This window comes from Bombus huntii, chromosome 17, assembly GCF_024542735.1.
Source record: "Bombus huntii isolate Logan2020A chromosome 17, iyBomHunt1.1, whole genome shotgun sequence".
NCBI lineage: Eukaryota > Metazoa > Arthropoda > Insecta > Hymenoptera > Apidae > Bombus > Bombus huntii.
The window spans coordinates 1,671,941-1,802,768 of NC_066254.1; the positions used below are offsets into that span (position 1 = coordinate 1,671,941).

At 39.2% G+C, this 130,828-nt stretch overlaps 8 protein-coding genes, 2 non-coding genes and 1 pseudogene across 11 annotated transcripts in view; 3 read left to right on the forward strand and 8 right to left on the reverse strand.

The window, feature by feature from the left end:
* Positions 1-2,345: 2,345 nt before the first annotated feature.
* Positions 2,346-2,464, reverse strand: LOC126875296 (5S ribosomal RNA). Its single transcript, XR_007693330.1, has one exon. It is a non-coding gene; the product is annotated as a 5S ribosomal RNA (ribosomal RNA).
* Positions 2,465-45,178: 42,714 nt separating this feature from the next.
* On the reverse strand, positions 45,179-50,469 carry LOC126875011 (dynein beta chain, ciliary-like). Of its 2 annotated transcripts, none has more exons than XM_050637632.1 (2): positions 50,220-50,469; positions 45,179-45,713 (listed from the first exon to the last, which is right to left on the reverse strand). In XM_050637632.1, the coding sequence occupies exons 1-2, from the start codon at positions 50,399-50,401 to the stop codon at positions 45,557-45,559; spliced, it is 339 nt and encodes a 112-aa protein (XP_050493589.1). In that variant the 5' UTR covers positions 50,402-50,469; the 3' UTR covers positions 45,179-45,556. The 2 variants fall into 2 exon arrangements, with proteins under 2 accessions (XP_050493589.1, XP_050493588.1); XM_050637631.1 differs by having other exon boundaries at positions 45,179-45,800.
* Positions 50,470-52,456: 1,987 nt separating this feature from the next.
* Positions 52,457-55,155, reverse strand: LOC126875008 (dynein beta chain, ciliary-like). The gene is made up of 3 exons (XM_050637629.1): positions 55,133-55,155; positions 54,470-54,690; positions 52,457-53,055 (listed from the first exon to the last, which is right to left on the reverse strand). The coding sequence occupies exons 2-3, from the start codon at positions 54,624-54,626 to the stop codon at positions 52,745-52,747; spliced, it is 468 nt and encodes a 155-aa protein (XP_050493586.1). The 5' UTR covers positions 54,627-54,690; positions 55,133-55,155; the 3' UTR covers positions 52,457-52,744.
* A 4-nt stretch (positions 55,156-55,159) lies between these two features.
* LOC126875139 (uncharacterized) lies at positions 55,160-65,729 on the reverse strand. The gene is made up of 4 exons (XM_050637863.1): positions 64,225-65,729; positions 63,723-63,939; positions 55,257-55,426; positions 55,160-55,163 (listed from the first exon to the last, which is right to left on the reverse strand). Exons 1-4 carry the CDS (start codon positions 65,727-65,729, stop codon positions 55,160-55,162), a joined length of 1,896 nt encoding a protein of 631 aa, XP_050493820.1.
* On the reverse strand, positions 57,397-114,440 carry LOC126874983 (uncharacterized). The gene is made up of 2 exons (XM_050637571.1): positions 111,230-114,440; positions 57,397-57,793 (listed from the first exon to the last, which is right to left on the reverse strand). The coding sequence occupies exon 1, from the start codon at positions 114,286-114,288 to the stop codon at positions 112,801-112,803; it is 1,488 nt and encodes a 495-aa protein (XP_050493528.1). The 5' UTR covers positions 114,289-114,440; the 3' UTR covers positions 57,397-57,793; positions 111,230-112,800.
* LOC126875288 (5S ribosomal RNA) lies at positions 68,119-68,237 on the forward strand. The gene has a single exon (XR_007693328.1). It is a non-coding gene; the product is annotated as a 5S ribosomal RNA (ribosomal RNA).
* Positions 93,585-96,748, forward strand: LOC126875140 (uncharacterized). The gene is made up of 3 exons (XM_050637864.1): positions 93,585-93,633; positions 93,769-94,043; positions 95,098-96,748. The coding sequence occupies exons 1-3, from the start codon at positions 93,585-93,587 to the stop codon at positions 96,142-96,144; spliced, it is 1,371 nt and encodes a 456-aa protein (XP_050493821.1). The 3' UTR covers positions 96,145-96,748.
* LOC126875012 (dynein beta chain, ciliary-like) lies at positions 96,855-100,515 on the reverse strand. Its single transcript, XM_050637634.1, has 2 exons — positions 100,347-100,515; positions 96,855-98,442 (listed from the first exon to the last, which is right to left on the reverse strand). Exons 1-2 carry the CDS (start codon positions 100,433-100,435, stop codon positions 98,148-98,150), a joined length of 384 nt encoding a protein of 127 aa, XP_050493591.1. The 5' UTR covers positions 100,436-100,515; the 3' UTR covers positions 96,855-98,147.
* Positions 102,436-103,639, reverse strand: LOC126875141 (dynein axonemal heavy chain 9-like). The gene is made up of 3 exons (XM_050637865.1): positions 103,261-103,639; positions 102,753-102,979; positions 102,436-102,516 (listed from the first exon to the last, which is right to left on the reverse strand). The coding sequence occupies exons 1-3, from the start codon at positions 103,637-103,639 to the stop codon at positions 102,436-102,438; spliced, it is 687 nt and encodes a 228-aa protein (XP_050493822.1).
* A 5,021-nt stretch (positions 114,441-119,461) lies between the features above and the next one.
* On the forward strand, positions 119,462-119,580 carry LOC126875289 (5S ribosomal RNA; annotated as a pseudogene).
* Positions 119,581-128,770: 9,190 nt separating this feature from the next.
* Positions 128,771-130,828, reverse strand: part of LOC126874992 (uncharacterized) — a 2,070-nt gene continuing 12 nt past the window's right edge. Inside the window, exon 1 of the mRNA XM_050637598.1 lies at positions 128,771-130,828. This exon is cut by the window's right edge and continues 12 nt beyond it. Coding sequence (XP_050493555.1) covers positions 129,300-130,193 — 894 coding nt within the window. The 5' untranslated portion in view covers positions 130,194-130,828 and the 3' untranslated portion in view covers positions 128,771-129,299.

Consider the following 130,828-nt stretch of genomic DNA (forward strand, 5'->3'; position numbering starts at 1 on the left):
AAATAACAAAAAGTGATATACAATACTATAAATGAATCAACGCTCTAAACCTGGGTGCGTGTGTACGCGCGCGTGCCTCTTCATTCTCCCCGCTCATCCGCAGTGATCTTTGTGTCATTTAATAGTATTATATATTATATAATATAATATAATAATATATGTAATAGTACTTTCATACGATTACCAAAAATTGATGCTACGAAAATAAATCGTGGATTTCGCCATAAAAAGGTTCATTAAAAAATAAGGATGTGTATGTACAAATACTTTTTTTCACCATTGTACATGTGCGATAAGTATACTATACCCGACATTAACATCATACAGTAAGGAAAAACAAAAATAAAGGATATGTTTGAAGGAATGACGGAGTAATGTTTTTAATAATTACGTGATTTCTTCTTTGGTTTTTCGCAGTACTTCGCAATATAAACACATTTTGTCCAATGGCCATTCATTTTTGCTTGCGGTTTGTTGCATAATTGCAGTTAGGAATGATTGAGGATTGAAAAAACCACCTAGCCATACCGACGATGGTAACTACATAATGATTCGTTATGCCATTAGAATAGATTAATTGCTGAGTAGAATAAGATTGCAATAAAGTTGAATAATAATGTTATAAGAGTTTTTAGATTTTAATGTTAATTGGCAAAAAAGGAAAATTCTGCGTTTGGTACACGTAAACAATATGAATGACCCGTTAATATCGTCTGAAAGAAGATTCGTTAATATCTGGTTTGTCATCTTCTCGAATATAGTTCAATTTATGAGTTCTAAGGACAAATTAGAATTTTTTTTATTGGACTATTTCGAAACTTCATCAAAAAATGTACGTACAAATTTCTATTTGTACCTGTTGGATTATTACGAGAAATGAGTGCTTGTGCGTAGTATATGACAACAAATATTATTCAACGTATTGAAAATAAATTTCTTTATACATAGACTGCAATATAAGTGGGAAAAAGACACAGCAACCATTTATTTATATATAATATATATAAAAGATGCCGATATTATTTCCTTTTATTTAATAGTTCAATTGTTAAACAGTTTAATCATTGTTAATTGTCAGTTCTTAAGAATTCAGTCCGAAATACAGACGTGTCTTCCGCAGATAAAAATTAATTACATTACGCAATTATTACAATCAGAATTGTTACATCTTCTAACTTATGTTGTCTATAACCAACAGAGCCTAACAGTCAAGGGCCCAGTATATGTTTCAAATTTTGTAACATCTCTATTTCTGGTATACTTATACATGTACATATATACATGTATAAAGTGCAAAATACTTTTATGTTCGTTCGGTTATAACTTAAAAACTACTGCACCGATTTAAATTGGACTCGAATCATTCGATAGAGAATATTCCAAAGATGGTTTAGTCAGAATGGCCCCTATTTACTATGTTAAGTTGTCGAGCAACGAAAGAGAACACGAAAAGATTCAGAACGAATAAAATGCTCCTTCACTGGTAACAATGAAGTTGGCATGACAGTAAGAGATGGCCGAACAGATCAATCGTCATTCTTCGGCTGTATTCGGAATAAGTTTGAGCGCCGTATGCGACAAATTTTTTTTTATTATTTAATTTGTACTTTACAATTAGTTCAGATGGGCATTTAGGACATTTTTCTAACTTAATTGCTAAGTAATATGTGGATTTCTATCCCTAGCGGGATACCATCTTCCTGTTTGTTTATTTTATTTCTGTAGCGAGGTCAGTGGGGTGTTCTTTTCGTCATCTTTCTATGAGTGTTTTGCTCGCTTCAGTAGCTAGCTGGTTTGGATGTGTTGCCGTTCGTTCCTTGTATTTTTCTGCGTACCTGCTAATTTCTTCATCGACCTTGTGGTATTTTTAAGCTTTGTGTATATCCTCGTTTCTGACATACCATGGGGCGTTAGCTATTGTTCTGAATCTTCTAGAAGCGACTCTGGTTTATTTACATGACTCATTGCTCTTGTCCCCCATAGTGGTATTCCAAATTGGTGTTATTATCGTTTTGTAAATTTTAGTTGAATTTTCGCTCGGTACGCGTGCACTTTATCACATCTCGTTATAACGGATCTCACTGTAGATCGTTGTCTCGATAGAAAAATTAAAAAAAAATTTTTATTCTATATTTTCGATTTCTTTTTTCGCATAGAATCACTTCCTTTCCGTTTGTACCACCAGTTACCAACCACCCTGTATAATATTATTTTTTGATATAATATATAATTGTGAAGTAATAGTCGTGTAGTATCAAAATATTTCTTTTTCTCGATGCTTAGGTTATAGATTATTAAAAATAGATTGTCAAGAAAAGTAAAAAATATTGGAAAAATAAAAAAAAAGCCAACACCACACGGAGTTCCCAGGCGGTCACCCATCCAAGTACTATCCGTGCCCAGCGCTGCTTAACTTTCGTGATCGGACGAGAACGAGTGCACTCAACGCGGTTTGAGCGTTGGCTGAAGTAACTAGTTTGCTTATTTGTTTTTGATGAGCAAAAAATAGAATATTTCAAGAAACAGGTGTGTGCCAAAATGAGAATGATACAATGTATGATAATGGTCGCGTAATACTAAAATATTGCAATTTCTTGATGCTTAGAATATAGAATATTAAGAATTGGTTATTGAGGAAGCCGAATTAATTTTTTAGGATTACCTTATTTTTTGTGCAAAAGGAGACTAGGGGTTTATTTATGACTCTTACGAATATTTTACTTATGTTGGGTAGGAGACTTATATATCGCAGGTTTGAGGGAGAGGAACGGTCTTCATTTTTTTTTTCTTCTGTGATGGCTGTTAATTCAGCTTTTTTCTATTTTCTGGGGAAATACGTGTTATTTATTGCATATTTAAAGAGCGCTGTGTAATATCATTTTATTTTGTTGGGTAAGCGTTTATTGTTTAATTTAGAGAAAATGATATTTAGTTGGTTATAATTTGTAAAGTAATTTATTTCTGTGTCTGGTTGTTTGTGGTTGCTCGAGATGTTTTCGTCAGAGAATGTGAAGACTGTCTTATTTAGCGATATGTCTTGCTGTATTTCATTTTTCAGTTTACCTGTTTCGTAGATAATAATTCTGTTAATTATCCTCTGTCCATGTGTTCGTTTTGTGTGTGTGTGTGTATGTGTTTTGGAAAAGTGAGTGCCGATAACTTAGTTTTTCCGTCGTCTTACAAGTTATGAAATAACTACACTTCATGTCTTTATTGATGTTCTGTATCGCTATACTTGATTCTTGGAGGAGGGGAGCTTCCTCTGGAGACAGTTTGAAAGAAGGGATAGAGTTAGAGTTAGAGTTCTTTTGACCTAAAAATTTGATTTTTCTGTGGTAATATGCTAGCTGAGTCTTCTTAGACATATTTTTTTATTTTGTTTGTCCATCTTCTCTTTTATCGTAAGAATTGTTGTACTTTAGATTGTTTACTTTGGATACTATGTAGCTTTTGTCTCGTTGTAGCTCATTGTAGCTCGCTTTCGCAGTTAAGGCGCTATTTTAGAATGGTACTCCAATAGCTAAAACGATTCCCTTCAACATTCGTAGCAGTATTTTTGATTTCCTATGCTATAAGTTTCTTGTAAGGATAATTGACGGATATTAATGGTCCGAGAGGTCGAGCGCCACCCTTAACCAATAAGCCTCGCATTCATCCAGGTATCGTTCACGCTCTTCCCGCGGAGGATCCCCCTCACTTGCGGCGTATTCACGCAGTAAACGCCATCTTGTTGGCGAATATGCCGCTTGACGACTTTCTTGAAAACCAATCAGCATGCGTATTTCGGGTCCTCTGTTTTGAGCCTTGTTGGAGTCGCTCGCAGGAGTTGGGCCCGCCCGAGTATAATAACGGTAGCGGCAGTCTCGTTCGAGTATTTCAGTGGTGAACGTTGACGAGAGAGTCAGCTTCCGTGCCTTCGAATCGCTAAACGAGGAGTAACGAACCACTCAGTGCTCAGAACGAATCTCTCAGTGCTCTTTAAGCGCTCGTGCAGGCGAAATCGTTTCGTCAGTCGTAATTATCAGTTGATACTTTTCAGAGCTGGCTTCTTCGGTGCGTCAATATCTTGAAGCATTCGTGGACATGGCTGTAAGCGTTGGTGGAGACATAGTCGTCGGCTTAACGATCAGTGGACAGTCCTGTGCAAAATCTTCAGTAGTGAACAGTATCTCCAAGCATACGCGAAGGTAAGTATCATTTTAGTGAGCGAACGATTAGTAAACCGCATCGCGCGGATCGTTCAAATGCGAGCGGCATCGACACGCGTTCGCGGACGAGTGTATCATTAATCATTCGTATCGTCGTACAATAATTCAGTCACATTCGTTCAATCATATATCGCGTCGCGGCATTCGCTTTAGTTGCTTCGTATCGCATAATCATCCGCAGTAAGCATAGATAAATTTCATCCTAAACGTCGAAACTTTCTCAACGTTTGTTCTTCGATATTTTGTTTTCGAGTTTTAACTTCGTCAATTGTTCTTCGCGCATTGAGTTATTACTCTCCTTCGTAAATCTGTTACCCAAGGTTAATTCGACGGGGAACAAGTTACACAGCGCGGTATCGTCGATATCAGACACACGCGCATGTTAGAGATATCGTTATTCTTTAAACGCTTGAGTACCAAGCAGCGTAATTGCGCTGTTTAGATTTTGTGTCGAAAAGTCTCGGTACATTTGAACGCTACGCACGACTGACGGTATTTTGTATTTCATTGTTATCTTAATAATTTTTATTGAACAAAGCTTAAAATATTTATAAACTAATAGTACATATATATAAAAATATAGATGTATTTCATAAAAATAAGAAATATGACGAGCGCTATTGTGCCGCTCGTTTCTCTTCGCAATCGATTAAGAGGCTATCGTGACGTTCGGGATTTTTCAAACCTGGTTTTTCAAACACCCCTGGCACTCAAACGGTTAAATTAAGTCAATATTATCATAAATAATTATTTTTCTACTTATTCTATATGATTTTCGAAACATTAAAAGATTATTATTACTCGACTATTTCAATATTGTTTACGATACTTTTTTAATTATTGTTAAACTTGTCACCACTGGTGTGAGAGACTGTAAAATTGATTCGAAATAGTATTTTACAGAGACTGATGAAACCGATCAATTAGATATTTATATAATTAAAAGTTATTTCTATTTCTGAATTTTCTTTGCGAATATGTTAACTGTGCTTGAGCAATGCTGGGTCAAATTTATAGGAAAAATGTTTTAAATACTATTTTAAGTAGTTGTTGGTCTACAGTACGAATAAAATATTTTAAATATGTAGTAAAAAATAAGCTATCTTTATTTTCACACTGTGGTATATGAAGTAAAGTATCTTATCTTTGTATTGCAAATAGTGTTTAAAATGTTTCTTAACAATGAAAATAGATTAAGCAGAAGGTTAATATCAGAATGCAAGAATCCAAAATGTTTACAAATTAAATTCATGTTCTTTTTAACCCTTCTGTATTCTTTAAGTGTATAGAGCAAAATATTATTCGACTGTTGAAATCGACATATTTGAGAAAAAGATGTGCGATCATGGAAAATTTAAGGAACGAACAGATACAAAATTATATTATATGACGGTAATATGACCCGCGTAGGAAAGCTACAAAAGAAATAGCAGAGAGTGTTATAAATACATTGGAACATTTCAAAGAGAAAATAAGAGTTCGTAAAAATTTCACTAATGACATAATTTTGTTTGCGATAGTAGAATGTACCGGTTCTTTGCAATAAAAGTTATTATGAAGGATATGGTAACATACTACTACATTTTCCCGGCCCTTTAGCTATGAGATAAAATAAATAAAAACGAATCTTTGTATGCAAAGGTAATTTTCTTCTTCAAACTCTTAGCGAATAATTTAGTTGAATGGAAGACCGCAGCAGGGTTAAGTATGGGTATTCGTAAGTAACAAGTGTTATTTAAAGTTTTCAGCACTTGGATTACTCCTTTGTGGGCAAACACACAATCCGTTTTTTTTATTTAATTTGTACTTTACAATTTGTCCAGTTGGATATTTGTTAAATTTTTCTATCTTTAATTGCGGATGGCTGTCCCCAGCAGGATACCATCTCTCTGTTTGTTTATTTTATTTCTTTAGCGAGGTCAGTGGGATGTTCTCAGTCTCCTTTTTATATGGGTCTTGCCCGATTCAGCAGCTAGCTGATTTGGATGTGTTGCCGTTTTTTCTTTGTATTTTTCTGCGTATCTGCTAATTTCTTCATCGACCTTGTGGTATTTTTAAGCTTTGTGTATATCCTCGTTTCTGACATACCATGGGGCGTTAGCTATTGTTCTGAATCTTCTAGAAGCAACTCTGGTTTATTTACATGACCCATTGCTCTTGTCCCCCATAGTGGTATTCCAAATTGGTGTTATTATCGTTTAGTAACCTTTTAGTTTATTTTCCACGCTGACTTTAGATTTTAGACTAGTTAGCCAGTACATCTGTCTTTTATCCGTATTTTGTCTATAATTGATTTAGTATGTTGCTTTCATGTAAATTATGAATCTAAGTGGAGTCTTAGTATTTAACTTGCTTTGTTTGTGTTATGTGCATGCCATTTATTTGGATATTAGGTGGTTTCCGCTTTCGTATTGTAAATGTAACGTGGTTAAATCGACTGAGGTTTGCTTTTATCTTGCAGTCATTTTTCTATTTTTCTGATACGTTCTGGTAGTAATATGACTGCTGTTTTTGGATTAGAGTGCTTGTGTTACGTCGAAGGCACGGGGAGTAGTGAAATTAAGAAATCACTGATCGTTTCCGTCGTCGTTCGAGTGATTTCGCTTAGGTTCAAACGTTTCACGAGCAAGGTAAGAAAAATTCAGACGTTTATTATGTGAATTCAACAGAGTGACGGTTGAGAATGTTTGGACAGTGCGTGATATAACGACTCTCGGTTGACGACTCTTGACTCTTCGGTGGCTAACTGAGGATCAACGTCTGCGGTGGCGAAATATATTGATGGCCGTCAGCCCTGAGGTGATTTTGGTGTAGGACGTGTAAGGTATCAAAGAAATACTCGGTGGTGTTTAACTGTATATTTATTAATAATTCTCGCTTTCGACTCTTTACGTACCATTCTCGATTTCGACTCTACGTACAACTCCTGATTCCAACTGACGATTCTCTCCCCTCGGTTACAACTCAACTGTTTTGTTGATCCGATTCGTGTCTTTTGTCATCCGTCAATATCCCTCCTATGCACGTGTTCGTTACGCGTCCGCAATCGTTGCCACCTACGCCTTCTTCCAAATATTCGGCGGAAGGACCTTACTGATATTGATGGCTTATTAGGCCTGTCGGCACTTGCGCTTCGGTGATACCGTTGGAAAGTTTTGTTGTCGAGTGCCGCTACAGACCTATTCAAGTTTTCCGACCCTTTCTGCTTGTAGGCAGTTGCGCTTTATCCACGTTACTATAATAGAGACCAAAGAAGCCGTTCTACAGTGTCACCTGACTAGTACAGCCGTGTCGTCCGTGAATGTTAGTATTTTATGTTGGTAGTTATACGCAATCCAGTGAAACTAAATAGTTTTAAGATTGAAGTAGTCGAGAAAATTAGAGTATTACGATCGTGCAATACGAAAGGGCCTGATTTCCTATACAAAAATAAATCGAGTACGAAGTGAGAAGTTTTGACACAAGAAAATCAATTATGAAGTTTCGTCCTCTTTACTCGCTACTTGTTAAGTATACGCGTACCTATATGACGGAACTTCACAATCCATTGTTTGGGAAACGAAGACAGGAAAAATTTTATATATCTGAATGCACGTTTAAGAATACCATTTATCCTCATACATACATGTATGTTTTCTTAAATATTTTATTTATTTGATAACATGAAATAACAAAACTGATTACTTCAGATAACGTTCATACCGCGTTGAAAGTACTCGTTCTCATGAAGCGTCCTGTTTTGCGACCAAAGCGTCCTGTTTTACGACCAAGTTTTCAGGACAGAAAAAATCAAATAAAAACAAAATCACATAAAAGCTCCGCTCCCCAGCGGCTTAAACCCAAAAATTCTATTAAACAGCGAATAGGTTGGCCTGTGTGGGCACGGTGGACAGAGAAGCGTATAGTTCGCTCTGGCGCGCGGTTGGCTAAGTGTTAATAAGCTATGGTCGTATACATCAAGAAAATATCTTTTTAGCATTAAACGATTATCACCATAGGTTATATCATACTCGCATATACGCTTACTTATATATTGCTTTGTTTATATTTTCCGATAATGTTATATGTATTTAATATTCGGAATTGGAGAATGTACAAGTATTATACATACGTATGTCGTTTGAAAGAATGCAAAAATACATGTGCCGAAAATTGTGACACAAACCGAAGGACGATGATTCCCTGCGCGTGGCGAAAATGAAGTCGAAAATGTAAAATGACATTTTTCGCTTTGTTTTCGCGAAAATCAATTATGAAATTGCCCCTACTTAACTTCACAGTCCATTTTCTTGAAAACGAAGTCGGGCAAGGTTTTACATATCTTTTTTATCCTCCTACATAATTGTACGTCGTAAATATTTTTTATTCAATAATATTAAATAAGAAAATTGATTACTTCAGGTAACGCTCATACCGAGCTGAATGCATTGTTTCTCGTCAGAATGCTGTGAACCTCCTAGCAGGTCGGACTTCACTGGCCAAAATACCAGGCGTTAAACTCGTTAATGAGTTTGCCAATTTATACTGTGATATTCAATAACGAAAAGTGATAAATAATACTCACTATAAAAAAAACAAGAAAAGAGAAGGGAAGAAAATAAAAAGAATGAATAGAACAACCAAAAGAAAAATACTACAGCAAAAATGGATCAAGAACTTCCTTAGCAACACAAGCTTTGGCTCCCAAAGGAAGCGGACACTGAACCGTCTGCCAAACCTGGTGAACAGGAATAAAAGGGCAGAAAGTAGCCAGGAAAGTGTAATCAAAGAGGAAAGCAGAACAGGAGACGCGGACCACGAAAAAAACGAAATCATAAATTCAGCAGATAGTTTCCCATTATCTGTAATACGAACGGAAAATAGGATCAGCATATTGCAGTCACAAGAGTCCAGCCTATCTCGGACACAGCAATACCCTCAAGTAATAACAATAAAAGAATCCACAATAATAAGGAAAAAGAACGAAAACGTAGGGAAGAAAGTAAGTAGACATACGGCCTCTCAGGACGGGAAATTACAAGCTGAAAGAGAATAAAGAATGGATGAAGAGGTATACCATCATCCACGAAACCCTCAACGTCCCAGATACTGCCCAGCGAAATGGACAACGCAGGGGGTCCATCGCCAGCGACAACGCTACCGAGAAGCCAAACACAACCTGGACAGGTCACTAACCTTTCCAAGCAAGAACGTTGACACCACAGCACCCACAAATAGAGACAAACCGCCTCCAATATACATCACCCACCAAGACCCGAAGGAGACAGTAAAACTCATTGAAGAGACTCTAAATACAAAAGTCATTCCACATTACACGCAGATAAACACGTGCTATTCCTACGAAGTGTACCAGACTTTAACAAAGCGAAAAAAGTTCTAATTGCGGTTAAGACAACGTTTACGCATATACATCCAAATCAGAGAAGTGCCACACGGTCTTACTAAAGGGTCTAAACAATAGCTTCTCCGAGACAGAGATATTCGCAGAGTTGCAACTATAGATGTGCGACGTCAAACTGACAAAAGTTTGGCGCTTCTCAACAAAAAGATCAATAGAGAACAATGTATTGCTTCCAATTTGCATAATCCATGTATTCCCACAAAGCAATATGAATAGCCTACTAAAAATGAACCGTCTAAATTACTTTAGGGTAAATTGGGAAAGAATCAGAAAAATGACATAACGCAATGTCACAAATGTAAACTCCATGGAGTCGCACGGAGCAAGCGAGTGCAAATCAAAAAAGAAGACGCGGTAAACAAAGACTAAGTGCAGTGCGTGAACTGTAAAAACTACGGATATCCTGCTTTGTATAAAGAATGCTCAAAACTCGTGGAACTTTGCAAAAAACTTTGGGAAAATATCAACAAATGCAAAGCATCAATAACAAACGTGTTGCGCAAATAAGTCGCAAATTCATGCCGTAGTTCTCAGACATCCTAAGACAAGGAATAAGCCGAAACCAAGTCTCTGAAAACCAACCACATCAAACAAATTTATTACCGCGCGCAATTCAAAATCCAGACCCAATTAAAACCATACCACAACTGAACGTAATAAACTTATCGAACCTTCAAAGAAAGCATATTCAAAGCCTTAAATGAACAACAAACACAATTAAACGAACTAAAACAATCATTAAAAACGCACGAAGGAAGGATTGAGTCTTAACCAAAAGGAGGCTCATTACCTAGTCATATGCCTTGGAGACACACAATTACAATTCCTTAATTTACGGACAACTAACACGCTCAAAACCATAGACTACGATTGCGACCATAACGCTCTCGTATTCCAGATAAACAAAAATACATCTGACTTCCTAACGCTAGAAACACGGAGTGGCGGACCCAGGTACAAGTACAAAGACAAGAAAGTAGGAAATATTACAAAATCAGCTCGAAAAGAACTGCGACTTAAATATCCACAACAATGTCAACCTAACAAAGAGGCAAATCGACTCGTTTATAGACGAAATAGAAAAACATGTACAAACCGCCCTTCAAGAATCCGTACTAGAAATAAAACAAAAGTCGGCTTTCGAGCTCTATATCAATAATAAAAAAAAATTACGAGGCAAAAGCTTCATACTATGCAAAATAAACAATGTAAAATAAAACTATTCCTACGATAAAAGAGAAGTACCTTTTGCACAAAATAAAGTTGTGCTTAAAGCAAGAATTCGCAAACTCTATAAATCAACACTGGGCAAACAAAATAAAAAATATCTCTAAAAGGGACTCCGCTAGCATGACTACAGAGAAATCAAATTTTTACATCAAATGAACCAAACTCTATTCTATCTCTCAAAACGCCTTCAGACGAGAACGCGCGGTATGAGCGTTGGCTAAAATAGTTTGGTTTTCTTATTTGTCTCTGATGTTCCAGCGTTTCAAGCGTTCACTCATCTAAGTAGTACAATGCGCGCTCGGCGTTGCTTAACTTTCGTAATCGGATTTAAACGAGTGTGTTACGTCGAAGGCACGGGCAGTAGTGAAACTAAGAAAACATTGATCGTTTCCTCGCGGCGTTCGAATGATTTTGCGTAGGTTTAAACTTTTCACGAGCAAGGTTCAGACCAAGCAAGTATCTTTTATTTCAAGTGTTCCGTAAATTTATTGTCTACTACGTGAAGATACCGGACAGTTGGTTTTTCTCACGTTTGGTGTCTCAGGCGCGGCTAGAACCCTTCCTTACCCACCAACCTTTTTCTTATCCAATCAGGAGCAACGATTCGATGGTCCCGTGCGCTAGATACTCCCATCACTAGTTTTCCTTCACCACCGCATCGTGACCGAACTTCACTGGTCTTACATTTTTAGATCAGTCAACATCTCTAGACTGATTTTCCATCCTTAATTCAGTCAATCTCTTGATCGGGTTTCTACACTTAGTTCAATCATCTAGTTAACTTATATTGCGTACTCTGCTCATTCTCAATCTTAACTCATTGTTTATGTCTTAGTCCAATCACCTAGTTAACTTATACCTATACGCACCGAGCGTAACTATCTTGTCTATAAAGTTGTTGGAATAAAGTGTGTATTGTAATCTGTTACCTCAGTGTTATCATCAATTCAACCACCCCTTTATTATCCTAAACGAAATAGGAGATCGATTATTTCACGCCGTCGATTGCCTAATCCTAACGGGAATCTACGGCTCCCGTTGGCGTGCTTCCTCGCGATCACGTCTCTCTGGGAACGGTCGAACAACGTTGTTGTTTCGATGGCATGCAGGATGTTCCTTAGGGCTCTATCCCCCTGGTTTTTGTAATGCTAATTTAATACCCCCCTTTTTAGCTACGCTTTGCTCCGTAAAAGCGTGTGGCTCCAGTAGATCGTCTAGGTCGAATGATCCATTTATCTTCGTTTTCGGTGGTGTTTTGGAGAGTGACTGTCTACTAGATTGCCATTGATGTACTCAAGGGTTAGAATTGTTAATGTTATAATGTTAATGTCCATTGTCACGTCCCGCGCTGCGCACGCGCCGTAACGTAGGCTAAAACTACCAATAGCGCGAGTGAGCGTTCCAATTTGAAATTTAAATAAATTTTAACAATTTGTATATAAACCAAATTCGAACCTCACAACCCCCACGGAATAACCCGTCACATGACAACCCCTCCACGGTAGACCTAAATATAAATAAGCGTAGCGGCATAGAAGAAGCGGTAATAATTGCTTAGTTTTAGAGTAGTTAATTCCTCAGTTTTGGGTGATTAGTTTTCTCAGTTCTTGGTGATTAACTCCTTGGTTCTTGGCGATCAGTTCCCATTTCCTGGCAAGTAATTTCTTGTTTATAGCGATTAATTCTTAATTCCTCTAGCTCTTAATTTCTCAATTCCTTTGTTTTTAATTCTTCAGTTTCTTAGTTTTCAGTTCTTAATTCCTTTAGCTCTTAGTTTTGCTCTCAGCTTTTAGGTTCTTTAGTCCTTTAGTTCTTTAGCTTTTAGTTCTTTGTTTTATTAGTTTCCAATTCTTGTTAGTCTTGTTAATCGACGTGTTTGTATTTGTCAATTTGTAAACTATCGAAAATCTATCGAAATTAAAATCTTGTAATTAATAAGAGCGAAACGTATTGCGAACGATTGTAACTCCGAGCATTCGAAATTTCAACGACTATTCTGACAATATCCAATTAGAATACGAATAAACATTTTTTTGTGAAGAATATTTGTCTAATAATATAGCAGGATTAAGCGAATATTTATTTTCACCGACTTTAATCCTCTCCCGTGCCAGTACTCCTGCGCATAGCAGGTTAGCCGAAACGTGGAGTTTAATTTCAAATCGCATTAAATAACAGACAATACTACAACTTCAAATTCAATCTAAATTCAAAAATTAACGGCAACGCAACCAAAACGAGCCAGACAAAACGTAACACCATACATATTAGTTTTAGGTTTTTGTCCCAGTTGCTTTGCCGGTCGGTCGTGTAAGTTCGAATAAGGTCTTTTATTACAGCATGTGTTCGTTCGAGGGATCCGTTAGATCGCGGGTGGAAAGAAGTAGCTTTTATGTCTCAGATCTAGATCGATTTACATACGAAATTCCGTCCCATATTCGACAGGATACTTTTAGGTGTGGAAAATATTTAAGCATAGTGGTCCAAAATTTGGTTAATGATCGACTTGGCTGATTGGCCTTTTAAAGGAAGAGAATCAGGTATTTGATCAATTGGTCTTGGATAGACAGGATAAATTGATTACCTTGTTTGGTTTTCCTGAGAAATCCGAATATGTCCATTGTGATTTTCTCATTTGGGTTGATGAGTGTGTCAGTTATTACGGGTTGCTCTCTTGCCCTTATACGGTCCAGGTCCTCTCGTTGACAATTTCGCGTAACTCGGCAATGTTCTCTGGCGCGGTGTTCTAAAATTCGGTGATTTACCGATTACCCTATCGCTTCGATCCGAGGCAAAGTGTCGGCTACATTGTTATCTGGTCTTTATATACCGGATGTTGGTCGTGAATTGTCTAATATAGTCAAGTGACGGAATTGTCGCGGCAAACACTTGTCGACATTTTGATTGAACGCTCATGTAAGGGGTCTGTGATCTGATTCGATGGGCGTGTTGTCCTCTTTCGCACCTTTTAACAGGTCGTTGAATGGTTGTAGATTTGCTGTGTATGAAACGTTGGTAGAAGTTAATTATTTCGAGGTATCTTTGCGGATGTTTGTCAGGGTGCGGTACTTCGAAAATGGCGTGAACAAGGTTCGACTAGCGGCTTTATCCCGTCGGTGGTTACGATGTATCCTAAAAATGTGATTTTGCCCGCGTCACATTCACATTTTGCAGGATTTATTACTAAGGTGTACTCGTCTAAGCGTTTGAACAAAGTTCGAAAGTGTTGGCGGTGTTGTTCTTCGTGTTCCGAAGCGATCAGAAAATCGTCGATATAAGCGTAAACGAAATCTAAAGCTCCGATACGTTTGTGCCGCATTTCGAAATATGAACATGGTATTAATTGCTTCGAACAATCTGAACGAGGTCGTGATCGTTGTTTCTTCGATGACCTCGAAATTTCATGATACGCGTGTACAAGATCGATTTTCGAAAAGATGTGCTTATTATGTGTTTCTGTGCGAAATCTTCGATGTGCGGTGCATACCTATCGGGTATGTTATGAGCGTTTAGCGTTCGGTAATCGTCACAAATCCTACGCCTCCGCCTTTTTTGGGCACGACGAGTAAGGATGATGCCCATGGACAATTCGACGGTCTAATCACTCCTTACTCTATCATCGTCTCGAATTCCACTTTCATGTGGTCGGGACTGAGGTTTCGTTGAAGTTTGTTATTGATGGTGATCATGGCGTCGTCTTGATGTGGTGTTCCACACCGTGCCGCTCTGTACTTCTTCCGAAAAGGAACGCCTGAGTTAGTTCCGAGAATCTCGGTAGACTTTATAGTAGGTTTATTCGCGGATTATCGTCTTTATTGACGCTACGTGGGCCTTGGCCGCGTATCCTATTGATAACAATTGTGTTATCGTGTAGAGAGTGGTTTATCTCGTGGGTTCAGTTGCAACCCATACCAACTCAAAAAGTCCATGTCGATGATGAGAGTTTGATTGTCAGTTAGAACAAAACGCCATTTGAAAGCTAGTCCGAGGGACAGGTTCAAGTTAACCACGATGTGACTGTATGTCATAGGTTGTTTTCTGTTGGCCACGAGTTCATACTCGCTTCTGATCGAGGGTGTGCGTGATCTGCTCTGCTAGTGCGCACATATATCGGCGCCTGTGTCCACAAGGGGGGAATCCTCAGACTCTCATTTGTGACAAATATCGGCGGGATACAGAACCGTCTTCGCGTGTTGCATTCACGGACGGCTGCTTCCGTGATTCCAGGTGCTCGGGGAACGACACCTCTTTGCGCGGTTTTGTATCATTACGTGGCTGTAACAGAGGCCGGATAGATGCAATCTTTTCTTCGAATACGATCTACGACGGCTCCTGCTTCGTCATCGTGAAGTGCCATTGCCGAAAGTCAACGCGCTTCTATGGGCCCGCAGTTGAATAATTTGTTCGTTCAACGCATTGCTGCTCCTGGCCCATGATTCGCTTTCTCTGTCGTTTGGTATTCGTTCCCGTGTCTCGCTTACCGCTGTCATTCGGGATGTGCCTGCTCGGGTCTCATGGATACAGTTCGTCAACGCCAGTCCTTTCGGGTTGGATTCCGTCGCGGCGACTGGTATCAGCTATGTCTCTGCTTGCAGGCGGTTCTTCCAAAGCGTCAGAACAAGCTGGTATAAGAGCATGGGAATGGCTATTTCCTTCAAGTCGCGGTAGAACTGGAACGGCATTCGGTCTCCGATTTCCTCGCTCTCGAGAAATTTTCTCATTTTTATACCGTCGGAATTGGCCAGTCCTTTAATCAGCTCGCTTTTAATGCGTTCATAGCGTCCCGTCTCCGGCGGATCGACCACTATATCCTCCACCTGAGCTAGGATTGTTTCGTCTAGATTCGCCACAATGGTAAGGTACTTCAATTTGTGACTCGCGTTACGCGCAAACTTAAGGTACGTTTCAAACCTATGCGGCCAAACGTCTAGGTAGTTGATAAGGGTTTTCTCGAGAGTACGAATTGTGCAAATTTATTGATTCGATTTAGTTTGTCAGGTCTTTCTATTTCGTTTGTAACGTGACAGATTTGTTTACCGGTGTTGACTAAACATATTAGTGTGGGCTGTCCTTCAATGTATTAGCTTGAAGTCGGAGTTTGACCTTGCTCTGTCTGGTGTTCTGAAATGGTTATATAATCTCGTATACAGATTGTGCGTTGTTAGCGACGTTGTACTGATACTTTGTAAGGAATAGCTTCGGAGTATTCCATCTTGGATTAGAGGAAAGTTGTTAGGGACTATGTCGAATTGATAATTTCTCTTGGGCATGGTCAGGTTGCAAATTTTATAGCTGGTGTGTTTGTCATTGCCCATTAGGAAACTCTTTAGGTTAGAGGTTTAGGTTGTCGTTTAGTGGGACTTCTCCCTTTATGAGGTTTATTACTACTCCGCTATCGATGAGGAATGTGGCTCCTCTTCATCTTCTCGTTGCAATAAAATTGCCAGTAGTCTTTCTGTGGTGCAATTGACTCTAGGTACGTTGCTTCTGGGTTCCTCTACTGTTTGGTTCACTTGCATGCGATCTTTCCATGCCGTGTGAACAGTTCTCGTTCGAGTATCCGATCCGTAACACTTGGGACATATTAGTTTCGTTCGTCCATTCGTTATTTACGTGTTCGAATCTTCATTGAGCTTCGTTCGGTTTGCGTGATGCCAGTGTTATCGCTGGTCGCCGTGCACCTTCTTCTTCTCTGATATATAGCTCAATTTCCGATGTGAGGTTCTGGGCTTTGACCAGCGTATCTTGTTGATTTGGGTTGACTTATTGTCCGATGTCTTCTTTGAGGTTCATGATGTATGCTTTTATTGCTTTGGCTTTCTCTTCTTTTGTAGCGATTTTGCTGCTTACAGCTGCTTGTACGCTTTCCGTGTTTGCTTGTCTAGTCGTTCTAAGTTTGTCGCGGCAACTGGTCACTGTATTTGGAATTGAAACGTTTTGCCTTTGTGCTCCATATAGATTTTTTTTGCCTTTGTGCTCCGTTTTCTATTCCGACGAAGCGGCTGCTTCTTTTCTCACTTTCAATTATTTTCTTCGCAAGAATTAATTTTAGAAGCAATGGTTTTTGGTAGCATTGACTTTTGGCGTATCTGACGTTCTTTATAAAGTCTTCTACACGAACGGCGTGTCTGCGTCACAAGGTTTCGACTTATACGTTGACAGCTTTTAATAGTATTTCGCCAGGGTTTTCCATAGAACTCGTAGAATCGTAGGTCTTCGATTCCTATGGCTTATGAAAGCCAGTTTGGTACATTACCTGGGCTCGTAGAATACTCGTGTCTTCAACTGGGATGACCGTAGTCCTTCGGTTGCCAAACGTCCGTAGAGTTGGTTGGAAGTTTTCCCCTTGAGGATGATGAGTATCCTGGGAGGGATGGCCAAATTTGTTAGGTCAAAGACACGGGAAGCTTCCTGCGGACTTAAGTTCTCAATTGGGTGGTACCAATCGTATTTATTTCTTGCACACAGTGTGTCGAAAATGTAACATCATAATTTTTAAATGCAAAGCTTCAGTTTGAAAAAAATTAATTTAAAAAGTTCCGTCCACTTTATCCTCGCTATCCAAGTGCACACGTACATGACGGAACCTCATAGCCACTTTTTTGAAGGTATGCAAATACAACTTATTTTTACACCAATTCATATTTCTTCAAGTATTCTATTTCTTTGAAGATCAAAAACAAATAAGAAAACTAGTTATATCAGCCAACCTTTACCTTTTTTTTACAAAAAAATACCACGCGTAGGACTTGTCAGTGAGTGTGTCAAATTATACAATGACATTTAGCAACAAAAGTGATAAATAGCGCACGTGTCATCCTCTCTATGGAAACAATCAAGAAAATGAAAGAAGAAAAGAAGATAGAAAATGAAAAAACCAACCAAAAGAAAGATCCTATTACTAAAATCGACCACGGACCTTCTTAGTTTCTCAAGCCTGGCTTTCCAAAAGACGCGGAAACTCAAGCCTCCGCCAAACCTAATGAACAGGAACAAAAAGAAAGAAAGTAGAAGGTAAAAGCAAAGAAAAAAACAAAATAGGAGACGCAAATCGCGAAAGACACGAAATCATGAACTCAACAGAATGCTTCCCATTAGCAGCAATACCAACAAGAAATTGGCGAGCTACCTGCAAAAGCTACCAACGAATAAATCGAAACCTTGTTAACGAAGAGACGACGTTGGTCTAATAGATTTCATAAATAATGTCAGATACATCAGAAGCCAATGCTACGAAAACCATTATTTCTAAAATTGCTATCTTACAAGAAAATAAAAGTGCGAAAAGAAGTATCTCCTTCATGGTAATAGAAAACTGCGAAGATATATACGTTACTCAGAGGCAAAACCTTTCAATACCAAATACAGTAACCAGTTACCACTACAAACTTAGAATGATTAGACAAGGAAACACGGAAAGCGTACAATCATGGAATATGCGCTTCAGACAACAATTAAACGAATTAATTTATGTCATTCTAATCAAACGTTCAAAACCTGTAAGAGAAACGACTCTATTAAAACATACGTCATGAACCTCGAAGAAGACATCGGACAATAAGTTATCCCAAGTCAACCAGATATACTGGTCAAAGCCCAGAACCTCGCATCGAAAATAGAGCTACATATCAGAAAGAAACAAAGAGCACGGAAACCAGCCATAACACTGGCATCCCGCGAACTGAATGAAGCCGAAAGAAAATTTGAATACGTAAATAATGACCCTCCGAAATGATGAATAATGAACGAAACTAATGTGTTCCAAGTGTTTATGGATCGGACGCTCAACCGAGAGCTGTTATTCTCGAAATTTTCGATTCACCCACCATGGAAAGATCCCACCTCGAGTGACCCATACAATAGAGGAATTCAGAAGCAACATATTTAGAGTCAACTGCACCACCACCGGAAGATTACTGTCAATTGTATTGCAACGAAGGGATGGAGAGGAGCCTTCTTCCTCGTCGATATCGGAACAGGAATAAACCTCATACAAGAAAAAGCGCCACCAAACGACAAAACCTCTTTCCCAAAGAGTTTCCTAATGGACAGTGACGAACTCGCCAGCAACAAAATTTGCTATCTGACCATGCTAAAAGAAAACTATCAATTCAACGTAGTCTCTAGCCACTTTCGTCTAATCGAAGATGGAATACTCCGAATTCCATTCCTTACAAAGTCACTACATCAAAGTCAAAACATCAGATAGGACCTGGTCAAACTCCGACTTCAACCCAATACATCAAAGGAAAATTCCGTGAAAGAGGTGAACGTGATAGCGCTACAGAGACCTCGATTGCCGCAAATTGAGAGCGTTTGTGCAATGGAAAGAGCGAGCGAGCGAGCAAATACCCGCGTCGAATGCCGCCGACAGAGTTGACGCAGTGCAACGACACCGCATACAGACGTTTTGGCTGCATAGGGTGGCGCTGTGGTACGTCACGTTAGAAACGTACTTTAAATTCGCTCGTAGCGCGAGTGACGAGCTGAAGTATTCTACTACTATCGGGAACCTAGATGAAACAATCCTGGCTCAAGTGAAGGATATAGTGGTCGATCAGCCGGAGACGGGACGCTACGAACGAATTAAAAGCGAGCTGGTTAAACGACTGGCCGATTCCGACGGTACAGAAATGAAAAAATTGCTCGAGAACGAGGAAATCGGAGACTGGATGTCGTTCCAGTATTACCGTCACCTGAAGAAACTATCCCTTATGGTCTCAGACGAGTTCGTTCTGACGCCTTGGAAGATCCACTTGCCGGTAGACGTACAGTTAGTCCTAGCCGCCGCGACGGATTCCAAGCCGAAAGCCCTGAAGGAGCTGGCGGACAGGGTCCATTAGACTCGAACGGGCACATCCCGAATTGCAGCGGTCAGCAAGCTACGCGAACGAATACAAAACACTAGAGCAAGCGAACGATAGGTTGGGCGCAACAATGCGCTGAATGAACAAATTATTCAACTGTGGGTGCAAATAAGCTCGCTGAATTTCGGCAATGGCCGCCCTACACGGCGAAAAAGCAGAATTCGTCGTAGATCATATTCGAGAGAAAGACTGCGGCAGCCCGGCCTCTGCTACTGCCACGCGACGTTCCAAGACCACGCAAAAAAGTGTCACTGCCCATGCACGTAGAGTCACGGAAACAGCTGTCCGTGAACGCGACGCACGAAGACGGTTCTGTATCCCGCCGTATATTTGTCACACACTTGAGTTCGAGAATTTCCTTCCTTACGGACACAGGCGATATATGTGTGTACTTGCAAAACTGATTACGCAGGCCCCCGATCGGAAACGATTAGGAACTGTTCTTAGGAAACGGAAAGCAAATCGCGACATACGGTATCATTATGATTAACCTGAACCTGTCGCTCAGGCGAGCTTTCAAATGGCGTTTTGTTCTAGCTGACAATCAAACTCTCAACATCAGCATAGACATTTTGAGTTGCTATGGGTTGCCCGTCAACTCGCGAGACTGACCATTGCTTTACACGACAACACAATTATCATCAATGGGATATGCGGCCAAGTCCCCGTATCATCGATAAAGACGATAATCGGCGAAAAAAACCTACTATTAAGTTCGGTCGAAATTCTTGGATCTAGCCCGGCCGTTCCTTTTCGGAAGAAGTATACCACGGCGCGGTCTGGAACAACACGTGAAGACGACGTCAGGATCTCCCGTCAACTGCAAATCTCAATGACGTATCGCCCCCGACCAGTTCAACAGATGAAAGTGGAATTCGAGATGATGATAGAGCAAGGAGTGATTAGACCGTCGAATTGTCCATAGGCATCACCGTTGCATGCCGTTCCCAAAAAAGGCGGAGGCCTACAATCTGTGGCGACTACCGGTGAGCTGAACGCTCACAACGTACTCGATAGGTATTTGCCACAGCGCATGGAAGATTTTGCACAGCGACCACATAATAAGCGCATCTTCTCGAAAATCGATCTCGTCCGCGTGTATCATGAAATTCCGGTAGCGCCCGACGACGTCGAAAATCTCGATCATCTTTCAGATTGTTCGCTGCAATTCATACCTCGTTCGGATTTCGAAATGTGACACAGACATATCGAAGGTTCATCGATGAAATCATACGCGGTTTAGATTTCGTTCACGCGTACGTCGACGACTTTCAGATAGCTTCGGAAGATGGAGGACAACACCGCGAACTCTTACGAACTTCGTTTAAACGCTTAGACGAGCACGGCGTAATAATAAATCCCGCGAAATCTGAATGTGGCGCGAGCGAAATAACATTTTTAGGATACAGTGTAACCGCTGACGAGATAACACCGTTAGCTGAACCATGTTGACGCCATTATCTGCAAAGGTACCTCAAAACGATCAACTTCTACCGACGTTTCATACAGGAGCACGCAGCAAATCTACAACCATTTAACTACCTGTTAAAAGGTACGAAAGAGGGCGACGCGCCCATCGAATGGTCGGAGCAAATTCGAGGCAGTTTTAGCGAACCGAAATGTGTTCTAACGCATCCGATTACGCGATCGAAGCAGTTCTGCAACAACATGTCAACGATATATGACAGCCGTTAGGATTCCTTATGAAATCCTTGACCCCGGCGCAGCGAAAGTTAACGCGTATGATCGCGAACTACTCGCGATGTACACCGCGGTTAAACGCTTTAGACACGCCGTCGAAGGGACAGACTTTGCGATTTATAGAGATCACAAACACCTTACATACGCATTCAATCAAAATCTCGACAAGTGTTTGCCGCGACAATTCCATCACCTTGACTATATTGAACAATTCACGACAACATCCAGTATATAAAGGGGCTAGATAACACTGTAGCCGACACTATATATCAGATCGAAGCGATAGGGAAATCAGTAGAACACCGAACTTAAGTAGCTGCGTCAGAGATCGTTGCCGAATCACACGAAATTGTCAACGAGAAAACGTATCAAAGCAAAAGAGCTAACAGTAATAACTGACAGATCCGTCAACCCAAATAACAAAGTCGCAATGGACATATTCGGATCTCTCACAAAAACCAAACAAGGGAACCAATTTACCCTGTCTATCCAATTGACCAAATACCTTATTCTCTCCCTTTGAAAGGCCAAACAGCCAAGTCGACCATTAACGGAATTTTGGATCACTACGCATACATATTTTCCGTACCTGAAAGTATCCTGTGGTATATGGGACGGAATTTCGTGTGTAAATCGATAAATACATTTGAACAAACGTTCGAGATGCGACACATAAGAACTACCATCTTTTCACCCGTGATCTAACGGACATATGCTGTGGTAAAAGACCTGTGGCAGCACTCGACAACAAATACCGCCACTCGGCACTAACTTCAACCGGATGACGGTGGCGCAGTGGTTGGCGCCTTAGGTTACGAACGTTCGGGACCCGGGTTCGAATCCCGGCGCCCGTAATCCTATTTTTCTTCCACGCATCTAAATTAGAAGAAAAATAGCAGTACCCCAGCAGCGACATCTACAACCAGCATCTCCAATCGTCACGGACATCACATGCACCTCAGACCTTATTCGAACTTGCACGACTGTGCGACAAAACGACTGGAACAAAAACCTAAATCTAATATGTATGAGATATAATACTTCAGTACACGAAACAACGAGACCATACCTCGTTTGAACGAACATTTGGGCGACAAGCTAACATGCTAATCTCAATATCAACTACAGCCCAGCCTAATTAAAGAACAATTGTTTAACCTCTGCAAAAATAATAAAGACAAGACAAAAAACAAGACAAATAACCGAATGGAACAAAAGGCGATATCAGAGCGATCAGACACGAAAAGTTATTGAAACATAACGAGTATATAGTTCACTGACGAGACCACGAATGGCTGGGACCAGCAGAAATTCTTTTATCCAATCGACCCACCTATTTTATTGAATATCAAACGCAAATAATCCATGGCAACAGATTACAACTTTACTATCCAGAAAGAAGGCCGTAATATTAACAACTTCGACCCTTGAATACATCTGTGGCAATCTAGTAGACAGTCACTCTCCAAAACACAACTGACAACGAAGATAAATGGACCATTCAACCTAGACGAACCACCAGAGTCACACGCTTTAACAGAGCAAAACAAAGCTAAGAAGGGAAGAATGTCACAGAGCCATCAATTAGCAATAGAAAAACTAAAGGAGCCTAACCTCGTCTAACCGTCTTCGACGTGACTTCAGCAGCAAATTGCCCTGGCGCGTAGTGGGTTAATATTGTAAAACACAGGACGTTTCACAAGAGGGAATTTTTTCGTTTCTGTATTAGAATTTTCTAATTCTTCTATTGTTTTATCATTCTTGCATTAATAAAAATTGACAATCTGATTAATGAGATGATATATGAATTTCCATAAAGTTAAATGAACAAAAAAAATAACAATGAATGTGCAATTTTAAATCAAATTTTGAAACCGGTCATTTGACCGGGCCTGGTAAGGTTAGGGTTAACATCCTAAAAAATCAAGGTCAAACGTAAGAATGCATGTTGTTAGTAGACTGCAGTTCTCAAACATATTTAATGACTGCACAAAAAATTAGGTTTAAAAGCACAAAAGCTATCTATACTCGTTATCGTTACCAAAGAAATGGCATTCGAACCAAACCATCTGGCAATAACCAAAATAATCTCACGTCATAATTGTTACACAATTTAACATTTTTAATCATCAATGATGTCTGAAACGGTTTAGCAACATAACGGTTTAGCAGTCGATATCTATCTTGCAGACGCGACAGTTCAGAAAATATCTGCAATGGATAATCTTGTCGGTGCCTTAGGACCTCCTTACAAATGGAAAAATCACACTAGCAGGTGACACAGACTCAACGTATTTTGCATGTAATTATATACGATCGAGTTTTGTACGCGATAATTTATCGCCGTGGAGTCTCGATTTTCGACCAATTACGGAGAAAATACTGTACATCGTTCTTTGCGATCATTAAGTTACTATAACTAGCAGCACTTCATAATGAACACTCAATACATTGATGAAAAACTCTACCGTGAGTCGAAATAATAAATTATTATCGTTAAGTCCTTTCATTAACAAAGATGGCATAATAATGGTTGAAGATGATTAATGTACGCGAAGCTGCCATCTCACACAGCTAATTATTCAAAAGCAACACAAATCACAGAAACCATTGGGATGTTTACTGTCGCGTGCCGCTGCAAATATTTCTTTTAAGGAGAGCTATAGAATTACTCCATACCTCTGTTAGGTAAAAACGTTCGTCTCCTGACCGCGGCTATGTTAGGCGACTGATTGTCGCCTCGAGCCCAAGCTCATTATCATAAATCTCGCTCAAATACAATCGATTTGAATGGCGACAATTGTTTAATTACACCTGAGGTAGAATCTAAATTACGGTGTTAATGGATTTTCCCGAAGTTCCAGAGGGAAGGCTCCGGTGTCCTTTCATCTCCGACATATATTATCTGAATATGTAGCATATATAATATATGTCGGAGATGAAAGAACATCGGGGCCTTTCTTTTGAAATGTTTGGGAAGGTCCCCAATATTTTAGTTCAAACTTTTATTATAGCTACACTTCAATAATAAAACTGAAAAATAGTTGTAATGTTATAGAGGCCCGAGGTTTGTGGGCTTGGGCTCGAAGTGACAACGGATCACTGGACGTAGCCACGATTACGGGAGAGACGTGTACCTAACAGAGGTATGGAATAACAAAGATTGACCCGAGAGGTACGGAGAGGAGTATATAAGGGCAGTTCCATTTGGACTGAGATTCAGTCAGATAAGTTCTACTTGTACCGTGGACAAGTACGTTGAGACATACTCGAATCGTGGATCAGTAAGTTAAGTTCGACTTAGACTGTGGCAGAAATCGCATACGTCATCCCGTTGACCGTGGATTCGTTATCGAACCTAAATTCATTGATTATCTAATCGCCGCTATTACTTGTTAAACTCTGTAATAATTACATTAGCATCAGTAAGAAATCATTTATCATACATAACAACGATGGCCAATTCACGTGGTGATTCATTATACGCCCCTTACACCAATGATAAATCGACATATATATATGTCGGAGATGAAAGGAAAACCGGAGCCTTCCCTTTGCAATTTTGAGAAAGTCTTCTAATGCTTTAGCCAAGATTTTACCATAGCTGTAATTAAGCAATTGTTATTTGTAATTGTTTCATATTTGTGATAAATATTTATTTTATTTAACCCTGCTGCGGTCTCCGGGTCTCTTTGTTCTTACTGCTCTCCCTTCTTTCTCTAAGAACTTCTGTATTCTTTAAGTGTGTAGAGCAAAATGTTATCCGACTGTTGAAACCGATATATTTGAGAAAAAGACGAGCGATCATGGAAAATTTAAGGAACGAACAGATACAAAATTATATTATATGACGGTAATATGACCCGCGTAGGAAAGCTACAAAAGAAATAGCAGAGAGTGTTATAAATACATTGGAACATTTCAAAGAGAAAATAAGAGTTGTGTATATCCTCGTTTCTGACATACCATGGGGCGTTAGCTATTGTTCTGAATCTTCTAGAAGCAACTCTGGTTTATTTACATGACCCATTGCTCTTGTCCCCCATAGTGGTATTCCAAATTGGTGTTATTATCGTTTAGTAACCTTTTAGTTTATTTTCCACGCTGACTTTAGATTTTAGACTAGTTAGCCAGTACATCTGTCTTTTATCCGTATTTTGTCTATAATTGATTTAGTATGTTGCTTTCATGTAAATTATGAATCTAAGTGGAGTCTTAGTATTTAACTTGCTTTGTTTGTGTTATGTGCATGCCATTTATTTGGATATTAGGTGGTTTCCGCTTTCGTATTGTAAATGTAACGTGGTTAAATCGACTGAGGTTTGCTTTTATCTTGCAGTCATTTTTCTATTTTTCTGATACGTTCTGGTAGTAATATGACTGCTGTTTTTGGATTAGAGTGCTTGTGTTACGTCGAAGGCACGGGGAGTAGTGAAATTAAGAAATCACTGATCGTTTCCGTCGTCGTTCGAGTGATTTCGCTTAGGTTCAAACGTTTCACGAGCAAGGTAAGAAAAATTCAGACGTTTATTATGTGAATTCAACAGAGTGACGGTTAAGAATGTTTGGACAGTGCGTGATATAACGACTCTCGGTTGACGACTCTTGACTCTTCGGTGGCTAACTGAGGATCAACGTCTGCGGTGGCGAAATATATTGATGGCCGTCAGCCCTGAGGTGATTTTGGTGTAGGACGTGTAAGGTATCAAAGAAATACTCGGTGGTGTTTAACTGTATATTTATTAATAATTCTCGCTTTCGACTCTTTACGTACCATTCTCGATTTCGACTCTACGTACAACTCCTGATTCCAACTGACGATTCTCTCCCCTCGGTTACAACTCAACTGTTTTGTTGATCCGATTCGTGTCTTTTGTCATCCGTCAATATCCCTCCTATGCACGTGTTCGTTACGCGTCCGCAATCGTTGCCACCTACGCCTTCTTCCAAATATTCGGCGGAAGGACCTTACTGATATCGATGGCTTATTAGGTCTGTCGGCACTTGCTCTTCGGTGATACCGTTGGAAAGTTTTGTTGTCGAGTGCCGCTACAGACCTATTCAAGTTTTCCGACCCTTTCTGCTTGTATGCAGTTGCGCTTTATCCACGTTACTATAATAGAGACCAAAGAAGCCGTTCTACAGTGTCACCTGACTAGTACAGCCGTGTCGTCCGTGAATGTTAGTATTTTATGTTGGTAGTTATACGCAATCCAGTGAAACTAAATAGTTTTAAGATTGAAGTAGTCGAGAAAATTAGAGTATTACGATCGTGCAAGACGAAAGGGCCTGATTTCCTATACAAAAATAAATCGAGTACGAAGTGACAAGTTTTGACACAAGACTTGGTATTCTAGAAAATCAATTATGAAGTTTCGTCCTCTTTACTCGCTACTTGTTAAGTATACGCGTACCTATATGACGGAACTTCACAATCCATTGTTTGGGAAACGAAGACAGGAAAAATTTTATATATCTGAATGCACGTTTAAGAATACCATTTATCCTCATACATACATGTATGTTTTCTTAAATATTTTATTTATTTGATAACATGAAATAACAAAACTGATTACTTCAGACAACGTTCATACCGCGTTGAAAGTACTCGTTCTCATGAAGCGTCCTGTTTTGCGACCAAAGCGTCCTGTTTTACGACCAAGTTTTCAGGACAGAAAAAATCAAATAAAAACAAAATCACATAAAAGCTCCGCTCCCCAGCGGCTTAAACCCAAAAATTCTATTAAACAGCGAATAGGTTGGCCTGTGTGGGCACGGTGGACAGAGAAGCGTATAGTTCGCTCTGGCGCGCGGTTGGCTAAGTGTTAATAAGCTATGGTCGTATACATCAAGAAAATATCTTTTTAGCATTAAACGATTATCACCATAGGTTATATCATACTCGCATATACGCTTACTTATATATTGCTTTGTTTATATTTTCCGATAATGTTATATGTATTTAATATTCGGAATTGGAGAATGTACAAGTATTATACATACGTATGTCGTTTGAAAGAATGCAAAAATACATGTGCCGAAAATTGTGACACAAACCGAAGGACGATGATTCCCTGCGCGTGGCGAAAATGAAGTCGAAAATGTAAAATGACATTTTTCGCTTTGTTTTCGCGAAAATCAATTATGAAATTGCCCCTACTTAACTTCACAGTCCATTTTCTTGAAAACGAAGTCGGGCAAGGTTTTACATATCTTTTTTATCCTCCTACATAATTGTACGTCGTAAATATTTTTTATTCAATAATATTAAATAAGAAAATTGATTACTTCAGGTAACGCTCATACCGAGCTGAATGCATTGTTTCTCGTCAGAATGCTGTGAACCCCCTAGCAGGTCGGACTTCACTGGCCAAAATACCAGGCGTTAAACACGTTAATGAGTTTGCCAATTTATACTGTGATATTCAATAACGAAAAGTGATAAATAATACTCACTATAAAAAAAAAAAACAAGAAAAGAGAAGGGAAGAAAATAAAAAGAATGAATAGAACAACCAAAAGAAAAATACTACAGCAAAAATGGATCAAGAACTTCCTTAGCAACACAAGCTTTGGCTCCCAAAGGAAGCGGACACTGAACCGTCTGCCAAACCTGGTGAACAGGAATAAAAGGGCAGAAAGTAGCCAGGAAAGTGTAATCAAAGAGGAAAGCAGAACAGGAGACGCGGACCACGAAAAAAACGAAATCATAAATTCAGCAGATAGTTTCCCATTATCTGTAATACGAACGGAAAATAGGTTCAGCATATTGCAGTCACAAGAGTCCAGCCTATCTCGGACACAGCAATACCCTCAAGTAATAACAATAAAAGAATCCACAATAATAAGGAAAAAGAACGAAAACGTAGGGAAGAAAGTAAGTAGACATACGGCCTCTCAGGACGGGAAATTACAAGCTGAAAGAGAATAAAGAATGGATGAAGAGGTATACCATCATCCACGAAACCCTCAACGTCCCAGATACTGCCCAGCGAAATGGACAACGCAGGGGGTCCATCGCCAGCGACAACGCTACCGAGAAGCCAAACACAACCTGGACAGGTCACTAACCTTTCCAAGCAAGAACGTTGACACCACAGCACCCACAAATAGAGACAAACCGCCTCCAATATACATCACCCACCAAGACCCGAAGGAGACAGTAAAACTCATTGAAGAGACTCTAAATACATAAGTCATTCCACATTAAACGCAGATAAACACGTGCTATTCCTACGAAGTGTACCAGACTTTAACAAAGCGAAAAAAGTTCTAATTGCGGTTAAGACAACGTTTACGCATATACATCCAAATCAGAGAAGTGCCACACGGTCTTACTAAAGGGTCTAAACAATAGCTTCTCCGAGACAGAGATATTCGCAGAGTTGCAACTATAGATGTGCGACGTCAAACTGACAAAAGTTTGGCGCTTCTCAACAAAAAGATCAATAGAGAACAATGTATTGCTTCCAATTTGCATAATCCATGTATTCCCACAAAGCAATATGAATAGCCTACTAAAAATGAACCGTCTAAATTACTTTAGGGTAAATTGGGAAAGAATCAGAAAAATGACATAACGCAATGTCACAAATGTAAACTCCATGGAGTCGCACGGAGCAAGCGAGTGCAAATCAAAAAAGAAGACGCGGTAAACAAAGACTAAGTGCAGTGCGTGAACTGTAAAAACTACGGATATCCTGCTTTGTATAAAGAATGCTCAAAACTCGTGGAACTTTGCAAAAAACTTTGGGAAAATATCAACAAATGCAAAGCATCAATAACAAACGTGTTGCGCAAATAAGCCGCAAATTCATGCCGTAGTTCTCAGACATCCTAAGACAAGGAATAAGCCGAAACCAAGTCTCTGAAAACCAACCACATCAAACAAATTTATTACCGCGCGCAATTCAAAATCCAAACCCAATTAAAACCATACCACAACTGAACGTAATAAACTTATCGAACCTTCAAAGAAAGCATATTCAAAGCCTTAAATGAACAACAAACACAATTAAACGAACTAAAACAATCATTAAAAACGCACGAAGGAAGGATTGAGTCTTAACCAAAAGGAGGCTCATTACCTAGTCATATGCCTTGGAGACACACAATTACAATTCCTTAATTTACGGGCAGCTAACACGCTCAAAACCATAGACTACGATTGCGACCATAACGCTCTCGTATTCCAGATAAACAAAAATACATCTGACTTCCTAACGCTAGAAACACGGAGTGGCGGACCCAGGTACAAGTACAAAGACAAGAAAGTAGGAAATATTACAAAATCAGCTCGAAAAGAACTGCGACTTAAATATCCACAACAATGTCAACCTAACAAAGAGGCAAATCGACTCGTTTATAGACGAAATAGAAAAACATGTACAAACCGCCCTTCAAGAATCCGTACTAGAAATAAAACAAAAGTCGGCTTTCGAGCTCTATATCAATAATAAAAAAAAAATTACGAGGCAAAAGCTTCATACTATGCAAAATAAACAATGTAAAATAAAACTATTCCTACGATAAAAGAGAAGTACCTTTTGCACAAAATAAAGTTGTGCTTAAAGCAAGAATTCGCAAACTCTATAAATCAACACTGGGCAAACAAAATAAAAAATATCTCTGAAAAGGACTCCGCTAGCATGACTACAGAGAAATCAAATTTTTACATCAAAAGAACCAAACTCTATTCCATCTTTCAAAATGCCTTCAGACGAGAACGAGGCCATTCAGCGCGGTATGAGCGTTGGCTAAAATAGATGTTAAAAAAGATAGAATATTTAAAGAAAAATATGTGTGTGCAAAAATGAGAATCATATAATATGAGGTAATAGTCGTGTAATACCAAACATTTCTTTTTCTCGATGCTTCGATTGTAGATTATTAAAAATAGATTGTCAAGAAAGGTAAAAAATGTTATAAAGATAAAAAAAAAAGCAAACACCACACGGAGTTCCCAGGGGGTCACCCATCCAAGTACTATCCGCACCCAGCGCTGCTTAACTTTCGTGATCGGACGAGAATGAGTGCTTTTTTTTTTTTTTAATGTTTATTAAACCCAAGATATAATTTTAAATACATTTTGGTATTCACAATAAACGGTGAATTTATGTAATGATATCTTAGGCAAAGGTACCGATACGCAACGGTACGACGTAGCCATACTATAATATGTGACGGCGCTTTACATTTTTCGTGATTAATATAATTTTTTGGTTTAAGCCGCTGGAGGAGCGGAGCTTCTATGTGATTTTGTTTTTATTTGTTTTTATTGTCCTGGAAACTGAGTCGCAAAAACAGGACGCTTCGGTAGTATATTTTTGGGTGGTGTGGAATTTTGGGGAGCGGTGGTATGAGGGGGAGGGAAAGGGGGATGTTAAATAAGTTTCTTTTAAAAGAAGGAGAATTACAATAATTACAATGTTTGCACCTGTGTTGTACGGGGGCAGAATTGAGTTTTATCGGTTTAATGGATTTTCTCTCTTATTTTATTATGGATTCAGTATCCACCAATATTTTTTTGTATTTTTTCTATGTTTGTCTTTGGTGTCTTTCAGAGGGAGGGCCATGTTGTATCTCCATCTAGTGTCTGCGGTCTGTCCATCTAGGTTTTTTTCGTAAAGTATAGTTTTGATCCCTATTTTTCTTTTTATGTGATAAATTATTGGAATATTATTTTGGTCCTGGAGGTAGTTTTTTTCGTCAAGGTATAGGAAAGCATCTGGCGGGATGTAGCCTGTTGTCAGAGTGTTTTTGTAATATGCGTCATTTGGAAATAAGCAACTGAAGATTAAACTATTTTCTTTTATCTTTGCCGCTTGCGCGAAGTGATTTCTTATTAGCTTTAGGATGTGACAGTCTATGCGGTGAACGTTGGCTAGGTCGTATATTATTTTGTTTCTTACCTATTTTTTGAATCCGCTGTGTTCGGATCTGTAAGTACTCAAGCCCTGATGCATTTTCTTTCGAATATGCGAATTTTTTCCATTTGGGAGGCTGATATGTTGTACCAGATTGGGCAGCCGTAGGTTATGATCGGTCTGATTAGTGCTTAATAGCATAGAATTTTTACTTTGCTGTCGAGATGTTTGGAGTGGAATAGTTTTTTCATTTTCCAAAATGCTTTATTGGCCTTGGTAAGTTGAATTTCGGTGTGCTGCTTGTAGTTTAATTTGTAATCTATGTTTACCCCTAAGTATTATACGCAATTTTTGTGTGGTATGAGGGCCCCTTTGTCTGTTTTTTCTCTTATCTGAAATTTTTTGCAGTGTTCTCTTTCTATTGGGCCGATTTCACTTGACTTGGGTCTAAACAGTATGGTTTCGCATATGCTTATGTTGATTTTTAGTTTCCATGCGTGGTAATAGTCGTCTATTTTCTCAAAAAGTTCTTGGAGTTCCGTTTTTATAGTTTTGGTTTTGCGGCCTGTTACGTATATGATTAGGTCGTCTGCGAAGGCTATGGGGCGTTTATGGGCGGATGTATTGAGATCAAAGAGGTTTAGTAAGTCGCTGTTGTAAATACTGAAAAGTAACGGGGAATTTACTGTACCTTGCTGTAGACCGTTTTTTATGGAGAATTCTTTGCTTGATGAGTGTGAACCTTCAGTCATTACGAATGTTCTGCTTGTGATCATGTCCCAGACTATTTTAATCAGGTGTTTAGGGAACTTTTTTTTGATCAGTTTGTATATGAGACCTGGGATCCAGACTGTGTCGAAAGCTTTTTCGAGGTCTATTAAGCAGGCGGCTACTCGTTGTTTTGCGTTTAGAGCCCAGCAGATGTCCGACGTAAGTTTGTTTACTGCATGAATTGTGGAGTGTTTGTGTCGGAAGCCGAATTGATTCTCTGGGATTATGTTATTTTTTGTGCAGAAGGAGGTTAGGGGGTTGTTTATGATTATTTCAAATACTTTGCTTATGTTGGGGAGGAGACTTATGGGTCGTAGGTTTGCGGGCGATGAGCCGTCTTTATCTTTTTTTGTTATATCTATCAATTTGGCTTTTTTCCATTTTCTGGGGAAGTATGTGTTGTTTAGAGCATTGTTGAAGAGTATTGTGTAGTACCATTTTATTTTGTTCGGTAGGCGCTTGAGTAGGATGTTTGGGATGCCGTCGAAGCCGGAGGATTTTTTGTTGTTTAGTTTGGAGAGGATTGTGTTTAGTTGATTGTAATTTGTGAAGTAGTTTATTTCTGGATCTGGTTGTTTGGGGTTGTCTGCGGTGTTTTCGTTTGAGAATGTGCAGACTGTTTTGTTTAGCGTTTTGTCTTGTTCCATTTCATTTTTGAGTTTGTTTGTTTCGGCGATGATAATTGTGTTTAGTTGTTCTCGGCCCATGTGTTCGTTTTGCGTATGTATTTTGGAAAAGTGGGTGCCGATGATGTCTAGTTTTTCTATTGTTTTAGGTATTATGAAGTTACCCTCGGTGTCTTTGATGGTGTTGTGTATCGTTATACCTGCTTCTTGGATGAGGGAGGCATTTTCTGGTGGCAATTTGAGAGGTGGGATGGGGTTTTGTTCTTTTGGTCTAAAGATTTGATTTATTTGTGGGAACATGTTGGCTGAGTTGTATTTGGAGATGTTTTTTATTTTGTTTGTCCAGTAATGGTTTATAGAATTTGCGAATTCTTGTTTCAGTTGCGCTTTTATTCTGTATAGTAGGTACTTTAGGAATTCTAATTCTTCTCTTTTTGTCGTAAGAATAGTTAAATTTTATATTGTTTATTTTGGAGAGTATGTAGCTTTTATCTCGATGTAGATCTTTTATTTTATTGTTTATATAGGGCTCGCATGAATTTTTTTGTTTTATGATTGGCACGGATTTTTGGAGAGCGATTTGTGTGTGTTTTTCTATTTCATCTATGAATGAGTCGATTTGTCTATTTGTTAGGTTGACGTTGTTGTAGATCTTTAGGTCGCAGTTTTGTTCGAGTGTGTTTTGGAACTTTTTCCAGTCTGTCTTTTTGTACCTGGGTGTCTCGGTCTGGGTTTCGAGTGTTAGGAAGTCAGATGTGTTTTTGTTAATTTGAAATACTAGGGCGTTATGGTCACTGTCATAGGCTAAGGTTTTGAGGGTGTTATTTGGACGTAGGTTTTGGAATTTTAGTCGCGCATCTGCTACGCATATGTTCAGGTATGAGCCTCCTTTTGGGTAAGAGGGTAGCTCGGAGCTGTATAAGTTTGTTTTGTAGTGGATGCTTTTATTGTCTAGCCAGTTTCTAATGAAGTTGCCTCTCGTGTTGTTTATTTCATTTTTCCAGCTTGTATGTTTTGCGTTAAGGTCTCCTGCTATTATATAGTAGTTTTCCGGTTTGTTGAGCTGTAAGAGTTCGAAAAGATTATTGAATTCGTAGTTAAATTCTTTCTGGTTTCCATAGGTTGCGTAGGCTGCAGTGATGAATAAATTTTCCTTATTGCTTATTTTTATTTTTATGATCGTTGTTTCTAGGGTCTTGAAACTTGTTATTTTATCAATTAGAATTGTTTTGTATTTTATAGGGTCTTTTATGAGGATCGCTGTTCCTCCTCTTTGACTGGCGTTCGGTCTGTCGTGTCTTATCATGGTTTTTGAAGTGTACATTGTGTCTTTTGTTTAGTTTTGTTTCTGAGATGAGTACCATATCGGGGGCTTCTTTATTTATTAGGGTTAGCATACTGTATCTTTTTTGGTTTGAGATTAAAGTGTTCGCATTTATTGCAATTATTTTCAGATGCTTTAGGTTAAATTTATGTGTTTTTTGCTGTAATTGTTGGTTTAGCGTGTTTTGGTTATTCGTCATCTGTACTATTAAAAGTGCTGAAGATGGCGTCGAACCTTTCTTCGTGCGTTGATAGTGTATTTTTTATTTCCTTTAATTGCATTTGTTGTTCTTTTAACGCTTGGAGAATACCTTTTTTAAAGTCTTCAATAACGTTTATAATGTTTAGATGGGGGGAATTATCGACTGTGATTGGGCTTTGGCTTGAGCGCGGATCTAAGTTTGCTGATTGTGATGTGTTTTCGATTCTTTGATTTGATTTTGTTTGCTGTTTCACTACGTCAGAGAACTTTAGTTCTGGGACGTATTTGCGGCTTATTTGGGCGATTCGTTTTATCTTTGTTTCTTTGTCTTTTTTGAGTTTATCGGCTAGTTTTTTACCAAGCTCTACGAGTTTGGGGCAACCTTTGTATGACGCGGGGTATCCGTAGTTTTTGCAATTGACGCACAACATTTTGTCTTTGGTTACTGCGTTTTCCCTTTTTATTTTGCAGTCGCCTGGGCCATGGGGCTCACTACATTTAACACAGCGGTAGTTGAGGTTGCAGTTTTGCGCTGTGTGGCCTAATCGCTGGCATTTGTGGCATTGAGTTATGTCATTCTTTTTTTTTTATTATTTTTTCCCATTTTATCTTGAAGTAGTTAAAATGGTTAATTTTTAACAGGTTATTTATATTGTTGTCGGGGGATAATTTTATTATGTAAATTGGGAGCAATATATTGTTCTCCCTTGATCTTTTTGTCGTAAATCGTGAGACTTTTGTGAATTTTACGTCGTCAGTTTGCAAGGCTTGTATGTCTGTAAGTATTTCTGTTTCGGTGTAACTATTGTCTAAACCTTTTAACAAGTATGTATTGTGTTTCTCTGTTTTGGGTGTGTACGTGTAAAAGGTTGTGTTAGCTGAGAGGAGTGTTTGTTTTGCTTTATGGAAATCGGGTAGGTTTCGGAGGTAGAGTGCGTGTTTACCTGAGTGTATTCTTTTAATATGGAACTGTTTGATGCCCGCTACTTTCTCTATGAGCGTTACCGTGTCCTTTGGGTCTTGTAGCGTTATGTTGATAGGCGGCGAATTGTTATCCCTTGTAGTGGATGGGGCGCTCGTACGCTCCTCTGCGGAGTATCTGGTGGGGCGTCCGTCCGGTGCTCGGTCCCCCCTTGGCGATGCTGGTGTAACGTCAATTCACATCAGAGACCAGGTCACACACCACGGACAGGATGGCACCCAGATGTCTGCATATCCTTGGCGCGCACCCTCAATAGTCTTAAGTGCCCACCAGGGGCCTTGGCATTTTCATAGTTAAGGTCCTTCGGTCCAAGCGAGTATTTCCTGTCTTAGATTTCCCTTTACGTTTATTGTCTACCACGTGTTAGCTTAGAAAGTTGGTTTTCTCCACATCTGGTATGTTCCGTTAGGAACTTTCTGGCAAGGGCGGCTAAAACCCTTCCTGGTCCACCAACCGTCTTATTATCCAATCGGAGACGGTGTCTACTGCCCTCACTTCCTTAAACAAAATTATCATCAACAAATCCGATAGTCCCGTGTCCTTAGACACACCCACCCCTAACTTTCCTCAGACACAGTATCGTCAGTAAAACTTCACTTATTCTGTATCCTTAGAATAGTCAACATATCTATATCGGTCTCTACCCTTATAAGTCGCGTACTTAATGTATTGTTGTAACTAAGTCTTACATAACGTGGTTGCAGTGAATTGTGATTTATGCTAATTCAATGCGTGTTACATTGTGATTGGTGAATTCACAATAAAGGTTGATTAAAACAAAGTTAATTGTTGTGTTACGACTCAACTATATTTTATTTTCACCAACCAACCCTAAAAATTACGTGACACTGGTGGCGCTGGGCCTCCTGGGTTGTACGATGTGGTGCGTCGCCCCTGCTGCGCCGATTGTTCCGGTGGCATGGGTGGACCGTGCCTTCCCGTTTTGCCTCGTAATGTTTCGTTTTTTTTTTTTTTCTTATTTCATCCAGGGTTGAGCTCGAAGTGGAGTAATTTGATGGACCCGGTTGTGGATGAGGCTCTGGTTCAGATTGTAATATACTGAATCTATTTTTTGTTACTATCGCTGGAGGCGAAGTAGCTCTTGTGGGCTTCATGTTTGTGATTTCGTTAGCCTTTTCTTCTTGGCTGGGGTGATAATCTACAACTGTGTGTTTCCTGGAATGTTTGCTAGACTTTTTGCCCTGGCAACCAGGTTAGGTTGTGGGTTGAGTTTCCGCGTCTTTTGCGCGGGGAGTCTTAAGATACTGTTGATTTCCCTGGCTGTTTTATTCGAGATTATTTTTCTCTTGATGGCTTTTTTTATTGGGTCTACGGTGGGTTCCGTTTCGTTGCTCTTGGCTTCATTATTGGTGGCTTTTATTTTTTTGTACAGTTTTATTTTGTCTTATCTTATTTTATTTTCTTTTTGTTCTTATTTGTATTTATGGAGATAATGTCGATGCAGTATTTTTCACTTTTTTGTCACTCTTTTGTCACTTGACCTTTCTACTTTAGTGGATGTTAGTTTACTCCGACGCGCGCTCCGAGGGGTCCGTCCCGCTCGGCGGTCAACAGTCGACTCGACGAGAACGAGTGCACTCAACGCGGTTTGAGCGTTGGCTGAAGTAAACACTTTTCTTATTTATTCCTGATGATCAAAAAATAGAATATTTAAAGAAACATAGGTGGTGTGTGCCAAAATGAGAATGATACAATGTATGAAAATGGTCGCGTAATACTAAAACATTTCTCTTTCTCGATGCTTCGATTGTACATTATTAAAAATAGATTATCAAGAAAGGTAAAAAATATTGGAAAGATAAAAAAAAAAGCCAACACCACACGGAGTTCCCAGGCGGTCACCCATTCAAGTACTATCCGTGCCCAGCGCTGCTTAACTTTCGTGATCGGACGAGAACGAGTGCTTCTTTCTTTTTTTTTTCTAAACTGTTTATTAAAAATCCAATATACAATTTTGAATACATTATAGTGTTCACAATAAACGGTGAATTTATATAACGGTGTCTTAGGCAAAGGTACCGATACGCAACGGTACGACGTAGCCATGCTGTAATATGTGTCGACGCTTTACATTTTTCGTGTTGAATATATCTTTTGGTTTAAGCCGCTGGAGGAGCGGAGCTTCTATGTGATTTTGTTTTTATTTGTTTTTATTGTCCTGGAAACTGGGTCGCAAAAACAGGACTCTTCGGTAGTATATTTTTGGGTGGTGTGGAATTTTGGGGAGCGGTGGTATGAGGGGGAGGGAAAGGGGGATGTTAAATAAATAAGTTTCTTTTAAAAGAAGGAGAATTGCAATAATTACAATATTTGCACCTGTGTTGTACGGGGGCAGAATTGAGTTTTATCGGTTTAATGGATTTTCTCTCTTATTTTATTATGGATTCAGTATCCACCAATATTTTTTTGTATTTTTTCTATGTTTGTCTTTGGTGTCTTTCAGAGGGAGGGCCATGTTGTATCTCCATCTAGTGTCTGCGGTCTGTCCATCTAGGTTTTCTTCGTAAAGTATAGTTTGGGTCCCTATTTTTCTTTTTATGTGATAAATTATCGGGATGTTATTTTGGTCCTGGAGGTAGTTTTTTTCGTCAAGGTATGGGAAAGCTTCTGGCGGGATGTAGCTTGTTGTCAGAGTGTTTTTGTAATATGCGTCATTTGGAAATAAGCAACTGAAGATTAAACTATTTTCTTTTATCTTTGCCGCTTGCGCGAAGTGGTTTCTTATTAGCTTTAGGATGTGACAGTCTATGCGGTGAACGTTGGCTAGGTCGTATATTATTTTGTTTCTTACCTATTTTTTGAATCCGCTGTGTTCGGATCTGTAAGTACTCAAGCCCTGATGCATTTTCTTTCGAATATGCGAATTTTTTCCATTTGGGAGGCTGATATGTTGTACCAGATTGGGCAGCCGTAGGTTATGATCGGTCTGATTAGTGCTTGATAGCATAGAATTTTTACTTTGCTGTCGAGATGTTTGGAGTGGAATAGTTTTTTCATTTTCCAAAATGCTTTATTGGCCTTGGTAAGTTGAATTTCGGTGTGCTGCTTGTAGTTTAATTTGTAATCTATGTTTACCCCTAAGTATTATACGCAATTTTTGTGTGGTATGAGGGCCCCTTTGTCTGTTTTTTCTCTTAACTGAAATTTTTTGCAGTATTCTCTTTCTATTGGGCCGATTTCACTTGACTTGGGTCTAAACAGTATGGTTTCGCATTTGCTTATGTTGATTTTTAGTTTCCATGCGTGGTAATAGTCGTCTATTTTCTCAAAAAGTTCTTGGAGTTCCGTTTTTATAGTTTTGGTTTTGCGGCCTGTTACGTATATGATTAGGTCGTCTGCGAAGGCTATGGGGCGTTTATGGGCGGATGTATTGAGATCAAAGAGGTTTAGTAAGTCGCTGTTGTAAATACTGAAAAGTAACAGGGAATTTACTGTACCTTGTTGTAGACCGTTTTTTATGGTCTACAACATAACAATAATTCTTTGCTTGATGAGTGTGAACCTTCAGTCATTACGAATGTTCTGCTTGTGATCATGTCCCAGACTATTTTAATCAGGTGTTTAGGGAACTTTTTTTTGATCAGTTTGTATATGAGACCTGGGATCCAGACTGTGTCGAAAGCTTTTTCGAGGTCTATTAAGCAGGCGGCTACTCGTTGTTTTGCGTTTAGAGTCCAGCAGATGTCCGACGTAAGTTTGTTTATTACGTGGATTGTGGAGTGTTTGTGTCGGAAGCCGGATTGATTCTCTGGGATTATGTTATTTTTTGTGCAGAAGGAGATTAGGGGGTTGTTTATGATTATTTCAAATACTTTGCTTATGTTGGGGAGGAGACTTATGGGTCGTAGGTTTGCGGGCGATGAGCCGTCTTTGTTCTTTTTTGTTATGGCTATCAGTTTGGCTTTTTTCCATTTTCTGGGGAAATATGTGTTGTTTAGAGCATTGTTAAAGAGTACCGTGTAGTACCATTTTATTTTGTTCTGTAGGCGCTTGAGTAAGATGTTTGTGATGCCGTCGAAGCCGGAGGATTTTTTGTTGTTTAGTTTGGAGAGGATTGTGTTTAGTTGATTGTAATTTGTGAAGTAGTTTATTTCTGGATCTGGTTGTTTGGGGTTGTCAGCGGTGTTTTCGTTTGAGAATGTGCAGCCTGTTTTGTTTAGCGTTTTGTCTTGTTCCATTTCATTTTTGAGTTTGTTTGTTTCGGCGATGATAATTCTGTTTAGTTGTTCTCGGCCCATGTGTTCGTTTTGCGTATGTATTTTGGAAAAGTGGGTGCCGATGATGTCTAGTTTTTCTATTGTTTTAGGTATTATGAAGTTACCCTCGGTGTCTTTGATGGTGTTGTGTATCGTTATACCTGCTTCTTGGATGAGGGAGGCATTTTCTGGTGGCAATTTGAGAAGTGGGATGGGGTTTTGTTCTTTTGGTCTAAAGATTTGATTTATTTGTGGGAACATGTTGGCTGAGTCGTTTTTGGAGATGTTTTTTATTTTGTTTGTCCAGTAATGGTTTATAGAATTTGCTGAAGATGGCATCGAACCTTTCTTCGTGCGTTAATAGTGTATTTTTTATTTCGTTTAATTGCATTTGTTGTTCTTTTAACGCTTGGAGAATACCTTTTTTAAAGTCTTCGATAACGTTTATAATGTTTAGGTGGGGGGAGTTATCGATTGTGATTGGGCTTTGGCTTGAGCGCGGATCTAAGTTTGCTGATTGTGATGTGTTTTTGCTTGTTTGATTTGGTTTTGTTTGCTGTTTCACTACGTCAGAGAACTTTAGTTCTGGGACGTATTTGCGGCTTATTTGGGCAATTCGTTTTGTCTTTGCTTCTTTGTCTTTTTTGAGTTTATCGGCTAGTTTTTTACCAAGCTCTACGAGTTTGGGGCAACCTTTGTATGACGCGGGGTGTCTGTAGTTTTTACAGTTGACGCAGAACATTTTGTCTTTGGTTACTGCGTTTTCCTTTTTTATTTTGCAGTCGCCTGGGCCATGGGGCTCACTGCATTTAACACAGCGGTAGTTTAGGTTGCAGTTTTGCGCTGTGTGGCCTAATCGCTGGCATTTGTGGCATTGAGTTATGTCATTCTTTTTTTTTTATTATTTTTTCCCATTTTATCTTGAAGTAGTTAAAATGGTTAATTTTTAACAGGTTATTTATATTGCTGTCGGGGGATAATTTTATTATGTAAATTGGGAGCAATATATTGTTCTCCCTTGATCTTTTTGTCGCAAATCGTGAGACTTTTGTGAATTTTACGTCGTCAGTTTGCAAGGCTTGTATGCCTGTAAGTATTTCTGTTTCGGTGTAACTATTGTCTAAACCTTTTAACAAGTATGTATGGTGTTTCTCTGTTTTGGGTGTGTACGTGTAAAAGGTTGTGTTAGCTGAGAGGAGTGTTTGTTTTGCTTTATGGAAATCGGGTAGGTTTCGGAGGTAGAGTGCGTGTTTACCTGAGTGTATTCTTTTAATATGGAACTGTTTGATGCCCGCTACTTTCTCTATGAGCGTTACCGTGTCCTTTGGGTCTTGTAGCGTTATGTTGATAGGCGGCGAATTGTTATCCCTTGTAGTGGATGGGGCGCTCGTACGCTCCTCTGCGGAGTATCTGGTGGGGCGTCCGTCCGGTGCTCGGTCCCCCCTTGGCGATGCTGGTGTAACGTCAATTCACATCAGAGACCAGGTCACACACCACGGACAGGATGGCACCCAGATGTCTGCATATCCTTGGCGCATATCCTGTGTGGCCTAATCGCTGGCATTTGTGGCAATGAGTTATGTCATCCTTTTTTTTTATTATTTTTTCCCATTTTATCTTGTAGTAGTTAAAATGGTTTATTTTTAGTAGGTTGCATATATTGCTGTCGGGGGATAGCTGTATTATGTAAATTGGGAGCAATATGTTGTTCTCCCTTGATCTAGTGCACTCAACGCGGTTTGAGCGTTGGCTGAAGTAAACACTTTTCTTATTTGTTCCTGATGATCAAAAAATAGAATATTTAAAGAAACATAGGTGGTGTGTGCCAAAATGAGAATGATACAATGTATGAAAATGGTCGCGTAATACTAAAACATTTCTCTTTCTCGATGCTTCGATTGTAGATTATTAAAAATAGATTGTCAAGAAAGGTAAAAAATATTGGAAAAATAAAAAAAAAAGCCAACACCACACGGAGTTCCCAGGCGGTCACCCATCCAAGTACTATCCGTGCCCAGCGCTGCTTAACTTTCGTGATCGGACGAGAACGAGTGCTTTTTTTTTTTTTTTTTTTAAAGCTGTTTATTTAAAACCCAATATACAATTTTGAATACATTATAATGTTCACAATAAACGGTGAATTTATATAACGGTGTCTTAGGCAAAGGTACCGATACGCAACGGTACGACGTAGCCATGCTGTAATATGTGTCGACGCTTTACATTTTTCGTGTTGGATATGTCTTTTGGTTTAAGCCGCTGGAGGAGCGGAGCTTCTATGTGATTTTGTTTTTACTTGTTGTTTTTGTCCTGAAAACTGGGTCGCAAAAACAGGACGCTTCGGTAGTATATTTTTGGGTGCTGTGGTGTTTGTGGGCGGGGGTGGTGTAAAGGGAGAGGGAGGGGGATATTAAATAAATAAGTTTCTTTTAAAAGAAGGAGAATTGCAATAATTACAATGTTTGCACCTGTGTTGTACGGGGGCAGAATTGAGTTTTATCGGTTTAGTGGATTTTCTCTCTTGTTTTATTATGGATTCAGTATCCACCAATATTTTTTTGAATTTTTTCTATGTTTGTCTTTGGTGTCTTTCAGAGGGAGGGCCATGTTGTATCTCCATCTAGTGTCTGCGGTCTGTCCATCTAGGTTTTCTTCGTAAAGTATAGTTTGGGTCCCTATTTTTCTTTTTATGTGATAAATTATCGGGATGTTATTTTGGTCCTGCAGGTAGTTTCTTCCGTCAAGGTATGGGAAAGCTTCTGGCGGGATGTAGCCTGTTGTCAGAGTGTTTTTGTAGTATGTGTCATTTGGAAATAAGCAGCTGAAGATTAAACTATTTTCTTTTATCTTTGCCGCTTGCGCGAAGTGGTTTCGTATTAGCTTTAGGATGTGACAGTCTATGCGGTGAACGTTGGCTAGGTCGTATATTATTTTGTTTTTTATGTATTTTTTGAATCCGCTGTGTTCGGATCTGTAGGTACTCAGGCAAGCCCTGATGCATTTTCTTTCGAATATGCGAATTTTTTCCATTTGGGAGGCTGATATGTTGTACCAGATTGGGCAGCCGTAGGTTATGATCGGTCTGATTAGTGCTTGATAGCATAGAATTTTTACTTTCCTGTCGAGATGTTTGGAGTGGAATAGATTTTTCATTTTCCAAAATGCTTTATTGGCCTTGGTAAGTTGAATTTCGGTGTGCTGCTTGTAATTTAATTTGTAATCTATGTTTACCCCTAAGTATTTTACGCAATTTTTGTGTGGTATGAGGGCCCCTTTGTCTGTTTTTTCTCTTATCTGAAATTTTTTGCAGTGTTCTCTTTCTATTGGGCCGATTTCACTTGACTTGGGTCTAAACAGTATGGTTTCGCATTTGCTTATGTTGATTTTTAGTTTCCATGCGTGGTAATAGTCGTTTATTTTCTCAAAAAGTTCTTGAAGTTCCGTTTTTATAGTTTTGGTTTTGCGGCCTGTTACGTATATGATTAGGTCGTCTGCGAAGGCTATGGAGCGTTTATGGGTGGATGTATTGAGATCAAAGAGGTTTAGTAAGTCGCTGTTGTAGATACTGAATAGTAACGGCGAATTTACTGTACCTTGTTGTAGGCCGTTTTTTATGGAGAATTCTTTGCTTGATGAGTGTGAACCTTCAGTCATTACGAATGTTCTGTTTGTGATCATGTCCCAGACCATTTTAATCAGGTGTTTAGGGAACTTTTTTTTGTTCAGTTTGTATATGAGACCTGGGATCCAGACTGTGTCGAAAGCTTTTTCGAGGTCTATTAGACAGGCGGCTACTCGTTGTTTTGCGTTTAGAGCCCAGCAGATGTCCGACGTGAGTTTGTTTATTGCGTGGATTGTGGAGTGTTTGTGTCGGAAGCCGAATTGATTTTCTGGGATTATGTTGTTTTTTGTGCAGAAGGAGGTTAGGGGGTTGTTTATGGTTATTTCAAATACTTTGCTTATGTTGGGGAGGAGACTTATGGGTCGTAGGTTTGCGGGCGATGAGCCGTCTTTGTTCTTTTTTGTTATGGCTATCAGTTTGGCTTTTTTCCATTTTCTAGGGAAGTATGTGTTGTTTAGAGCATTGTTGAAGAGCACCGTGTAGTACCATTTTATTTTGTTCGGTAGGCGCTTGAGTAGGATGTTTGTGATGCCGTCGAAGCCGGAGGATTTTTTGTTGTTTAGTTTGGAGAGGATTGTGTTTAGTTGATTGTAATTTGTGAAGTAGTTTATTTCTGGATCTGGTTGTTTGGGGTTGTCTGCGGTGTTTTCGTTTGAGAATGTGCAGACTGTTTTGTTTAGCGTTTTGTCTTGTTCCATTTCATTTTTGAGTTTGTTTGTTTCGGCGATGATAATTCTATTTAGTTGTTCTCGGCCCATGTGTTCGTTTTGCGTATGTATTTTGGAAAAGTGGGTGCCGATGATGTCTAGTTTTTCTATTGTTTTAGGTATTATGAAGTTACCCTCGGTGTCTTTGATGGTGTTGAGTATCGTTATACCTGCTTCTTGGATGAGGGAGGCATTTTCTGGGGGCAGTTTGAGAGGTGGGATGGGGTTTTGTTCTTTTGGTCTAAAGATTTGATTTATTTGTGGGAACATGTTGGCTGAGTCGTTCTTGGAGATGTTTTTTATTTTGTTTGTCCAGTAATGGTTTATAGAAATTGCGAATTCTTTTTTCAGTTTCGCTTTTATTCTGTGTAGTAGGAACTTTAGGAATTCTAATTCTTCTCTTTTGTCGTAGGAATAGTTGAGTTTTATATTGTTTATTTTGGACAGTATGTAGCTTTTATCTCGCTGTAGATCTTTTATTTTATTGTTTATATAGGGCTCGCATGAATTTTTTTGTTTTATGATTGGCACGGATTTTTGGAGGGCGATTTGTGTGTGTTTTTCTATTTCGTCTAAGAACGAGTCGATTTGTCTGTTTGTTAGGTTGACGTTGTTGTAGATCTTTAGGTCGCAGTTTTGTTCGAGTGTGTTTTGGAACTTTTTCCAGTCTGTCTTTTTGTACCTGGGTGTCTCGGTCTGGGTTTCGAGTGTTAGGAAGTCAGATGTGTTTTTGTTAATTTGAAATACTAGGGCGTTATGGTCACTGTCATAGGCTAAGGTTTTGAGGGTGTTATTTGGACGTAGGTTTTGGAATTTTAGTCGCGCATCTGCTACGCATATGTTCAGGTATGAGCCTCCTTTTGGGTAAGAGGGTAGCTCGGAGCTGTATAAGTTTGTTTTGTAGTGGATGCTTTTATTGTCTAGCCAGTTTCTAATGAAGTTGCCTCTCGTGTTGTTTATTTCATTTTTCCAGCTTGTATGTTTTGCGTTAAGGTCTCCTGCTATTATATAGTAGTTTTCCGGTTTGTTGAGCTGTAAGAGTTCGAAAAGATTATTGAATTCGTAGTTAAATTCTTTCTGGTTTCCATAGGTTGCGTAGGCTGCAGTGATGAATAAATTTTCCTTATTGCTTATTTTTATTTTTATGATCGTTGTTTCTAGGGTCTTGAAACTTGTTATTTTATCAATTAGAATTGTTTTGTATTTTATAGGGTCTTTTATGAGGATCGCTGTTCCTCCTCTTTGACTGGCGTTCGGTCTGTCGTGTCTTATCATGGTGTAGTTTTTGAAGTGTACCTTGTGTCTTTTGTTTAGTTTTGTTTCTGAGATGAGTACCATATCGGGGGGACGAGAACGAGTGCACTCAACGCGGTTTGAGCGTTGGCTGAAGTAATCACTTTTCTTATTTGTTCCTGATGATCAAAAAATAGAATATGTATAGAAACATAGGTGTGTGCCAAAATGAGAACGATATAATGTGAGGTAATAGTCGTGTAATACCAAAACATTCTTTTTTCTGGATGGTTAGATTATAAATTATTAATAATCGATTCTTAAGGAAGCCGAAGCTTTTCGTTTTTAGAAGCCGAAGATTTTCTTTTTTAGAAGCCCAATTGATTGTTTAGGATTACGTTATTTTTTATGCGAAAGGAGACTATAGGGGGTTATTCATGACTATTTCGAATACTTATGTTGTGTAGGATACTTAGAGGTCGCAGGTTTGAGGACGAGAAGTGGTTTTTATTTATTTTTTTGTGATGGCTGTTAATTTAGCTTTTCTCATTTTCTAGGGAAGTACGGTTGATTGGTAATCTGCGACACTCACTTTCGCAGTCAAGAGGCTATTTTAGTAGACGGTAATCGTACACAATCTGGACAATGGTTGGATACTAATGAGACTCTTAAACAAATGCTGAAACTGTCATTACGGCCGAAACAGGTTATGATGATTGTATGCTGTACATAGATAGCAGATGATGCACTCATTAACCTGGGTTTAAGGAATATGTTTGATAATGATAGCTCGTAATGGCTCAATAAAAAGGACATTAGAATAAAAAACGACGTCGCAGAAATTCTATAGGAATAACATGATTCAAGTAAGATTTTTTTTTTTTATTTATTTGTTGAAATTACAATCAATTCTCGCGTTGAGAATTTTCAGTAATTTTTCTGGCGTGGCGCAGTGACATGGCTGTTTATTTACAATAAGTTAATACTTATTATAGATAGATATAATTTATAATCTATAAGTATTATAAGTAAGTGCATATGCTTGATTTGGATAATTAAATGAATCTAACGTTTAGGTCTAGCGGGTAGTGCCTCTTCAGCCTGCGAATCTGGTCCGTCGTATCGAGTAGTCCAGTGATTAGGGGGTTTCGGTGTTTGTTGATTCTTTTGCTGTATCTGTTGCTATATTTTGCTATTTCCTCTTTGACGGTGGGTATCTTGAGGTCGCGGTGTATTGTTTCATTGGTTACATACCAAGGTGCGTCAATTAGGGATCTTAGCGTTTTCGATTGAAAGCGTTGGAGTATTTCGATGTTGGAGTTACTTGCTGTTCCCCATAGTTGGATTCCGTAGGTCCAGACAGGTTTTATTACGGTCTTGTAGAGGGTAATCTTATTCTGTAAATTTAGTTTGGAGCGTCGGCCCGTGAGCCAATAGAGTTTTTTTAGTTTGTCCTTTAGTTGCTTCCTTTTGTCTGAGATGTGTGTCTTCCACGTTAGTCTCCTGTCCAGGGTCATGCCCAGGTATCGGACTGTGTCCCTGCTAGGAACTGTTGCATTGTTGATGGTGACCTGGGGGCAGGTTTGTTTTCGGAGCGTGAAGGTTACATGTGAGGATTTCTTTTCGTTGGCTTTGAAGCCCCATTTGTGAAACCACTTTTCCATGGAGTCGAGACTTCGCTGGAGAGTGGATGAGGCTATTACCGGGTCTGCGTGGGAAGCTAATAGCGCTGTGTCGTCTGCAAATGTCGCTATTGTTATATCGTTTGATATAGGTAGGTCGGCAGTGTAGATGGAGTACAGTAGGGGTCCGAGGACACTACCTTGGGGTATGCCGGCTTCTATTGGGAATGTTGCGGAAGTGGCGTCTAGGTATTTAACCATGAATTGTCTATTGGTTAGGTATGATTTTAGGATGGAGAAGTAGGGGTGGGGTAGGATCTTTTTAAGTTTGTAGAGTAGCCCTTCATGCCATACTTTATCGAATGCCTGTTGGATGTCTAGGAAAACCGCTGAGCAATATTCTTTCTTTTCGAGTGTTTGGCTGATCGTATGAGTTAAGCGGTGGATTTGCTCTACTGTAGAATGATGTTTTCGGAAGCCGAATTGGTGATCTGGGAGTGTTTTCAAGTTCTCTAGGATTGGAAGGAGTCGGTTCGTGAGCATCTTCTCGAATAGTTTGGACAGGGTAGGTAAAAGACTGATTGGGCGATAGGAGCAGGTTTCGTGTATCGGTTTACCGGGTTTAGAGATGAGGGTAATCAATGAGATTTTCCAAGCCTTAGGATAGTGTTCCAGGCGAAGGATAGCATTAAAAATCGATGTGATGAGTGCTATCCCTTTTGTGGGAAGTTCCTTGATTGCTCTATTGCCTATTAGGTCGTGTCCTGCTGCTTTCTTGGGGTTTAGGCGACTGATTGTTTCTATGGTCTCAGCAGAGGAGAAGGGTTCGATAGGAGGGAACATTTGGAAGGGGGTGTGTAGGTATTCAGTAACGTCCGCGACGGCTTGGGGGGAATGGGGTTTGAATACTTTTGACAAGTGTTTTGCAAACAGGTCGGCTTTTTCTATAGGGCTTCGCGCCCATCCACCTTGCGGGCGGCGGATAGGTGGGATTATTTGTGGGGGGCGTGTGAGTTTCCTGGAGGCCTTCCATAGTGAGTAGTTGGCGTCGGCTGTGGGCGATAAGCTGGCGAGGTATTTCTGGAAGCAGTCGTTTTTATAGTTTGTTAAGGTTCTGGATAGCTTTCTAGTTGCGTTGTTAAGTTTGCGTTTGTCCTCCGGTGTTCTGTGGGTCTGCCATACTCTTCTTAGTCTACGTTTTTCTGCTATTTTTTTTAGTATGTATTGTGGATATTCTTGTTTGCTGTTAGTTGGCTTTGTCGGTGTGGAGAGGCGGATTGCGTTTATTATGCTCGTGTTTAAGTATTCCCTGGCTGCTTCGATATCTTCCTTTGTTTTTAGTGGGGTGAAGGCTGAGGTTGAGTGTGTAAAGACTTCTCTGAAGAGCTGCCAGTTGGTGTGTTGGTTGTGAATGGAGCCATTAGGTGTACTCTCGATGATTGTTGAACTGACTGTTGCTATCACGGGAGAATGATCAGAGGAGAGATCAGCCGAGGAGTTGATCTGGACGTGTCTTGATGGGATATTTTTAGTTATGAAGAAGTCGAGAAGGTCGGGTATTTTGTTGGTGTCAGTGGGCCAGTATGTGGGTTCGTATGTGGTGAGGTAGTTGAGGTTGTTGTTTATTATGCTGTTTAAGAGGTTTTTGCCTCTTGCTGTAACCAGTCTGCTGCCCCATTGGATGTGCTTGGCGTTATAGTCTCCTCCAACTATGAATCTGTTGCCCAGGGTGTCCAGGAAGTTATCAAAGTCTTCTTTGGCGATGGAGTGTCTGGGAGGGCAGTATACTGCTGAGGTGGTGATTGAGCCATGACAGTCTTCTATTGCTACGTTTGTTGCTTGGAGGTAGTCTTTCTGGAATGGTGGGAGTTCGTAGTGCTTAATACTTGCTTTGATTATTATTCCGGTGCCACCGTGGGCCTTTCCGCTGGGGTGTTGGGTATGGTAGAATTTGTAACCATTTATTTTCAGGTAGCTCTTATCGGTGAAGTGGGTTTCCGATACGAGCATTACGTCGATTTGCTGGTGTTTTAAGAAGAGTTCTAGTTCACGTTTGTGTTGCGCTAGACCGTTGGCGTTCCAGAGAGCTATGCGCCTTGGTTTTATTTTGAGTCGGGGCGTGGTAATTTTTCCACGATGAGTGTTAGTAGCGATAGCAAGTGATTTATTTGCTCCGATTGTTTTTCTATTAGCTTTTCGAGCCTTGAGGAGTTGTCTGCGTTTGGTGGGTTGGAGACACTGTTTTGGGGAAGGTTCCTTTGGCTGTTCGGGTTATTTTGGATGCCTTGTACTGCTTGGGCATAGGAGGTTGAGGTGGAGATGAAATTGGTAGGACTGGGTGTTTGGTTGGTTGAGGGGGTTGGGGTAGTCGTGAATTTCGGCGGGCTGGGTGTTTGGTTGGATACCTCTTTTGCTCTGAGCTTAGGGTACCTGTTCGTGTATAGTGTTTTATATGCTGGGCAGCCTTTGTAGTTGGCAGGGTGGTCCCCTTGGCAGTGGATGCATTTCGCTGGGGTTTCCGGTGATTTGGCGCACTGGTCAGTGGAGTGAGAGCCTGCGCATTTAACGCAGCGGAAGGTATGGTTGCAGTATTTCTGCGTATGACCGTACCTTTGGCACCTTTTGCACTGCACTATTTCTTTTTTCACGAGCGGTGGTTCGATCTTTACTATCGCGTTCATTAGGCGACTGACGCTGTATATTTCCTTATTATTCGGTTTTTGTTTAATGTCTAGAAAGAATAAGGATAACGGGTCTTTCGAGACTCTATGCCTTATGTTACTTACGTTGATGACTTCGTGGCCAAGTTTTGAGAGTTCGTATTTTAGTTCGTCTGTGTCTGCTGAGTGGTGTATGTTTCGTAGGACCACCCGGAAAGGCCTTTCCTGTTTGAGTTGGTAGGTGTGGAAGTTGGCGTTCAGGGTCCTGAGTGTCTTGGTGAGTTTTCTGTAAGCTTCTGGGTTCGTCGGTAGTATTTTCACCTTGTTGTTGCTTATCTTAAGGTTATATTCCTCCTTGCTGATATCTCTCTCTAGGGACTTGGTCATTGTCTGTATGTCAATGACGTCGTCTACAAATATTGGTGGGGGAGGGGGGATTCTCTGTGAATGTTGGTTTGGTGGCGGTACTACGATTTCCATGGCGTCGTTTGAGGATTCCAATACGGCGAACCTGTTGTGTGTGTTTATTTGCGTTGCTGGTTCTATTTTCCTTTTCTTTGTAGTGTTAGCGTCGTTAGTGCGGAGAGTTCTGCTGCACTTCTGCCACGGGGGGGGGGGGGGGGGTAGCACGGGGTAGCTGCGAGTCTGCTCCGGAGAGCCTGGTCGCGGTTGCTGGGCCATCATCGAGCTAGTTAATTCGGAATGAACAACTAGTCGTGAGGCTGTGAGGCTAGTATTCGGGTTGGGGTTAGGTGCGTGGGATTTTCTTCTCCCTAGAGGGTAAGGGACACTTAGCTGCGTTCTCTTTCGACGGTTGGGCGACACGTGTTGTTTTCGAACTACGCTGGGCACTAGAGACACGTCTGCACGCTTCGGCACTCCACAGCGAACTATTCAAGTAAGATATAACTGAAAAAATAAATTCCTAGGATTTGTAATGTAACGTGAAGTATCGAATGAGTTAATATGACAGGAACATACCTAATCGCGTAAGTCATACGATCCAGTCTAAGACACCTCATAATGCATAATCTTTGCAGAGCAGTTTTATTTTTCCAATCTTGTGGGAAACTTTCTCGTTCCGGCGTATCTGATTCTACAAACTTCTTCCATCGTTTTGCAGCACCTTCTATGTCTTTTTCTAAATTTTGAAAATCCTCCATTTGGCTCAAATATTTAATCCCTCCCCAACCGACGTCTGTTAAAAAGTCTACAGGGCTTGTTAACTCGGGAATATATGGAAATCGTAGTAGGAAGTCAAGTTCTGATTGTGATATTTCCTTTGCTTCCATAAAAATCTGAAACAAATAGAATTATTCGATGTGACGTTAGTCGCAAGAGAAATGCGATATGTAGTGTTGCAAGCTACCCTCGTATGATTTAGTTTATCCCAGGAAGATTTTTTTGGTAAACTTTGCACTTCTATGCAAAATTTTTCTAATCAATATACTACGTTATTTATCGCTATTTTAACGTTTTTTTCTTTTCTTGTTAGAAGTATCTAACCGTTTGGTTTGTATTATTGAACTCGATTATAAGGTTAATAATAAATTATGCAATTATACCAATTATAATTATCACATCTAATATAGTAGAGTAAAATAGTATATAGTATAGTAAATGAGATTCCATTCAATTGATAATGCAGTAAATAAAAAGATCATATTAACACCTATCCTATGGCACCAACCTGTTTGTCAAGTGCAGGCTAATTGTTCAGAAGACACGATTTTTTGGCCGATTCGGCAATTAAAAAAAAAGATATTTGGTGGAACAAAGACCCTATTGATGTGATAAAACAATAGATTCGTTGAAAAGATATTTCGATGAAATCAATAAATTAGTAAATAAATTGATAAGATGATAAAAACAATATGGAATTTTTAATATCCACCAAAGTTTATTTAATTTAGATTCCATCAAATATATATTTTTAACGTATATATATTTCATTATATATATCTATATTCGATGTTCAGTAATTAGTATTAAGGATATGTTGCAATGTAGCTAATGGAAGATGGTTGTTTTATACAAATTACTAATACGAAGCGTATAAGTAATACAGTAATTACTAGGTATAAGATAGGAATAGTGACAAAACAAAACCAAGAAAAAGAAATCCCTTGGATCTGGCAACACGGATGGCGGGTTCCACAGATTGAGAACCGCTGATCTAAATTATAAAATATTTACCTGAATGGTCATTTGACAAAGGAAGGTCAATTTATCGGCTTCAAATAATCCTCTGCTTGTATAAATGAAAACTAGATAAGTGATGCTATCCATTAAAAGAGCCACGCGCTTAGCCAAATCCTCCGAAGCTACTGCAAATCTAATTGCGTTTAGAAAGACAACGCTGAAAGCTTTCAAAGAAAACTGATAGAGCATATTGATCTTGTTCAAATCGTTTAAAACGAAATATAAGAGGCTGGCTCGAGCCGCAACAGGACGATAAATTTCTCGAGCCTCGTCTATCTTTACAGCAGTCACTCTAGCTTCAGCTACTTTTATTTCTATTTCCGCAGCAGTTTTTTTCGTGGTTTCGAGATTGATCACGAGATCGACGTCGCTTAAAATGTCTGGCCCAGCAGTCGATAACCTTTGAAAAGAAACACAACATTATGTCATGATATTTACATTTGTAAACACACACCATAACTGTCATAAGACAAATTTTGAAAGTTGAGATATAACAGTTAATATCTTTAATTAAAAGATTTTGATTACGAGTGAAATATTATAAATATTAAATAATAGTTAATAGTTATTCGTAATCACAACAATTAAAAATTGATACTTTTTATTCACTTCATTTTTGGAGATTTCTTCCAGATCTATTAATAACTGGCTACCATTTAAATGAAAATTAAATTTTAATGACTTTTTTCCACAAAATGTTTAATATGCGGTACTTGATACTATGATGAAGGAAGGTCAGCAACCCCTATTCGATATACGTTAGACGACTTGGAAAAAGAATATGTCCCATTTAAAGAAACCCATAGCGAATTAGACGAGACAGACTATGGGCAGACAATTAACCTAAAAGCAACATTTTATACCTGTAAAGAACGCGCTCGAGATATAATTAAACAGACAAAAATGCGGATAAGAGAGCCAACAGATAGTACGCTAATCTCACTGGGCACACCATATTCGGTTCCAGCCGACAATGAAATAGCATTATTAAAAAATCAGCTATGTACATGGACATCGTTGACCCAGTGATGAACAATGTCAAATTTTCTCACATTACAACGGGTCATGTTTGCTGTTTAACAACATATTTCTTTGGACTTTATCAGAAAATGTGTAATAATGAATAGTTAAATATGACTTATTTTAAATAAATTTTAGTATGATTATATTAATAACTTTTTAACGAATAACAAGCGATAGCTAAAATTTTTTAATGGTCACTCAGAACGGTGACCTTGATAGCATATATGTATGAAGGTCAGAATCATTAAAGGTTCTAAACAGCAATTTTATCTAATATGAATTTATGTTACAATAATAATATATATAGGCAAGTACCTTCCTTTTTTTATTAGATCTCTCTTTATAACAGGATCTAAAATGGGGTCGATGGTTTCCATGATATTTTCAATTAAAACAATTCCTCCATTCGCAATGGAAATTTCAATTAAATATAAATAATTCGGTTGAGTAAGTCTCAGCACTTGCAAATCTTCACCATATCGATTTTTAATCCATTTTAATCCTTGTAATTGTGGATCTATCATTAGAGGCCATCTCGTTGAATTCATTAAAATTGTTGCATTTTCCGAGGACATTTTGTCTGTAGGTAAACCTTAACAAACGATCAGTATTTCGTTATAATGATTTATTATTAAAGTTAAATATAAAAGCACAATTAATTTTTAGATTTTTAACTTTTATGATGATTCGATCGTTATTAATAGTATATTGCGCTTTACGCGTTATAATGTTCATGCGCAGCATTAATCGATGTAGTTCTGTACTTTGTACATAAAAACTGTAATTAAAAATTGTTATATTGTCCCAGCACCTTAAAAACACATATATTAGTTTAGAAATCATTACAATTCGAGGTTTGTTAAATTATTTTGCTGTTGTTTACACTACTTGTCTACGGATTTTTATTCAAATTCATATTTTTGAGAATATAAATAAGAAGAAGGAATCTCGATAGAAAATTATTTTACCTATCAAGTAATATTATAGAAGACATTGTACTTTGGATATTTTAAGTATTTCTTTATATTATGTGTATTGGAGCTAGAAGTGTGCTCCAATTGGTAGCTGTTAATAATAGATGGCAAATTGTAATTATAAATATATTTCTAATAGGACATGCGCGGCGGATTTAATGACTCCTGCGGGCCGCGCGTATCATAAATTTCTAGCAGACCCTCGAGGAATTCTCCCGCATCCTTATAAAGGTCCCTTCTTCGATGTCAAGACAGCTTTTGCCTGTCATCGCAAACAGAAGAATACTGCTCCCGACCAACTGTTCAGCGATGTGCCACTTGAAATAGGTATGTACTGAGGGTGTGTATTAAAAACTGTAATAATTTAGTGCAGCGTAACTTGGTCTGAACTTGACTGAATCTTGATTGGCTTAGCTTCAGTGCACCTCCAGCTTTACTTTAGAACCTCGAAGGAATTTAGTCTCTTTATAGAGAGATTTAACATGTACATGTGGCTTTTCAGCCAATAAGCTCACTTATCTTCGTAATTGCATTGAAAGTGGCAGTGGAAGTAGGAATAATCTCCCTTCACTTAAGGGATCTCTTCAGCAACCTCTTGGTTGTGAGCCAAATATTCTCATATTTTCATTTCAACGTAGAATGTGTAATACTATTAAGTTGCTGTTGCTACTTTGTACATTTGTTGATTTTTTGTTGCTTAAATTGTTCACGAAAAGGAGATTTAAATCAGTACGGGGAGATATTCAATATTTTCATTAAAATATTATATCGATGACTCTAATATCTCGAAGAACGTGAGAAAGATTTTATAAAGAAAACAGAACATCTTTTTGTGTATGATATTATTTGTCTATTTGAAACAAAAATAGCGTTTTCCCCTTACATTTCTTCCTATCATAGAAATCGACTGATCGTGAGATGTTTAAGGTGTTTCAGTTACACGGGGAATTATGTATCTATTCTATAGCATCACGTTCAAATGATAATAACTTTTGACATTAACTAAGCTGTAGAACGTATAAATGTAATCACCTTCGTTGTTCCATTGTGCAATTTGTGCATCGTCTGTCAATAAAGCCAGTACATCCAATTCAGTAGTCCTCGGTATTTTTACTTCCAAATTTTCCAGGAACGGTAACCAATTTTCGTACATTAAGTCAGATCTATATTTTCGAGTGAAAGAACCCATATATGATAAAAATGCTGTTACAATCAGCACATCCCCTGGTACCGTTACACACGAGTTCGTCAAACTAAAAATTTAAATTCGTTATAATAATCTTATTTCTATCGTAGAAAATAGCAAATTTTATGTCACAAGGATAGTAAATATTCTTAAATCATAGGTCATTGTACGCGTGTTAAAACGTTCTACTAGATTGTAAGAAAACATATCATTTCATTTAAAAAAACAAAGTTGACCTTCATATGACTTCTACAAGCCCACCTATGAAAGAATAATTTGCATCAAATTATGTTTTTCCTATCATTTCTCTATCATCTTTCGTATCACTAATAACAGCCCAGATATTCAAGTTACCTGTGTTAGGTATACCCTGTTTTTAGTTCACCCTGTATAGTATCTATATTTATACATATATATGACACATGCATATTTATGTATATTTATTTTATGTATATCTATTTTTGTGTATATTTTAATACATATATGATATATACATAAATAATAAATACCGTTCTATATTTGTCAGAAAAATATCATTAACTGTGAAAATAATCATGTTTATATTAATGTGAAATATTTTAAAAATAATATATAACATACAAAAATAGGAAATGAGAAATAGTAGAATCTGACCTTTCAACCTCCTCGGTCCACCGAATTTTTTCGGATGCTAAGCCATTCACTAATCTATTTGCAAGGTCAATTGTTAAAGCAGTAGCGTCAGCTTCGTCTTGACATTTTTGTTTCTCAGCTAAAGCTGCATTCATCCTTTCTCCTAACACGTCCAGCACTTTTTGCAACTCCTAAAGTAATGGAATTAGAAGTAATTAATTGAAATGAATAATAATTATCCTAAAAAGTTATTTCACATATATTTTGCTACATAATAATTAATAATAAGGAACTATAGCATTCACTAGGTCATTTTATCTTATTTGCTAATTCACACTATGATTTCTCTGTTATATCTTTTCTTGCATTTTCAGATAGAACATACTTATGTAAGCAAGTATACTCTTCTATGGTTTGCACATATGATATTGTTCCCGTCATTTTTCCGTTTATAAAGGTATCCCTTGTTATTAGAGATGGCATGACCTGCTAGTTGTAAATCACGATTTTATATGTCGGAGATGAAAGGACATCGGGGCCTTTCATTTGGAATATTTGGGAAGGTCCCCAATACTTAAGTCCAGACTTTTTATTATATCTGTACTTAAATAATAAAACTGAGAAATATTTGTTTATGATTTAATCCAAGTATGGGTGCCCGAGATTTATGACGGTGGGTTTGGACTCGAAGTGACATAACGGGTCATAACAGAGGTATGGTACAATTATATAGCTCTCCTTAAAAAACACAAAGATTGACCCATGGGATACAGAAAGGTACGAAGAGGAGTATTCAAGGGCAGTTCCATTTGGACTGAGATTCAGTCAGATAAGTTCTACTTGTACTGTGGACAAGTACATTGAGACATACCCGAATCGTGGATCAGTAAGTTAAGTTCGACTTAGACTGTGGCAGAAATCGCATACGTCATCCCGTTGACCGTGGATTCGTTATCGAACCTAAATTCATTGATTATCTAATCGCCGCTATTACTTGTTAAACTCTGTAATAATTACATTAGCATCAGTAAGATATCATTTATCATACATAACAACGATGGCCAATTCACGTGGTGATTCATTATACGCCCCTTACACCAATGATAAATCGACATATATATATATGTCGGAGATGAAAGGAAAACCGGAGCCTTCCCTTTGCAATTTTGAGAAAGTCTTCTAATGCTTTAGCCTAGATTTTACCATAGCTGTAATTAAGCAATTGTCATTTGTAATTGTTTCATATTTGTGATAGCGAAAGTGTGTTCGAGGTGACAACTGGTCGCCGAACGTAGCCACGGTCACGGGATAAATGTTTTGCCTGACGAAGGTGTGGATCGGTTGTATTGTTCTCCCTAGAAATCACATAGAATTGTACTTCGGAGATGTCGATATAATGGGACACACGTTGTATTAGGAATCAAACTTCAGACAGAAACTGCCTAGCAACGGCGTTTGGATCTTTCTCGATGCTTCCAAAGAGTATACAACAAACTTTTGACAGAAACTGCCTAGCAACGACGATTGGAACCTTCTCGATGCCTCCAGCGAGCATATAACAAACAAATGCAGTCGTATAGCGAAAAAGATTTTCATCAGATATTCATTCGTGTGATCGCCTTGGAAAGTGATACATCGAGTGTCTCAGCAATCGTATTTTTTTGTGTTTAAAATTATTCTACGTATAGTAAAGAGTTATCCCGTTGATCGTGGATTCGTTTGAACCTAGGAACATTGTTAATAGTGTTAATTAAATTCATTATTCGTAAAACCTATAAATCGTTAATCTCATTATTCGTTAAATTTATTATTCGTAAGACATATTATTCGTTACTCTTATTATTCGTTAAACTTATTATTCTTTAATATAATTATTAGTTAAATTTATCGTCTGTTAATCTTATCATCCATTAAACTCAATATTCATAATATTTTGTAAAATCCTGTATATTCGCGTAAATATAATCTCTGTCTCGTAAAACGATGGCTAACTCAAACGAAGAATCGTTACGCGCCTTAAATTCTAATGTTAACCCGACATATATATATGTATATATCTTGTGAAATTTTTATTTTATTTAAAATAAGAAAAGCAACAAAAGGAATTCAATAATATTTCAGACTATTTTAAATGGGTATTTCAGAAGGTTTTTCTTAATCATTTTGTATATAGGACCTGGCATCCAGACCGTGCCGAAAGCTTTTTCGGGATCTATTAAGCAGGGGGCTGAGTTTGGGGTTTGATTTAAGCGCGGAGATATATTTGTTAATTGCGGGGAGTCCTTGATGGCCTGGTTTAGGCCTCTTCCCTGTTTTGCTACGTCCGCGAACTTTAGTCCAGGGACGTATTTATGGCTTATTTGGGCGATCCGTCCGATTTTTGGTTTTTTCGCATTGTTTATTTTTTCGTTGAGCTTTTTGCGTAGCTCCACGAGTTTAGGGATGCTTACTGCGTCTTCTTTTTTTATTTTACACTCGCCTGGTCCATGCGACTCAGTGCATTTGACGCAGCGGTAGTTGAGGTTGCAATTTTGAGCCGTGTGTCCTATCATCTGGCACTTGTGACATTGTGTTATGCTGTTTTTTTTTTTTTTTTTTTAATTATTTTTTCCCATTTTATCCTAATAGTTACAACGGCTTATTTTTAATAGGTTATTTGTGTTGCTTTGGGGGGATAATTGAACTATGTAAATTGGGAGCAATATGTTGTTCTCCCTTGATCTTCTCGTCGTAAACCGCGAGACTTTTGTGAAATGGACGTCGTCTATTTGTAAAGCTTTTATTAATTTCACAATTGCATTTGGCGTTGTGGCCTCTTTTGTTGGTCCAGTTTGTGGTTGTGACTTGATAGTCTCTTGGCTTTGTTGTATATCAAATTGTATTCTTCATGGTTTCTTTTCTTTCTGCCTTTTCTTCTTGGATGTATTGCTTTTCTTCGTCTGTGCTTTCCTGTTTGTCCTCTAACCCTTTAGCCCTGGCCATCAGATTTGGCTGCTGGTTGAGTTTCCGTATCTTTTGTGCGGAAAGTCTTATGATGCTGTTAGTGTCTTTGGTTGTTTTTTGTATTATTATTTTTCGTTTAATACATTCTTTTGTTGAGTTTATGGTGGGTTCCGCCTCGTTGCTTTCGGTTTCATTATCGGTGTCTCCTATTTTTTATTTATTATTTTTATTTTGTTTTTACTTATAATGAGGATAACATGTGCCGTCGTCACTCGACGGCGAAATCGGCACTCGTCCAATATAGCTGCTCTTTCGCTAAGTTCAGCGGCTTATCGCTTTACGAACGCAGATGCTACGTCCAGCCGCGTATTGGTTTACGAACGCAGACGCTAAGTCCAACGGCGTATTGCTTTACGAACGCCGACGCTTGGTCCCAAAGTAGCCCGTGAGGCGGCAATATAGTCGCGCGACCCAATATGGCTTCTTCTCTGTCCTAACCACCACAACGATTTAACTTCTCCGGACGAGAACGAGTGCACTGAGCGCGGTGTGAGTGTTGCCTGAAATAAGTATTTTCCTTATTTGTGTTTGATTGTCAAAATAATAGAATATTTAAAGAAACATAAGTGTGTGCCAAAACGAGAATGATATAATGTATGGTAATGGTAACTAAAACAATGGTCGCGTAATACTAAAACATTGCAATTTCATGATGCCTTGAATATAGACTATTAAAAAATGATTGTTGAGGAAGCCGAATTGATTTCTTAGGATTACCTTATTTTTTGTGCAAGAGGAGATTAGGGGATTATTTATGACTCTTTCGAATATTTTGCTTGTGTTGGGTAGGAGACATATATCGCAGGTTTGAGGGTGAGGAGTGATCTTCATTTCTTTTTCTTCTGTGACGGCAGTTAATTTAGCTTTTTCCCATTTTCTGGGGAAATACGTGTTATTTATTGCATATTTAAAGAGCACTGTGTAATATCATCTTATTTTCTTGGTTAAGCGTTTATTGTTTAATTTAGAGAAAATGATTTTTAGTTGGTTATAATTTGTAAAGTAGTTTATTTCTGTGTCTGGTTGTTTGTGGTTGTTCGAGGTGTTTTCATCAGAGAATGTGAAGACTGTCTTATTTAGCGATATGTCTTGCTGTATTTCATTTTTCAGTTTATCTGTTTCTGACATAATAATTCTGTTAATTATCCTCGATTCATATGTTCGTTGTATGTGTGTGTGTGTGTCTTGGAAAAGTGAGTGCCGATAACATATACTTCTTCCGTTGTTTTACATGATATGAAATAACTAGACTTCATATCTTTATGGATTTTCTGTATCGCTATACCTGCTTCTTGGTGGTGGGGAGGTTTCTCTGGAGGCAGTTTGAAAGAAGGGATAGAGTTAGAGTTCTTTTGACTTAAAAATTTGATTTGTCTGTGGTAACACGCTAGCTGAGTCTTTTTAGACATATTTTTTTATTTTGTTTATCCATCTTCTCTTTTATCGTAGGAATTGTGTCGTACTTTAGATTGTTTATTTTGGATAGTATGTAGCTTTTATCTCGTTGTAGCTCGTTGTAGCTCGCTTTCGCAGTCAAGGCGTTATTTTGGAAGGGTACTTCAACAGTTAAAACGTTTCCTTTCGATACTCGTAGCAGTATTTCTAATTTCCTATGCTATGAGTTTCTTATAAGGATAATTGACGGATTTTAACGGTCCGAGCGGTCGAGCGCCACCCTTACACAACATCGAAGCCTCGCATTCATCCAGGTATCGTTCACTCTCTTCCCACGAAGGATCCTCCACACTTGGGGCGTATTCACGCAGTAAACGCCATCTTGCGGGCGAATATGCCGTTTTTCGATTTTCTTGAAAACCAATCAGCGTACGTATTTCGGCTCCTTCGTTTTGAGCCTTATTGGAGTCGCTCGCTGGAGTTGGGCCCGCCCGAGTATAATAACGGTATCGGCAGTCTCGTTCGAGTATTTCAATAGTGAATGTCGATGAGAGAGTCAGCTTCCGTGCCTTCGAATCGCTAAACGTGGAGTAACGAACCACTCAGTGCTCAGAACGAATCTCTCAGTGCTCTTTAAGCGCTCGTGCAGGCGAAATCGTTTCGTCAGTCGTAATTATCAGTTGATACTTTTCAGAGCTGGCTTCTTTGGTGCGTCAATATCTTCAAGCATTCGTGGACATGACTGTAAGCATTGGTGGAGACAGAGTCGTTCCATCAGGCTTAACGATCAGTGGACAGTCCTGTGCAAAATCTTCAGTAGTTAACAGTATCTCCAAGCATGCGCGAAGGTAAGTATCATTTTCGTGAGCGAACGATTAGTAAACCGTCTCGTGCGGGTCGTTCAAATGCGCACCGACTCGCGTTTGCGAACGAGTGTATCGTTAATCATTCGTATCGTCGTACGATAATTCAGTCGCATTCGTTCAGTCGTACATCGCATCGCGGTATTCGCTTCAGCTGCATCGTATCGCATAATCGAGCGCAATAAATTTCGTCTTAATCGTCGAAGACAACTTGAAACTTTCTCATCGTTTGTTCTTCGATATTCTTCTTCGAGTTTTAACTTCGTCAATTGTTCTTCGCGCATTGAGTCATTACTCTCCCTCGTAAATTTGTTATCCAAGATTAATTCGACGGGGAACAAGTTACAGAGTGCGGCATCGGCGATATCAGATACACGCGCATGTTAGACGTAATGTTATTTCTTTAACTGTTTGAGTACCAAGCAACGTGATCGCCCTGTTTAGATTTTGTGTCGAAAAGCCCAGTACATTTGAATGCTACGGACGACTGACGGTATTTCGTATTTCATTGTTATCTTAATAATTTTTATTAAACAAAGCTTGAAATATTTATAAACTAATAGTACACATATATAAAAATATAGATGTATTTCATAAAAATAAGAAATATGACGAGCGCTATTGTGCCGCTCGTTTCTCTTCGCAATCGATTAAGAGGCTATCGTGACGTTCGGGATTTTTCAAACCTGGTTTTTCAAACACCCCTGGCACTCAAACGGTTAAATTAAGTCAATATTATCATAAATAATTATTTTTCTACTTATTCTATATGATTTTCGAAACATTAAAAGATTATTATTACTCGACTATTTCAATATTGTTTACGATACTTTTTTAATTACTGTTAAACTTGTCACCACTGGTGTGAGAGACTGTAAAATTGATTCGAAATAGTATTTTACAGAGACTGATGAAACCGATCAATTAGATATTTATATAATTAAAAGTTATTTCTATTTCTGAATTTTCTTTGCGAATATGTTAACTGTGCTTGAGCAATGCTGGGTCAAATTTATAGGAAAAATGTTTTAAATACTATTTTAAGTAGTTGTTGGTCTACAGTACGAATAAAATATTTTAAATATGTAGTAAAAAATAAGCTATCTTTATTTTCACACTGTGGTATATGAAGTAAAGTATCTTATCTTTGTATTGCAAATAGTGTTTAAAATGTTTCTTAACAATGAAAATAGATTAAGCAGAAGGTTAATATCAGAATGCAAGAATCCAAAATGTTTACAAATTAAATTCATGTTCTTTTTAACCCTTCTGTATTCTTTAAGTGTATAGAGCAAAATGTTATCCGACTGTTGAAACCGACATATTTGAGAAAAAGACGTGCGATCATAGAAAATTTAGGAAACGCACTGATACAAAATTATATTATGAGACAGTAACATGGCCCGCGTAGGAAAGCTGCAAAAGAAATAGCAGAGAGCGTTATAAATACATTGGAACATTTCAAAGAGAAAATAAGAGTTTGTAAAATTTTCACTAATGCCAAAATTTTGTTTGCGATAATAGAATGTACTGGTTCTTTGCAATGAAAGTTATGAAGGATATTGTTTCGACCGTTCGCGGAGAGACGCGATCGCGAGATAGCACGTCAACGAGAGTTGTAAGTTCCCGTTACGATTAAATAATCGACGCCACGAACTGATCGATTCCCTTATTTCGATTAGGATAATAAGGGTAGTTCAATGAATTCCACAGAATTAACACCAATAAATTAACGTTTATTTTAACAACTTATCAACTAGGAAGACATAAAGAGAACAAAAAAAAAAAATGTATCTGCGTTTGCTTGATAAGTAATGCGCGATATATGAGATGTGTTGACGGTTCGATTTCTCGAAAAGTTCTGCACGCCTTCCGATTTTTTTCCGTTTTTTCTGGAAGGCGACCCCCACCACGTTCGGATCACACCACATTCTTTTACGCGAGGTAAAATAACGGCCACGAGTCGACGTTTCTGGAGGTCGCCCTGCTTAATGAACCATGCGCTTGCCATTACAATGTTTGTTTGCCGGGCAGCTGCGACGATCCGTCTGCGACATTATAGTGCCGCGATCGAGAATTAAGAATATGACCTATGGTAAGCTGCATGGCGTAACAGATATAGTAACATACTACTACATTTTCCCGATCCTTTAGTTAGAAGATGAAATAAATCTTCTAACTAAATGAAATAAATCTAAAAAACGAATCTTTATATGCAAAGGTAATTTTCTTCTTCAAACTCTTACCGAATAATTTAGTTGAATGAAAGACCGCAGCAGGGTTAAGTATGAGTATTCGCAAGTAACAAGTATTATTCAATGTTTTCAGCACTTGGATTACTCCTTTGTGGGCAAACACACAATCCGTTTTTTTTATTTAATTTGTACTTTACAATTTGTCCAGCTGGACATTTTGTTAAATTTTTCTGACTTTATTTGCGGGTGGCTATCTCTAGCGGGATAGCATCTTCGACTTTGACTATTTTATTACTGTAGTGAAGTCAGTGGGGTGTTTTTTTTAGTCTTCTTTCTATGAGAGTTTTGCTCCCTTTAGCAGCTAGCTGGTTTGGAAGTGTTGCCATTTTTTCCTTGTATTTTTTTTTTGAGTACCTGCCCATTTCTTCTTTGACCGCCGGTATTTTTAGGTCTTTGCATGTATTCTGGTTTCTGTTATATCATGGGGTGTTGATTAATGTTCTGAGTATCTTTCAGAAGCGACTCTGGTTTATATTTACCTCACTCATTGCTGCTGTCCCCACAGTGGTATTCCGTACGTTCAAATTGGCTTTTTTATCGTTTTATAAATTTTTAGTTTATTTTCCTTGCTGACTTTAGAGTTTCGACTAGTTAGCCAGTACATCTTTTTTTTTTTTTTCGTGGAGGAAACCTTCATAGGCGCCCCGCACCCTCCGGGGAGAGGGCGCTGGGTAGTGCCGGATTCGTACCGGCTAAAACCTCCACGGTGGCCTGTCCTGACGCCTGAGTCGAGATGCACCCGGGATCTCTCCCGAATTACTACCGGTTACCCCCGGGCGTCTATCTTTCCTTTTTGTCGAAGGGAGGCGTCCTGCTCTTCTTGGACCGCTGGGATTTCCCCATTGCGTCGAGTGAGCGTTGAAGTCCCCGAGGACGAGTACTTGGCGGGGGAGGCATCTTCCGATGCACTCGCCGACTCGATCCAGGAAGTCCCCGTACGCGGCCAGGTCGATGTTTGGGGAGACGTATACCGCCACCACCGCTGCTCCCTGCCACTCGACCGCGACAAAGCCGCTGCCACGGTCCAGCAGGACGCCCGGGGCTGCCGTCCACGTTATCCCTGCGGATCCGTTCAGGTCCCCGACCCAGTTGGGCGAGTCGGGAATGCGATGTGGTTCGGCCACCGCCGCCAGGGCGACCTCGTTCTCCCGGATGGTCTGAAGGAGCAGATCTTGCGCCCTTCTCGACCTATTGAGGTTGCATTGCAGGAGGCGCTTGAATTATGTGGTCACCTCCATGGCATCCTCCCGGCCGTCCGCCGCTGTTGGTTCGGCGGCGCTTCCTGGTGTCCCTTCCGCGCCTGCTACTGCTGCTGCTGCTGGTTGGCGGATCGGTCGCTTTCTCTTGACTTTCGGTGGGGTGCATGCCTCTTCGCCCATCCTGTGGTTCGCGGGCGCCCCGAGCGTCTCGCACGGGGGGCACTTGGGAGTGGAGGCGGGACAGTCTCTGGCGCGGTGTCCGTTTCCGCCGCACCTGTAGCACAGGTGCCCTCGGTCTTCGCTGGATACGCAGGTGGCGCGTACGTGTCCCAGTTCCAGGCACCTGAAGCACTGCAACGGCCGCTTCGGGATGGCCCTTATCCTCGCGGTTGGCCAGCCGATGGCTATCTTCTCTGCCTGGGCCAGCTTGCGGGCTCCTGCTGCCGGGCACTTGATCCATGCCGTCCCGAGGCCGCCTCTGGTGGCGCCGATCTCGCCCACCTGTACCTCCGCGCTGCCGCATCCTGCCGCCGAGGCCAGTACTTTCTGCAGCTCCTCCCTCTTGACCGAGATGTCTATCCCGGTCACTCGTAGCTCCGCCATCCTGGTTGGAGTGGCGATTCTCACCGCCGTCGGGTCCAGCGCCTCGGCCAGACGCGTCGCCAGTAGCGTCGCCTTTCCTCTGTCCTTGTCTCCAGGGACTTTGATTATGATGGCCCCCGTCATCGCCTTTTTCATTTCTAGACGTTCCATTCCGAGTTCCGAAAGCGGGATCCTTGTTCTGGCCGATTCCAGGACGTCGGCGTACGACATCCTCGCTCCCTCGTTCAGCGTCAGGGTCACCGTGGATGTTCGCGGTGCGCGAGGGGGCGTGGCCACCTTGAGTGTGTTCAGTGGTCCTTTCTGCGTTGCGGGGGCACTCTGTTTCGGTGCGCCTGCCGTCCTACCGGGCTGGGGCTGCTGTTGCCGTGCCCGCGTCGGTGGTGGCGCGGTCGGTCCTCTTCCTGCCGCCTCTCCTTCGGCGGCGACGGTTGTCCTTGTCCCGTTCGCCTTCCTCCTTCTTTTCTTTTTTGTTTCCGCCAGTTCCCAGCCCCCATCCTCCTGTTCCCTTGGGGGCGACGTCGGTTGGGCGGCGCGGGGATCGACGGAGTGGTCCTTGCTCGGTCGTGCTTCGGGGGGGTGTTGCCATCGCGTGTCCCCGAATTGTTCCCCTATGGTCCTAAGAATGGAGGGTCCCAGTTCTCGGACTACTCTTTCTAGGGCGTCTAGGCGTGTCCTGTCGTTTCCATCTTCTCGTGGAGGACGGTCGTATTCGGACGTCGCGTTGGCGCATCGCGGGCATTCGTGGACTCGAGCAGCCAGTCTCCTTAGTTCCTGGCGGAGGGCTGCGTTCTCCTTTTCCAGCACGGACAGCCTCGTGTCTACGTCGTCGGTGCCTCGCGCTGGTCTCGTCCTCCTCGAGGATTCCGTGTTCCAGACGGCGGTGATGTAACTCGCCGCGTTCTTCAGGGATCTAATGTAGGTCCCCTTGAGGTTTGAGGACGCCGTCGCGACGTGCATTATTTCAGACACGTGCATCGTTAGGCCCGCGCTGATGTCTGCCGGGGAGCTCGTCCTCATCTCCGCCTCTAATTCTTCGGACACCTCCGGGGTTGTGGCTGCTATTCTCCTCTTCTTCCCCCTGGATGCCGCCGAAGCCGAGCGCGAGGTGATCGAGGCGGTCGGATCCTCGTCGTCGGACCTCGCTCGCGCCCGTGATCCTCCTGCCATCGGTGACATGCCATCGTCCAGCCTCGCTGGTGTGAGAAAGACGCCCTCCGGCCTGTCCGCGGCTCTTAGCGAGCGTCTTGTCACCCTCCTCGGAGATTCCTCCGCCGTTTACATCCTGGTGTCCTCCCGTTGTCCTCCGGTTGTCCTCCTGTTGTCCTCCTCCTGTCTCCTGTTCCATCGCCAGGCGTAGAAACACGTCCGGGGGCCTGGCGGTCCACCCTCGAACGGCCGTGGTCGCGAGATATCGACGCAGTGGGGCCCACTTCACTACCCACGGCTGCGCCGGTACTGGGGTATCCCTCCCTTGCACCGTAAACTTTGTTATTTAAGTTTTCTATATCCATGTTTCTTGTTTTCGTTTTTTGCCGAGGTCGTCAACGGTGTGTCCTGTCCTGGTGCCGCTCACTCTTCTTCACACCCTGATCCGGTCGGAGCTGGTGCAGGTGTGCCAGGGAGCCCCTTGTGATGAGGTGGTGAGTGGTCCTGACAGACGTGGAGCCCACTAACTTCTCCGAAATTCTCCGCGCCGGATCGGCGCACTGGCGGGTGCCGCGGACACCGCCAGCTGCCATCCGTCTATGAGAGAATATCAGATCCGTTCGGAATTGCTCATAGGACTCCGTGGGGGCCACCAACTTCTCCGAAATTTCCGCATCGGATCGGCGAACTGGCTAGTGCCGCGGACACCGGCCAGCCGCCACCCGACTATAAGAAATATCAGATCTATCGGTGTTTCCCAGGGTAGTCCTGTGTCCCGGGGGCTTCTGCCTGCCTCGTGCTCCTTGGATAGTCCCAGAAAAATGGCTTCGGTGCGCCTCCTTCCTCTTCTTCAGCGCCCGCCGAACGGTCACCCACCATCCTTGTCCGTGCCGCGGCGGCCGTTGCTTAACCTTCGTGATCGATGGGAAACTAGCGTTTCCACCGCGGCTAAGCGGGCGCTGCATAGCCAGTACATCTATCTTCTTTTTATCCGTATTTTGTCTATAATTGATTTCGTATGTTGCTTTCATGTAAGTTATGAATCTAAGTGGAGTCTTAGTATCTAACTTGCATTGTTTGTGTTATATGCGTATCATTCAATTAGATATTAGGCGGCTTCTGTTTTCGTATTTTAAATGTAATGTGGTTAAATCGACTGGGCTTTGCATTTATCATTTCATTTTTCGATTTTTCTGATACTTTCTGGTAGTAATATGACTGCTGTTTCTGGATTAGAGTGCTTGTGTTACGTCGAAGGCACGGGGAGCAGTGAAATTAAGAAATCACTGATCGTGTCCTTGCGTCGTTCGAATGATTTCGCTTAGGTTTAAACGTTTCACGAGCAAGGGAAGAAAAATTCAGACATTTATTATGTGAATTCAACAAAGTGACGGTTAAAAATGTTTGGACAGTGCGTGATATAACGACTCTCGGTTGACGACTCTTGACTCTTCGGTGGCTAACTGAGGATCAACGGCTGCGGTGGCGAAATATATTGATGGCCGTCAGCCCTGAGATGATTTTGGAGTAGGACGTATAGGGTACCAAAGAAATACTCGGTGGTGATTAACAGTATATTTATTAACAATTCTCGCTTTCGTCTCTTTACGTACCATTCTCGATTTCGACTCTACGTACAACTCCTGATTCCAACTGACGATTCTCTCCCCTCGGTTACAACTCAACTGTTTTGTTGATCCGATTCGTGTCTTTTGTCATCCGTCAATATCCCTCCTATGCACGTGTTCGTTACGCGTCCGCAATCGTTGCCACCTACGCCTTCTTCCAAATATTCGGCGGAAGGACCTTACTGATATCGATGGCTTATTAGGCCTGTGGGCACTTGCGCTTCGGTGATACCGTTAGAAAGTTTTGTTGTCGAGTGCCGCTACAGGCCTATTCAAGTTTTCCGACCCTTTCTGCTTGTTGGCAGTTGCGCTTTATCCACGTTACTATAATAGAGACCAAAGAAGCCGTTCTACAGTGTCACCTGACTAGTACAGCCGTGTCGTCCGTGAATGTTAGTATTTTATGTTGGTAGTTATACGCAATCCAGTGAAACTAAATAGTTGTAAGATTGAAGTAGTCGAGAAAATTAGAGTATTACGATCGTGCAAGACGAAAGGGCCTGATTTCCTATACAAAAATAAATCGAGTACGAAGTGACAAGTTTTGACACAAGACTTGGTATTCTAGAAAATCAATTATGAAGTTTCGTCCTCTTTACTCGCTACTTGTTAAGTATACGCGTACCTATATGACGGTACTTCACAATCCATTGTTTGGGAAACGAAGGCAGGAGAAATTTTATATATCTGAAAGCACGTTTAAGAATACCATTTATCCTCATACATACATGTATGTTTTCTTAAATATGTTGTCTATTCGGTAACATGAAGTAACAAAACTGATTACTTCAGCCAACGCCCATACCGCGTTGAAAGTACTCGTTCCCGTCCGATCACGAAAGTCAAGCAGGGCTGGGCACGGATAGTACATAGATGGGTGACCGCTTGGGAACTCCGTGTGGTGTTGGCTTTTTTTACCTTTCTTAACACTTAGCCAACCGAACTGGCAGGTCTCCCTTTTTTACTTTACCAATTCGTTTCCTTCTTTGTTGTCGTTGTTGTTGTAAGCTATTGTTTACCTGGAATTGTTCCAAATTAATTGCTACTCTTTTCTGCTTTTATAGAGTACAATGTGTAATAAAATACACCAATTTAGTAGTTTTAAAATTAATTAAGAAGTTACACTATCAGTTATGACTGAGTAATGTTATAGTTGAACGATATCACACTGTAAAAAAATATTAAAATGCATTATTAATGCATTATTTGCATTAAAATGCAAACTTCACGTTCAAGTCGTGTCATTTATCTTTAGTCATCTTTAATGTTTTTAATTTTACCTATATCTCTTTATACTTTTAATATATACTTTTAATTTGATGTTTTGTATAATCGATATGTGAAATCGTTAAACGAAATCATTACCGCAAAATATAATGGACTACTTAAATAATTTTTAAACTTCTTTGTTTTTCAAGTATTTCTGAATATTAGTCCTCCTTAATTAGAAAAATGCACGGTGGACAGCGTATAATTTGGCCTGTGTGGGCGCGGTGGACAGTGAAGCGTATAGCTCGCTCTGGCGCGCGCGGTTGGCTAAGTGTTAATAAGCTATGGTCGTATACATCAATTAAATATCTTTTTAGTATTAAACGATTATCACCATACGTTGTATCATTCTAGCATACACGTTTACTTATATATTCCTTTGTTTATATTTTCCGATAATGTTACATTTATTCAATATTCGGAATTCGGAATATGTCGTTTGAAAGAATGCAAAAATACATGTGCCGAAAATTGTGACACAAACCGAAGGACGATGATTCCCTGCGTGTGGCGAAAATGAAGTCGAAAATGTAAAATGACATTTTTCGCTTTGTTTTCGCGAAAATCAATTATGAAATTGCCCCTACATAACTTCACAGTCCATTTTCTTGAAAACGAAGTCACGCATGGTTTCACATATCCTATTTATTCTACTACATAATTGTATGTTTTGTAAATATTTTTTATTTAATAATATTAAATAAGAAAATTGATTACTTCAACTAACGCTCATGCCGAGCTGAATGTATTCTTTCTCGTCAGAATGTTGTGAACCCCCCAGCAGGTCACACTTCACTGGCCAAAAATACCAGGCGTAAGACTTGTTAGTGAGTTTGCCGATTTATACAGTGATATTCAATAACGAAAAGTGACAAATAATGCTCACTATAAAAAGAATCAAGAAAATAAGAGGAAGAAAGAAGATAGGCAGAATGAAAGAAGCAACCAAAAAGAAAATGCTGCAAAAATGGATCTTTCCATTTGAATGAACTTTCGATCGTTCGTGGCGAGATGCGATCTCGAAGAAGCGCGCCAGCGGGAGTCGTAAATTCCCGTTACAATTTGACTAATCGACGCCACGAATCGGTCGATCCTTTATTTCGGTTCATATAATAAGGGTGGTTGGATGAATATAACGCTGATATGAACAGGCTAATATATATTTTCAACGATCCAACAACTTCAATGTGATACAAGGTTACGTATATGGAATGACAAACTATGAATCAGTACGACCTGAGACTCGTTTCGTATTGGCGTCTGTGATGATGTATCTTCTGTCGATCGACTGTCTTCTATTTGGCGATTCTGCTGACTTGACTTCTGACACTTGCTATTCCTTGAACTGTATTTTAACTCGAGCTGGTGTTAACTGTTACTGGTGAGATTTGACTGTTACTTGAATGTTACTGTTTGTGACAAGTCTAAAGATCCAGTATATAGATGAAGTCGAGAGCACAAGTTGACTGTTCTGTAGTCGTGAGAACACGTATAGAGATGAAATGACTGCTCTGTAGTTACGAAAACAAGTAAAGTTCGTTCTTGTGTGATTACGGAGGAAAGCTCGGAGTGGGTGTCTTTGTTGTATGAAGAAAGTTTGCAAGAAACTTTGGGAAAATATCAACAAATACAAAGCATCAAAAACAAACGTGTTGCTCAAATAAGCCGCAAATTCATGCCGTAGTTCTCAGACATCCTACGACAAGGAATAAGCCGAAACCAAGTCTCCGAAAACCAACCACATCAAGCAAATTACCGCGCGCAATTGAAAATTGAAACCCAATTAAAACTATACCACAACTGAACGTAATAAACTTATCGAACCTTCAAAGAAAGCATATTCAAAGCCTTAAATGAACAACAAACACAATTAAACGAACTAAAACAATCATTAAAAACGCAGGAAGAAAGGATTGAGTCTTAGCCAAAAGGAGGCTCGTTACCTAGTCATATACCTTGGAGACACACAATTACAATTCCTTAATTTACGGGCAACTAACACGCTCAAAACCATAGACTACGATTGCGACTATAACGTTCTCGTATTCCAGATAAACAAAAATACATCTGACTTCCTAACGCTGGAAACACGGAGTGGCGGATCCAGGTACAAGTACAAAGACAAGAAAGTAGTAAATATTACATAATCAGCTCGAAAAGAACTGCGACCTAAATGTCCACAACAATGTCAACCTAACAAAGAGGCAAATCGACTCGTTTACAGACGAAATAGAAAAACATGTACAAACCGCCCTTCAAGAATCCATACTAGAAATAAAACAAAAGTCGGCTTTCGAGCCCTATATCTGTAATAAAAAAAAATTACGAAACAAAAGCTTCATACCTTCCGAAATAAACAATCTAAAATAAAACTGTGGCGGATCGGTATCAACAGGACGCCGACAGGCATCAACGCGGCGCAACACTTCCCGGGCGATCCGCGGGGACCAACCGCCAACACTAGAGGGCTACGACGATAACGAGTCTGTCTAACTCGCTAGCGGTCGAATATACGAGCGATTGATACAAATACCGCACCTAGCGAGACTCCCTCTACGTCTAAGCAGGGACTACCGGACATAGCCTTACTGACGAGTACACCGGTAGTCCCGGGACGAAACGCACAACTCTCTTTTCATCCATCACAAAACTATTCCTACGATAAAAGAGAAGTACCTTTTGCACAAAATAAAGTTGTATTTAAAACAAGAATTCGCAAACTCTATAAATCAACACTGGGCAAACAAAATAAAAAGTATCTCTAAAAAGGACTCTGTTAGCATGTCCCACAGAGAAATCAAATTTTTACATCAAAAGAACCAAACTCTATCTCATCTCTCAAACTGCCTTTAGACGAGAACGATTCCATTCAGCGCGGTATGAGAGTTAGCTGAAATAAGTGATTTTCTTATTTGCTTTTAATGTACAAAAAAGGAATATTTGAAAAAATATAAATGTGTGCAAAAATGAATGATATATGGTACTAGTCGCGTAATACTAAAACGTTTCTATTTCTCTATGTTTAGATCATAGATTATTAAAAATAGATTATTAAGGAAAGTAAAAAAGATTGGAAAAATAAAAAGGTGAGCACCACGCGGAGTTCCCAAGCGGTCACTCATTTAAATACTTTTTTCATCTGAACTTTCGTTATCGGATGAGAACGAGTGCTTTTTTAATTTTTAATTATAACGTTTATTGCCCAAGGAAATACATATTACATATGTTACATACTCAATAAACAAAGAATTTCAGTTGAGAATTGACTCTAGCAAAAGTATCGTTAAACTTGACGCCATGACGTAGTTATAAAATATTTGGAATAGGATTTACATGTTTTTTACATTACAGTAATTGATTGTATTAACGCTGTTCGTAAGCGGACTTTTATACAATACTGGAGACGATTCACCCAGATGACTTGATCTACCAGTTGCCGCTTCCACTACGTAGAGGTCGACTCGACGCTAGTTATTGAAGTTATCGATTCCTTTCGGTGTGCTGCTGTTATTGTTTCCTTTCCGCAATAACGGACAATTATACGCGACATGGCCCTCCTCATGACATTTGAAGCCAGATAGCTTCGACGATGCGGCTGGTCGGTTTGCCTCTAGGTTTCGTATATTCTTCGCCTACTCCAATTTTATTCTCTTGCGTCACTCCACCACTTTATATCCGTAGTGCTTACAGTGGTGACACCTAATCCGAGGGTCTGATGACCTACGTCGTTTAGTTTCAGGGCCCGTCGATGAATTTTCTGACCAAAACGTCGGCTTCTCCTCGTAAGAGAAAACTCATATATATATATATATATATATATATATATATATATATATATATATATATATATATATATATATATATATATGTCGGAGATGAAACAACATCGGTCGGCGGAAAATCAATATGATGAGTGCAATCCCTTTTGTGGGAAGTTCCGTGATTACTTTATTACATATTTGGTCATGCCCCGCTGCTTTCTTGGGATTCAGGCGACTGATTGATTCTATAATCTCTGCAGAAGTGAAGGGGGTCAATAGGAGGGGATATTTGTTATTTTCGCGGCAGTTTTGGAGGAGCGAGGTTTAAATGCGTTAGATAGGTGATTAGCAAGCAGGCTGTTGACAGTTGTTGGTATGTCTGCCGTATATAGTATGTATAGTATTGGTCCTAGGACGCTTTCTTGCGGTACTCCTGCCTTGATATTGTCACGTCGATTCGGGGTAATTTCACGTTCCGCACGCAAGGTGAGAGATTCGTACTTCAATTTTGATTGTTATTAGAAAATTTATTAAACACTGACAGAGTAACGATACAGAATGGTAAAACAGCACAGAAAAGAATGTCGAGTACTGACTTGAGAGGTATTTTGTTATATCAAGGACTTGGTTCCTGTGGAGGGGTTGTCGCTGGATGCCGGTCACATAGGGTTTCTATTACTGCTTAGTTACTATTTTGCTGGCTAAGGTATGTGAGATATAATTATCCTTTCGCTGCGTTCTCACGACCACCGTGACATTCCCCCCTCCTTAGCTTCGCTTTGCTCCGCTAAAGCGTAAGGCTCTGGTGGGGCTTCTAAGTTGAATGATCCCCTCATCTTCGCCTTCGGTGATATTTTGGAAGGTGACCGTCCTTGGTACTGTTGATGTTTGATCGATCCTGTTTACGCGAGCGGTAGGGCAGAGTATTTTGATACGTACATTTTTAGGAAGTGATCGGCGTAGACATTCGAAAAGTTTACATTTGTACATTACATATATTGTTCCTAGTCCTAGGGCTACGATTCCTAATATTTGTAGTGTGGATATGCCATATTCCTTCAATGAATTTATGCGTCGCTCAAATTGCAGGGTACTGATTTGTGTTTGTAATGTGTCGAGGTTGGCTTTATATTGGTTAAAATTGTGAGTTACTTTTGGAGCTGTTTCTAATATTTTCTCTAATATTGGAACATCTGTTTCTTCGAAGCTGTATATGCTATTCTTAAATTTGGTTTCGTAAGAGATATTTTTATGTGATCCTCCTATTTTCATAATATTATGATCGTATGTGATTATGCACCCGGTTTTACTGCTGATTAAGCTTGATCGTCTAATCTCTAGGATTTTATGTGTCTTACATAACACGTCGATTTGTACATTTTTCGCAGGAATAATAATATAATGATTTTCCGTTTGCAAAGGTACGAACGTCAATTCCTCCAGCTTGAAGACAGCAGTCGGGCAAGTTTTGACTGTCTGTCGATTATTAATTAATTCCGATCTGCATTCAGGTGAATTGATTCTATTGTGACTCGGTTGAGTTCTTTTACAAATGTGGATGATTGCCGTTCGTTTACAATATTTGTTTAAGTAGTGACTATCGACAAAGGTGTATTGTTCTGAGTCGGTTAGTATCAAATCAGTTTCTATTACAGGCGCAATGAATACAGAGTTTTGTTTGGAAGGTATCGGGTAAATTTTAGTTATTTTCCATTCATTATTTTCCAAAAGCGGCACAGTTATTGTATATATAAGTTTGTTATCTCTTATCCATACCTTTAGTTTGCTTAGATCTAGAATTAGTTGAAAGTTTTGAACTGAAGGTTCGATATGGTTAGTCATAAAGTTTTGTCTCGTTATTTGGTCAAGTGTTCTTAAGAATTGTTCGGGTTCTATAACTTGTGGGTTTATGACTCCTTGTTTCCCTAACATAACAGTGTTAAAAATTTCGTCGATGTTTATATGGAGTTCTGATATGGTAGATTCGGTTTGAATTAGTAGGGAGACTAATATTTCGTTTTTTTCATTGTGGTTTTCAATCTTGTGTATATCGTTGGCTAAGTTTTCAAGTTGATTTGTTTTGGTATTGTCTAGCACGCGTTTGATGAGTGCGGTTTGGTTACTAAGAATTGTTTTTATTTTATTGTTGGAATCAAATAATGTATCGATGTTCTTGTTAATGAGTTCTAGATCGTTTTCGTCGAGAGTTCCGAATAAAGTTTTGGATACTGAGCCTATGACATTGAGCAATCCGCGTTTGCTTTTATAACGCAATAATAATTTGAGTTGCCGAGTCAGGTTTTGAAGATTTCTGTACTTAAATTTTAGGCTGCTTATTTCTGGTGTGTAAGCGCAAGGTGGTTTACATTGACGGTCTATTAAATCTATTACGCGTTGTAATCTATTAACTTGGTCAATTGGATCGTTAAGGCCTACTATAAGGGTGATATCTATTTGTTCGTTGTACAGATAGCAATTGTCAATGTGTTCCAGGAATATGTTGGCGTAATTTAATGGTTTTACTTCTAGATCGCTTCTAATGTACTCGAGTGTTATGATGATCCATATTATGGTCTTCTTCCTGAAAGGTAGGGTTTTAGCCTGTTACCGTGGATTCTTTGCGTGTGACCGTTGGAATATTCGATAAGATAGGTGGGTGGATTGGATGAAAGGATTTCTGCAGGTCCTAGCCATTCGTGGTCTAGCTTGTTAGTTTTGTGATCGTTATGTACCCATACTTTATCTTTTACTCGGAATATCGTCTGTGTTTTAATAATTTTTCGCATTTGATCCCTCTGGTATCGCCTTTTGTTAGATTCGGTAACTCGTCTTGCTTTAGCTATATAGCTATATAGGCGTACTGACTTGAGAGGTATTTTTTTATATCAAGGACTTGGTTCCTGTGGAGGGGTTGTCGCTGGATGCCGGTCACATAGGGTTTCTATTACTGCTTAGTTACTATTTTGCTGGCTAAGGTATGTGAGATATTATTATCCTTTCGCTGCGTTCTCACGACCACCGTGACAATATCACCCGATTTTCTTTAATAAGGTTGATCCCGGCTCCTGTGTCGACTAAGTGCGTTATTGATCCGTCATTCCTCTTGAACCGTACAGTAAGCAATCTTCCTGTGGTCGTGTTGACCCTTGGTATTCCTCGAGGTTCATACTCTCTTCGTCCGTCATTATAGGATAATTTCTCGGAGGCGGTAAGTTTCTTCGGCTGGCTGATGGAAAATTTCGCTGTTGGGTACAAGCGTTGGCTAAATGTCCCACTTGACTACATTTGAAACATTTGGGCGGTGATCGTTCCATCATCGCTCTTCTTTCCGTGAGTGGATTCATTGGTTTCGGCCGTGTGGTGTTCTCAAGCGTGATATTTCTTCTTGCGTTAGGTGTACCTTGGAATTGGGCGTCGGCGCTCGCAATTGGTCGATTCATTATTCTTCCTCTTGCTATGTTTTTGTTGCGTTCGATTTCCCCTATAAGTAACTCTGCCTCGAAGGCTGCATCCTGTGCTTGTTGGAGATTCTTTGGTCCTTTAGATGATGTGCGTGTTTCTATTTCGGGTTTCAAATTTACGGTGAAAATCTTGGTGGCTCGTTCGTTTTCAAGACCTATAGCGACTGCACGACGTATCGGATCGCGAATTTCGTGTTGGAGTGCGTATAGTAGTTCGTTGAGGTTGTGTCGGAACCTCTTCACATAACTGTGTACCGATTCGTTGAAGTTTTGTCGTGTACGTTGCAGTTTATCGCGGGCTCCGTTGGATGTGATACTCACGGATACAAATTTTCTGAGGCTATCGAACAGGTCTTCATAGCTTTCGATTACAGAGTGGCGGATACTCTACGTTCTGCTTCTCCGATGATTCTTTGTGTTAAAATGAGGCGTAATAGCGTGCGTCTTTCTCGACATTCGGCTCGAGCTTCTTTTACCCGCTCAATAAACCCTTCTACTCCTATATCATCTTGTCCATTGAGCATAGGGATGAAGTCTAAGCAGGTTTTTGCACTGTACGTAGGATTGTCGTAATCTATAGTTTCTTCTTCACTGTCTATATGGTCCGTTTCGTTTTTCGTCTCGGTCTTTTTAGGAACATGTGGTTGATTTTTCCGAATAGTGCTGGCACTAGCGTCTTCGGTTATAATAGAGTTGAATTCAGATGTAGCGACTGACTGAATTCCTAATCGTAGTTCAGCGTAATTCCTACCTAAGAGTTCGATTTCTCTAACGCGTTGTTGACTTTCGTCTTGTATTAATTTATGCAAATTATTAAAAGCTAGTTCGTTTCTTTCGTTCTGCTTCTGCATAGAGTCTAGTATGGCCCGAATATTTGGATCCATACCAGTAGCCATAGGGCTAACAGAAGATGTGTCTTCTGATTTTTTGCTCATAGTGGTTATTGTACTGTTGTTGGAGTCTGTACTAGCGAAGCTATTGCGACGAGTACGATAATATTTAAAAGAATCCAGTTCTTTACCTGAATATTCTTCTTTTCGTGACCAGTTTCAGTTTTGGTGATGACCGTAGTCCGCTTTCCGTAGAAGTCGTTTTCACGCAAAGTGAGCTGATCTGCAGAGGTCCGCTGATCCCTCAATCTTCAATGATGCACGTATGCCGAAATGCGTAATTTCGTTTTCTTGAAGTTGATGGATCCTGGCAGGATCGCCAAAATGTCACGTAAAATGGATACTTGGGTTGCGAGAGAAAAGAAAGCTGAGTCGTAGCCCAACTATTAATTCTCTTTTATCGAACTTTATTATGACTTTGGCACTTACAGTAGAATAACGTTGAACAGAGAAAGGGGTGTTGTACAAGAACAGCAACTAGAACGAGAACTCCCCGGGCTGGGTGAAGTCTCGGCTTATATACACCCTGGCTTGGGGATGTTGGGGGGTTTGGTGTGGATTCCAAGGAGTCCGAAAGTCGGGGTTGGGGCCTTATCTCTGATGGGGACTAAGATGCGTCGCGGCGTTGGCGTCCGACAGTCGGGAGTCGATGTCTCTTCTCTGAGAGGTAATTGGTGTCACAGTATCTTGGTGATTTTTCTGTAAGCTTCTGGGTTCCTCGGCAGTATTTTTACTTTATTGTTATTTATCTTTAGGTTATAGTCCTCCTTGGAGATATCTCTCTCTAAGGACTTGATCATTGTCTGTATGTCGATGACGTCGTCCACAAATATTGGTGGGGGAGGGGGGATTCTCTGTGATTGTTGGTTTGGCGGCGGGTCTGCGATTTCCATGGCGTCGTTAGTGGATTGCAGTACGGCGAACCTGTTGCGGGTGTTTATTTGTATGTTATCCACTGCAATTGTAGCATTTTACATCGTTTATTTTTCCCGTGTATGGGCAGTTCATTGTTAGATGCTTTTCTGCGCATTTGACACACGCCAGGTTTCTGTTGCAGTAATTTTTTGTATGTCCATATTGTTGACACCGCATGCATTGTGGTATGTCTATTTTATGTCTGGGTGGCTCGACTGTAATTATTGTGTTTAATTATTGTGATTACTGCTTTGTAGCTTTTATCAGATTTGGGTTGGCAAGTATGATACCCAGCGCATTTTTCCTTTAGCGCTTTTGTCACTTTCCTATAGATTTCTGGGGTATTAGTTTGTACTTTTACCCGATCCAGTTTGAGTTGTTTAATGGTGTAGTTTTCTTTTCCTGCCGTGCTGTTTAGCAAATCAATGAGGGGGTCTATTATTTTAGCGTCTATGTAGATTGGTGGTAGCTTGGGAGTGTGTGTTCTTGGTTTTTCTGTTGGGTCTGTGTCCATCTCTTCTGTCAGTGAGCTGAAGCAGTTTTGTATAGGAATTTCTTGTAGCCATTGTTGTCTTTCTGATTCTATAGTCTTCCTAACATTTGTGTTTGTATTTATTTTTCGTTTTTTGCTGGGAGTTACAGTCTTCCAGCTTTCATTCTGATGTGATAAGTCATTGTTGATGTTATTCTTCTCGTCATTCTTTTGTGTAGCTTCCATTTCTGTTTCCTTTATAATTGAGCAATCATGATCTTCGTTTGTTGATTGATTTGGGTTTGTTATATCTACAGCTCTGTTTATAAAATATGTTTTGCCTTTGTTTAATATTTTTATTGGTTGTATTTGTTGCACATTTCCCATTACTTAGCGATTGACTCTGTCTTGAGCCACTTTCTTTTCCCCACTTGTCGCACTTACGGAAACACTGATTCACACGTCCGCATAGCTCGGCTGCACGGGCAGAACTGGGATGGTCTCCTTGACAGAGGATGCACTTCGCAGGGGTTTCTGGAGATTTCGTGCACTGCTCAGTAGGGTGTATACCTGCACATTTAACGCAGCGGAAATTACGGTTGCAGTATTTCTGCGTGTGACCGTACCTTTGGCACCGTTTACATTGCACTATCTCTTTCTTTATTAAAGGAAGTTCGATTTTCACTACCGAGTTCATTAGTCCAGTTATGTTATAGATTTGTTTGTTATTTGGTTTTCGTTTTAAATCGATGAAGAATAGGGATAGCGGGTTTTTTGAAATTCTATGTCTAATGTTGCTTATATTTGTTACTTCGTGGCCAAGATTTAGGAGTTTTCCGAATTTCAATTCATCTAAGTTTGCTGAGTGGTGGATGTTGCGTAGAACCACTCGGAAAGGTCTTTCTTGTTTAAGCTGGTATGTGTGGAAGTTGGCATTCATGGTCTTTAGTAGTTTTGTGAGCCTTCTATATGAGACTGGGTTAGTCGGCAGAATTTTGACTTGGTTATTATTTATTTTTAGTTTATATTCCTCTTTGTTGATATCTTTCTCAATGGGCTTTACCATTGTTTGTATATCGATGACATCATTAACAAATATAGGTGGGAGAGGGGAATTTTTTTGCGTTCTTCCCTGTTTTACTACGTCCACGAACTTTAGTTCGCGACGTATTTACGGCTTATTTTGGCGATGCGTTCGATTTTTGGTTTTTTCGCATTGTTTATCTTTTCGTTGAGCTTTTGCGCAGCTCTACTAGCTTGGGGCATCCCTCGTATGACGCGGGGTGTTCGTAATTTTTCCAGTCAACGCAAAATATTTTGCCTTTGGTTGCTTCGTTGGTGCGGCGTTGATTGCTTCGATGGCGAGAAGGGTGTGTGTCTTCCCGTTTTCCTAGTACCTCATTCTTTTTTTTTTTTTTTATTAATTACACAATTGCATTTGGCGTTGTGGCCTCTTTTGTTGGTCCAGTTTGTGGTTGCCTTTTCTTCTTGCGTGTAGTGCTTTTCTTCGTCTGTGCTTTCCTGTTTATCCTTGTTGAGATATGTGTAATTTTCTGTGCTGGACTGAGTTAAGTGCGTAGTAGAAATACTTGTCGGAGATAAGAGGACACCGGTGCCTTCCCTCTGAAACCTCGGGAAAGTCCATAAAAACATTGTAATTAAAATCTACAGTTGTAACTAAACGATTTGCCGTCATTCTAACCAATTGTATTTGTTTGAGACTTGTGACAATGAGCTTGGGCTCAAGGCGACAATTAGTCGCCGAACGTGGCCGCGGTCAACGGGACGAACTCTCCATCTAACAAAGGCATTGAGTAATCCTATAGCTCTCCTTAAAAGAAAGATTTGTAGCGGCACGTGGCAGTAAACATTCCAACGGTTTCTGTCCCGTAGCTTGCCACACGCAGATCCTATTCTCCGGGCAGGATGTTTACCAGATGTCGACGCGTCTCCACTAATATCGTCATAAACACTAATATCTAGTTACCTAAAATCCTTCAACAGATACACAGTCTTTGTCCCAGTTACGGGAAGACAGGAGAGACCTATTTTTCCACGAACGACGTCTCCCACTAGCAACCCTCCCTCAAGGGCAGCTAGCATCCTTTTCTAACTACCGATATGGAGATTGGCCAATTAGCAGCAACGTCAATTTCCCTTACTTTCCGAACGTAGGATGTCCCCGACGAATCCGATGATCTCGTGTCCTTAGACACACCCCGTCATAGCTTTCCTCTGGGGTATCACCGGGACGGAAAGTCATTCTCTCTTGCGGTCTCATCGACAAAAAAGGATTAACTCCTTACGGTCAGCGAATATTAACACAGAATCCGACTTAGATTTTTGCGAGTGCGTACGACTACCGTCCCGTTGTCCGCGGATTCGTTATTGAACCTAGGATCATTGTCATTAGTCTCTCGAGTATCTGATCACCACGGTTACTTGTCCGGTTCTATGGTAATCGTATTTGCACTAGCCAATGTCTTCTCTATTGCATAACGACGACGTGTAATCCAAACGAAGATTCGCTTTACGCCCCTAACCGTAATTCTAATGCAAACCCGACATACTTATATGTATATATCAGTGTGTGGAAGTATGTGTGTGTGCGCAGCATCTTGAAACAAAGGAATGTAAACAGTCAGTCGGTTAAGAGTCGTCGATGAAGAGTCGGGTGTAGAAGGTGCTGAGACACTTGCAAGTGTGTATCGATAAATATATAAAGAATCGTCTATGTAATAAATATATCATTATTTTAGTAATAACTGTCAATATAAATTTAATGTTCCTATAACATTATTTCGGCTTCAAAGATCCACAATTCTCAACAATCCTCTAACTCTTTAGCTCTGGTCACCAGATTTGAGTGATTTTCCTGTTTTTTTTTTGCTTTTGTTTTTTTTACAGTTGATCGTGAACCTTCGAACAGGACGAACCTCTGAGCCCAAAAGGGATGCTAGGCTTTGGTCCTGGCAGTGAGCGCGTCAATCTATACAGTTATTCAATGATAGAAAAATAACAAAAAAAAAAAAACAAAAACAAAAAAGTGGAAAAGTGACAAAAATTGAAAAATAGTGCATGTACCATCATCACTATAAATAAAAAAATAGGAGACGACGATAATGAAGCCAAAAGCAAGAAAGCGGACCCCGCCATAAACGCAACAAAAAAAGCCACGTGAAGAAAAATTATAACACAAAAGACGTCCAAGGACACCAACAGCAGTGTAACACTGATAGCACAAAAGACGCGGAAACACAATCCTCCGCCATACCTGATAAATAGGAACAAAAGAACATATAATAGCCAAGAAAGCATAAACCAAGAAGAACACAACACACAAGATGCGACCGACCGTCGGAAAAAAGAAAACATGAAACAGACCAGAAGCTCTCCACCGTCGGCAATTCCAACAAAAAACAGATTCGAAGTCGTACAATCACAAGAATCCAATTTATCTCAACGAAAGCATCAACAATGCAAAATACGATCTTGGAAAACATAAAGAAAAAGAACGAGGAATTACGACACAAAGCAAGCAGGCACAAAGCAAGACACCCCGCGTCATACGAGGGATGCCCCAAGCTAGTAGAGCTGCGCAAAAGCTCAACGAAAAGATAAACAATGCGAAAAAACCAAAAATCGAACGCATCGCCAAAATAAGTCGTAAATACGTCGCGAACTAATGTTCGTGGACGTAGTAAAACAGGGAAGAAAGCAAAAAAATTCCCCTCTCCCACCTATATTTGTTAATGATGTCATCGATATACAAACAATGGTAAAGTCCATTGAGAAAGATATCAACAAAGAGGAATATAAACTAAAAATAAATAATAACCAAGTCAAAATTCTGCCGACTAACCCAGTCTCATATAGAAGGCTCACAAAACTACTAAAGACCATGAATGCCAACTTCCACACATACCAGCTTAAACAAGAAAGACCTTTCCGAGTGGTTCTACGCAACATCCACCACTCAGCAAACTTAGATGAATTGAAATTCGGAAAACTCCTAAATCTTGGCCACGAAGTAACAAATATAAGCAACATTAGACATAGAATTTCAAAAAACCCGCTATCCCTATTCTTCATCGATTTAAAACAAAAACCAAATAACGAACAAATCTACAACATAACTGGACTAATGAACTCGGTAGTGAAAATCGAACCTCCTTTAATAAAGAAAGAGATAGTGCAATGTAAACGGTGCCAAAGGTACGGTCACAATAACTGTCACATACAACAGGACAGCGCAGAAACTCAGACATCAACAAATGTACAGCATGTAATGAATATCAACCACAATAATACCCACACCTTTGGTAGCCGAAGCTACACGCAAGTAACCAAACAATCAACACCCTTAGACAACCAAAACCAGAACAACAACATCAATGACGCTACAGAAATCAAAGAACTACTAAAGCAATCCATCAAAAACACCGAAATGCTAACAAAAATGATAAGCGAACAAAACGCAGTCCTCAGACAGCAAACGCAACAAATCACAGTCATGTTACAACTTCAGTTCCCTGTTGAGAGTTCGCTGTTGAGTGCCGAAGCGTGCAGACGTGTGTCTAATGCTCTGTGAAGTTCGTAAAACAACACGTGACGCCCATCCGTCGAAAGTGAACATAGCCAAGTATTTTCTATCTTTCTAGAGAAAAATTCCTACGCTCCTAACCTTTACCCGAATCATAGCCTCATAGCCTCTCGACTAGTTATTCAACTCGAATTAACTAGCTCGATGATGGCCCAGGAATCACGACCAGGCTCTCCTGAACAAATTCGCAATTACCCCTCGCTACCTCCTCCGTGGCAGAAGTGTAGCAGAACTCTTCGCACCAACGACGCTAATATTACCAAGAAACGGAAAATAGAAACAGCAAAACCATACACAATCGAGACCCGGAACGAACAATCAACGATACAAATAAACACCCGCAACAGGTTCGCCGTACTGCAATCCACTAACGACGCCATGGAAATCGCAGACCCGCCGCCAAACCAACAATCACAGAGAATCCCCCCTCCCCTACCAATATTTGTGGACGACGTCATCGACATACAGACAATGATCAAGTCCTTAGAGAGAGATATCTCCAAGGAGGACTATAACCTAAAGATAAATAACAATAAAGTAAAAATACTGCCGAGGAACCCAGAAGCTTACAGAAAAATCACCAAGATACTGTGACACCAATTACCTCTCAGAGAAGAGACATCGACTCCCGACTGTCGGACGCCAACGCGGCGACGCATCTTAGTCCCCATCAGAGATAAGGCCCCAACCCCGACTTTCGGACTCCTTGGAATCCACACCAAACCCCCCAACATCCCCAAGCCAGGGTGTATATAAGCCGAGACTTCACCCAGCCCGGGGAGTTCTCGTTCTAGTTGCTGTTCTTGTACAACACCCCTTTCTCTGTTCAACGTTATTCTACTGTAAGTGCCAAAGTCATAATAAAGTTCGATAAAAGAGAATTAATAGTTGGGCTACGACTCAGCTTTCTTTTCTCTCGCAACCCAAGTATCCATTTTACGTGACATTTTGGCGATCCTGCCAGGATCCATCAACTTCAAGAAAACGAAATTACGCATTTCGGCATACGTGCATCATTGAAGATTGAGGGATCAGCGGACTTCTGCAGATCAGCTCACTTTGCGTGAAAACGACTTCTACGGAAAGCGGACTACGGTCATCACCAAAACTGAAACTGGTCACGAAAAGAAGAATATTCAGGTAAAGAACTGGATTCTTTTAAATATTATCGTACTCGTCGCAATAGCTTCGCTAGTACAGACTCCAACAACAGTACAATAACCACTATGAGCAAAAAATCAGAAGACACATCTTCTGTTAGCCCTATGGCTACTGGTATGGATCCAAATATTCGGGCCATACTAGACTCTATGCAGAAGCAGAACGAAAGAAACGAACTAGCTTTTAATAATTTGCATAAATTAATACAAAACGAAAGTCAACAACGCGTTAGAGAAATCGAACTCTTAGGTAGGAATTACGCTGAACTACGATTAGGAATTCAGTCAGTCGCTACATCTGAATTCAACTCTATTATAACCGAAGACGCTAGTGCCAGCACTATTCGGAAAAATCAACCACATGTTCCTAAAAAGACCGAGACGAAAAACGAAACGGACCATATAGACAGTGAAGAAGAAACTATAGATTACGACAATCCTACGTACAGTGCAAAAACCTGCTTAGACTTCATCCCTATGCTCAATGGACAAGATGATATAGGAGTAGAAGGGTTTATTAAGCGGGTAAAAGAAGCTCGAGCCGAATGTCGAGAAAGACGCACGCTATTACGCCTCATTTTAACACAAAGAATCATCGGAGAAGCAGAACGTAGAGTATCCGCCACTCTGTAATCGAAAGCTATGAAGACCTGTTCGATAGCCTCAGAAAATTTGTATCCGCGAGTATCACATCCAACGGAGCCCGCGATAAACTGCAACGTACACGACAAAACTTCAACGAATCGGTACACAGTTATGTGAAGAGGTTCCGACACAACCTCAACGAACTACTATACGCACTCCAACACGAAATTCGCGATCCGATACGTCGTGCAGTCGCTATAGGTCTTGAAAACGAACGAGCCACCAAGATTTTCACCGTAAATTTGAAACCCGAAATAGAAACACGCACATCATCTAAAGGACCAAAGAATCTCCAACAAGCACAGGATGCAGCCTTCGAGGCAGAGTTACTTATAGGGGAAATCGAACGCAACAAAAACATAGCAAGAGGAAGAATAATGAATCGACCAATTGCGAGCGCCGACGCCCAATTCCAAGGTACACCTAACGCAAGAAGAAATATCACGCTTGAGAACACCACACGGCCGAAACCAATGAATCCACTCACGGAAAGAAGAGCGATGATGGAACGATCACCGCCCAAATGTTTCAAATGTAGTCAAGTGGGACATTTAGCCAACGCTTGTACCCAACAGCGAAATTTTCCATCAGCCAGCCGAAGAAACTTACCGCCTCCGAGAAATTATCCTATAATGACGGACGAAGAGAGTATGAACCTCGAGGAATACCAAGGGTCAACACGACCACAGGAAGATTGCTTACTGTACGGTTCAAGAGGAATGACGGATCAATAACGCACTTAGTCGACACAGGAGCCGGGATCAACCTTATTAAAGAAAATCGGGTGATATTGTCACGGTGGTCGTGAGAACGCAGCGAAAGGATAATAATATCTCACATACCTTAGCCAGCAAAATAGTAACTAAGCAGTAATAGAAACCCTATGTGACCGGCATCCAGCGACAACCCCTCCACAGGAACCAAGTCCTTGATATAAAAAAATATCTCTCAAGTCAGTACGCCTATATAGCTATATAGCTAAAGCAAGACGAGTTACCGAATCTAACAAAAGGCGATACCAGAGGGATCAAATGCGAAAAATTATTAAAACACAGACGATATTCCGAGTAAAAGATAAAGTATGGGTACATAACGATCACAAAACTAACAAGCTAGACCACGAATGGCTAGGACCTGCAGAAATCCTTTCATCCAATCCACCCACCTATCTTATCGAATATTCCAACGGTCACACGCAAAGAATCCACGGTAACAGGCTAAAACCCTACCTTTCAGGAAGAAGACCATAATATGGATCATCATAACACTCGAGTACATTAGAAGCGATCTAGAAGTAAAACCATTAAATTACGCCAACATATTCCTGGAACACATTGACAATTGCTATCTGTACAACGAACAAATAGATATCACCCTTATAGTAGGCCTTAACGATCCAATTGACCAAGTTAATAGATTACAACGCGTAATAGATTTAATAGACCGTCAATGTAAACCACCTTGCGCTTACACACCAGAAATAAGCAGCCTAAAATTTAAGTACAGAAATCTTCAAAACCTGACTCGGCAACTCAAATTATTATTGCGTTATAAAAGCAAACGCGGATTGCTCAATGTCATAGGCTCAGTATCCAAAACTTTATTCGGAACTCTCGACGAAAACGATCTAGAACTCATTAACAAGAACATCGATACATTATTTGATTCCAACAATAAAATAAAAACAATTCTTAGTAACCAAACCGCACTCATCAAACGCGTGCTAGACAATACCAAAACAAATCAACTTGAAAACTTAGCCAACGATATACACAAGATTGAAAACCACAATGAAAAAAACGAAATATTAGTCTCCCTACTAATTCAAACCGAATCTACCATATCAGAACTCCATATAAACATCGACGAAATTTTTAACACTGTTATGTTAGGGAAACAAGGAGTCATAAACCCACAAGTTATAGAACCCGAACAATTCTTAAAAACACTTGACCAAATAACGAGACAAAACTTTATGACTAACCATATCGAACCTTCAGTTCAAAACTTTCAACTAATTCTAGATCTAAGCAAACTAAAGGTATGGATAAGAGATAACAAACTTATATATACAATAACTGTGCCGCTTTTGGAAAATAATGAATGGAAAATAACTAAAATTTACCCGATACCTTCCAAACAAAACTCTGTATTCATTGCGCCTGTAATAGAAACTGATTTGATACTAACCGACTCAGAACAATACACCTTTGTCGATAGTCACTACTTAAACAAATATTGTAAACGAACGGCTATCATCCACATTTGTAAAAGAACTCAACCGAGTCACAATAGAATCAATTCACCTGAATGCAGATCGGAATTAATTAATAATCGACAGACAGTCAAAACTTGCCCGACTGCTGTCTTCAAGCTGGAAGAATTGACGTTCGTACCTTTGCAAACGGAAAATCATTATATTATTATTCCTGCGAAAAATGTACAAATCGACGTGTTATGTAAGACACATAAAATCCTAGAGATTAGACGATCAAGCTTAATCAGCAGTAAAACCGGGTGCATAATCACATACGATCATAATATTATGAAAATAGGAGGATCACATAAAAATATCTCTTACGAAACCAAATTTAAGAATAGCATATACAGCTTCGAAGAAACAGATGTTCCAATATTAGAGAAAATATTAGAAACAGCTCCAAAAGTAACTCACAATTTTAACCAATATAAAGCCAACCTCGACACATTACAAACACAAATCAGTACCCTGCAATTTGAGCGACGCATAAATTCATTGAAGGAATATGGCATATCCACACTACAAATATTAGGAATCGTAGCCCTAGGACTAGGAACAATATATGTAATGTACAAATGTAAACTTTTCGAATGTCTACGCCGATCACTTCCTAAAAATGTACGTATCAAAATACTCTGCCCTACCGCTCGCGTAAACAGGATCGATCAAACATCAACAGTACCAAGGACGGTCACCTTCCAAAATATCACCGAAGGCGAAGATGAGGGGATCATTCAACTTAGAAGCCCCACCAGAGCCTTACGCTTTAGCGGAGCAAAGCGAAGCTAAGGAGGGGGGAATGTCACGGTGGTCGTGAGAACGCAGCGAAAGGATAATTATATCTCACATACCTTAGCCAGCAAAATAGTAACTAAGCAGTAATAGAAACCCTATGTGACCGGCATCCAGCGACAACCCCTCCACAGGAACCAAGTCCTTGATATAACAAAATACCTCTCAAGTCAGTACTCGACATTCTTTTCTGTGCTGTTTTACCATTCTGTATCGTTACTCTGTCAGTGTTTAATAAATTTTCTAATAACAATCAAAATTGAAGTACGAATCTCTCACCTTGCGTGCGGAACGTGAAATTACCCCGAATCGACGTGACACCCACCTTATGTTCACGAGTTAAATGGAACAGCTGAGCGCTACAATAGAACAATCATGAATTCCGCTAGATGCTTATTACATGATTCAAAGCTGAATATTAAATATTGGCCGGAAATAGTTAGAGCCGCGGCGTACTTAAAAAATAGAACCGTTACAAACACATATGAAAATAAAACACCATTTGAAATATTTTTAAAAAGGAAACCGAATATAAATAATTTAAGATTGTACGGAAGTGGAGTTTTCGTAAGAATACCCGAAGTTAAAAGAAATTCGAAATGGGACAAAAAAGCAGACACGGGGATACTTGTAGGTTATGAAAACAATGGATATAGGATACTAGTTAATAATAAAATTGTAATTGCAAGACACGTAGAATTTATAGATGAAGATGATAATTTAGTAGGATTTCGAGGAGAAGATGGACCAGGCAATGAGACAGAAAAGGTTTTTGAAGAACATTCGGATGTAAACGAAAAGGTCGAGCAGGTTGCAATAAAAAAGGAGAGAAATTTAAGTAACGAATCAGAAGAAAAACTTGAGGACACAGAAAGTAATTTGAGAAGGTCAGGACGGGAAAGAAAGAAACCTCAAAGATATGGCCAAACGAGCTCATATTTCATTTATGTGAATATAGTTAGTGCACACAGTCCTCAAACCTATGAAGAAGCTTTAAGTGGAGATGACAGCGGTTCATGGAAAGAAGCAATGGATCGAGAAATGAATAGTTTAATGAAAAATAAGACCTGGCAATTAGTAGAAAAACCAAAAGACAAAAAAGTATTAGACTTGAAATGGATATATACGAATAAATCTGATAATCGTAAGAAAGCGCGACTAGTTGTTCGAGGCTTCCAACAAAAAGAAGTACTGGAAGATTTATACTCTCCAGTAGCAAAAATGCAAACGTTGAAGTTATTACTATCTTATTGTTGTCAATATGGTTTGACGATTATGCAAATGGATGTAGAAACAGCTTTCTTAAACGGAACTATAAAATCGGAAGTATTTGTAAAACAACCTATAGGTTACGACGATAAAAGCGGGAAAGTATGTAAATTATCAAAAGCGTTATATGGATTGCGTGAAAGTTCAAGAGCTTGGTATGAATGTTTCGACGAATATATGAAAAAATTAGGATTTCAAAGAAGTAAGAGTGATTATTGTCTGTATATGAAGTATGAGAGCGATGATGTTATATATTTAATTCTATTCGTAGACGACTTATTAATATGTGGAAAAAACATAAGAAAAATCGATGAAATTAAAAAAAAATTGTCAAACAAATTTTTGATGAAGGACTTGGGTGAAGTAAAGACTTACTTAGGAATAAACATTGAATACGATAATAAGAAGTGTGAGATGAAACAGGATCAAAGTAGTTATATATAGAGTCATTAGCGAAACATTATAATATAGAAAACAGTAAATTATATTTTACACCAATGGAACAAAACTTAAGTTTAGAACCCGCACAATCAGCTTTAGACGATATAAGATATAGAAATCTCATAGGAGCTTTGTTATATATTAGTACTGGAACAAGATTAGACGTTAGCTATAGTGCAAATTATTTAAGTCGATTTCAAAACAGTTACAACGAGACCCACTATAAATATGCATTGAGAATCTTGAAATACTTATATTTAACTAGGAAATTAAAATTAACTTATAAAAGAAATTTGAATGCTGAAGTTATTGATTGTTTTGTTGACGCTGACTGGGCTGGAAATAAAGTAGATAGAAAATCCACTACGGGATTTATCATAAGATTTTTCGGAAACGCAATTTACTGGAAATCGAGAAAGCAAAGTAGCGTAACAAAATCATCAACAGCCGTCGAGTATGTAGCTTTATCGGAAGCTGTGAACGAAATTAAATTTGTAAAAAAATTGTTGAAAGATTTTAAAATAATGATCGAGACACCAATAAAAATTTACGAAGATAATTCTGGAGCGATTGCGATATCAAAATTTGGAAATTTAACAAAAAATTCTAAGTACATTGAAGTTCACTTCCATTTTGTGAATGAAAGTTACGAAAATAAAGAAATTGACATTATAAAAGTAGATTCAGAAAATAATGTAGCTGATATTTTAACGAAGGCTCTAGGGAGGAATAAATTTGAAAATTTTAGATTATTTTTAAGAATAGTTTGATTGACTTATAAAAGGAAATGAATATGCAGCACAAAAAATTAAGGAGGTGTGTTGAGATATGTGTAATTTTCTGTGCTGGACTGAGTTAAGTGCGTAGTAGAAATACTTATATGTATATATCAGTGTGTGGAAGTATGTGTGTGTGCGCAGCGTCTCGAAACAAAGGAATGTAAACAGTCAGTCGGTTAAGAGTCGTCGATGAAGAGTCGGGTGTAGAAGGTGCTGAGACGCGTGCAAGTGTATATCGATAAATATATAAAGAATCGTCTATGTAATAAATATATCATTATTTTAGTAATAACTGTCAATATAAATTTAATGTTCCTATAACATTATTTCGGCTTCAAAGATCCACAATTCTCAACAATCCTCTAACTCTTTAGCTCTGGTCACCAGATTTGAGTGATTTTCCTGTTTTTTTTTTGTTTTTTGTTTTTTTTACAGTTGATCGTGAACCTTCGAACAGGACGAACCTCTGAGCCCAAAAGGGATGCTAGGCTTTGGTCCTGGCAGTGAGCGCGTCAATCTATACAGTTATTCAATGATAGAAAAATAACAAAAAAAAAAAAAAAAAAAAAACAAAAAAGTGGAAAAGTGACAAAAATTGAAAAATAGTGCATGTACCATCATCACTATAAATAAAAAAATCCTCCGCCATACCTGATAAATAGGAACAAAAGAACATATAATAGCCAAGAAAGCATAAACCAAGAAGAACACAACACACAAGATGCGACCGACCGTCGGAAAAAAGAAAACATGAAACAGACCAGAAGCTCTCCACCGTCGGCAATTCCAACAAAAAACAGATTCGAAGTCGTACAATCACAAGAATCCAATTTATCTCAACGAAAGCATCAACAATGCAAAATACGATCTTGGAAAACATAAAGAAAAAGAACGAGGAATTACGAAGCAAGACACCCCGCGTCATACGAGGGATGCCCCAAGCTAGTAGAGCTGCGCAAAAGCTCAACGAAAAGATAAACAATGCGAAAAAACCAAAAATCGAACGCATCGCCAAAATAAGCCGTAAATACGTCGCGAACTAAAGTTCGTGGACGTAGTAAAACAGGGAAGAACGCAAAAAAATTCCCCTCTCCCACCTATATTTGTTAATGATGTCATCGATATACAAACAATGGTAAAGCCCATTGAGAAAGATATCAACAAAGAGGAATATAAACTAAAAATAAATAATAACCAAGTCAAAATTCTGCCGACTAACCCAGTCTCATATAGAAGGCTCACAAAACTACTAAAGACCATGAATGCCAACTTCCACACATACCAGCTTAAACAAGAAAGACCTTTCCGAGTGGTTCTACGCAACATCCACCACTCAGCAAACTTAGATGAATTGAAATTCGGAAAACTCCTAAATCTTGGCCACGAAGTAACAAATATAAGCAACATTAGACATAGAATTTCAAAAAACCCGCTATCCCTATTCTTCATCGATTTAAAACGAAAACCAAATAACAAACAAATCTATAACATAACTGGACTAATGAACTCGGTAGTGAAAATCGAACTTCCTTTAATAAAGAAAGAGATAGTGCAATGTAAACGGTGCCAAAGGTACGGTCACACGCAGAAATACTGCAACCGTAATTTCCGCTGCGTTAAATGTGCAGGTATACACCCTACTGAGCAGTGCACGAAATCTCCAGAAACCCCTGCGAAGTGCATCCTCTGTCAAGGAGACCATCCCAGTTCTGCCCGTGCAGCCGAGCTATGCGGACGTGTGAATCAGTGTTTCCGTAAGTGCGACAAGTGGGGAAAAGAAAGTGGCTCAAGACAGAGTCAATCGCTAAGTAATGGGAAATGTGCAACAAATACAACCAATAAAAATATTAAACAAAGGCAAAACATATTTTATAAACAGAGCTGTAGATATAACAAACCCAAATCAATCAACAAACGAAGATCATGATTGCTCAATTATAAAGGAAACAGAAATGGAAGCTACACAAAAGAATGACGAGAAGAATAACATCAACAATGACTTATCACATCAGAATGAAAGCTGGAAGACTGTAACTCCCAGCAAAAAACGAAAAATAAATACAAACACAAATGTTAGGAAGACTATAGAATCAGAAAGACAACAATGGCTACAAGAAATTCCTATACAAAACTGCTTCAGCTCACTGACAGAAGAGATGGACACAGACCCAACAGAAAAACCAAGAACACACACTCCCAAGCTACCACCAATCTACATAGACGCTAAAATAATAGACCCCCTCATTGATTTGCTAAACAGCACGGCAGGAAAAGAAAACTACACCATTAAACAACTCAAACTGGATCGGGTAAAAGTACAAACTAATACCCCAGAAATCTATAGGAAAGTGACAAAAGCGCTAAAGGAAAAATGCGCTGGGTATCATACTTGCCAACCCAAATCTGATAAAAGCTACAAAGCAGTAATCACAATAATTAAACACAATAATTACAGTCGAGCCACCCAGACATAAAATAGACATACCACAATGCATGCGGTGTCAACAATATGGACATACAAAAAATTACTGCAACAGAAACCTGGCGTGTGTCAAATGCGCAGAAAAGCATCTAACAATGAACTGCCCATACACGGGAAAAATAAACGATGTAAAATGCTACAATTGCAGTGGATAACATACAAATAAACACCCGCAACAGGTTCGCCGTACTGCAATCCACTAACGACGCCATGGAAATCGCAGACCCGCCGCCAAACCAACAATCACAGAGAATCCCCCCTCCCCCACCAATATTTGTGGACGACGTCATCGACATACAGACAATGATCAAGTCCTTAGAGAGAGATATCTCCAAGGAGGACTATAACCTAAAGATAAATAACAATAAAGTAAAAATACTGCCGAGGAACCCAGAAGCTTACAGAAAAATCACCAAGATACTGTGACACCAATTACCTCTCAGAGAAGAGACATCGACTCCCGACTGTCGGACGCCAACGCCGCGACGCATCTTAGTCCCCATCAGAGATAAGGCCCCAACCCCGACTTTCGGACTCCTTGGAATCCACACCAAACCCCCCAACATCCCCAAGCCAGGGTGTATATAAGCCGAGACTTCACCCAGCCCGGGGAGTTCTCGTTCTAGTTGCTGTTCTTGTACAACACCCCTTTCTCTGTTCAACGTTATTCTACTGTAAGTGCCAAAGTCATAATAAAGTTCGATAAAAGAGAATTAATAGTTGGGCTACGACTCAGCTTTCTTTTCTCTCGCAACCCAAGTATCCATTTTACGTGACATTTTGGCGATCCTGCCAGGATCCATCAACTTCAAGAAAACGAAATTACGCATTTCGGCATACGTGCATCATTGAAGATTGAGGGATCAGCGGACCTCTGCAGATCAGCTCACTTTGCGTGAAAACGACTTCTACGGAAAGCGGACTACGGTCATCACCAAAACTGAAACTGGTCACGAAAAGAAGAATATTCAGGTAAAGAACTGGATTCTTTTAAATATTATCGTACTCGTCGCAATAGCTTCGCTAGTACAGACTCCAACAACAGTACAATAACCACTATGAGCAAAAAATCAGAAGACACATCTTCTGTTAGCCCTATGGCTACTGGTATGGATCCAAATATTCGGGCCATACTAGACTCTATGCAGAAGCAGAACGAAAGAAACGAACTAGCTTTTAATAATTTGCATAAATTAATACAAAACGAAAGTCAACAACGCGTTAGAGAAATCGAACTCTTAGGTAGGAATTACGCTGAACTACGATTAGGAATTCAGTCAGTCGCTACATCTGAATTCAACTCTATTATAACCGAAGACGCTAGTGCCAGCACTATTCGGAAAAATCAACCACATGTTCCTAAAAAGACCGAGACGAAAAACGAAACGGACCATATAGACAGTGAAGAAGAAACTATAGATTACGACAATCCTACGTACAGTGCAAAAACCTGCTTAGACTTCATCCCTATGCTCAATGGACAAGATGATATAGGAGTAGAAGGGTTTATTAAGCGGGTAAAAGAAGCTCGAGCCGAATGTCGAGAAAGACGCACGCTATTACGCCTCATTTTAACACAAAGAATCATCGGAGAAGCAGAACGTAGAGTATCCGCCACTCTGTAATCGAAAGCTATGAAGACCTGTTCGATAGCCTCAGAAAATTTGTATCCGTGAGTATCACATCCAACGGAGCCCGCGATAAACTGCAACGTACACGACAAAACTTCAACGAATCGGTACACAGTTATGTGAAGAGGTTCCGACACAACCTCAACGAACTACTATACGCACTCCAACACGAAATTCGCGATCCGATACGTCGTGCAGTCGCTATAGGTCTTGAAAACGAACGAGCCACCAAGATTTTCACCGTAAATTTGAAACCCGAAATAGAAACACGCACATCATCTAAAGGACCAAAGAATCTCCAACAAGCACAGGATGCAGCCTTCGAGGCAGAGTTACTTATAGGGGAAATCGAACGCAACAAAAACATAGCAAGAGGAAGAATAATGAATCGACCAATTGCGAGCGCCGACGCCCAATTCCAAGGTACACCTAACGCAAGAAGAAATATCACGCTTGAGAACACCACACGGCCGATAGATCTAATTCGTACTAGCCTACGGGATAACGACGGTAAAGAATGGGACGAGATACTCAATTTTATATGTTTAGGGTATAATACAGCAGTTCACGAAGGAACAGGATTTACCCCTTTTGAATTAACGTTCGGAAGAAAAGCTAATTTACCGTCCGCAATTGCAAAAACCACCAACTTAACGTATAATGATATGTTCTCTCTATGGCAAAAACAGTTAAATAAATATATGGAGTTAGCGAGGCAAACACTAATAAATAGTAAGAAACGATACGCTCGAGATAAAAAAAGAAAGATCGTGCGAACCCAAACGATTTTCGAAGAAGGAGATTTCGTACTAGTTCACAACGATCACAAAAAAGACAAATTGGATACCGAATGGTTAGAGCCATATCAAATCCATCAAGTCAAAACACCGTATTACGAGATAATAATCGATAAGGTCATTAAGAAAATTCACGGTAATAGGTTAAAAACTTATTTTTCAGGACGCTTATCTCATGCACAACCCTCGTGCTCGGCCTGGAATTAATACCAATCGAAAACAATGCAATTTTCCTCGGAAAAATATCTAAAGCTTATTTGTACAATGAGGAAGTTAATGTATATATAGGAATAGATGTAGGTGATATAACTAACCACATCGATACATTAGGAAAACACATAAAAGAGACCCAGAAACATTGTACCACCTCGTGTCGAGTAAAATCAGAAATACTTTCCTTAACCAACAAGTTTAACAACGTCAAAACGCTAGGAACACATTTAAGATTACTGACTCACTCTAAAGTTAAGAGAGGATTGATAAACGCTATAGGCTCAATCAGCAAAACACTCTTCGGAACTCTAGATTCTGACGACTTACAGTTGATAGACCAGAATATCGACAAACTATTTAGCGAAGGAAACGAATTAAAAACCATTGTAACTAACCAAACCGCTCTAATTAGGAAAATCCTAAACACCGACAGCCTAAAGCAATTAGAAAAGGTAAACGCGGACATACGAAATGAAATAAATCAGGTAAACAAGCAAGAACTTCTAGTAGTCAAGATTATTTCTATAGAAAGCGCTTTGTCAGATTTACACTTTCAACTCAATGAAATGTTCAATCTAATTCTACTAGGAAAACAAGGAATTATTAGCCCCCAGATCATAAATCATCACACTTTCTTAGAACAATACGCTAAGGCTTTAGGAAAGCACACCATGAATAAAGAATTTTTACCAGAGGAAGGTAACTTCCAAAACATCTTAGACATCTCTACACTCACACTGTTTGTCCAAAGCGAAAAGATCTTCTTTAAAATTTCAATCCCAACAATAACTGACTCGGACTGGGATATAGAACAGGTATACCCCATACCGACTCAAAAGAACGGAGCATTTCTCGCTCCATTAGTCGAACGTCCGATATTTTTTACCTCAGGATTAACTTATGTGAATGTAGACCAGATGTATTTGGACAAGCAATGTCGAATCAGACGCGAATTATATATTTGTAAACAAACTTAACTCATACATTATAGACATTTGAAACACGATTGCGCATCCGAAATAATTAGTGTAGACAATACCATGAGATTTTGTAAATTCACAGTCTATAAAATCGTAGATGTAACTTTTATACCGCTCAAAAACGAAAATCACTACATAGCTATACCAAAAAAAACCAATAGAACTCAATATATTCTCGGAAGAAGGTCATCAAATTGTCAAACTGAAGCAACCGTCCCTGTTGAGAACTAAAATAACTGTAGATATATTGTATGGAGACAACCATATGAGAATCAGTGGTAATCCCAAGAACGTTTCTTACGATATTAAGGTTAAAACCATAAATATAACTAATAACGTAGATCTATCCTCAATGCTTGGTATCTTAGAAAAAACTCCCAAAGTAATGAGCAACCTAAACGGCTATACTGATACCTTGAGTCAAATAGAAGATAGAGCCAATCAATTAACTTTTTCGCACAGAATAACACAAATTAAAACTTGGGGTCTCAGCACGTTGCAAATTATAGGATATATATCCATTGGACTCATATGCTTGTATCTGCTTAATAAGACAGGACTGTCAAAACTGTGTATTCACATATTTTGCTGTGAAATTAAGAAAAACGCCGTTAATAATGCACCCAACGTTGGTTGGCAGTCAGGCGACCTAGAGCAGCTACATCGTCTCCCCCCCCCCCCCCCCCCCCATCGCCAATTCAATAGTCAGGAAGTATTAGGACTGGCTCGAACAAGACAACGCGGGAAGGGGGTGCAACAGAAGTTAATTCATAAGAGGTTCCTGGTGCACTCCTGTCATACGCGTAGGATGGTCATCGTGGAGTTTTAGTCGGTAGGAATCCGACACTACTCTGCTGTCACGCGATTATTGCAACAGCGGAGTGTCCATGAGGATTTCTTCACGTACAAAAAAAAAAAAAAAAAGATAGCAAACAAATGAAGAAGTGGAAAATGCCAGCAACACAACTGATAAACGCTGCACCATACTCAGCACAACAGCGCAAGAAGTTACAAACTTAATTAAGGCAACAAAGACAAGTAAAGCCCCAGGATTTGACTTGATCAATGGAAAAATCTTAAAAGACCTTCCCCCAAAGGCAATAAGACTAACAACGATAATATTCAACGCAATTCTAAGAATACAGTACTTTCCTGCACTATGGAAAATAGCACAGATCGTAATGTTATGGCTCGCCTGAGTACTTGCAGATTCGAAAACAGCGGATTCAAAAAACACGTCAAAAATAAAAGAATCTACGATTTAGCGAACATCCACCGTATCGACTGTCACATCTTAAAGCTAACAATAAACCACTTCGCGCAATCTGCAAAGATAATAGAAAATAGCTTAATCTTCAGTTGCTTATTTCTAAACGATTCATATTACAAATATACACTGACAACAGTTTACATCCCCCCGAAGCATTTTTATACCTAGACGAAAGAAACTAGCTCCAAGACCAAAATAACATGCCAATAATCTACCATATAAAAAGAAAAGTAAGGATTAAAACAATACTCTACGAGGAAAGCTTAAATGGACAGACCGTAGACACTAGGTGGAGATACAACATAGCCGTTTCCCAAAAAGACGCAGAAGACCATCACACAAAAAACATAAAAATATTTTGGTTTAGACCGAAAAAATAATAAAGAATAACAAGAGAAAGAACCACAAAACGGCAACGCTCAAATCATTATAAACATTGCAAATATTGTAAATAATTCTACAGGACACCCATCCCTTCCCCTTCCCTTCCACCCTCTTCCAACCCTCACCAAAATCTCACAGCCCCCCCAAAATTCGTAAGTTGTAAAGAAATTTAAAATGGAGAAATAAACTGTAATCGTGCGTAGAGAAGCGTTGTACTTCTTCTTTCATATAAATATTATCTTGCGTAAAATAATATTGTGTGTGAAAAATGAATATCAACACTCTTTGTCAATTTCGAAAATCTTCATTTTAATTGCATATTTAGTCCATAATTTAATTTATAAAATTAGATTTGTAATAGAATTGCCACTCCACCAAGAATCCACTTACTAGCTCTCTCCTTAGTTCTTAAATTGAACGTCCACACATAAGTAGGACCTCGCGATCGTGTTTTATACACAGGACATTCATACATATTCTTTAAATCTTGTTTGTCCTGTGTAATCGCCCTAATATACATTATTGGTAATAATGGAAACAATTCTTTAAATCGAGAGTCCATGATACATCCTGTTTGAACGTCCCATCGTGCACCTTCCATGTACAATCCGTTTATATAAGCGCCTTCTCTTGGTGCTGATCTGTAAAGTTTTAGTGAAAAATCTATTATTATTACTCTGGAATAAAATTTATACAAATTGTAACTGAATTTTGTTAACGATGAAAACTAGTGAGTTTATTTAAATAAATGTACTTGAAATAAAATATTAAAAATATTTAAAAATACAGTTAAGATATCTTTATTTATTAATACTTTAAAATATTTGTATATACACATGTATACACACATACATATATATATATATATATATATATATATATGTCGGGTTTACATTAGAATTAGGGTTAGGGGCGTGAAACGAATCTTCGTTTGGGTTACACGTTGTCGTTATGCAATAGAGAAGACATTGACTAGTGCAAATACGATTATTATAGAACCGGACAAGTAACCGCGGTAGTTAGGTGCTCGAGATACTAATGACAATGATCCTAGGTTCAATAACGAATCCGCGGTCAACGGGATGACAACAGAACGTACTCACAAAGTCTAAGTCTGAGAGAATAATCACTGATCGCGAAGGCGTTACTCTTGGATCGATGAGATCGCGGGCGAGAATGCCTTTTCCGTCCCGATGATGCCACACAGGAAAACTATAACGGGGTGTGTCTAAGGATACGAGATCATCGGATTCGTCGAGAAAAGCCTTCGTTCAGAAAGTGTTGCTGCTAATTGGTTAATCTCCATATCGGTGGTTAGAAAAGGATGCTAGCCGCCCTCGAGGGAAAGTTGCTAGTGGGAGACGCCGCTCGTTGAAAAATATGTCTCCCCTATCTTCCCGTAGTTGGGACAAAGACTGTTTGTCTGTTTGAAGGACTTTAGTTAACTAAACCTTAAGATTTATAACGGGCCCTCGGGCTAGCCGAACATGTACTGCGGAGACGCATCGACATCTGGCAATCATCTTACTCGAAGAATAGGGTCTGCCCGTGGCGAGCCACGGGACAGAAACCGTTGGAATGTTTACTGTCGCGTGTCGCCACAAATATTTCTTTTAAGGAGAGCTATAGAATTACTTCATACCTTTGTTAGGCAAAGCGTTCATCCCGTGACCGCGGCTACGTTCGGCGACTGACTGTCGCCTCGAGCCCAAGCTCATTATCACAATTCTCGAATAATTACAATCGGGTTGAATAACTACAATTGTTCAATTACAGCTATAGTAGACTCTAGGTTACAATGTTGCGGGGTTATCCAAAATTCCAAAGGCTCCGGTGTTCTTTCATCTCCGACATATATATATATATAAGAAGATAATCGCAAATTCAGTAGCTATAAACAATATTTGTACATCATTGTATTTATTAGAGCATTTATGTAGCTACTAATTAATTAGATTCATATATATTAAATCTAATGCCATTATTTATCGTCTCCCTTATGGGTGTACATGACTTCTAGTTCAGACAATAATTCGTTGCTCGTTTTCGCTGCTATAAACTCCATTCTCGCTTTCGTTTAACCTTACAAATCCTCACAAGTTTACATCGCGTTCTCAAAAAATCATATCGTCTTAATAATAAATTGAAATTAATAAATAACAAAAAGTGATATACAATACTATAAATGAACCAACGCTCTAACCCTGTGTGCGTTTGTACGCGCGCGTGCCTCTTCATTCTCCCCGCTCATCCGCAGTAATCTTTGTGTCATTTAATAGTATTATATACTATATAATATAATATAATAATATATATAATAGTACTTTCATACGACTACCAAAAATTGATTCTACGAAAATAAATCGTGGATTTCGCCATAAAAAGGTTCATTAAAAAATAAGGATGTGTATGTACAAATACTTTTTTTCACCATTGTACATGTGCGATAAGTATACTATACCCGACATTAACATCATACAGTAAGGACAAACAAAAATAAAGGATATGTTTGAAAGAATGACGGAGTAATGTTTTTAATAATTACGTGATTTCTTCTTTGGTTTTTCGCAGTACTTCGCAATATAAACACATTTTGTCCAATGGCCATTCATTTTTGCGTGCGGTTTGTTGCATAATTGCAGTTAGGAATGATTGAGGATTGAAAAAACCACCTAGCCATACCGACGATGGTAACTACATAATGATTCGTTATGTCATTAGAATAGATTAATTGCTGAATAAGATTGCAATAAAGTTGAATAATAATGTTGTAAGAGTTTTTAGATTTTAATGTTAATTGGCAAAAAAGGAAAATTCTGCGTTTGGTACACGTAAACAATATGAATGACCCGTTAATATCGTCTGAAAGAAGATTCGTTAATATCTGGTTTGTCATCTTCTCGAATATATAATAGTTCAAGCAAAAGATTGTTTCCCAAGTTCAGCTAAAGGGCACAAAGTACAGGATATTAAAGGCGAGTATGCGAAGAAATAAAGATGCTTGAAAATGTCAAATTTTATACTTTCCATTTTTTCTTAAAGAAAGTTATTGTAATAGATTGGAGCGATGTTCTCAATTAATATGAATTTACACAAACTCAATCCAGCTATTCTGGATTCAGTTCAGGCAGATTCATATTCTATTTACTATGAATTATCTGTAGATTAATAATCTGAAGATGAAAAAACTTTGATTCATATCAGTTCGCACCTAAACTTATTTTAGTTGAATTTAATGTCACATTTCAATAGTTTTAAGTTGATCATGTTCTAATTGATTTAATGATGATGGAAGAAGTACGGCAATATGTTCCAAGAGTTGTAACAGTAATCTGAGTCGCATAGGAGAATGTCGCTTTGTCATTGCACTCATCATATGGTATAATTCGACAATGATTTCTTTCTTTCTGATATAATTAAAGGTATTTTATATAACATACAATTGGGAAATTAGGTTCCAGAAACACATATAAGCCGCGGTCACGGGATGAACGCTTTGTCTAACAAAGGTATGGAGTAATTCTACAGCTCTCCTTAAAAGAAATATTTGTAGCGACACGCGACAGTAAACATTCCAACGGTTTCTGTCCCGTGGCTCGCCACACGCAGAACCTATTCTTCGAGTAAGATGTCGACGCATCTCCATTGTACATGTTCAGCTAGCCTGAGGAACCGTTATAAAATCTTAAGATCTAGTTAACTAAAGTCCTTCAAACAGACAAACAGAAGATAGGGAAAATCTATTTTTCTCACGAACGACGCTGACCGCTAGCAAGTTTACCTCAACGACGGCTAGCATCCGTCTCTAACTACCAACATGGAAATGGACCAATTAACAGCAACGTCATCCCATCGTAGTTTTCCTCTGCAGCATCATCGCGATAGAAAGTGATTCTCTCGTGAGGTCGCATTAGAGAGTTACATAGCGTCTTTACGCTCGGTGGATATTCTATGTTAGAGTTAGTTCAGTAATACTTGTACCGTAGACAAGCAAGTTGTACCTAGTTATTGAATCTCGGATCATTGTCATTAGCTTCTCGAGTATCTAATTACCATGGTTACTTGTCAAATTCTGTAATAATCATATTTGCACTGGTAGATACCTGCTCTATTGCATAACAATAATGTCGAATCGAATCCAAATGAAGATTCGTTTCACGCCCCTAACCGTAATCGTAATGTGACCCCGACATATATATACAGGGTGGTTGGTAATTGGTAGTACAAGCGGAAAGGGGGTGATTCTACGCAAAAAAAAAGTCGAAAATAAAAAAAAAATTAAAAATAAAATTTTTATTCTATAAATTTGTTTAAAAATCTACAGTGAGATCCGTTATAACGAGACGCGATAAAATGCACGCGTACCGAGCGAAAATTCAAAGTCGATTTTCTCGAAAACAAAGCCTCAAACGAAAAATTTTTATTCTATATTTTCGACTTCTTCCTTCGCGTAGAATCACCCCCTTTCCGCTTGTACCACCAGTTACCAACCACCCTGTATATGTAAATGTGATTTCTTAACAACGATTAACAACATAGTAACAGAGAAATTTGTTTAATTGCTATTTGTGCATAGTTACGTTCTAAATTATTTAATAATTTATTATTAAAGCATATATTTACTAAAGCAACAATTATTGAAGAATATAATTTACAAACTTTGCTAATATCATCACTAGTAAAAACTTAGTAGCTTTTCCTAATTTAATTGCAGACTACAAGGAAGACACTTATAGTACGTTTTAAATTATACCACAGTTGTGAGATCTATTCCAAATATGTCTTATAATTAATAAAAAATCTGTGAAAGAGTATTAATTTTAAGTTATTACATTACACAAGATATCGTAAACATTGTTTTTGCCTTCTCTCATTGTTTCAACATTTACAAATCTTCGATCCTAAATTTCTAATTTAACGTTATGATCCATTAAGATTTAAAGTTACTTACCCTATTCCATCCTTGCGCCCCAAATTTTCTACGTTCTGCAAGTACAGCGTGATAATAACAAAGTGCAAATAATATTGCTTTGAATTCGGTTTCCTTGCTGCAGGACTCCAAAGTTTCCTGGGTAAAGTTATCCAACGCTTTGTGGATGTTCGCTTGAATTCCAGATGGTGGTTCGTTCGTGATCTTTATGGCTGATTCTAGTATACCCGGTGTACAATTTAACGAACCTTAAATTTAGTAATCAGTGTTTCCTATCGACATTATCTACTTATTTATTGGCTAAAGTATCACTTATATAGTGAATTTGGGTCTATAATAGGTACCTCGGAATTTTTTTAGATTTTATTAAGGCAAAAAAACAGTAAGAAATTAGACCAGTTACTGAAGGACCTGTAATGCCGACCGCGTTAGAGAAAGACCATATTACCGACGGAGGGTTAAAGAATATAATTAGCACATGTTAACTTAATTAAAAGTGCATATTTTCTTTTGCTTTTTCAAATTATACAATTGTTTATTACCTGAGGTATTATCGATTCATGAGGATCAGGACTGGGTTCCGCACTAATGAACAATCGATAATCATCATGTGGATTCTCCGAGCACTGTTCCATCTTTTTTTCTAATGTAGGCAACCATTTCCTCACCAAATGGACATTTTGCAAAATTACCCAATGGCCTTCGTTCGCGGAAAGTTCTATGGCTTCTTCCGCTATGGGTTCTTGACCTTGACCCAATGACACATTATGGAAATTCCTTCCTCCGAAAGTGAAACCCAATTGCATTCCCAGTTTTTCGACGTCCTGAATTTTTATCGTTGTCGTTATTGTAAATACATATTCGATGTGATCACGTTGATTTTCGTAACATGTTTTTGTATAATTCATTAGGTATCCATAATTCTTAATTTTAATTGTCTTCGATTCAGGTTATAAACTGATAAACGAAGCATATGCCATCGAAAGCAACAGAGTATAGGAAATGAGAAGAGTAAGAAGGTGTTACAATTATATTGCATTAAAGAAAAATTATTAAATGTTGCGCAGTTTGCTTATAGGTTATTGGTTGTTCAGGGTATTCATGAATTATATATATCTCATGACTTTGATAGATGATCCCACACTTTCAGATCGGTGCAGATTTATTAAAGAAAGATACCGTACAATAGAATTTCAAAGGTAAATTTTTTGTATGGCATCGTGTAATGGATATCTAATGGATCACGTAATATCTGCAAGGAACCATGGGTTGCAAATAAACCGTTCTTTTGGAAAATGATCTTAAAATTTCATTAGCTCTTACATTGAAGTTACATTAGAAAATGTTTACATTTCCCAATTAATGAATTCACAATGAACAAACAGAAAGCTATTCCTTTGAACGTATGATAATCTACGCTAAATAGGATGAAGCATCTAACTTCATCATTTCAAACTATTACAAAATTACTTACTTTATGGAAAAATCTTTCGCATAAAAATTGAATAGCGTCTAAGAGAATATGATTTGGTAGGTGGAACTGCAGAAACGTTAACTAGTCTTCGATTTCCATGTTTTTGAAAGTATTGTGGAAATCGATATTTCAAATAACCTTTTCCTATATAAGAAGTGAATTCGCTCAGTTTCCGGGATATGCACGAAAAACTATCGATATCACTACAGTGAATTCTACATCTGCAGTTGTGCAACCGTGACAGCTTATGCGTTAGTTTGGTTACCGATTGCCGGTCACTTATCTTCTCTTTTAATACGAGGGTTGGGCGAGTTTAAAGGCTTCGTGCACAACGTACACATGCGAGGCTACAAGAGTCTGTTATGACTAGTAACTTATAACTCGATTATAAGTGAATATCATCAATGTATTGGGTTCAAATATTAAATAATTGAGTAATTGTTAATACACAGAAGATAAGTGACCGACGACTGGTAACCAGACCGACGCATACGCTGTCAGAGATGAACATCTATAGGCAGAAATACACTATAATTGAGCTGGTAGTTTCTTGCCAATATATTGAAAACTAAACAAGTTCACTCTTTATATACAGTATACTATAAAGGTAAAGGTTGTTCAAAATATTTCTATAACATATCCTAAAATCATAGAAATCCGAGGATAGATAACGTTTCTATAGTTTCGCCCTATATAGCGGTATGTAATATCAAAAAGAAAGGGGTATATACACTTGGACTATCATATATGTAATATCGTAGAATAGATTTGAATTAGAGATCGGTTGAAAATAGAAAAAACCGTGTACGTCGTCTTTCGTGGTTTGTTTACATCCAAGAGCGCCTAGTAACAGCGACGCGAGAAAGGATAAGCAGCGTCAAAACAGAGGTACGGTTTCATATTTCAAGGAGTGGCAATCGAGAGGCCAGAGTATGTGAGCCGAAAAGTGTGTATGTGTGTGAGAGGACAAGAGCAAGAACGAGCACGACCGGGCAGGAGTGTATTGGCGAAGATCAGAGCGAATTGAGTCGTTGAAGAGTAGAGTCGTTAGAGGTTTCGAGTTGTCGAAGAGTAGAGTCGTTAGAGGTTTCGAGTCGTCGAAGAGTAGAGTCGTGAGAATTGATAGAGTTGTTAGAGAGTGAGAGAGTGTGTATTAGATTCGTTGTGACGAGAGTGATCAAATAACTGTAAAGTTATTTGATATAGATACGAGTATTGCATTTAGTTTCCGTTAAATATCGTTCTCTGTCCAATTTATATTTGTATATTCAATTTAATATTAATAAATTGTAAGTAATCGAAAAAAAAAATTTCTATCCTTATTTTTCGATATTACATATATTTAAGTTCGAGTTTTCTCGAGATAGTATAAGTTGTAAATTTAAGGTATAAACTAAGAATCGTAAGGGTGCTGGGGAAGAGAGAAAGAGAGAGAGAGAGAGCGTGCCTTGGTGACGTCAAAGCTAAATGAGTAAAGGAGTGGGAGAAAGTTGCGAGAGTTGAGGGTCAGCATTTTTTGACCTGGGAAGACAGAAGTTGTGAGCCCAGTGTGAGAATAAGGATTACGAAGATATTGTAGTCAGTTTTTGCATTGGGTATTGCTTGTTAAAATAAAACTGTACTTCACTTCAAATAGAACATCCTTTCTTGTCCTTACAATACATTGCATACTATATTATACATTATATATATTATTATTATTATAAGTTAATAGTGCTATACATTAGATAAATAAATAAATAAAAAAAATCCTCAGTAAGGATTCCTGATATTCTAACAGCAAAATGACGTTCAGTCGCGCGCGACTACATTGCACGTGTGCATAGCACGTATATGTACATGTATGTATGCCTTTCATATACTTTGTAGTAGCAGAGTCGTGTCTTAACTTCGCAATTGCGCGCGTCTGGTCGCGAATGGGAAGAAGAATAAAGAGTAGACTTCATTTAAAGATCTTGCTACGGAGTGGGGAAAATAGTGATGTCTTTTAGTAAGCAGATTGTGAGGGACCGTACGATACTTAGCTCAGAACCTTGGAGGCCCGAAGTACTTAACAAAAAAGAGCACAAAAGATTCTTAAGAACCTTCAGTCAAATTTTCTTTTCCTTTCCTCAGATAAATTTAAACAGCTCACCTAGACGAATCTTGATAATCTTTGGAAACTATCCTGATAGATTATAAACAAACTACTGGATTTTTGTTTCGATCGATAACACAATACTAAATGGTTATTAATAACTAATAAGCCGATGTCATATTATGTAAATAAAAAAGAAAATTAACAGATCTGTTATGCATAAAAAATGTTTGTAACTATTGATAAATTTCTAACTTTCAACGGATCAACGCCTGGAGAGAGAATGAAAAATATAGGCGTGATTGAACTGGTTCCTTCAAAGGATTTATGAAAAGGTGGAGATCTGAATTCAACAAATTTTGAACCAAGCTTTTCTTCTACCAAGCACCTAAATAAATTCACGAGTTACAATATTTTAAACAATTTAAGGAAGAAGGAAATATTTTAATTTAAAGTAATACTAGGTAGTATACAGGGTATTCCCGATATTCTTAATGCTCTTTTTTTATAAATAACAGATTTGTGAGATAGACAGAGAAGAAAAAAAATATTTAGGTTATGTATGTTTTTTAAATTTATCAATAACGTAATACTATAACTCTTTCTTTCTCCCATTGAAATAAAATAATTTATACTAAATAAATTAAATGAATACTCTTAGTTTAAATACTCTTCGAATAATACATTTTTTTGCTTCTTACACGTTAAAATACTAAAAAGTTGAGTATCATCTTTTTACACAAGTTTTATACGTATGTACTACAATGAAACTTCTATAATATGTAAAAAAAATGCAAATATACTGTTCAAAACCATTGAATAGGTAAGGATTTATGACACTGCTGAGCGAGACCTAAGAGTCTAGGCCCGAAAGCTCTTCAAGGGCCAACAGTGTCATAAACTACTCGGTAAAAGAAGCAAACTGTTATCCTTCGCCGTCATCTCGAACGATCATCAGTGGGGCAGATGCGAAGAACTAGCTCAAGAGCTATTCTCTTCCGTCTTACGAAGTTCAACGGTCGTAGTTTGACAGTGCTATGACATAACACTGGATATATTTTTTTTATTTAATTTGTACTTTATAATTTATCCAGCTGGGCATTTGGTAAATTTTTCTAACTTCATTGCTAAATAACATGAGGATGGCTACCATCAGCGGGATACCATCTTCTAGTATGTCTATTTTGTTTCTTTAATGATATCAGTGAGGTGTTTTCTTTTTATATGGGTTTTGCTCGCTTCAACAGCTAGCTGGTTTGGCTGTGTTGCCGTTCTTTCCTTATATTTTTCTGCGTACCTATTAATTTCAGACAGTTCGGTAGTCTACTCTTGGTTTCGTGTGGCTGTGGGATTTTGGGAAGGGGTGGGAGCGGGCGGAAGGGGTGGGGAAGGGGAAGTGTCCTGTAGAATTATTTACAATATTTACAATGTTTACAATATTTACACTATTTTACACGGAGGGAGATTTGAGCGTTGCTGTGCGTTTTGTGGTTCTTTCTCTTGTTATCTTTTATTATGGTTTCGGTATCCGCCAATATTTTTTTATGTTTTTTCTGCGATTGTCTTTTGTGTTTTTTTGGAGAAGGGCCATGTTGTATCTCCACATAGTGTCTATTCATATCATAGTGTATAGTCTGTCCATTTAAGTTTTCCTCGTAGAATATTGTTTTAATCCCTATTCTTCTTTTTATATGGTAGATTATTGGGATATTATTTTGGTCTTGGAAGTTGTTACGACCGTTCGCGGAGAAACGCGGTCGAGAGGAAAACGCGTCAGCGAGAGGCGTAAATTTTCGCTACGATTCTGCTAATCGACGCCGCGAAATAGTCGTTCCCCTGTTTCGATTAAGATAACAGAGGTGGTTCAATGAATTTAACAATGTATTAACAGGTTAATATAGCTTGTATATTTAAAAATAATGAATGTAATAATAAAAACGTCACTAATTATTTAGCGATGAATACAGTTAATATGTTACAGAAATTCGACCCGACCTTGCGATATCCCTCGATGTGTACGATGTAACGTTTTACTCTTCAGAAGGGACTAATTGCCTTTCGATCCTTTTCGTTGCCTTCTCTGGGAAACGACCCCCACTACGCTCGTATCACGTATGCCACCTTTTTTATATGTGTGAAATAACGGACCGAAATCGACGTTTCTAGAACTCCCTGCTTGGTGACAACTATGCGCTTGTAACGTCAATTCACATCAGAGACCAGGCCACACACCACGGACAGGATGGCACCCAGATGTCTGCATATCCTTGGCACGCACCCTCAATAGTCTTAAGTGCCCACCAGGGGCCTTGGCATTTTTATAGTTAAGGTCCTTCGGACCAAGCGAGTATTTCCTGTCTTAAATTTCCCTTTACGTTTATTGTCTACCACGTGTTAGCTTAGAAAGTTGGTTTTCTCCACATCTGGTATGTTCCGTTGGCAACTTTCTCGCGAGGGCGGCTAAAACCCTTCCTGGTCCACCAACCGTCCTATTATCCAATCGGAGACGGTGTCTACTGCCCTCACTTCCTTAACCGAAATTGTCATCAACAAATCCGATAGTCCCGTGTCCTTAGACACACCCACCCCTAGCTTTCCTCAGACACAGTATCGTCAGTAAAATTTCACTTATTCTGTATCCTTAGAATAGTCAACATATCTATATCGGTCTCTATCCTTATAAGTCGCGTACTTAATGTATTGTTGTAACTAAGTCTTACATAACGTGGTTGGAGTGAATTGTGATTTATGCTAATTCAGTGCGTGTTATATTGTGATTGGTGAATTCACAATAAAGGTTGATTAAAACAAAGTTAATTGTTGTGTTACGACTCAACTATATTTTATTTCCACCAACCAACCCTAAAAATTACGTGACACGCTCGTCGATCCATTGTATATTTTCCGTCGGGTAGATAAGACGATCTGCCTGCGACACTGTAGGATGGAGAGCGACGGTTAGAAATACAGCCTATGGTAAGGACCTTAGCTAGCAAATTCCTGTGATTTATGATGGGTCCCTAAGACTATTGCGGGTACGCTTAAGAATGCGCGGACATTTGGTTCCCCTCTTGCCTCTAATAGAGGTAGTTTCTTTCGTATTTTTGTAACATGAATTGTTTGGAACTCAGTAACGGAAGATTAAATTATTTTCTTTTATCTTTGCAGCTTGCACGAAGTGGTTCCTTGTCAGTTTTAAGATGTGACAGTCGATACTGTGCATGTTGGCTAAGTCGTAGATTCTTTTATTTTTTTTTCTTTATAAGTACTTTACAATCAATTCTTGCATTGAAAATTTTGAGTAAGTTTCTCTGGCGTGGAGCAGTGGCATCGCTAATTATTTATAATAAGTTAATAAACCTGTTAACTCATTATAAGTAAGTATAGTTTATAAATAATAATATTATAAATACGTAAATATTACTTGTTAGAAATATCTAGCTGAATCTAGTGCTTAGGTCTAACGGATAGTGTTTTCTTAGCCTGAGGATCTGGTCCGACGTATTAAACAATTTAGTAATTAGGGGGTTTCCATGTTTGTAAACTCTTTTGATCTATCTATTACTACATTTTGTTATTTCTTCTTTGACTGTGGGTATCTTGAGGTCGCGATGTATTGCTTCGTTGGTAACATACCAGGGTGCTTCTATCAGGGATCTTAGTGTTTTCAATTGGAAGCGTTGAAGTATTTCAATGTTGGGATTACTTGCTGTACCCCATAGTTGGATTCCGTAGGTCCAGGCAGGTTTTATTATGGTTATCTTCTTCTATTTTTGACATATCTTTTTATTCCGCTGTGTTCGGATCTGCAAGTACTCAGGCAAGCCCTGATGCATTTTCTATCGAATATGCGAATTTTTTCCATTAGGGAAGCTGATATGTTGTACCAGATTGGCAGCCGTAAGTTATGGTCGGTCCGACTAGTGCTTGGTAGCATAGGATTTTTACTTTGCTGTTGAGATGTTTGAAGTACAATAATCTTTTTGTTTCCCAGAATGCTTTGCTGGCTTTGAAGAGTTGAATTTCGATGTGCTGCTTGGAGTTTAATTTGTCGTCTATTTACGCAATTTTTGTGTGGTATGAGCTCCCCTTCGTTTGCTTTTTCTCTTAGTTAGAATTTTTTACAGTGTTCTTTTTCTATTGGGCCGATTTCACTTGACTTGGATATAAACAGTACGGTTTCGCATTTGCTTGCATTGATTTTTAGTTTCCATGTATATTAGTAATCGTTAATTTTGTCAAAATGTTCTTGGAGTTCTGTTCTTATTGTTTTAGTTTTGCGGTCTGTTACGTAGAGGATTAGGTCATCTGCGAAGGCTATGGAGCGTTTATGGGCGGATGCATTGAGATTAAAGAGATTTAGTAAGCCACTATTCTAAATACTGAAAAGTAACAAAGAATTTACCGTTCCTTGTTGTAGACCGTTTTATATGGAGAATTCTTTGCTTGATGTGTGTGAACCGTCGATCATTACTAATGTTCTGCTTGTGATCATGTCCCAGACTATTTTAAATAGGTATTTCAGAAGGTTTTTCTTAATCATTTTGTATATAGGACCTGGCATCCAGACCGTGCCGAAAGCTTTTTCGGGATCTATTAAGCAGGGGGCTGAGTTTGGGGTTTGATTTAAGCGCGGAGATATATTTGTTAATTGCGGGGAGTCCTTGATGGCCTGGTTTAGGCCTCTTCCCTGTTTTGCTACGTCCGCGAACTTTAGTCCAGGGACGTATTTATGGCTTATTTGGGCGATCCGTCCGATTTTTGGTTTTTTCGCATTGTTTATTTTTTCGTTGAGCTTTTTGCGTAGCTCCACGAGTTTAGGGATGCTTACTGCGTCTTCTTTTTTTATTTTACACTCGCCTGGTCCATGCGACTCAGTGCATTTGACGCAGCGGTAGTTGAGGTTGCAATTTTGAGCCGTGTGTCCTATCATCTGGCACTTGTGACATTGTGTTATGCTGTTTTTTTTTTTTTTTAATTATTTTTTCCCATTTTATCCTAATAGTTACAACGGCTTATTTTTAATAGGTTATTTGTGTTGCTTTGGGGGGATAATTGAACTATGTAAATTGGGAGCAATATGTTGTTCTCCCTTGATCTTCTCGTCGTAAACCGCGAGACTTTTGTGAAATGGACGTCGTCTATTTGTAAAGCTTTTATTAATTTCACAATTGCATTTGGCGTTGTGGCCTCTTTTGTTGGTCCAGTTTGTGGTTGTGACTTGATAGTCTCTTGGCTTTGTTGTATATCAAATTGTATTCTTCATGGTTTCTTTTCTTTCTGCCTTTTCTTCTTGGATGTATTGCTTTTCTTCGTCTGTGCTTTCCTGTTTGTCCTCTAACCCTTTAGCCCTGGCCATCAGATTTGGCTGCTGGTTGAGTTTCCGTATCTTTTGTGCGGAAAGTCTTATGATGCTGTTAGTGTCTTTGGTTGTTTTTTGTATTATTATTTTTCGTTTAATACATTCTTTTGTTGAGTTTATGGTGGGTTCCGCCTCGTTGCTTTCGGTTTCATTATCGGTGTCTCCTATTTTTTATTTATTATTTTTATTTTGTTTTTACTTATAATGAGGATAACATGTGCCGTCGTCACTCGACGGCGAAATCGGCACTCGTCCAATATAGCTGCTCTTTCGCTAAGTTCAGCGGCTTATCGCTTTACGAACGCAGATGCTACGTCCAGCCGCGTATTGGTTTACGAACGCAGACGCTAAGTCCAACGGCGTATTGCTTTACGAACGCCGACGCTTGGTCCCAAAGTAGCCCGTGAGGCGGCAATATAGTCGCGCGACCCAATATGGCTTCTTCTCTGTCCTAACCACCACAACGATTTAACTTCTCCGGACGAGAACGAGTGCACTGAGCGCGGTGTGAGTGTTGCCTGAAATAAGTATTTTCCTTATTTGTGTTTGATTGTCAAAATAATAGAATATTTAAAGAAACATAAGTGTGTGCCAAAACGAGAATGATATAATGTATGGTAATGGTAACTAAAACAATGGTCGCGTAATACTAAAACATTGCAATTTCTTGATGCTTAGAATATAGACTATTAAAAATTGATTATTGAGGAGCCGAATTGATTTCTTAGGATTACCTTATTTTTTGTGCAAATGGAGATTAGGGGATTATTTATGACTCTTTCGAATATTTTGCTTGTGTTGGGTAGGAGACTTATATATCGCAGGTTTGAGGGTGAGGAGTGATCTTCATTTCTTTTTCTTCTGTGATGGCTGTTAATTTAGCTTTTTCCCATTTTCTGGGAAATACGTGTTGTTTATTGCATATTTAAAGAGCACTGTGTAATATCATTTTATTTTGTTGGGTAAGCGTTTATTGTTTAATTTAGAGAAAATGATTTTTAGTTGGTTATAATTTGTAAAGTAGTTTATTTCTGTGTCTTGTTGTTTGTGGTTGTTCGAGATGTTTTCGTCAGAGAATGTGAAGACTGTCTTATTTAGCGATATGTCTTGCTGTATTTCATTTTTCAGTTTATCTGTTTCTGACATAATAATTCTGTTAATTATCCTCGATCCATATGTTCGTTGTATGTGTGTGTGTGTGTGCCTTGGAAAAGTGAGTGCCGATAACATATACTTCTTCCGTTGTTTTACATGATATGAAATAACTAGACTGCATATCTTTATTGATTTTCTGTATCGCTATACCTGCTTCTTGGTGGAGGGGAGGTTTCTCTGGAGGCAGTTTGAAAGAAGGGATAGAGTTAGAGTTCTTTTGACTTAAAAATTTGATTTGTCTGTGGTAATTATCCTCGATCCATATGTTCGTTGTATGTGTGTGTGTGTGTGTCTTGGAAAAGTGAGTGCCGATAACATATACTTCTTCCGTTGTTTTACATGATATGAAATAACTAGACTGCATATCTTTATTGATTTTCTGTATCGCTATACCTGCTTCTTGGTGGAGGGGAGGTTTCTCTGGAGGCAGTTTGAAAGAAGGGATAGAGTTAGAGTTCTTTTGACTTAAAAATTTGATTTGTCTGTGGTAATTATCCTCGATCCATATGTTCGTTGTATGTGTGTGTGTGTGTGTCTTGGAAAAGTGAGTGCCGATAACATATACTTCTTCCGTTGTTTTACATGATATGAAATAACTAGACTGCATATCTTTATTGATTTTCTGTATCGCTATACCTGCTTCTTGGTGGAGGGGAGGTTTCTCTGGAGGCAGTTTGAAAGAAGGGATAGAGTTAGAGTTCTTTTGACTTAAAAATTTGATTTGTCTGTGGTAATTATCCTCGATCCATATGTTCGTTGTATGTGTGTGTGTGTGTGTCTTGGAAAAGTGAGTGCCGATAACATATACTTCTTCCGTTGTTTTACATGATATGAAATAACTAGACTGCATATCTTTATTGATTTTCTGTATCGCTATACCTGCTTCTTGGTGGAGGGGAGGTTTCTCTGGAGGCAGTTTGAAAGAAGGGATAGAGTTAGAGTTCTTTTGACTTAAAAATTTGATTTGTCTGTGGTAATTATCCTCGATCCATATGTTCGTTGTATGTGTGTGTGTGTGTGTCTTGGAAAAGTGAGTGCCGATAACATATACTTCTTCCGTTGTTTTACATGATATGAAATAACTAGACTGCATATCTTTATTGATTTTCTGTATCGCTATACCTGATTCTTGGTGGAGGGGAGGTTTCTCTGGAGGCAGTTTGAAAGAAGGGATAGAGTTAGAGTTCTTTTGACTTAAAAATTTGATTTGTCTGTGGTAATTATCCTCGATCCATATGTTCGTTGTATGTGTGTGTGTGTGTGTCTTGGAAAAGTGAGTGCCGATAACATATACTTCTTCCGTTGTTTTACATGATATGAAATAACTAGACTGCATATCTTTATTGATTTTCTGTATCGCTATACCTGATTCTTGGTGGAGGGGAGGTTTCTCTGGAGGCAGTTTGAAAGAAGGGATAGAGTTAGAGTTCTTTTGACTTAAAAATTTGATTTGTCTGTGGTAACACGCTAGCTGAGTCTTTTTAGACATATTTTTTTATTTTGTTTATCCATCTTCTCTTTTATCGTAGGAATTGTGTCGTACTTTAGATTGTTTATTTTGGATAGTATGTAGCTTTTATCTCGTTGTAGCTCGTTGTAGCTCGCTTTCGCAGTCAAGGCGTTATTTTGGAAGGGTACTTCAACAGTTAAAACGTTTCCTTTTGATACTCGTAGCAGTATTTCTAATTTCCTATGCTATGAGTTTCTTATAAGGATAATGGACGGATTTTGACGGTCCGAGCGGTCGAGCGCCACCCTTACACAACATCGAAGCCTCGCATTCATCCAGGTATCGTTCACTCTCTTCCCACGAAGGAGCCTCCACACTTGGGGCGTATTCACGCAGTAAACGCCATCTTGCGGGCGAATATGCCGTTTTTCGATTTTCTTGAAAACCAATCAGCGTGTGTATTTGGAGTCCTCCGTATTGATCTTTGTTGGAGTCGCTCGCTGGAGTGGGGCCCGCCCGAGTATAATAACGGTATCGGCAGTCTCATTCGAGTATTTGAATGGTGAATGTTGATGAGAGAGTCAGCTTCCGTGCCTTCGAATCGCTAAACGTGGAGTAACGAACCACTCAGTGCTCAGAACGAATCTCTCAGTGCTCTTTAAGCGCTCGTGCAGGCGAAATCGTTTCGTCAGTCGTAATTATCAGTTGATACTTTTCAGAGCTGGCTTCTTCGGTGCGTCAATATCTTCAAGCATTCGTGGACATGGCTGTAAGCGTTGGTGGAGACAGAGTCGTTCCATCAGGCTTAACGATCAGTGGACAGTCCTGTGCGAAATCTTCAGTTGTGAACAGTATCTCCAAGCATACGCGAAGGTAAGTATCATTTTCGTGAGCGAACGATTAGTAAACCGTCTCGTGCGGGTCGTTCAAATGCGCACCGACTCGCATTCGCGAACCAGTATATCGTTAATCGTTCGTATCGTCGTACGATAATTCAGTCGCATTCGTTCAGTCGTACGTCGCGTCGCGGCATTCGCTTCAGTTGCTTCGTATCGCATAATCGTCCGCAGTAAGTATTCCTAAATTTCGTCTTAATCGTCGAAAACAATTTGAAACTTTCTCATTGTTTGTTCTTTTTTTCTTTTTTTTTTTTTCCAGTTTTAACTTCGTCAATTGTTCTTCGCGCATTGAGTCATTTCTCTCCCTCGTAAATCTGTCACCCAAGATTAATTCGACGGGGAACGAGTTACAGAGTGCGGCATCGGCGATATCAGATACACACGCATGTTAGACGTAATGTTATTTCTTTAACTGTTTGAGTACCAAGCAACGTGATCGCCCTGTTTAGATTTTGTGTCGAAAAGCCCAGTACATTTGAATGCTACGGACGACTGACGGTATTTCGTATTTCATTGTTATCTTAATAATTTTTATTGAACAAAGCTTGAAATATTTATAAACTAATAGTACATATATATAAAAATATAGATGTATTTCATAAAAATAAGAAATATGACGAGCGCTATTGTGCCGCTCGTTTCTCTTCGCAATCGATTAAGAGGCTATCGTGACGTTCGGGATTTTTCAAACCTGGTTTTTCAAACACCCCTGGCACTCAAACGGTTAAATTAAGTCAATATTATCATAAATAATTATTTTTCTACTTATTCTATATGATTTTCGAAACATTAAAAGATTATTATTACTCGACTATTTCAATATTGTTTACGATACTTTTTTAATTACTGTTAAACTTGTCACCACTGGTGTGAGAGACTGTAAAATTGATTCGAAATAGTATTTTACAGAGACTGATGAAACCGATCAATTAGATATTTATATAATTAAAAGTTATTTCTATTTCTGAATTTTCTTTGCGAATATGTTAACTGTGCTTGAGCAATGCTGGGTCAAATTTATAGGAAAAATGTTTTAAATACTATTTTAAGTAGTTGTTGGTCTACAGTACGAATAAAATATTTTAAATATGTAGTAAAAAATAAGCTATCTTTATTTTCACACTGTGGTATATGAAGTAAAGTATCTTATCTTTGTATTGCAAATAGTGTTTAAAATGTTTCTTAACAATGAAAATAGATTAAGCAGAAGGTTAATATCAGAATGCAAGAATCCAAAATGTTTACAAATTAAATTCATGTTCTTTTTAACCCTTCTGTATTCTTTAAGTGTATAGAGCAAAATGTTATCCGACTGTTGAAACCGACATATTTGAGAAAAAGACGTGCGATCATAGAAAATTTAGGAAACGCACTGATACAAAATTATATTATGAGACAGTAACATGGCCCGCGTAGGAAAGCTGCAAAAGAAATAGCAGAGAGCGTTATAAATACATTGGAACATTTCAAAGAGAAAATAAGAGTTTGTAAAATTTTCACTAATGCCAAAATTTTGTTTGCGATAATAGAATGTACTGGTTCTTTGCAATGAAAGTTATGAAGGATATTGTTTCGACCGTTCGCGGAGAGACGCGATCGCGAGATAGCACGTCAACGAGAGTTGTAAGTTCCCGTTACGATTAAATAATCGACGCCACGAACTGATCGATTCCCTTATTTCGATTAGGATAATAAGGGTAGTTCAATGAATTCCACAGAATTAACACCAATAAATTAACGTTTATTTTAACAACTTATCAACTAGGAAGACATAAAGAGAACAAAAAAAAAAAAATGTATCTGCGTTTGCTTGATAAGTAATGCGCGATATATGAGATGTGTTGACGGTTCGATTTCTCGAAAAGTTCTGCACGCCTTCCGATTTTTTTCCGTTTTTTCTGGAAGGCGACCCCCACCACGTTCGGATCACACCACATTCTTTTACGCGAGGTAAAATAACGGCCACGAGTCGACGTTTCTGGAGGTCGCCCTGCTTAATGAACCATGCGCTTGCCATTACAATGTTTGTTTGCCGGGCAGCTGCGACGATCCGTCTGCGACATTATAGTGCCGCGATCGAGAATTAAGAATATGACCTATGGTAAGCTGCATGGCGTAACAGATATAGTAACATACTACTACATTTTCCCGATCCTTTAGTTAGAAGATGAAATAAATCTTCTAACTAAATGAAATAAATCTAAAAAACGAATCTTTATATGCAAAGGTAATTTTCTTCTTCAAACTCTTACCGAATAATTTAGTTGAATGAAAGACCGCAGCAGGGTTAAGTATGAGTATTCGCAAGTAACAAGTATTATTCAATGTTTTCAGCACTTGGATTACTCCTTTGTGGGCAAACACACAATCCGTTTTTTTTATTTAATTTGTACTTTACAATTTGTCCAGCTGGACATTTTGTTAAATTTTTCTGACTTTATTTGCGGGTGGCTATCTCTAGCGGGATAGCATCTTCGACTTTGACTATTTTATTACTGTAGTGAAGTCAGTGGGGTGTTTTTTTTAGTCTTCTTTCTATGAGAGTTTTGCTCCCTTTAGCAGCTAGCTGGTTTGGAAGTGTTGCCATTTTTTCCTTGTATTTTTTTTTTTGAGTACCTGCCCATTTCTTCTTTGACCGCCGGTATTTTTAGGTCTTTGCATGTATTCTGGTTTCTGTTATATCATGGGGTGTTGATTAATGTTCTGAGTATCTTTCAGAAGCGACTCTGGTTTATATTTACCTCACTCATTGCTGCTGTCCCCACAGTGGTATTCCGTACGTTCAAATTGGCTTTTTTATCGTTTTATAAATTTTTAGTTTATTTTCCTTGCTGACTTTAGAGTTTCGACTAGTTAGCCAGTACATCTGTCTTCTTTTTATCCGTATTTTGTCTATAATTGATTTCGTATGTTGCTTTCATGTAAGTTATGAATCTAAGTGGAGTCTTAGTATCTAACTTGCATTGTTTGTGTTATATGCGTATCATTCAATTAGATATTAGGCGGCTTCTGTTTTCGTATTTTAAATGTAATGTGGTTAAATCGACTGGGCTTTGCATTTATCATTTCATTTTTCGATTTTTCTGATACTTTCTGGTAGTAATATGACTGCTGTTTCTGGATTAGAGTGCTTGTGTTACGTCGAAGGCACGGGGAGCAGTGAAATTAAGAAATCACTGATCGTGTCCTTGCGTCGTTCGAATGATTTCGCTTAGGTTTAAACGTTTCACGAGCAAGGGAAGAAAAATTCAGACATTTATTATGTGAATTCAACAAAGTGACGGTTAAAAATGTTTGGACAGGGCGTGATATAACGACTCTCGGTTGACGACTCTTGACTCTTCGGTAGCTAACTGAGGATCAACGGCTGCGGTGGCGAAATATATTGATGGCCGTCAGCCCTGAGGTGATTTTGGAGTAGGACGTATAGGGTACCAAAGAAATACTCGGTGGTGATTAACAGTATATTTATTAACAATTCTCGCTTTCGTCTCTTTACGTACCATTCTCGATTTCGACTCTACGTACAACTCCTGATTCCAACTGACGATTCTCTCCCCTCGGTTACAACTCAACTGTTTTGTTGATCCGATTCGTGTCTTTTGTCATCCGTCAATATCCCTCCTATGCACGTGTTCGTTACGCGTCCGCAATCGTTGCCACCTACGCCTTCTTCCAAATATTCGGCCAAAGGAAGGACCTTACTGATATCGATGGCTTATTAGGCCTGTGGGCACTTGCGCTTCGGTGATACCGTTAGAAAGTTTTGTTGTCGAGTGCCGCTACAGGCCTATTCAAGTTTTCCGACCCTTTCTGCTTGTTGGCAGTTGCGCTTTATCCACGTTACTATAATAGAGACCAAAGAAGCCGTTCTACAGTGTCACCTGACTAGTACAGCCGTGTCGTCCGTGAATGTTAGTATTTTATGTTGGTAGTTATACGCAATCCAGTGAAACTAAATAGTTGTAAGATTGAAGTAGTCGAGAAAATTAGAGTATTACGATCGTGCAAGACGAAAGGGCCTGATTTCCTATACAAAAATAAATCGAGTACGAAGTGACAAGTTTTGACACAAGACTTGGTATTCTAGAAAATCAATTATGAAGTTTCGTCCTCTTTACTCGCTACTTGTTAAGTATACGCGTACCTATATGACGGTACTTCACAATCCATTGTTTGGGAAACGAAGGCAGGAGAAATTTTATATATCTGAAAGCACGTTTAAGAATACCATTTATCCTCATACATACATGTATGTTTTCTTAAATATGTTGTCTATTCGGTAACATGAAGTAACAAAACTGATTACTTCAGCCAACGCCCATACCGCGTTGAAAGTACTCGTTCCCGTCCGATCACGAAAGTCAAGCAGGACTGGGCACGGATAGTACATAGATGGGTGACCGCTTGGGAACTCCGTGTGGTGTTGGCTTTTTTTACCTTTCTTAACACTTAGCCAACCGAACTGGCAGGTCTCCCTTTTTTACTTTACCAATTCGTTTCCTTCTTTGTTGTCGTTGTTGTTGTAAGCTATTGTTTACCTGGAATTGTTCCAAATTAATTGCTACTCTTTTCTGCTTTTATAGAGTACAATGTGTAATAAAATACACCAATTTAGTAGTTTTAAAATTAATTAAGAAGTTACACTATCAGTTATGACTGAGTAATGTTATAGTTGAACGATATCACACTGTAAAAAAATATTAAAATGCATTATTAATGCATTATTTGCATTAAAATGCAAACTTCACGTTCAAGTCGTGTCATTTATCTTTAGTCATCTTTAATGTTTTTAATTTTACCTATATCTCTTTATACTTTTAATATATACTTTTAATTTGATGTTTTGTATAATCGATATGTGAAATCGTTAAACGAAATCATTACCGCAAAATATAATGGACTACTTAAATAATTTTTAAACTTCTTTGTTTTTCAAGTATTTCTGAATATTAGTCCTCCTTTTAGTCCTCCTTATTAGAAAAATGCACGGTGGACAGCGTATAATTTGGCCTGTGTGGGCGCGGTGGACAGTGAAGCGTATAGCTCGCTCTGGCGCGCGCGGTTGGCTAAGTGTTAATAAGCTATGGTCGTATACATCAATTAAATATCTTTTTAGTATTAAACGATTATCACCATACGTTGTATCATTCTAGCATACACGTTTACTTATATATTCCTTTGTTTATATTTTCCGATAATGTTACATTTATTCAATATTCGGAATTCGGAATATGTCGTTTGAAAGAATGCAAAAATACATGTGCCGAAAATTGTGACACAAACCGAAGGACGATGATTCCCTGCGTGTGGCGAAAATGAAGTCGAAAATGTAAAATGACATTTTTCGCTTTGTTTTCGCGAAAATCAATTATGAAATTGCCCCTACTTAACTTCACAGTCCATTTTCTTGAAAACGAAGTCACGCATGGTTTCACATATCCTATTTATTCTACTACATAATTGTATGTTTTGTAAATATTTTTTATTTAATATTATTAAATAAGAAAATTGATTACTTCAACTAACGCTCATGCCGAGCTGAATGTATTCTTTCTCGTCAGAATGTTGTGAACCCCCCAGCAGGTCACACTTCACTGGCCAAAAATACCAGGCGTAAGACTTGTTAGTGAGTTTGCCGATTTATACAGTGATATTCAATAACGAAAAGTGACAAATAATGCTCACTATAAAAAGAATCAAGAAAATAAGAGGAAGAAAGAAGATAGGCAGAATGAAAGAAGCAACCAAAAAGAAAATGCTGCAAAAATGGATCTTTCCATTTGAATGAACTTTCGATCGTTCGTGGCGAGATGCGATCTCGAAGAAGCGCGCCAGCGGGAGTCGTAAATTCCCGTTACAATTTGACTAATCGACGCCACGAATCGGTCGATCCTTTATTTCGGTTCATATAATAAGGGTGGTTGGATGAATATAACGCTGATATGAACAGGCTAATATATATTTTCAACGATCCAACAACTTCAATGTGATACAAGGTTACGTATATGGAATGACAAACTATGAATCAGTACGACCTGAGACTCGTTTCGTATTGGCGTCTGTGATGATGTATCTTCTGTCGATCGACTGTCTTCTATTTGGCGATTCTGCTGACTTGACTTCTGACACTTGCTATTCCTTGAACTGTATTTTAACTCGAGCTGGTGTTAACTGTTACTGGTGAGATTTGACTGTTACTTGAATGTTACTGTTTGTGACAAGTCTAAAGATCCAGTATATAGATGAAGTCGAGAGCACAAGTTGACTGTTCTGTAGTCGTGAGAACACGTATAGAGATGAAATGACTGCTCTGTAGTTACGAAAACAAGTAAAGTTCGTTCTTGTGTGATTACGGAGGAAAGCTCGGAGTGGGTGTCTTTGTTGTATGAAGAAAGTTTGCAAGAAACTTTGGGAAAATATCAACAAATACAAAGCATCAAAAACAAACGTGTTGCTCAAATAAGCCGCAAATTCATGCCGTAGTTCTCAGACATCCTACGACAAGGAATAAGCCGAAACCAAGTCTCCGAAAACCAACCACATCAAGCAAATTACCGCGCGCAATTGAAAATTGAAACCCAATTAAAACTATACCACAACTGAACGTAATAAACTTATCGAACCTTCAAAGAAAGCATATTCAAAGCCTTAAATGAACAACAAACACAATTAAACGAACTAAAACAATCATTAAAAACGCAGGAAGAAAGGATTGAGTCTTAGCCAAAAGGAGGCTCGTTACCTAGTCATATGCCTTGGAGACACACAATTACAATTCCTTAATTTACGGGCAACTAACACGCTCAAAACCATAGACTACGATTGCGACTATAACGTTCTCGTATTCCAGATAAACAAAAATACATCTGACTTCCTAACGCTGGAAACACGGAGTGGCGGATCCAGGTACAAGTACAAAGACAAGAAAGTAGTAAATATTACATAATCAGCTCGAAAAGAACTGCGACCTAAATGTCCACAACAATGTCAACCTAACAAAGAGGCAAATCGACTCGTTTACAGACGAAATAGAAAAACATGTACAAACCGCCCTTCAAGAATCCATACTAGAAATAAAACAAAAGTCGGCTTTCGAGCCCTATATCTGTAATAAAAAAAAATTACGAAACAAAAGCTTCATACCTTCCGAAATAAACAATCTAAAATAAAACTGTGGCGGATCGGTATCAACAGGACGCCGACAGGCATCAACGCGGCGCAACACTTCCCGGGCGATCCGCGGGGACCAACCGCCAACACTAGAGGGCTACGACGATAACGAGTCTGTCTAACTCGCTAGCGGTCGAATATACGAGCGATTGATACAAATACCGCACCTAGCGAGACTCCCTCTACGTCTAAGCAGGGACTACCGGACATAGCCTTACTGACGAGTACACCGGTAGTCCCGGGACGAAACGCACAACTCTCTTTTCATCCATCACAAAACTATTCCTACGATAAAAGAGAAGTACCTTTTGCACAAAATAAAGTTGTATTTAAAACAAGAATTCGCAAACTCTATAAATCAACACTGGGCAAACAAAATAAAAAATATCTCTAAAAAGGACTCTGTTAACATGTCCCACAGAGAAATCAAATTTTCACATAAAAAGAACCAAACTCTATCTCATCTCTCAAACTGCCTTTAGACGAGAACGATTCCATTCAGCGCGGTATGAGAGTTAGCTGAAATAAGTGATTTTCTTATTTGCTTTTAATGTACAAAAAAGGAATATTTGAAAAAATATAAATGTGTGCAAAAATGAATGATATATGGTACTAGTCGCGTAATACTAAAACGTTTCTATTTCTCTATGTTTAGATCATAGATTATTAAAAATAGATTATTAAGGAAAGTAAAAAAGATTGGAAAAATAAAAAGGTGAGCACCACGCGGAGTTCCCAAGCGGTCACTCATTTAAATACTTTTTTCATCTGAACTTTCGTTATCGGACGAGAACGAGTGCTTTTTTAATTTTTAATTATAACGTTTATTGCCCAAGGAAATACATATTACATATGTTACATACTCAATAAACAAAGAATTTCAGTTGAGAATTGACTCTAGCAAAAGTATCGTTAAACTTGACGCCATGACGTAGTTATAAAATATTTGGAATAGGATTTACATGTTTTTTACATTACAGTAATTGATTGTATTAACGCTGTTCGTAAGCGGACTTTTATACAATACTGGAGACGATTCACCCAGATGACTTGATCTACCAGTTGCCGCTTCCACTACGTAGAGGTCGACTCGACGCTAGTTATTGAAGTTATCGATTCCTTTCGGTGTGCTGCTGTTATTGTTTCCTTTCCGCAATAACGGACAATTATACGCGACATGGCCCTCCTCATGACATTTGAAGCCAGATAGCTTCGACGATGCGGCTGGTCGGTTTGCCTCTAGGTTTCGTATATTCTTCGCCTACTCCAATTTTATTCTCTTGCGTCACTCCACCACTTTATATCCGTAGTGCTTACAGTGGTGACACCTAATCCGAGGGTCTGATGACCTACGTCGTTTAGTTTCAGGGCCCGTCGATGAATTTTCTGACCAAAACGTCGGCTTCTCCTCGTAAGAGAAAACTCATATATATATATATATATATATATATATATATATATATATATATATGTCGGAGATGAAACAACATCGGTCGGCGGAAAATCAATATGATGAGTGCAATCCCTTTTGTGGGAAGTTCCGTGATTACTTTATTACATATTTGGTCATGCCCCGCTGCTTTCTTGGGATTCAGGCGACTGATTGATTCTATAATCTCTGCAGAAGTGAAGGGGGTCAATAGGAGGGGATATTTGTTATTTTCGCGGCAGTTTTGGAGGAGCGAGGTTTAAATGCGTTAGATAGGTGATTAGCAAGCAGGTTGGCTGTTGACAGTTGTTGGTATGTCTGCCGTATATAGTATGTATAGTATTGGTCCTAGGACGCTTTCTTGCGGTACTCCTGCCTTGATATCCTTAATTTCAGAATATGCATCATTTATTTTTACTACAAAGGTTCTATTGTTTGAGTAAGATTTGAGTAGTATGTAGATTTGTTCTGGAAATTGCTTGTTGAATGTTTGAAGAAGTTTTTCATGGTTAACTTTGTCAAATGCTTTTTCGATGTCCATAAAGAGTGCCGTGCAATATTGTTTTGTTCCCAGCGCCTGTAAGATTTCATTGACGAGTCTGTGCATTTGTTCTATTGTGGAGTGTTTATTCCTGAATCCAGATTGATGGACGGGTATTAATTTTTCTTTTTCTATTGTTGGTTTTAGGCGGTTATATATTATTTTTTCTAGTAATTTGGAAAACGCAGGTAGTAATGATATTGGCCTGTAGGATGCAGTTAGATGTGGGTTTTTGTTTGGTTTGGGTAACATTACGATCTGTGCTATTTTCCATAGTGCAAGAAAGTTCTGTATTCTTAGAATTGCGTTGAATATTATCGTTGTTAGTCTTATTGCCTTTGGGGGGAGGTCTTTTAAGATTTTTCCATTGATCAAGTCAAATCCTGGGGCTTTACTTGTCTTTGTTGCCTTTATTAAGTTTGTAACTTCTTCCGCTGTTGTGCTGAGTATGGTGCAGTGTTTATCAGTTGTGTTGCTGGCATTTTCCACTTCTTCATTTGTTTGCCATCTTTTTTCTTTTTTTTGTACGTGGAGAAATCCTCATGGATACTCCGCTGTTGCAATAATCGCGTGACAGCAGAGTAGTGTCGGACTCTTACCGACTAAAACTCCACGATGACCATCCTACGCGTATAACAGGAGTGCACCAGGAACCTCTTATGAATTAACTTCTGTTGCACCCCCTTCCGGCGTCCTCTTGTTCTAGCCAGTCCTAATACTTCCTGACTATTGAATTGGCGATGGGGGGGGGGGGGGGGGCGATGTAGCTGCTCTAGGTCGCCTGACTGCCATCCTTCTCCATCGTCTTATCTTACAAGGGTGAAAGTCTTTCTTTCTCTCCCTTTCTGCTCGCTCGCTGTATGTCGATGACATCATCAACAAATATAGGTGGGGGAGTATGTTGGTTTGTTGGTGGATCTGCAACTTCCATGGAGTCGTTCGTGGATTCCAATATTGCGTATCTATTGTATGTGGTTATTTGGTTTGTTGACTGTTCGTTCTGGGTGGCGTTTGTGTTTATTTTAACTGACTCTATTTTGCGCTTTTTAGTGTTTTTAGTGTCACTAGTGGTTTGGGGGATCTATTGCACTTTCGCCACGAAAGAGGTAGCACGGAGCAATTGTGGATTTGCTCAGTGTCATGTAAAGTTGATACTTGGGTTGTAGTAAAAAGGCTGAGTCGTAACCCAACTACTAATTTTCCTTTATAAAACTATATTATAAATTTTAATACTTAGAAGAATAACACTGAACCGAAAAAGGGGTGTTGTACAAGAACACCAACTAGAACGAGAACTCCCCGAGCTGGGTGCAGGCTCGGCTTATATACGTTTCGGTTTGAGGGTGTTGAGCGGCGCGGTGTTGTAGGTTATGATGTGGAAATGTGTCCGAAGGTCGGGGGTCGATATCTTATGGTTGAGATGAGATTGATGTCACAAGAGCCTGGTCGTGTTACCTGGGCCACTTTTAATCAGTTGGTCGTGAGCTTTCGAAAGTCTAGAATCCCATTCTCGTTTTTTGGATGCTACTTCGTCCGCGTAAGTGCGTTGTGGATTTCGTGAAATGGTCGAGGGTAAATTTGCTTTATGTCCGAATGTTAATTCGAAAGGTGTATAACCGGTCGAGTCGTGTATCATCGTATTGTAGGCTAGGCATATGAAATTTAAATGTTCGTCCCATTCTTTCCCTGAGTCTTTTTGAACACATTTTAACATATCTGCTATTACAGCGTGAGTTCGCTCCAATGATCCATTACTTTGGGGGTGGAAGCTAGTAGTTTTAATGTGTTTTATTTTGAAGCCTTCTTCGTATTTTTGCATTAAACTACTAATAAAATTTTGTCCTTTGTCAGTATTTTCTTAGGTGCTGAAAATATGTATATGTAATGGTCTAACAGGGAATTCCAAATAGTTTCTGTTTGTTGGTTTTTTATAGGAACAAGGATAAGGTATTTTGTGAGTTCATCGTGAATGGAGAGTACAAAGGAATTGCCTCGTTTCGTTTTCTTCAATGGTCCTAATATATCCATTGCTATCTTGTCATTTGGTTCCAATGGTGTGTCGGTTATACATGGTTCTTCTTTGGGTCGAATCCTAGTCATTTTTGCGGTTTGACAGGTCTCACAAGTTTCTATTCTGGTTTTTATTCTGTCCATAAGGTGTGGGATACTATATTTGTCTCTGATTCTGTCGTACGTCTTTTGTATCCCGGGATGTCCTATCAAGTCATGATTTTCTTTCAGTATTTGTTCTATCTCTTCGTCACTTAAGCTCTGTATTGGCTCGTAAGCAAACTCTATGTCGCCGCGTTGGTCATTGAAAAACAAAAGAAGTCTCTTTATGTGTGCTTTGTCTTGTGCGTTTAAGTTGTTGTCTCCTATCCCTATCTTTCTATTTGTTTTGAGTACGTTTGATATTTTCTGTAACCATGCGGTTTCGTCATATGGGCCTAGATATATTTTTGTTAATTGGAAAAAGTTGTCTTTGTTAGGTGTTAGTTTTAATCATTTTGGTATTTCTTCTGATTTTTCCCAGTCTTTGAATTGTTTTAATAAGACGTCAGTTTGTGTTATCGCGTGTACTCTGGATAGGGCGTCAGCGGCCGCGTTTTCCTTTCCTTTTACGTACTCATTGTCATACTCGTATTCCTCTAATCTTAATCTCCATCGGATCAGTCGGCTTGAGGGGTCCTTACAGTTGTGTAGCCATTTAAGGGCTTGGTGGTCTGTTTGAATTTGGAATTTACGGCCTAACAAATATTGTCTCAGTCTTTTAACTGCCCAAACGATAGCTAATAATTCTTTTTCCGTCGTTGTATAATTTCGTTCAGGAGGGTTTAATGTTCTCGAAATGAAGCAACAAGGGTGCCCGTCTTGTGAAAGGATCCCTCCCAAACCTTCGTTACTGGCGTCCGTTGTCAACGTAAATGTTTTCGTGTAGTCGGGATATTTTAGTACCGGCGCTTGACATAGTCTTTCTTTTAACGTATCGAAGCTGAGTTGTGTTTTGTCGGTCCAGTGGAATGGCGTGTCTTTTTTCGCGAGTTCAGTAAGTGGTTTTGCTAGTTTTGAAAAGTTACGAATGAATTTTCTGTAATAACCTGCTAGCCCGAGGAAAGATTTTACTTATGTTGGGTTCTTAGGTTGTCTAAAGTTTTTTACTGCTTCTATCTTCTTCGGATTGGGTTTTACTCCTTCACTTGTTACGGTATGCCCGAGGTATTCTAATTCCGGCTTTAAAAATTCGCACTTATCTGGCTGTATTTTCAGCCCCAATTCTCTAAGTCTTTGTAAAACGATAGCTAAGTTTTGGTTGTGTTCTTCTATCGATTGACCAAAAATAATAATATCGTCCAAATATACAAAGCAATGTTTGTTAATAAGTCCGCGGAGCGCAGTGTCCATCATTCTTTGAAATGTCGCTGGCGCGTTTTTGAGTCCAAACGGCATTCGATTATAATGGTAATGTCCTTGCGGTGTGCTAAATGCAGTGTACTTCTTTGATTTGGAATCCATAGGAATTTGGTGGAATCCTGAGGATAAGTCTAGGACGGATTTTGAGATTTTGCGTTAGGAATTTTGCGTTTCCTAACTGTGATATTATGTCATCTATGTCGGGTAGTGGATATGCTTCTTGGTCCGTAAGTTCGTTAAGTTTTCTAAAATCAATTACAATTCTCCATTTGTTTTCCTGAGGCGTCCTGTTTCTTTGGTACAACCCATACTGGAGAATTATATGGAGAGTCGGAAGGTTTTTCCTAAGCATTTCGTCCATTTGTCCCCTAATTTCTGTTTTGTGGCATTCAGGGGGTCGGTAGGATTTAGTGTTTATCATTTTGTTTTCTTTTAGCGTAATTGTATATTTAGCAAGTGAAGTGCATGGTAAGAGTTCTGTTTCGAGATTGAAGACGTCCAAATAATAAAGTAATATCTTTTCAATTGGTTCTCTGAGAGCTTTTTCTATATGTGAAAGTCTAACTAGATCTCTGAATGTAGAAATTTGATCGTAGGTGTTAAAATTTTCGATAGAATTGGTGATTTTTAAGTTGGACTCACCACCATTGATAAAGCATACTGGAGTCGGTCTTCCTTCTAGGTACACTGTCTTTGATATGGTTTGCCCAGGTGATATGGTCATAACCGGGTGTAGCAAAATAATATTATTGTCTAGTTTTAATTCGTCGTTGGAAAGCTCGAATTTAAACTGTCGTAATGCGGGGAAACCTAATATTCCATCTTCTATTAGCGGAAAATCATTATCTATTACATGGAAGTCTATCTTTTTGTTAAACAGGTTTATAACGACGCGTTCTGAAGTTTCGAATTCAGAGTGCCCCATTGTGAATTTCTTCATAGGTACCGGTTCTGTTCTTGATATCCATTTTCGCTTAAGCAGGTTGATTGCTGCCCCTGAGTCGACAAGAAATCTTCGTTTCGGTTGTCCGACTGGACCAAGGAGCACTGTGGGGAGTTCTCCTGTAGACTGGTGGACCAGGTGTAGTTTCGATGTGGTGTAGCACACCGTGTCGAATTCTCTCTTTTCCGAAGATCGGTGGGCGGGTGAGGTCCGGGAATTCTGCCAGGAGTTGGTGGTATGGTGATTCGCCGATGACGGTCTTGACGGACGCTTCGTCTGTTGTGGCGGTGTATCCCCTTGATGACGTCTGTGTTATCGTATCGATAAGCCTTTTGTTTCGCGGGTCCACGAGCAACCCGTAGTGGCTTAGAAAATCCATGCCGATGATGGGTGTTTTGATGTCGGCTACGGTAAAATCCCACTTAAATGCTCTGCGTAGGGACAGGTTTAGGTTGATCGCGACGGTGCCGTATGTTGTGATTCGTGTGCCGTTGGCCGCGAACAGCTCGTACTCGCTTCTGTTCACGTGTCCGTGTAGCTTGTTGCGCGGGTATACGCAAACATCGGCGCCGGTGTCGATGAGGTAGGAGATCCGCGAGTTCTTGTCCGTTACGAATATGCGGCGAGATGCCAAACCGTCGTCGTTTGCCGCTTTTACGGACGGCTGGTCCCGTTTCCCGAGTTCCACGAGCAAGGGAGTGTGCACTTTCTCGCGCTTTCTCGGAACTGTGCGTGATAGTAACACAGCCCGTCTTGCCGCGGCGGATCGCGAGGGCGCGAACGGCGGCGGAATTGTGTACGCGAGCGTGATTGTGCTCGTGCCCTACGGTGTTCATTGCTTCTTTGCTCGGCTACTAGCGCTCGTATCTCGCTCATATGGGCGTCGATTCGCGCTAACCGCTCGGTGATCAAGTTGACCAAGGCTGCCATGGCGTCGCCTATTCCGCTGTTCTGGCCAGGTGGGAGGGTTATCGTAGGTAGTCGGCCTGCGCTGGCCGCGGCGATCTGCCCTGATTCTGGGGTGGCTTCGTAAATGTTATCGGCAATTTGTATGCGGGATTCCGGATCGTTGTTCTGTACAGAGGCTAGGATGCTCCGTATGCGCGGTGGAAGTCGACCTTCCCAGACGATGAGGACGACATCGTCTGTTAACGAATTGGTGGCTAGGCTTCTGAGATCGCGGTAAAACTGAGAGGGCTTCCTGTCCCCCATTCGCTCGTTTTCGATTACCTGTCGGAGTCTCTTGGCGTCCGACTCTCCCAATCGCTTGATGAACTCCTTTTTGACGTACGCGTAACGCCCTGTCGCCGGTGCGGCGTCGAATACGTCTCGAATTAATCTCGCGTGCGACTTGTCGAGATTCGCAATGACGGCCTGGTATTTTTCTTGGTCACTCGTGATCCGGGCAGTTTCGAACTGCACTTCCAGCATCTTGAACCACAAGTCGACATCGTCAGACCAGAACGGTGGCACGCGGAGAAGGGCGTTTATCGAGTCTGCGTTGTCCCCGCCGGCCGTCGTACGTGCGGAATGGGCGTTATTGGTCATTTCGAACTGATTTAGATTCACTGTGTTACGTTTCACGAGTACTATCACGGTCACCTCTTTCACTGATAATCACGTCGGGGTCACCACTTTGAGGTGGTATGTCGTGATAGGGTCGGAAGGAAAACTCAGATTTATTGAACGATAAATGTTTATTCACTCTAATGTCAATGAGTACACTTGACGCAGGATTCGCGATTATATTCGGTTCGCGAATGCGCGGTTATAAGATAGAGCTTGGGTAGCTACGATTCGAGATGCGCTGCGAGTGCGGACAATGATTGCGCGAGATGTCGAGAGCTTAGATAATTATTCGGCTCGAACCGTGTAAGTATAACGATCGTGATATGTTGACTCGCGGTAATAGACTGACTTTTTTGTCGCGATGCTGCTGCGGAGGAAGACTCGTTGGGATGTGTCTAAAGATGCGAAGGCATCAGATTCGTTGAGAAAAGCTTTGGTTCGGAAAGTGAGGGAAATGTACGTTAATGTTTATTGGCTAATTCGTGTTGGTCGTTGGAAAAGGATGCTAGTTGCCCTTGAGAGGGTGTTGCTAGCGGGCAGCATCGTACTTGAGAGATAGCAGATTTCTCGTGTGTCCCCGTGGTAGGTGGTCGACTTCGAGACTGATAAACAAA

What these genes read in the sequence shown, in the direction of transcription:
- LOC126874983 (XM_050637571.1), bottom strand. Translation starts at nt 114,288, where the DNA reads ATGTCTAAAAAGACTCAGCTAGCGTGTTACCACAGACAAATCAAATTT.
- LOC126875140 (XM_050637864.1), top strand. Translation starts at nt 93,585, where the DNA reads ATGAGCAAAAAATCAGAAGACACATCTTCTGTTAGCCCTATGGCTACT. An exon ending in TGTTAGCCCTATGGCTACTG is followed by an intron (nt 93,634 to 93,768) that starts GTATGGATCCAA and finishes TCGAACTCTTAG; the next exon opens with GTAGGAATTACGCTGAACTA. An exon ending in TAGAAGGGTTTATTAAGCGG is followed by an intron (nt 94,044 to 95,097) that starts GTAAAAGAAGCT and finishes TCACGGTAATAG; the next exon opens with GTTAAAAACTTATTTTTCAG.
- LOC126875008 (XM_050637629.1), bottom strand. Translation starts at nt 54,626, where the DNA reads ATGGGTTCTTTCACTCGAAAATATAGATCTGACTTAATGTACGAAAAT. An exon ending in TGCACAATGGAACAACGAAG is followed by an intron (nt 53,056 to 54,469) that starts GTGATTACATTT and finishes TCGTTTGTTAAG; the next exon opens with GTTTACCTACAGACAAAATG.
- LOC126875011 (XM_050637631.1), bottom strand. Translation starts at nt 50,401, where the DNA reads ATGGAGGATTTTCAAAATTTAGAAAAAGACATAGAAGGTGCTGCAAAA. An exon ending in CGTATGACTTACGCGATTAG is followed by an intron (nt 45,801 to 50,219) that starts GTATGTTCCTGT and finishes TTATTCCTATAG; the next exon opens with AATTTCTGCGACGTCGTTTT.
- LOC126875141 (XM_050637865.1), bottom strand. Translation starts at nt 103,639, where the DNA reads ATGAATTATACAAAAACATGTTACGAAAATCAACGTGATCACATCGAA. An exon ending in ACCTCAGGTAATAAACAATT is followed by an intron (nt 102,980 to 103,260) that starts GTATAATTTGAA and finishes ACTAAATTTAAG; the next exon opens with GTTCGTTAAATTGTACACCG. An exon ending in GGGCGCAAGGATGGAATAGG is followed by an intron (nt 102,517 to 102,752) that starts GTAAGTAACTTT and finishes TCTTCCTTGTAG; the next exon opens with TCTGCAATTAAATTAGGAAA.
- LOC126875139 (XM_050637863.1), bottom strand. Translation starts at nt 65,729, where the DNA reads ATGTCACCGATGGCAGGAGGATCACGGGCGCGAGCGAGGTCCGACGAC. An exon ending in CGAGGGCACCTGTGCTACAG is followed by an intron (nt 63,940 to 64,224) that starts GTGCGGCGGAAA and finishes CAACCTCAATAG; the next exon opens with GTCGAGAAGGGCGCAAGATC. An exon ending in AGGGAGCAGCGGTGGTGGCG is followed by an intron (nt 55,427 to 63,722) that starts GTATACGTCTCC and finishes CCATTACTTTAG; the next exon opens with GAGTTGCAAAAAGTGCTGGA.
- LOC126875012 (XM_050637634.1), bottom strand. Translation starts at nt 100,435, where the DNA reads ATGCAACAAACCGCACGCAAAAATGAATGGCCATTGGACAAAATGTGT. An exon ending in AAAACCAAAGAAGAAATCAC is followed by an intron (nt 98,443 to 100,346) that starts GTAATTATTAAA and finishes AAAACTTTACAG; the next exon opens with ATCAGCACCAAGAGAAGGCG.